We start from the raw sequence: 144,179 nt of genomic DNA, 5'->3' as shown, positions 1-144,179 counted from the left end.
GACTATCAATATCTTTTGACATAGCATTAAAATTTAAAGCATACATCTATTGCAAATAAGAGGTTTTCCCTGATTAATGAAATATATATGAGGAGTAATTTATCTAAAGGGAACATATCCACTTTTTAGAAAAATTCACTTTATGACATTTTTTAAATCTTTCAGATGACCTTTATCAAATTACTTACTCTCAAGAAGTCCAAACGTAGAATATCCTATTTTATTTGAGGTTAAGTGTGGCTTTTTGATCAAAAGGTAACAAATTCGTCTTCTGCACCTTTTATTTTGAAAAAAGGGGACATATCCTGAAAGAATCTATAGTTGGAAGACTTTTAGATCCAAAGAAACACATGTCCAAAATCCTCAAATTTTAATCCACTACTTTTAGGTTCATGTACTTTGATAAGAGAATATGAGAAGGTGAAATATTCAAGTTTTTGTGAAATTGGAATTTTCAACATTCAAGTTTTCATTCCGCCTATCCAAAATTAAGATGGCGACATCTCCTTGTTTTTTTTACACAAACATTTCTTACTCTAGGTCTTGATTTGCAGAGATTTTATGCTCAGTTCTATACCCATTGAAGTTGATAAAACTATTTTGTTCTTACCCTAATTCATTTTTTGGAAAATGGATATGTTCCATTTTGATAAATTAGTCCTCATATTATACTAATTGCACAAAAGAAAGCAATTTTAATTTTTAACAAAAATTTAAATGGTTCTTCTCTAAAATCTATTTTAACACTCAAAACTTCAATATTAGCAAAGTAGCATGATTTCATCAGAGTAAACAAAAAATCTAAAGGATGCTTAAAATTAACTGTAATTAGCCTGAGGCCACAAAGACAACCATTGGACAGGCAGAATATAAATTATAATGATCCAAGATGCTAGTGAAATTTTATTCTTATTTTATTTCAAAAGTCCTAACATTGAACGTTTGTATACATGCAGTCGGAGGAGGGCAAATTGAATATCTGTAATCTTCTATGAATGTATAAGTGCATGTAATTTGTAGAGCCCAAGTATACAACACATAATGCAGGAAATTTTATAATAGCAATTTTAAACTGCATCCATCTTATTGAATCACCCTGTATTTCAACTAAGACCTTTATTTTTCGGAAAATGTAAATAATGAGAAAAAAACTAACTACCTTAAAACTCTGGATTCTTCTCTAGCTTTATTCCTTTCTGTTCTAACTTTACTCCACTTTTCTCGCCAATTAGCAGTGCAATCTGACCACCATCTCATTGTCTTTTCCATCTGTGCAGCTCTGGCACGAGCTTCCTCGAGCTCTCGCAATCGCAGCTCTTCCTTGGCATCCCACTCAGTTTCATAATTGTGGTGATGATGATGATGTGATGACAGGGAATGCTGAGATATGTCACTGGGCATGTTTGAATGTTCTGACCACTGAGACAAAGAACTTCCTACATGTCTCTTTACTGAACTGGCAGTTGAACCAGCATGAGACATTTTAGATGTCGATTAACCTAAGAAAAATTGAAAATAAATTAGTATTGTGTAATCTGTTTTTGAAATATTCTATGCAGTTTAATAATTTCTAGCACAATGAGAAAATCTTGGGAATAAACACTTAGGACATATCCTAAGTTTTTTTTCTGAGATTTTTTCATAACAATATTAAAAAATACTGAAAGGAAAATATTGAATAAAAATAACTGAAATTAAAAGAGGAAATGCAGTAGAGTCTCGAAAGTGCGAGGTTTCACTTAATCCGAGGTGCTTCATTTACATTTTAAGTGATTTTTTTTAGCAGCTAAAAAATTGATTCTCATTAAAATCTGAATATAGAAATCTTTTGCAACTGTAAAACTAACTACATACAATAAATATTAAAAATACATTGAGAAGTTGGTTTCAACAACACTCCTAAAGTAGCACAAAATATACATTGACTACAGGATATGGATTACGAGATAGCTGTCTTAAAGATAATAACTTGATGTGTAAAATCGACCTTGATTTGCCATAAAGAACATGTTAAGATCCCTTTTGGAATATCCGATTGAATTAAAAGAAGGAGGTGCACAACGTAATTTGCATAGAATAATTTAAACTTTCCTACAACTAACCGTTTTTGTGTAATCCAAGATAAAGGCATAACTCACGCACGCACATTGATTCATATGTTGTAGCAAACTCATTGAAATGGATTCAGGTACAGTCAAAATGCATGTTACGTTACCTTGCAAGCATAAATACGCACAGATATCAAGAAAAACTAAAGCCAAAACTCGTTTAGACGCAGTTAAAATGGAAACTTACGGCGAATTTTGAGTGATAAAATGGGAGTAAAAGGTGGTCCTTCTTAGATCGTATGAATTTGTAAATTTTTATCTGGAAGGATTTTTCAGATAATCCGAGCTTTCAGTGATCCAAGATGAGGTGAGCCCCAATTACCTCAGATTTTCGAGACTCTACTGCATACTTTGACAAAACGATGCATTTTCAAACATTTGGCCTGCAGCTTAAACTTTTAGATTTAGATTTCAAAATGGTTTGATATTAAATTTTAACTTCTATAGCATTCCCAGTTATGCTGAAAATAAATACCTGCAGAGTCTTGCCTTAATGTGATCATCCTGCAACACAATTTTGATAACAGTAACAGATTCATAACAATAAGCTAATCATGAAATTAGAGAGTTTTATTAATCCAGGATACACATATCAAGTTTTGAAAGAGGTCATAAAAACTCACCACATAGTTTAGTGTTGTACATTTAATTTAAAATGTGAAAATTATACATAATTTTAAAAAAATCGATTCTTAATTGATGATTTTTTGAGGGTCTACAATTTTTTAAAAGAAGTTCATTCATAGGAGAAGCGTTCTACTGTGTTAAAAGCAGAAGTCGCATTGTTGCAGCTGAGCTCAAAATGAGATTAAGTTTTTCAAGTTTCACGCCTCCTTACGATTGATTCAGATGCCTCTTTTTCAAAACTTTTGAAAAATTGTATGTCATTCACAAATGACAATAAAACATTGTAGTACTTAGAAAAAAGATGTTACAAAGAATCATTTGAAGATCTTTTTGATAAAAATATAGAACCAATTTTGATAAAAATGGCAAGTATAACATCTGCTTAGCATGGCAGTATTGCATTCCACATTTCAACCCTTCTATTGCATTCCTTCTTCTACCATTTGAAGAAGGTGGCTATAAACGAGGCATTTTCCATCTGACTCATCATCTATGTTTCCCATAACAATCTGCCAAACTTCCGATTCTGTTACTGCTACAAAATAATCCCACAGTCTTAGTGAAAAATATTTTTTACAATTACCATATAAAGTTACTCCCCCCCCCCTTCAGGGTTATTTTGATCAATTTCTAAACATAATTCCAATTTTTAAGATGTCACATATGAAGAGGTTTTTTTGTTGTTTCTTCAGTTTCTTGGTAAACCTTTTACCAAAATCTTGTACGGCAAGAGCTGTTTCCAATTGTTTCAATGGGAACCAAATCCTATGAAGTTGCAAAGAGTTCCATTACATCAAGGAAGGTTGTTTTCTTGGCCAACTAGCACTAAGATTGTATTTGCCTTCTACTTTTTTTTTTTCAATATTCCTGCCTATATAAGAATTGTATCCTTTCTAATAAATAAATTCCTTGATGATCACAATGTTTTCTTTCTCTTTTTTTGTTTATATGTTTCCTTCTGTTTATCTAACAAATGTCTGTAAAATGAAATCTGTATCTACAAATATGAAGTGAGAAAATCAGGACCAAGGGATTCTGATAACAATAAGGGATGAAAAAACACTAACTGTGATTACATTAATCATTGTACCATTGCTTGTTTAAATTTTAATGATAAGTACAATCCTACTCTTTTACAAAAATATACTATTCATGAAAAATAAATAACAGCAAGAAAACAGAAATTACAAAACGTTGTAACAAGTAAATCATTTAAAAAGAATACAAATCAAGCAGATTTTATTATAAAAAGTAGAGATATTCTAGAATTTTAAACTGTGTTCATAGCCTGTGTGCCCCCCCCCCCCCATAGCCCACGTCTAACTATTCCAACGTCTTTAATTGAGTTAATAAGCAGAGTTTGAATTTGGATGGTAACCCATAAAAAATCATCAATTTTTTTTTAAAGTCAAAAAAAAAAAAAAACATAATCTCTTAAAATTTATTACATGCCCTAATAAGAAAACAAGAATAACAATCTAAAACAATAGTAGTTCCTCCCTAAAATTACTATTGTGATACAATATATTTTATGAGAAATTTATACAAAACATTTTATTAAAAATCAATGTTATCCTCCTAAACAAAAAAGAAGTGAAGAAGATAGGGAAAACACATTGACTCCTGCTATGATGATCGTTTTATTTACATAAATTTTAACCTCTTTCATAAAATTCACAATAATATAAAATTGCATTGAATTTCTAAGTGTTTTTGAACCCACTGCCTTTTTGCCTCAAAATTTACAGAAATTTTACATTTCTAGTCGGAACATTTTTGGAAACAATAGTGGCACTAGGGAGTTTTGTTTCAATGTGTTGAATTTAGAGAAAATTCCCTAACCAAAAAAGTGGGGATCAAAGAGACTGAGCTCCCCTCAGGGGCGCCGACTTGCAAAAATTATTGAGGGAGCCAGACTGCATCGGTGATCCAGGGGTTATGTAATCCCACGGCGTCCCCCCGCCCCACTTTTCAAAAAAAAAGTTCAGATTTTTTGAACCTTGAAAATGCCAGTTTACATATTTTCTGGTGTATATGATTTATACAAACAAACGATATGTGACATGGCGTTTTCAAAGTCAATCTAAGATTTTGTATACAAATTTTCTGGTTCAATTAGATCATGTCACTTGTCTTCAATGCAGGATATTTTTACAGTTCTATTTTGGGGGAAGTTGTGCAGTTCCGTGGCTAGGCATTGATATAAGGTAGGGCTTGACTTGCATGGAAGAGTACTCCCAGTGCGCTTAAATACAAAAAATATTGGGAGGGTGGGGGACATACCGCGGATTTAACCCCAGGAAATTTTCTAAATTGGAGATGGAAAAAGTAAGTTTTACAGTTTTTTAAGCATTTTAGAGTAATATATTATCCACATTAGAGCCCCGAAAACTCTACTCTCGCTAACTCGACACATGTTTTGACTTTAAAACACACACACACACACACACACACACACAAAAAAAAAAAAAACCTCATGTACGGTATTTTTGTAAAAAGTTAATTTAATTTATAGTATAATAATTTTGTTTTTATACTATTACAGAATAGTGAATACATATATATAAAAAGATTGAAATTATATTTAAATAAATCTTAAATTATCATTAAAAAATAAAGCATAAGATATTGCTGTCGCACTTTGATTAATGACTGAAATAGCTAATTTAAACTTGCTTTTAATAAGGCTCAGAGTTCATTAAATAAAAATAATATCCCACAGTTAATTTGTTTAATAAATTTAATATAGTATGTAAATAGCGGGTTTTTATAGGGTCTTATACCCTAAAAATATTGAAGTATTTGAAAATAACTAATGCAGTACTATAGTAATACGGTAATAAAATAGTACTAATATTTTGAAATTTTAAATCTAACATTCTGTATGTAGTTAATTCTCTATTTTACAGAGATTTTTAAAAGTGCTTTAAATACCAATATTAGAGCTGTCAATAGAAAGGTGCAAATGTCGACCGCCTGACTAGATTACCGAATTTGAAGTCGTCGACGACTGGTCGAATATCCAATTCATCCAAATTATATCGCTGGTTAAGAACAGCCAAGTTAGATAAATAAATACCTTTGTGCTGAACAGTAAAGTAAGACAAAACAACGTTAGAAGAAGCACAAATTTGTAAATTACAGCAGACACGTGTTTCGGCATTACAGGCAGGGCTGTGGAGTCGGAGTCGGATAGATTTGGGGGTAAAAGAGTCGGAGTCGGAGTTGTTCAAAAACATGCCGACTCCGACTCCAGGCCATGGATGCAAGTTTGGTGATGTGTTCAAGACGGAAAATATTTTCAGCTCCCCCCCCCCCCCCACTGCCGGCATGCAGGCTTAAGGAAAAATTTATGTGTATTAATGTTGTAGATTTTACAATGCCAGGTTTGGAATTTGTTTTTTCGATTTAAATTTTAAGCCTTTAAATTGTAATATTTAAGCGTTTTGACATCATAATTAGAAAAAATCTAAAATCCAGCAATAAGTGGAGTGGAGGTCTGGGGAACTCTCCCCAGAAATTTTTCAAATTGAAGTCCAAAAAACGCTATGGTAGGCCATTTTGGTAAAGTTTTGGGAAAGGAGGGGTTCAGGAACTCTTACATCAATTATTTCAAACTGATAGTCCCAAAATAACAATATTGGGCAGCTTTCAAAAATATTAGAGAAAGGGAGGGGGGGGGGGTGCTCTGGGCTCTCCCAGAAATCGATGTTTCAAAAATGAAATTGTACTCCATCTTTCATAACGTTTATAAGCTTTTTGAATGCACTATGGAAGGGATGGAGTTCAGGAACCCTCCTTCGGCAATATTTCGAAATTGAAGTTCCAAAAATGCAATTTTAGACGATGTTGGATAATGTTAGGGGTAAAAGCGTTCGCAGCGCCGCACCATTAGTTTTTGCCGATCGTAAACATTTTTATTGCAGCAATAAAATCGCTTAGGACATAAGGTTTTAACTCTTGCAACATAAATCAGTTCTGATCGGAATGTCCTACATAAGGTAGCGCCAACAAACTAGAAATGAAGGAAAGGTGGGGGAAGGGTATGGCCAACTAATGATAATGAATTGGCACCATGCCCCCACACAGTCTTCATTTGAAAAAGAATTCTTTCATAAGATAGCAGGTGTTGAAATTAGCAATAAAAAATCGCTTCAGTGAAGTAGATATATTTTTTAAGCAAGGTATCCTTTCCAATATTCCTTTAAATTTTCAGCATCAAAACATTTTCTGAAGAGAACTCCCGAAATCCTTCCTCTGAGTTCACCACAAAAGTCCTAAATTTCAATTTTTAAGGCTTCAGTTTCTAAATTGTTTTGTAGGAATAGTACCCCTCTTACCTATAAACATGACTTATGACAGCCTAAAAGTTTTAATACTTTAATTTTGGAAACTTTTTGAAAGAACCTTCCTACATCCTTCTCCCTTAAGTCATCCTAAGATAGCCCAAAACAAAGCTCTTAAAATTTCAGAAACAAAAATATTAAAACTTATTGAGAGAAAACCTTTGAATTCCCTCTTCTTAAGTCTTTTAAAGATTACCTAAAACTGAGTTCTGAATACTTCAGCTTTGAATATTTTTTGGGAAAGGGGAACCCCGAACCCCCAAGACAGTCTAAAGTTGCTCTTTTAAGAGTCCAGTGTCGGAATTTCGCCTAAAGAGAGCCCCTTCCCTCCCTCTTGACATTCCCAATGACAGCTTAAAAGTTTTAAGACTTCAATTGCAAACACTTTTCGGGAGAGGGTCCCAAATGCCATTTCACTCAAGTCCATTTAATTATAGCCTCAAATACTTTTTAAAACATCAGCTACAAAACATTTTCATGTTAAAACACCAAAACCATCTCTCATAAATTCACCAAAGATTGCCTAAATTAGATTTTCTAAGACTCCAAATTTTTTATTCTTTTTTTAAACCTCCCCCTCCCCTCTTTTACATCATTAAAGACAGACTAATAAGTTTTAAGAGTTTGCAGAGGAGAAATATCAAACTACTCCTAGCTTCAAAAATGGCTTTCAATTCAGTTTTTCAATAGTTTATACTGTAACCCTTAAGTAACACCTCCCCCCCCCCCTCTTAGATTGTCCAAGATATCAACTTTTTAAAACCTCAGTATCGTGGGTTAATTTGCGAACTGATTACCCTCTTTGCAAGAGCAGCGTTTTTTCGCAAATTCGTGCTGCCGTTATTTTTCTCCTTTTTTTTCTCTCCCCCCCTCCCATATTTACATTCTAGCGATTGTTAGATTCAATGACATTGGAATTTAGTGATTCCTAAAGTCTTTGTCAAAAATGCAGGAACGGTTGCTCATCGGTGTTTCCAACCAGCTTGAGATTTCCTCTCGATTATTTCCAAAATTCCCATTTTCATTGAAATATTCAAAATCCCTGATAGTTTCCGTTTTACCTGGTATGTAGACGCCCTTTGATGTGGCGAAAACATTTCATCTTGTCAGCAATCACTCTCAATCGGTGATTCAGATTCAGCTCTTTAAGACATTTTAAGAGTGTACATAATTTTCATTTATGCGTGTAAAGTTTGCAAAAAAAAAACCGCAAATGAAAAAAACGAAAGAATGATCGAAAATAGCATGAGAAAAGGCTAAATTTTAAATTAGAGCCAATTATTTCGAAAAAACAGGGAGAATAGCGAGTAACTCATCGGTCTGCAATGCAGTGAATTGGAAATAACAGAGCTATACCTAAAAAAAACAGGCGCAAGTCGAAAAGCCACTCCTCCAAAAGCACGTTGCAAACAAAACAAGCCCATGGCGGAAAACAGAGAGAATATCGATGTAAATTCGTGGTTATGGAACGGTCCAGTAATTAAAGCATATTTTCCAAACACTCAATTTCTCTTTTTTAAGTAAAAACTGAAAGAAAGGCATCGAATTTCTTTCCGTCCCGACCTCCGTCTCGGAAATTTGTCCAAGACGGAAATCCGTCCTGAGACGGAAGGTCTTGCACCCATGCTCCAGGCTTCTTATTTTCTTTCCTTTTCACTGATTCTTCTTGCATTTTTTAAAAACTGACTAATAATTGATTCGATTACATGTATAAAAAGATACTAATGTGAAAATAACAGCCGTTATGGCAATCAGCTAGCTTGAGTGCTTACCGAACTTTCTGTAGCCGTCCCCTAGTTTGCTTGCTTTTGAACTTAACTAATAGCAACTGTTAGCAAACGATTTTGTTGCGTAACATTTTCAATTAATCGCTTTCAAATAAAAATAGAAATACAGTGTTTTGTTCGATCTCAGTTATAAAATAGTAAAAGAAATGTAACAAATTAGTTAAGTCGAGGCCCGTAGCTAAGGTTAAAACGTTTAAGGGTGATCGGCAAATTCAAAAAAGTTATGCCGCGAAAGCACGAATCCAAAAGATCTGATGAAATAATCTCATGTTTTTTTTTTTTTTAAGACTCTTTCTATAAGCTTGGCTCTCACTAAAAAGTATGGAACAAAATAAGTGTAAATGATTTCTTGATTACAACACTCAATAATAGCAGTTAATCTTAAAATCTTCATATTAAGGTTTATTTGAAAGCAGCCAATAAAATTTAAATTGAAAATTTAGCGAAGAAGAAATATAGGTATAGTAAAAGCTATTCGTATAAATTTGTATACCCCCGTATTTTGTGTAAAATTAGCTCCTGACGTATATGTGCCCTATTTTCGCTGAAATTTTATTGATGAAATATAATTTAAAATATATTCGCGAAAATTTTCAGAATTAAAATATTTATATTTTTTTATAAACTCTGAAATTAACTTGTGGTGTCATCTACCAGATGGGTGTCACCCGGGGCAACCACGCCCTCTCAAGAACGGGGATTTAGAAGAAAAGCTTTTTTTCTCTCAAGTTACAGCTTTCAAAAATTGAAAGCACACGATTTGATCAATATCAATTTGTTAAACATTAAAGGGGGGGGGGAGAATTACAAATAATCCTTTTCAAATTTTTTAAAAGGGATTTTTAAGTCATCTCACTTTTTAACTCGTAACTATTGGAAAATTTGATTTTTAAATTGAATTTCTAACGTTGTATGCGTTTTAGGTTTACAATAAAAAACAAAATGCGAAATTTTCATAAAAAGGAATTAATATTTAAATCTCTTTTTAGAGGTTTCTCCCCTTCCCCTGAAGGGAGAGAGGGAGTTGAAAAAATAAAATTAAAAATATAAAATAAATACGGAGTTGGAGTCGGGCGTTTCAAAATCCAGGAGTCGGAGTCGGCCATTTTCCTTCCGACTCCGCAGCCCTGGTTACAGAAGACAAAAGCCTTACGACAAAAGCCTTAGGCTTTTGTCGGATGTCTTTTCATCCATTAGCTCATTATTTTTTGCATTGAAAAAGGCGTTCCCTGTAACACCGAAACACGTGTCTGCTGTAATTTACAAATTTGTGTTTCTTCTAACGTTGTTTTGTCTTACTTAACAGCCAAGTTGTTCAATCACTTCTTCCCCATTGTTAATCGGACAGACTATCCGCAGGTTCGCACACTAGAACAAATTCTAAGTGCTCGCAGCACCGTAACACTATCATTATTCACACCACTCGTTTTCAGTTGACATACTTTTTGGCGTAAAAATTATTTGTTGTAACCCATTACTGAATGTATTTTACAAGGTAACTATCTTCAAACAAGGAAAATAAAAAATACTGGAACAAATTTGTGAGTTTAGAAAGCATTAAATAACTAATAATTTTCTTAAATTATTGGGGGGGCTCTGCCCCCTCAAAAAACTTTTTGAGGGGGCTCGGGCCCCCTCAGGCCCCATGGAGTCGGCGCCACTGGCTCCCCTTAACTTTAGAGGTTAATCAAGTTCTGAATGCAATATTAGATACTGAAAAGAAATCATATTAAAGCTTTGTGTAAAAGTAAACTATTTCTAGTCTAAGAAATTTACAAATCTACAGGATTTGTGAGTTTTCCTTCCCAAAATAATTATGCGGGAACAAGTGTAATTTAATTAAATACCTGAAACTCATACGTTTTATGATATTCAATTTTAATCTAGCAAGATAATGTTTGCCAAAACTGTTGTTTGATCAAATTATAGAAGTTCCCACAGGCTTCTCAAGGGACACCTTGAAAACTTTGAGACAAGGCAATGTTCAAAATATAGGGTCTGGTGGGGTAAAGTGGTCATAAAATCGTAGGTTTTCAACTTAGGTGGATAATAAATACAATAAATTCTTTAAATACTTCAACTTTTTTTGTTATTATTTTACATTGCATTATTAAAGAACACGTACATTGAATTTCAGGGAAAAAAATATTGATTTAAGTAGTTTTATAACATTTTCATTTCCCTTTGTATTTATGACCACTTTACCCCATGGGGTGGGGGAAAGTGGTCATAGCATGGGGTAAAGTGGTCATAGTTAAAAACAGCTACAAAACTGTTACAAATAACCCTATTATATGTATATTTTGGTTATTTTTATAGTTACAAGTATATGTACGAGTATATGCGAGTATGCACGAGTATATACGTGTCGTTTAAACAAGAGTAAACATGTTCATATATGAATAAATACATGTATACATCAGGTACATGCATGCATGTGCCTACTCAAGTATATTCGTGTATACACGAGCGTATAAGCATGTATACGTTTTTGCCTACAGGAGTGTATACGTGTCTACACGAGTATATACGAGTCACGTGTATATGCGGGTATATACGCGCAAAACGAACATCATTTGCGTGTTTGCACATGTATCTCAAGTATATATGTGCATACCTGAGTTTCTGAGTAGATACGTGTATAGTCGACGTATATACGCATATATAAGTGTACATAGATACACTACTGGCCATTAAAATTGCTACACCAAGAAGAAATTGCCAGAATGAAGCTAAATTTTACATACGTGATAATAAAATTGACATTAGAAAGTGATTACAAAATTAAAGCAAATTGATCATTTATGGTTGGAAAAATCTCGAATAAATGGAGGTTTAAGTACCCTGTTAAGACACCTCTAGCGTGAATGTACGATGTACTTGAAGCGAAACAATCGGGCATTGAGACATAACAGTCTCCTACGATATCCTGCGTCATCTCATACCACAGTTGCTGTAAACGTGCAACTCATTCGATCAAACTCATACGTGTTAGCACTCACGACGGGGCTCCCAGGAACCATTTTTTAACATGACAATGCTCGGTCAAACACAGCAAGGGTGAAAAGGGATTTCCTCTTCCGCATTATCACTTTCTCTGGTCTGCGTGATGCTCTGGTCTGCGATTTATGACTTGTCACAAATTGAGCATATCTGGGATCACTTGAGACGGTAAATTGGACAGCCTGTAAATTTGATCAAATTAGTGGCGCGTTTACAGCAAATGTGGTACGAGAAGACGTAAGACATCGTACGAAACTGCTGTACCTCAACGCTCGACCGTATCGGTTCTTAAATTCCAACTAGAGGTGGCGCAACAGGGTACTTAAACCTCCATTCATGTGAGATTTTTCCAGTAATAAATGATCATTTTGCTTTCATTTTGAAATCGTTTTCTAGTGTCAATGCTGCCATCACGTGTGCAAAATTTTGTTTCATTCAGATTATTCCTTCTTGGTGTAGCAATTTTAACGGCCAGTAGTGTACTTACATACATATACGGGTATACACGAGTTAATTCGTGGATATATCCAGTGCGTGTTTGGTACGTGCCTACTCACGTACATACATATATGTGGAAGCAAGAGTATATACGTATGCTTACGTGTAAACACGATTATATACTTGTTAGACGTATATACGTACATTTACGTGTAAACATCAGTACATGTATCCACGTATATCTACGAGTATATCCGCTAATATACATGTATGCTTACATAGTGAATCCAAGATCTTGGGCAAAATCTAAGTGGTGTGAAAGGGGAGGATAAGAAGCAAAGAATCGTAAGGAACTTATGGTTGTTGACGCGCTACATGCACACAAAGCCAGAAATCGATGGAATGAAAACAGGTCACAAATTTGTTACACAAAGATGATTTTACCCGACATTTTAGTTCTTAAGAAATATTTAGACAGTTGTTAAAAAGTAAGGCCTGTAGTAGCTATAATACACGCATCGCAACAAAGGCGCAGCGACTGATGAAAGTTTTTCAAGAGTCTCGTAATTGCAACAGAGTGATTACGACGCATGTATTACATATGCCGGCCGCAAGTTTCATCAATGACTTTAAAACTTTCTTAAGTCGTTGTGTAAAATTGTCTTTTTTGTAATAAATTTGTGACCTGTTTTGCATTCATTATTTTCTGGCTTTGCGTGCATGTAGCGCGTCAGCGTTGAGTTTGTGGCCATATGTTTCTTATGATTCTTGCTTCTTATGATTCTTGCTTCTTATGCTCCTCTCTAACACCTTTTAAAAATTTGCCCAAGAGTTTAAACTCACCCTGCATGCATGTATATCATATGCTAGTATGTAAGTGTCAGCTCGAGTATATACGTGCATATACGTCGTGTCTACCTGAGTATATAAGTGTTCGTATATGTACGAGTATAAACGGGTATATACGTGTATAGTCGAATATATATCTGTATAGATAAAAAATACTACGAGATACCCAAATACGTGTTTATTGGTGCATTTATGTGAATACGTATATATACGTGCCTACACGAGTATATGCGTATGCATGCGCATATACTCATATATTTAACCTTGTTTACTGTAAAAACAATACATATTAAGTGAAATTAATATTTAATTGATACCTGCCTTATACTTAAAGATTAAGTGATTTTAAAAGAACAATATTCGTTAAGCCTAATATTATGACCACTTTACCCCATCTTACTAAAATTGTTCTAAAAAATTATTCAAAAGAGATTCAGCTAACTGCTAATGAGTATGAGTTCTTGAGACATGTAGGAAGCTTCCTGTGCAGTCAATCTGTTCATAATTCTAACAAACAAAATTTCCCAAGGAAGTTAAAAAAAGGTGTTTATATTTTTAAAAAATTCATAATCACTCAAAATATTTTTTTTTACCAAATAAAATTTTGCCAGTTGTAAAATTTTGTATTCAAAATGTAGTTTCTAACTGCACTACTCTAAAATAAAATTTTCACATTCATTCGAACATTTATTTTTAAGGTATAGCCATTTATTTGAATTGTGACCACTTTACCCCATTGACCACTTTCCCCCACCAGACCCTAAGGCTTTGAGTTCAGTAAATACACTGGTTAACTTTCTAAAATTTCATTATATTTGTGCCTTAAATTAAAAGGCAAAAAAAGGGGTTGGGGGTGAGAGAGGGAAAATATTTTAAAATGTAAAAGTACTATATCATCCTTCATGGTCACAACAAGGCTAATAAATGGACGTTCTCACTTAGACTATGATTCCAGGCTTAGAAGGTTAAAAATGTACAGTCTTAAGCAAAGAAGAGACCGAGGGGACATGATTCCGTTGTCTAAATTTATTAAAATGAAAGATGTTACGGGGCAGAAGTTAAGCACTGAAAACAGGACAAGGGGTCATTGTTTTAAGCTATTTAAATCTCAGGCTAACATGGATATTAGGAAAAATTATTATTATAGCAGGGTAGTGGAACCTTGGAACAGTTTACCGGAAGAGGTGGTAATGAGTAAGGGAGTAGATAGTTTTAAGAGGGCCATTGATCTTCATTGGGGATTGTAAATTGACTAGGACCAGTCTAGCTGGGCCCAGAGCCTGTTGCTGGTCGTCACTTTTGTATTTGTATTTGTATTTATATATTTCACCTACTTTCTGCACAAAAAAAAAAAAATAAAAAAATAGATTTGTAGATCTTTTAAGCATTTGCACGAAGAAAATTTTGAGCTTTCATACGTAAATGAAAAAATACACATAAAAAAAGGGAATAGCTAACCTTCAACAATGATCTACGAAATACATTAATAAGCATAATGTAGCAAAATTGTTACTAACAGATAAAATATTTTTAAATGTTACTAAATTCATACATTACATTTTGTTTCACTTAAATCTGAAACAAAATATATATTTGAGAAAGAACTAGGATAGCTTGAGGCATTTTTACATGAAATGTAAACAATTAGGTATAGTGTTCCAGTAATTACGATCAAATGAGCTTGATTACATATAATTGCCTTACCTAAAATAGCCAAGCCATGAGTAAATCATCAACACAACATGGAATGCTAACAAAAATTGAGATTGACAGAGAAAAGGAAGTAAAATGATGAAGTAACTTAGCAAAATAGAAAAACAGTAACTAACTGACAGAAACGACAAACATTAAACAAAACTACAAAACATCTATGACTAATGACGACAAATGACGTAAAGAAAGCCACACTTTCACTTCACTTCACATCGAGAACAATAAGATAGGAGTGAGCATCACCATGAAGAAATGCCGCGTAAAGCGGAGGCTTGGGCCTCCGTGGCTATCCGGAGCGCCCTATTCCCACCAGGTACTAGTGATGGGCATAATCGAGATCTTTTGATAATCGAGATCTCGGGAATCGAGTACTTCTGATAATCGAGTGATTGATAATCGAGATCTTTTTAAGTCGATCACTCGAGTGATTGATAATCGAGATCTTTTGAAATCGAGAACTCGAGCGATTGACTTCTCGAGATCTTCCGAATCGAGTACTCGAGCGATTGACTTCTCGAGATCTTCCGAATCGAGTACTCGAGCGATTGACTTCTCGAGATCTTTGAAATCGAGTACTCGAGCGATTGACTTCTCGAGATCTTTTGAATCGAGTACTCGAGCGATTGACTTCTCGAGATCTTTTGAATCGAGATCTCGAGATGTTTTAAATCGAGATCTCGAGATGTTTCAAATCGAGATCTCGAGACGTTTGAATCGAGTACTCGAGTAGTTCATTTTCTGAGCTTTTCCAAAATTGAGTTGACTGCTACGGGGGTGCCCACTAAAAGGGGGTGGGGTATGGCGCAGCCTGTGCAACTAAAATTTTTAGAGCCGGTTTTTTGAGAGGGTTTTTTTAATCTCATTTTCGAAAGGGGGGAGGGGGTCCATGGTGCAGCCTGCGAAACCGAAATTTTTAGAAGCGGTTTTTTTAGAGTTTTTTTTTTTTAAATCTCATTTCGGGAGGGGGGGGGAGCTCTTTCTAGACGGATGCTCCGTAACATTTGAGAGGGTGCGCCATCGCCCTGCGAAAGGGGGTAGGTGGACTCCCTTTATTTCAGTTGAATTCCCGAGTTGTTTTGGCAGGGGTGAGCTCAAGATAGGAATGTGACATTTAGCCTACCATTTAGGGGTATAATAAGGGGTGAACCCTCCTGGCTTTTAGAAGTTTTAGGTTAAGTTGGGGGGGGGGGTATTGACATCCCCCTTTTAGAAGGGGAATCAATACCACTCCCCCCAAATTCCATGAAAAATTCTAGTTTTTACATTTAAGTGGGTCTAGTTTTTTGTTGTTTTCCGATAAAATTAGCAGATACACCTTTTGTCCCCTTACCCTCCGGTAAAGTTCGAAATACAAGCTTGTTTTAGGGGGTTGATTCGATAGATTTTAGTCTTCATTTTGGGGTCGCAATTCTTGGGGGATGCAGGTTCGACAAGATTCCCTGTTAGCTTGTCAGAAACTAGGAGCTCGGCATTTGGGCGACTGAGTGATTTATTCGAACGGTTATGCATTTAAACTAATGATTTTCATTTATCACGTGATTATTTCGAATGGTTTCGGACTCGCAAACACGAAGTTAATAATGTAAACAAGTAGGGGAATAGTTGCTCTGCCCAAAAGTACTCATTCTTTCCTAGTTTATAGCTTCGCTTTTTTTTTTTTTTTTGATGTTCTTGTTGAGAGTAGTTGAGTATATTTATCTGATTAATACATGAGGAGGGAGGGTAAAATATTTCTGATTGCGTTTTCCAGAGGATTGGGATTCCCGGCGCGTTGAAAAGTGTAAAAGTGAAGTTGAAATGTTTTTGAGTGCATTAAAAAGAAATATTGAAGTTTGTCGTTTGGGATTAATTTTAGCTTCCACTCTTCGGCCCAATTTTTAAATAAAAATTACATTTGATACAGATTGTTTTTTTTTTTTTTTTTTGAAATTCCATACGCAAGATATTTGTGACTTCTTGTGTGCGTAGCATTTATTTTCGCGTGGGTAGTTAAATTTAAGTATTTTGCTTGTTTTACTCGCTTCTGTTTATGTCATATTCCTTATAGTTTCGTAAATGTTGATCAGTATATCATTTACTCAACTTAAAAATTTTCAGTCAATTAATGTGCTGATTTTATGTTTTTTTTTTTTTTTTTTTTCGTAAAGTTGAGGCAAAACTGTTGAAAATGCTTAGGCTCGCAACGGTCCATTTCAGAACTTAAGGTTCCGTAGCTACGTTTCATTTTCCGTGCGCTGGTCCTCAAATAGGTTAAAATTGATTGTCAAGTTTCTCTGAAAAGCAAATTACGTATTCGGTTTTCAAATCATCCGAGATGCTCGATAACCGAGCATTCCACAACAAACAATATATTATACAAGAGAGAGCGCGGGGGAGGGGGGTAAATGGCGCAGACCGCGCCATTGAAGTTTTGAAGAGGAGAGGGTAACTTAAGCGGGCTTTAATTTATTTTAGGGGGTTCAACGTCGCATTTGAGGGATGAGTGTCATCGTCATGGGGGGGGGGGGGGGCACCACTGAATTATAAACACCTTGCGTTTAAACATTTCATAAACGTTTTAACATGGCTGTCACAGCGTTAACAATCGCTTTAAAACGTTGACTCAACGAAGTGTGCTCTCTGAGTAACCCCATTAGAAAAAAAGCATAAGCAAATATTTGATTCAATAAATTTATAGAATGACAGGGGTGACACATTTGAGAAGCAATTATTTGATTCTAAAACCTTATAGAATGACAGGGGTGTCCGTCCGTCCCCTGTGCGAGCTTTTTATGACAATCCCCCCTCCCCCAAGAAACGATAATCCGAAAAAGGGCTAAAACTACATTAAATTTTCAACTACACGGTTTGTACCATACCGGTCAAGGGCGCCCATATGCAAAATTTTAAGGGCGGGGGGGCTCAGATATTCTCCCCATGGTTTAATAGGATATTTTCCCCATAGAAACCGATTTCAGTACAGATTAGAGTTATTAAAATTTGACATTTTCAGTAACTTATTGATTAATTGCTAGAGAAGAAATGATTTTACATTTTTGCAAAAAAAAAAAAAAAAAAAAAAAGTACTAAAAGCAAGGATGTCCTAATTTCAAAGAAGGGGGAGGGGGCTTGAGCCCCCACTTGCCCCCCCTGTATGGAAGCCCTTGATACCGGTTTAATATATTTTTAAGTTTAACAACTCTCAAGTTTAAACCTGCTAGTGTCGCCCAACGACTTGCCCATATTATCATTATCCCTCACTTTTTAATAAAAATTGTACATACGTACTTATTTAATCTTAATAACTGTCAAGTTCAAAACAGTATGGAAAGCGTTTCTCTATCCTTTGCTTCAAGATTTCACCACCGGATCACACCAGGGGTGGATACAGAAAACCTTATTGAAGGGGGGTGGGGGTCATGCTGAAGAAAGCCCTCCCCCATGAACGAAATTCCCGTTTTAAGTACGAAAAAATTCTGAAACTTTTTTGGGGGTCAATAAAAAGCCCCCAAATCGGTCAGGAATAAGGCACGTAATTGGGGATAAACGTTGCAAATTAATTTCATAAGCAATAAAACAAAGTAGTAGTTCAAGTATTTTCTTTGAAAAATAATTAATGTATTGAAAAGATAAGATACTGTCATCGTTTGCATTTTATGCATAAATTATTTGAACACAATGTGTACGGATACTATTCTCGAGAGTTCAGGGGGGGGGTCATGACCCCCACGACCCTCCATTGTATCCGCCACTCACACAACACATGCCCCTCCATAAATCTGCTCATATGATAATTAACAATTTTCGTTCTAAAAATATCGTTCGATTATTAAGGAATCTCTCAATTATCGAAAATTCGAAGCCAAACATTCAACTATTACCCCATTCGAATAAAGCAAGAGAAAATCAATCATTCGATTTTAAAAATCATTCCAAATCTATCCATTTCAAGAGCAAATAGCACCACCTATGAAGCTCTTCCCAAGAGCAATACCCCCAAAAGAGACAAAATCCCCTAAAAATTACAATCCCGCAGTTTACATCAAAACTCCCCCCCCCCCCTCCGCTCTTATTTGCACCCATAGGAATTGCATCCATACGAGAAGTTAACCACTTGTTTTATTAAGAAATAACTAAGTTCCTTTGTGCCGAGAAGTAACATGAAATAACAAACGTTTTGTATCCCAAATATACAGAGTACTGCAGAAACGTGTTTTGGAGTTTTAAGGTACCCTTTTTTCAACAAAATAGTAAGCTTTTACATATAAGGGGCCATTCCTTTGTTACATATGGATGATTTTAGCCATTTTTGACCCCTTCCCCCCATGTAACGGTACGTAAGGTTTTTCAAACCCCTCCCCCTATTCTTACGTAAGATTCCATTTCGTTTTTAGAAATAATGAAATAACTAATCTAATATCACTGGAATCGAAATTTAATTCACTATTATTAAATTAAACCTTTTTGCGTGAAGAAATATTTACTAAAAAGTTGGAATCTAGACTGAATGTGTTTTCGACATTTTTTTGTATATGATGCGATAGTAGTTTAAAATAAAACATGCCATACATAGTGCAATTCTTTTATTATGTTTTACATAATTAATTCTTCGTAAAACAAATAAAAAAGTCATCCTAATACGTTTTTATTTTCCAGACGCAAATGAAACATCGGCTTGGAAAATACTGCTTAAGAATGCGTTTGAACCCCTCTCCCCCCCAAAGTATGCAGACATTTTTCCACCCCCACCCCCACAGGACCCTTACGTAATTAATGAATGGTCCGTAAAGACATCCAGTAATGTCCTTACATCCACAATCTCACTATTTTGCGTTGAAAAAAGGGTTCCTTGAAACCCCGAAACACGTGTCTGCAGTGATCTGTATATTTGGGCTCTAAAACGTTTGTTATTGCCTATTACACTTGTATCATTACCCAATCGTATAGTCGAAGGTGAACGTAAGGGGGAAGACGTCCCCTCAGGTTTTCAACTTAAGTATTCCCCCTTTTTACCTGAACTATAATTTTAATACCTCTCAAGTTAGAACCTTATATAAGCGCCTCCAACCTTTACTTCCACCACCGGGAGACACAACACATGTCTCCCACAGACCCGTCCATGTGTTTATTCATTAACACCTTTCGCTCAAAGCATATCATTAGACTACCAAGCATCCCAAAGAATCATTTGATAATCAAGCATTCAACAGTATACATTCGATTATAACACTATTCGAACGAAACATTCGAAAGGCAATTATTTAATTGTAATACCATTTAGATCGCAAGGGGATCTATTCCTCAAGTGTGCTGGCACACTTTTTAAAATTAGGGATCTTCTCTCTCCCCCCCCCCTCAAGAAGGACACTCCTTAAAAAAGTCTAACGTCCATTAGGAATTTCAATGGCTCAGTCTGCGCAATGACCCTCCTCCCCTGTAAGTTCCTCAGCGCAGCCCGTCTTTCTGGGGGGAAGGGTTAAAAGGTTTCAATGCAAATTTTTGTGGAAGACAGAAAAAAAAACCATGCTCATTCATAAGTAAAATCATTAACTTTTCAAAGCCAGCCCTTTGACCGCCTAAATGACGGATCTGCCTCTGCAACTAAAACACTTCAGAAGCAAGGGTGCTCACCCGCCCTGAGGTCAAGCCCCCCCCCACCCTCAATATCGCAGAGACCTCCCCCCAACAAATGAGAAAAATACCCCTTAAAACACCCCTCCTAAAAATGTCAATAGCACAGTCTGCGCCATGACCCCCCCCCCCCCTCCATAGGTGGGCACCCTTGTCAGAAGTCAACTATATTGAGAGGTTCATTCGATTATCAAATCGATCGAAGAATAACACTAGTCGAGTGATTGACATCTCGAGAACTCAAGATCTCGAGAACTCAATATCTCGAGAACTCAACATCTCGAGAACTCAACATCTCGAGAAGTTCAAAGCGAGAACTCGAGCAGTTGATCGCTCGAGTTCTCAGAAAGTGATAATCGAGAACTCGAGAAGTTCATCGCTCGTGAACTCGAAAAGTGATAATCGAGTACTCGAGAAGTTCATCGCTCGAGAACTCGAGAAGTGATAATCGAGAACTCGAGATACGATAATCGAGAACTCGTGGTAATCGAGTTCTCGAATGATCTTGAATAATCGAGTGATTCGATTATGAGAACTCGATTATGCCCATCACTACCAGGTACCTTGCGTGTTAATTCCTATTCTTTGTCCTGTAAATATTTCCCCGAGTTTGTTCTTAACAACGTGGCATCCTATATTTGCGTGATGTAAAACTTTTTTATAAAAATATTTAAAAAAGCGTGAAGGAAGGCACAGGGTCATAGAGAAGCTATGAGCAGTATTAAAAGAGTCTCCGAATAAAAATAAAAGTCAATTTTTCAAGTCTTACACCCTCTTATATACCTTCTTATACGTGTGCGACTTGAAGAACACCTTTTTTTTTAGGAGGGGGCATTGAAAAGAGATAAAATGGAGGGAGTGAAGACTTTCATTCGTGAAACAAAAACCCCAAGTCATCCACGTTATAGATTTTAAAGCGAAGCATTGGAATAAAATAAATGAGGTTTCTTTCGCTAGATTCAGGAAAAACGTGTCAACCATTCGTCGTTGTTGACTCACGTGACTTGGGGTCTTTGCCTCAATTCTTGCTAAGCCAATGATTGGTAAATTGCTCCCTCCATTTACTAACTTCCGCTCTCGGGGGGGGGGGGGGGACACACACCCTTGAGTATGTTTGAATAACCCGACACTTGGAATGAGACTCGGTTTTTGGAATCGGAGCAGTATTTTTGATTTATGGGAGACAAAATAGTAGACAGTGGCTCAGCCAGAAAAATTTTCTGGGAGGAAAGCTTTCTGGAAGGGGCTTTCAAAATCGATAACTGTTGCTTTCTTTAACCTTTATTTACACTGTGAAAATATTATTCAATATATTTAATCAAACAATTTCTGTAGCTTAGTAATTATTCATCCCTCGCTTAAAAATAATTTATTGTTTATATTGACATCGCAATCACTTTAAAACGAAGAAAAGGGGCGGGGAAAGAAAGAAAGCACAACGTAGTTATCGTTCTTTATATTCCTTAATTATATGAGATCATTGTCTTCAGAATATCAAATAGTACTAGTTTAATAACTGTTTCGATATTTCGATGAAAATGAGCCGAGAGAAAGAGGGCCAAGAAAAACTACCAATAAAAATGCAAAGAATATATATATATATATATATATATATATATATATATATATATATATATATATGCTCATAGCTTTTCTCTCTCTCTCTCTCTCTCTCTCTCTCTCTCTCTCTCTCTCTATATATATATATATATATATATATATATATATATATATATATATATATATATATATATATATATATATATATATATATATATATATATATATATATATATATATATATATCACTAAGTTTAGATTTATTGTTAAAAAATATCAATTTTAAAAAAATCAATAAAAATAATCACGACGGTTATACATGCAAAAAAGATGATTTAATTCGAGCGAATGCATAGACAACAACAGCATCTCTTAAAATTTTCCAAATTTACATGCTGATTTATCAAAACTAGTGTTCGCCCAGTGGTCGAAATTCGACCATATTCATAAATGAATATTTGATAAACCTTGTATGAATTTAACTATTCCCAACATTTTTATTTCTACGTTTACTCATGTTTATAGCATACTAGCAAAATTACCCGGCGTTGCCTGGGTTAGCAATAATTATGAGAAACAATCGTTACTTGCATTTGTTTTCTGTTTTAAGTGAAAGAACTTAAAACACACCTTTTTGACGTGATTTAAAATCTAGCTTCTTCCTTACTCATAAAACTAAAGTAGCAGTAAGTAAAAAGAACAAAATAGTATTCATTTAGAAACGAAATTTACGAAAGCTTATACAAATTTGAAGAATTTCCGAAATATGAAAATAAACTTCACATGTTTAAAAAGGTTTATCAGTTAATACTTTTTTTTTTTTTACATGGAGTCTCACCTTCTCTGTATGTCTATTGAAGAACGAACTGTTAAAAAAAATGTAGCCGTGCGCCCGTAATCCCCTTAAACTTGCTTTAGTTATTTTGGAAAATTTCAATTATTGTGGGTTCTTGGTGCGATTTAAAATGTTACCGAATTTTCGGGAACCGTTTTGGGATACCTTGGATAATGCTCCCCCTCCTTGCTTTGTAAAACGGTATGTTACTAATTTTTGTTAAAGAGATATTGTCGCCATATGCTAAAGTACTTTTGGTCACCATAAAATGGCGCTAAACAATTTCATCCGAAATGTTTCCAAAATAAGTAGTAAAATTTGGCGATGGTTTGAATTTGTGCACAAAGTCACATTAATGGAAGTTTTTGTGCTGTTTATGGATTTGCCTAATTCAGTTGCTAGATTATTTTACAGTAAAAAAAGTTTTTAAAGATTCTTTGATTGACGATATTTTTTTTTACATGGTGAAAGCTGACAAACATTATTACGTAGTCTTTGACTTCAAAAACCGCGACAGTTGAAAAAATTGTCAAATGCATCCGCTACTGAAATCTTTTTGCATAAATTTTGGCGAGGTTTCTGCTGTTAAATTGGATAATTATTGAAAAGTCCAATCAGCACAAATAATTTTAAAAACCCATTAATTACACTAAAGCTCCGTTTAAATGGAAAATAATCAACCAAATCTAGTTATTATTAGCCAATCTTGGGGGGGGGGGGGGGAACGTTACTTTAAGATGTGACTTGAGAAAAGTCTCAAACAGTCAGACGAAACACAAAAACATTCAACAATTCTAACTATGAAATAGGAGTTGAGATGATACACTAAATAATGAATTGGGTTGAGGAAAGCCTTCGAACATGGAACAAAAAAAAGCTCATAACTCGTTTTTCATACAACTTAGAACTTTCTAACAGATGCCATCTTCAGCAGAAAAATAAGCGCTTTCGATGGACACATAATTTTAAAATGTGCACTTATTTTTTCGCCGTCATATTGGGGCATTTATGCGAAAATTTGGACAAATTAGAATAAAAAAGGAACTATCAATCGGATTTTTTTCGAACTGGTCTACAAACCTCCCCAGTACCAAAAAGAACAAACGGTGAAAGTTTCAGCCAAATCTGCCGGGTAGTTTCTGAGATCTTAGGGAACAAATTTACCAAACTCCATTTTTATATATATAGATCTGGAAACTTACAATTTTTATACGTACACACAATAACAAAAGGTAATAATTTATTCCAATTTTGCTTTTTGTCTGTTAATCTCAAAATGTATGGATTAAAAAGGATATTTCGGTAATGGGGTCGTTTCCGAAATTTTAAAAGTGTTTTTTCTGAAAGAGCAAGCTTAGAAACATTCGTTTTAACCATTTTTTTAAATGATTTTTAAAAATTTAATATTTTTTAACAATTATTTAAATCGGTGCGCAGATTGAAATTCAGTTTTTACGCTTCTGCACATGGCATCAAAACGATGAAATGCCATTCACTGAAGACATTAGCGCACAGCGCAAATTATCATAGCGTGAAAAGGCGGTTGACAGCAAAGCATAAACATTTAGCACGGCAATGGAGTAGCGCGCCAAAGTACATCACTTGTAACGTCATAAAGATCACGCTTTAATTCCAAAATCGAACGTTTGAAATATTAATAAAAAATAACTGTCGAGAAACCAAACTTTTTTCTGGCTCCACGTTATTTCTTTTGCTTATTCTATCAATGTCAGGACTAAAAGTAGTACTTTTGACTGAAAAAAACAACCCCATTGAGAAATTGGTGTGGTCGTCAAAGTCTTGGCTTGATTAATTTTATTTTGGATATCATGTTGCTTTGTGCTAACCCTATGCAAATAGATACTTCCTTACTCTTTGTTTACGTATGCAAAGGAAAAACATTTTTTGCGCTAGCATTGGAAACAAAAAATATGACGCCAATGGATAAAAATCGTCAATAATACAATTTTCGAAATATTCCCGTATGAAATGAAGCATCAAAACTCAGTTTATACGAAAAACTTCTGTGTGAACAATATTACCTATAAAACATCTACTATTACTGAGTAAGTAGCTTCTTCGTCATTAGAAATATAAATTTCTAAGTATCAAATGAACGAACTCTACTCGTGGCAACATATAACTGTCCTGTGTTCGGAAACACTGGACGTCGCAATAATAGTACAATTTTTTAAAAAGGTCAGCTTTGAGATAGGTTTATGGTTGAAGGCGGTGCATAAATGATGTCACACTTTTCAACATTTTCGACCCTCTCCCCTCTTTGTCAAAGTTTCGCAGTTCACCATACCCCTCTTCCTTTTTTCACAATGTCACGCTGTTTTTCATAAACGTTCCTATTAAAAAAAGGCTTGTTGTCACATTCTTCCCATTGTATATCCCTCTTGTCATTTCTTTCCTCTCCCTAGTCACAAACTGTTACTATTTCGTGAAACCCACCTTAAAGCGGGACTTCATTCGTGGACAGACCCTGTTTTGTGGTATCCGTAGGAAAATATGTCTTTCCCAACTCTTTGTTTACGTATGCAAAGAAAAAACATTTCTCGCGCTGCAATTGGTGCCAAAAATTTGACGCCAATAAATGAAGAGCGCCAATTTCCCAATTATCAAAATCTTCCCGAATGAAATGATGCTGCAAAACTCAGATTATACGTAAAACTTCTTCATGAACAATATTTCTTCTAAAAAGTTTAATATTATTGAGTAAGTTGTCTTGACCTCTTCCATTAGAAATATAAAATTTCAAACAGACAAATGAACGAATGGTACTTGTTACATTAAAAATTGTCCATTCAAAAACACTGGACATCGTAATAATAGTGCAATTTTATTAAAAAAATCGTTTTTGTGATATGTTTACGGTTTAGGAAATAACTGACTAATGCACTTTTCAAAATTTTTGACCCCCTTCCCCTTTGTCACAAAGTTTCACATTCACCATGCTTCCTGTTCCCTTTGCCACGTGTCATACTGTTTTTAATAAACTTTCATATAAAAAAAAGGCTAGATGTCACATTTTCTCCATTGTATGTCACTCTTGTCATTTATTTCCTCCCCCTTATAACGAACGATTAATGTAATGAACTCCACCTTAAAGAGGGACTTGATTCGTAGTCAGCTCCTTGCAAATAGACATTTCTCTACTCTTTTTTTTTACGAATGAAAAAGAAAAATATTTTTCGCGCTGGAATTTTGGTGCCAAAAATTTTACACCAATGGATAAAGTTCGCCAGTTTCACAATTATGGAAGTATTCCTGAATGAAATAATACTGTAAAACTCCTTTAATACGTAAAACTTCTGTATAAAGAATATTCTTTGTAAAAGTAGGCATGACCGCTGCCGTTAGAAATATAAAATTTTCAACAGTCAAATGAACGAATTCTACTCGCGGCAACATAATTGTCCATGCGAAAGCACTGGACGTCGCAATAATACGCCAATTTTATCAAAAGTTTCACCTTGAGATTTGTTGCTGGCGATAGCAAATGCAGGTATTATTGTGAGAAGAAGGTAATTTAATCGAAACTGAAAGTCCTCCCTCCCTCACTCTGTAAAATGATTTATTTAAATATTAAAATCGCGAAAACATAATCGAAATGAAAATATTTTAATGCCCATAGTTACCCAAAAAGCCTCAATAATAAAAATTTAAAAAAAAAAATTTGCAAGTATTTCATTTCTTTGGGCTCAAGCGAAGAATGGCAACACCCCAATATTATCCAGCAATTTCTACACTCTATGTCGCGTAAAAAAAGCAAATAAAAATGAATTTTCACTGACTTTTAATTGCTACTAGTTCATTTTCTAGTCATCTTAGCGGGTTTTCGTTTTTTTTCCGTAAACGGGGGGGGGGGGGGACGTTTTTAGAAGTAGTTTTCACTAGCTTTCCAACCATACCAAGCTCAAAGCACTAAAATGTATTTTTCGTGTAGAAAAAGCGGTTTAAAATTTGAATTAAAACTCAATGTTTCACGCTTCCAACAATGAATTTCAACAATGGAAAAGAGATAAAATTTAAATTTTTGAGTTTCTAAAAAACGCTTATAACTTTTTTTCTATTGGATTTAGGTTATTGGACCTTGCACGCAGTGACAATTTTTTCGTTAGGAGTACTTTTTAAAGACATTTCCAACCAAATCAAATTCTAAAAAATTGAACCATCCGTTCGCTTAGAAAGAGCCATTTAGGACGAAAATGCGTTTTTTATTAATATCTCCGTTAATTAGCGTTCGATCTCAAAATTTTTTTATTGATGACACTAAAACTCGGCAATAGCTACTGAACAAAAAAAAAAAGAATGAAGGAAATCGGTTCACAAACAGAGCAGGAATCGATACCGAAAGAAAACAGCTTGCCTATCTATATATATAAAAATGGACTTTGGTAAATTTGTTCCCTAAGATCTCAGAAACTATCCGGCAGATTTGGCTGAAACTTTCACCGTTTGTTCTTTTTGGTACTGGAGAGGTTTGTAGACCAGTTCGATAAAAATCCGATTGATAGTTCCTTTTTTATTCTAATTTGTCCAAATTTTCGCATAAATGCCCCAATATGACGGCGAAAAAATACGTGCACATTTTAAAATTTATGTGTCCATCGAAAGCGCTTATTTTTCTGCTGAAGATGGCATCTGTTAGAAAGTTCTAAGTTGTATGAAAAACGAGATATGGGCTTTTTTTGTTCCATGTTCGAAGGCTTTCCTCAATACAATTCATTTTTTAGTGTATCATCTCAACTCCCAGTTCAAAGCTAGAATTGTTGAATATTTTTGTGTTTCGTCTGACTATTTGAGGCCTTTCTCAAGTCAAATCTTAAAGTAACGTATTTTCCCCAAGATTGGCTAATAATAACTAGATTTGGCTGATTATTTTCCATTTAAACGGAACTTCAATTGTAATTACTGTTTTTTTTATAATTATTTGTGCTGATTGGACACTTAATCATTATCCAATCTAACAGCAGAAACCTCGCCAAAATTTATGTAGTAGCGGATGCATTTGGCAGTTTTTTCAACTGTCGTGGTTTTTGAAGCCAAAGACTATGTAATAATGTTTGTCAGCTTTCAGAATGTAAACAAAATATCGCCAATCAAAGAATCTTTAAAAACTTTTTTTACTGTAAAATAATCCAGCAACTAAATTAGGCAAATCCATAAACAACACAAAAATTTCCATTAATGTGACTTTGTGCACAAATTCAAACCAACGCCAAATTTTACTACTTATTTTGGAAACATTACGGATAAAATTGTTTAGCGCCATTTTATGGTGACCAAAAGTATTTTACCATATGGCGACAATACCTCTTTAACAAAAATTAGTAACATACCGTTTTATAAAGTAAGGAAGGGGAGCACTATCCAAGGTATCCCAAAACGATTTCCGCAAATTCGGTAATATTTTAAATCGCACCAAGAACCCATAATAATTCATATTTTCCAAAATAACTAAAGCAAGTTTAAGGGGATCACGGGCGCGCGGCTACATTTTTTAAAACAGTTCGTTCTTCAATAGACATACAGAGAAGGTAAGACTCAATGTAAAAAAAAAAAAAATAATAAGTATTAACTGATAAATCTTTTTAAACATGTGAAGTATGAAGTTCATATTTCGGAAATTCTTCACATTTGTATACGCTTAAATTTCGTGTTTTCGTTTCTAAACGAATACTATTTTGCTCTTTTTACTTACTGCTGCTTTAGTTTTATGAGTAAGGAAGAAGCTAGATTTTAAATCACGTCAAAAAGGTGTTTTAAGTTCTTTCACTTAAAACAGAAAACAAATGCAAGTAACGATTGTTTCTCATAATTATTGCTAACCCAGGCAACGCCGGGTATTTTTGCTAGTTAATATATAAAGATTGATCTCCTGAACTTTAATATCCAATTTGTTTTCCAAACAAAAAATAATTTAATTAGTTATTGAGCGTTTAATGGGGTAGTTTGCAAAATTTTAAAAGTATTTTTTCCTGAAAGAGCGTGCTTAAAAACAAAGGATCTGACCATTTTTTGATAAATTTGTTTACGTTTAATATTTTTAAAAAATTACTTAAATGCTCACGAGCGACTACTGGACGATAAAACAATGCAGCTTCACGAAGGCGGACGATTTTGCTCCTTTCAAACTCCGAAATTTGCTCAAATTTCGCTTTCTTTCGTCGAAGAGGCATTGCAAAGATTCAGTTAACTTTTGCTCTAGCATATAACCGCCGATAATCATATACGCCTCGCTACAGCCGTCTATTTATATTCGGTTCGATCCGCCGTTTAGATTGCGCTGCTCAGCATACGCATACGCTACTGGTTAGCAATTCTAATCATTTGCATATCATGCCCTACTTTACATTTCCTGCAATTTTCAGCTCACTCGCGTAAGTCTTTCGTGGTGTTGCAATGTTCACAAACAGGAGTGTATTTCAGTACGCCACACACTGTGTCACCACCAGAACTATAGTACTACTGTGTGCGTTCATTTTCTTAAAACTACACTGAAGCAAGAAATGAAAAACGCACTTATTTTCCCCATTCATTTTAAGTAGTTAATGTTTTTGCATGTGCATAGGCAAGTTACATAAGTTAATGTACAGAGAGTATGTTTGTATGAAAATTTGTGTGTGTAGGTTATCAGTCTTGTCTAGTCTATAAATTAACTACTTAAGCTGTCAATCAAGTATGAACTACTCATTCATGTCCAACTACTTCTAACTAAGTTTTAAAATTAAAATAAATATTTTTATACTTTCAATAGATTTTTTCAGTATAATCTTTACTAATATTATAAAGAGAGAAGGCGGATGTTTGTGTTTATATGTTCGAGGTAATCTCCGGAACCCCTGCACCTATTTGAAAAATTCTTTCACTGTATGAAAGGTGCTTTCTCACTGAGTAACATAGACTATAGTTCGAAAAAATCTACAAATAGTTCATTTCTTATTCAAATTTAGTCCCAAATTTCACGTAAATTGCCTATTATTGGCTATTAAAGGGGTGAAAAATTACTTGCACATATTAATATTATATATCGTTAAAAAGGGTAGAATTTTCTGCGTTCTAAACAATTTATTTCAATGCTCTAACTTAATTACGGCGGGAGAATTTTGCGTTTTTAGCTCGAACTTTTTTAGGCTTCGCTGAAATTTAGGCACTACTTTCTTCATTAAATCTATCAATAGAAAGTGAAGGAATTATTCCAGTTTTCTTTTTGAAATCATTGGAAAAAGGGGCATTTTTTACTCCAAATCTCTAGATCTATGGTCGGAAAACTTTGCTTTTATCTTTAAAGGGAAAAAAGTTACAAGCGTTTTTAAATTAAGTTCGACAAATGTCATTTTGATTCAGGTTGTCAACCATTTTATTTTCGCGTTTCCTCGGTTACGCTTTTTGAATCAATTGTTTCTTTCCTTATTTTGCATTTAATTTCTTACACTTATTTTATTTCGTGTTTCCGTGGTTACGTTTTAAAATCCATCTTTCGCATTTTAATTTCTTAAAATCCCACCGCCACCCTCCGCACCATCACCGTCGACCAGCTCCTCACGATGCTGCTCCTATAGCGAAAGCCGTATACAGGTTGCATCCATGTCCTACACACACGCGCATACATACACAACTACACACACACACATACACACACAAACACACATACACACACACGCATACATACAAACACATACACACACGCATACATACAGACACCCACACATACACACACAAAAACATACACACAACTACCCACACATTCAGGCCTGCACACAGACACAAACACACATGCCTACACACACATACACATAACCCCTACACACAAACACATACCCCCCACACACAAACACACACGCCTACATACACACACTCGTGATTGCGAAAAACATAATTTGAATTCAAGATGTCAAAATTCAAATTATTTTTTTTTCCTTTTATTTAAGCCTGACTGTTGAATATATGTCACTTGACCAGGCGCGGATCCATGGTTCCGCTCAGGAGGGGCAATTCTTTTCTAATTTCGGGCGCCCCCATCCAGCTGGCGCCCCCTCCCCTGCGCTAAATGAATTAATAAAGAGGGAAAATCACATTTTTGTTTGTTATTCACATCTTCTTTACTTTTGAACATTCAGTCATTTTTCTGCATGAGAAAATAAAATATATTAAGTAAAAATGCATTGCTACTGGAAGCGAAAAATAATTTAAATAAACTAATGTATGACATAATGTGATTTTATAGTGGAATACCCAGACGGGTGACACTTAGGACGTTAATTTGTGGTGCCATTTCCCTCCCCTCGCCCCAGGAAAAAGAAAAAAACGTAGAACAAGGTATTGTGATTTATTATTGCAATAAAAGTAATTGATGCGAATAACGTTTTCAGTGTAAACAATTGTTTTAGTATTTAGTATAGCCTTAATTACAAAATGCAGAAGTACAAGCGTGGATGCAAGGGAGAACCGATGCGGGTGATTCTTTGATGGACTGTCCACCCGCCATAAACGCAAATTCAGCCGATCTTCGATGAAATTAGTAAAATGGGGATGGAGATTCTTAAAAAATGTTTCGGAATTTTAGTCTTAAAAAGGCGATTGCATTCCATCTTTTTTGACGTAAGGGAAAGCAGAGGGTTCAGAACTCTCTCCTGGAAGTTGAAGTTCCGGGAAGAGCATGTGCATAACTGGAAAATACTATTTTTTTTTTCGTTTAAAAAGAGGAGCACTTTTAAAATTTTTCTCTCAGACATATAGTATACGTAATATACAATATGTCTCACACACACATACACATACAAAAACGAGCAGGACCGTTGGGAGGTCAAAACTGGGAGATGATCTTTGGTAATGTTAAAGGAAGCAAAAGTTCGGGGCTCTCCCAAGAATTTTTTTTTAAATTTATGTCTTAAAAACGTGGTTATAAACTGCATTTGTGGACGTTAAAGAAAGAACTGGGGTTCAGGAAATGCCAACGATGCAAATAGGCTATTATCAAACGGTAAAAAACCCATAAGAATACCAAGAATTATTTAACTACTAGAATACCGATTTTTTGAGTCGATTTACCACCCCTACCCAATGTTTAAAAGTTGAAGCTCCAAAAACGAAAATGTTGACAATCTGAAGATATTAAGGAGGAGAGTTCCGGGGGGAGGGAATCTAATCTAGAAGTTTTTCGAAATTGAACTCTTTAAAACAGAAGGTTTTAGCCTTTCTTCAATGATGTTAGAGGGGAAAATTCAAAAGTTCATCCCCTTAAAATTATCAAAATTGTAGCTTTAAAACACAATTTTCGTGATTCTTTGTTGATATTAGAGAGACGGATTTCGAGGGCCCCTCCCCAGGAATTTTTCGAAATGAACTTTTAAAAATGCGGTTGTAGTCTTTATTTGATAAGGTTAAGGACCTGGTAAATTTTCGAAATTGAAGACTCAAAATCGCTACTTAGATGATCTTCGGTGTTGTTAAACGGCGGAGTGTTCGGGGGGCTCTTCCCCCAGAATAATCTCTACAAAATTAAAGACCAGGAAACAAAATTTGAGACTATGTGTAATGATTTTCGATGGGAGGGGGAGGGGGGGGGGGTAGCTTCATGCACAGCATTCTTATTTTTAGAAGGTTGGCGGAACAAATCATCTGACTAAGAATCTGCAACTGTTAAAGGTTTTTAACTTAAAGATTTATTTTAAAAAGAATTGAGGTTTTTTTCCTAACATTTCTTTTTCTTGTTAAAATAACTTTTCTTTCCCTAAGACATCTTCATTTCTTCCTTTCAGTAAGAAAGATACTTCTAAAGAAAAAAAAATCAACTCAGAATTCTGGGGTAGGTACGGGCCCTGTGAACCCCTCTTCTGGTTTTGCGCCACATAAGAAGAGGGTAATTAGAGACAGTCTTTGCTCTTTAATGATATTAGGGAAATAAGTTGTTCTGCAGCCTACTTGCAGATATTTTTCAAAACCTAAGTCATAAAAACGTTATTGTAAACTATCTTTCGTAATGTTGAAGGAAGGAATGGGGTTCAATTGTATTTTTTTAAAAAAGTTTCATGAACGCAATTTCAGACGATCTTCGATGATGCTTTGCAAAGCGAGGTTAAGATGCTCTCACTCGGAAATTTTGTCGAAATTGAAATTCTAAAGACGTATTTGTAGTATTTCTTTGATGACGTTAGTCGTTAGTGGAAGGGTTTGGATTTGGAACTTTCTCCCAAACATTTTCCGGAATTGAAGTTTCAAAAACGGAATTTTTGACGCTCTCCGGTGATGGCAGAGAGGGGAGAGGTTCGACCCTTCCCCCGGAGATTTTTAAAAACTAAAATCATAAATAAAAATGCAACCGTAAGCCAGCTTTAAAGCTAGACGAAGAAATGGAATTCTGAAACTCTCTCCCGAAAATTCTTCGAAATTGAAGTCCTAAAAATGCAATTTTTGACGATCTTCGATGCTGTTAAGAGGATAAAGGAGGGCCGCTCCCGCTAGGAGGACCTCCCCGCAGATTTTTTTGATTACTGAATGTTAAAAGACGCAATTTTAGATGATCTTCGATAATAGTAAGGCTGTAAGGAAAAGGTGGAGGGGGGGGGGGCAGAGTTCTCATGCGGAAATGTTTTAGAATTGAAGACCTAAACATTTGTGATCAACATGTGGGTTAAATGATTAAACTCAATCGCTCCTCACTTGTAAAATTTCTGTGTCTGCTGTTGAGAACGAGCAATTCTCATGATATTGCGCCCCTAGGGAGACGCAGAAGCGCCCAACTCCTCACTGGCTGAGGAGCGGTGAATGAAGTAAAAAAAAAATTAAAATGTCGTTCTTTTGCACCCAGTTCCAAAACTTCACCTAAATTTATAGGGACCCTCATAAGATGCAGATATTGCGCCCCTTAGGGGACGCGGGTGCCCCACAGATTGAGAATCAGTAAATGAACCAAATAAATTTCCCAAATGTCTCTCTTTTGTACCCAATTCCAAAACTTTCCCAGTAGATGTTTCGGAAAACTCTTAAGTTGCAGATATTGTGCCACCCAGCGGGCGCTGAGAACCGGTGAATGAATCAAATAAAGTTTCCAAATGTCTTCCTTTCTTTTGTATCAAATTCCAAAACTTTCCCCCTAAATTTAGAGCGAAAACTTATAAGTTGCGAGAAGGGACAAATAAATTTTCTAAGTATCTTTCTTTCTTTTGTACCCAATTCCAAAACTTCCTCCCAAAAATTCAAAGGAAAACTCATTAATTGCGGATATTGCACCCCCTAGCGGAACGCGCCCCACTCCCCACAGATTTAGAACTGGTGAATGAACCAAATATACCAATTTCAAAACTCTCCCCCGAAATTTAGAGGGAAAATTTATAAGCTGCGAATAGTGCGCCCCTAAGTAGTGCGCTTCCCCTTCGAGGACGCTTCCATGCCCCTAAAAGAGAGGCGTGGAAGCGCCCTACTTGCTATTGGTTAATAACTGGTAAGTTAGAAAAATATATTTTCAAATTATCTTTCTTTCCTTTGTACCTAATTCCAATATTTAGAAGGAAAACTCATTAGTTGTGGATATCGTGCACCTAGGCGACGCGCCCTACTCCAAACACATTGAGAACTGGTGAATGAACCAAATTAATTTTCCAAATGTCTTTCTTTCTTTTGTACCCAATTCCAAAATTTTCCTACCAAATGTCGAAAGAAAGCTCATAACTTGCGGATATTGCGCTTCCTAGAGGGGCATGGAAGCGCCCCACTCCACACAGATTGAGAACTGGTGAATGAGACAAATAAAATTTCCTCCTATCTTTTGTTCTTTCTTTTTGGTATTTAAACATTCGTCCGGGGGCGCCCCCTTCCTACTGGCGCCCTTGATTTTTCCAGGGATGGGCAATTGTTCGCCCCCCCCCCTTGGATCCGCGCCTGCACTTGACACAATTTTTATTCTCAAGGTAGACCGGGCAAAGCCGGGCAACGCAGCTCTTAATATATAAAGATTTGAAAGCCACTGTTACGTGATTTTATACTTTTTTGTTTGTTTGGCGAGGCATTTATTATTGCCAAAGAAAAAACATACTCGCAAAAGGGTTGGGTTCCGGTAGCGTGGTCGCTCAGTCATCTCTTTTAGAGTTGTGCCGTTACCGAATATTGAAGATTGCTCAGATAATTTATCCAACATAATTTTCAAGGCACCATTCACATTTATAATATTATCTTAACGATGATAAAGACATCGGCAGGAACCTTCTACCGGCCAGAGAGCTTAAATGTCAGGCTTTTTCTTCGGCGAAAAATATTGTGCACTTTTAGTAAATTAAAGGTTTTGAAGGCATTCCTTAAGCTTACATAAGCGTTCCAATATTGCATTCAGTGGCGGATCCAGCCGATTGTTTTGGGAGGGGCCATCCGAAATTTTTGAACAAACTTTTCCGACCGAATTTAGCTCCATGCCACTCCTAGGCAAATTTAAAATCTGCCGTCCCTCCCCCCCCCCCCTAAAAGAAGCAAAATATCCTTGACTTAAAAAAATCTAAAAAATTGTTCCCCAGATTCAAACTGTCAAACTTATGAAGAAATGATGGCGTTTCACATCCTGAGGCAGAGGCGCCCCGATGAAATCATCACAGTGTTCTCCCAAAAAAAATTTTTATTCTGCAAATACAATGATTGAAAAACATTTGATTTCATAAGATGTGTGAAAGTAATCATTATTAAATTACAAGAAAAAATTGTCTCTGTGGAAAATGAAAGAGTGCTAATATTTTACTTCCAAGTATAACAATTTAATTCAAAAAATGTGTTTTATAATAGCAAATTTGCCTCCCCTGGAAAGTTTGCCGCCCTAGGTAGCTGTCTACTCTGCCTATTGGGAATTTGGGCCCTGATAACTACCAGAAATTTTATTAAAATGAAGTTTTAAAAACTCAATTTTCGGGGTAGAGACATTAAGTGAGGGGGTGTATTTAGAAATATCCCTCAAAAAAGTTTCAAGGTTTAAATGTCCAAGTAATTTTTGAAAATTCGGAAACTAAAAACGCATTTTGTCCATTTTTAATGATGTACGGAGAAGGTCGGGTTTTGGGCGCTGGCCCCAAAATACTTTTTGAAAATAAAGCTTAGAAACCAAAATATTCTGTCATTATACATTGAGAAGTTAGAAGAGGAGGGGTGCTCTTCTAGCTCTTCAGTTGTCCAGCCTAAAAATGCACCTTTAGGTAATGTTTACATACATTAAATTAAGTGTGAAGGTGCTTAGAACCTTCCTTCCTGGAAATATTTTGCCTTCGAGGCTGTAAACATTCGATTTTTAACTACATTTATACATATTTTAGAAAGGGATGTAAGATTCGTGAGCTCCTCCAAAAAACCTCCTTTCTTATCATGATATAAACTAGGGAGGGAGGGGGTCCTATCAAAACTCGTTTGTAATTGAAGTCCCAAAAAAATTCATTTAAGTTGCCTTAAAGCAAATTAAGTGATATGGACTGGATAAGCTAGTTTCCGTAGACATTTTTCCAAATAAAAGACTTAAAATGCAATTTTTTGCTAAATATCAAATCATTTGTGAAAGGGCGTGGGAAAAGGGGGGTCTCCTCCTAGTTTCGAAATTAAAGCCATAAAAAATAAAATTTATGCTCTCTTTGGTCTTAAGAACAATAGGTATACTCTGAGAAACGCAGCATTTAGAGATCGTCCAAGTGTCTGTAGTTGGAATCAAGAAATGATGTAAAAGATGGAGAAAAATTTTGGAAATAAAAGTTTTGTTATGAGGACAGGGATATAATTTATCTCGAAATTAAGACCTATACTTCTTTTTCAATAAAATACATGTGTTAAATTTTGTTATCTTCTCATAATATTCTTTTCTTTTTTTTCCCCTTAAAAAAATTCCTACAATCACAAGGCTTTGGGAGGGGCCATGGCCCCCCTCTAGATCCGCCCCTGATTGCATTTAGGATACTCCAGCGGATTTTGTAATCTGTAATACACTTTCTCAATCTTTTTCTAAAGCGCAATTTTCTGGATTCAAATTTTAGAGATGGTTTTTGAAAATGTTCGTAATTTTTACGCATATTCCCAGTATCTGACCGAATGAAACCGAAACCTCGAATGAGAAAACTAATGAATTCTCCCAAAAATAAACTTTTATTTTTATCGTGTCTTTAATTTTTAAATCCACCGTTCCTCATATGCGACACTAAGCTTTTCTTGCAAGTATACAAGCAACTAGGAAGGTGATTCAAACTTCAGATGTTTGTGAAAATATTCGTTTTATGAGGGGCAAATGTTGGAAAACGCTTGCATAGAAAATATTTGCGGAGTTAGAAATCCCACGGGATTTCCCTCTCGATCCCGCGGGATTAATCCCGCTAAATATCATGCGGGATCTCGCGGTATTCGGGATTGGGACCCCTAGTCACCATGCTTCTCGAAGAAAAAAAGAACTATTAATTGAACTATTTTTTTTTTAAATTATATCAACTGCATAAAAATGTATGTGTGTGTGCGTCCTTTCTTTTTCTTTACTCTTTTTTTTGTGAACTGCAACAAAAGTAATAAAACTACATTAAATTGTCAAGTGTAAAATTAATAATTAAAGTTCACGTTGCTGCATATTGACTTAAGTTAAAATTTTTTAGAAAGGTTTCTTTTTTACTTTTTAATTTTTTTTTAAATTTTTTAGTTGATCATGCCCGAAACACAGCTTTTCATTGATCATAAACAATATCTAAATCCATTTTCAAATAAAATTTATTCTATTACAAACAAACACAACAGGAGGAAGGTAACTCGTTAGACGATTTCAAAATTAAGTTGTAACTTTGGGCTGAATTTCTAAGGATATAAGTATCAGAGCCCATTTGTCCCCAGAACTTATTTTAATGTATAAATAGTCTGTATTCCATATAATATTTAAAATTCGCATTAAACAAGCGTAGGAGCTAAGCTCCCGTGCATATTAAGCACTGATTGTAACCAGATATTGAAGATTTTAAATTTCAGGGGTGCCCACAGGGGGGGGGGGAGATTATGGCGCAATTTGCGCCATCTATTTTTTTGGGGGGGGGGATTTTTTAATTTTATTTATTGATTTATTTTTAATTTCAATTATATATTTATGTTTTATTCTGTTTATATTTCATTTCATTTAATTATTTAGTTTGTGTGTGTGTGAATATCAATGGTGTAGCACAGAATATTTTTAAAAAAAATAATTACAAAATATTTTTAAAAAATAAATAAATGAAAATACTAATAAATAAATAAATAAAGAGGGCTAAAAAAAGGGAAAGAGTTGAAGAAAATTTTTGGGGTGGGAATTTGCGCCATTGAACTTTGGGGGGGATAAGCATCCCTAAATCGTTTCAAAACTAATTTTAGGACGATTCAGTTATCACATTTCTTAAACGCTTATCTTCTACGCTTGCAGATTGAATTATGACATCCCGCGGAACTCGGAAGTCAACATCGGAGAAAGAAATGCCCAAATATAGCTTCCCATTACCGCCGCCAGATGGCTAAGTTAGGAGCAAGGTTTTCTACCATCAGGAGAAAACTAGTTTCAGTAATCCCGCCTGTGTTGGGACGACTTCAACACAGGGGAAAAAAAATGCTGAAAGGAGTAATGGATTCAGATGGTGAAATGCTATCCAAAAGTTTCATTCCTAGTAATTGCACTTTAATTAAAGCTTACAAAGCTTTTGATGATGTTAAAGCGTAATGTCAATGAGAAATTAAAAGAAACACCGCAATCAATAATTAGAACCATGTGATCCTCTTAGCGTTCCCATGCAGAATGTTTAAAAGTTTTTGGGTGAAAATATTAATTTTTAGCAGCCAATTAAAACCCTTTTTTTTATGTTTATGAGAAATCAGTGTAAGTTAAAACAGCGCAATAAAATGTCGCTTGTTTTACAGATGGTTGGAAGTTTAATTTTACAGTTTTGTTGACGGTTGTTGCGATGACTTTAGTATGGGAAATGGAATGAATAAGGTAAGTTATTTTTGAAATTTTTTAATAATTACTTAACTTACTAGTGCATCTTTTTGAGCAATTTTGATTTGATTCGGTTTAATAATTATTTCATTAAAAGAAACTAATTTGAGGAAATTAATACTTCAATAGAGATTCTTAATTTTACATTAGTAAAAAATTTATCATTTACTAAAAGCATTAGATATTTAAATATAGCAAAGAAATGAATAAATACCATTGTGCTGCAAGTGGCTGCAAAAACAATAATATTAATAACAAATCAACGCTTATAATTGCACGAATTTCGCAACAAACTGCAGATACTTATTTCGGGGTTTCAAGGAACCCTTTTTCAATGAAGGAAAGTGTAAGCTAATGGATGAAAACAGTGCGATAGTCATCCGACAAAAGCCTTTTGTCAAATGGCTTTACATTCATAAACTCACAACTTTCAACATTGAAAAAGGGGGTTCCTGAAAACACCGAAACACATGTCTGCAATTTATTGCAAAATTCATGCAATTATAACGTTGTTTTCCTTACTGGTGCTTTTCAAAAAAAAAAAAAAAAAAAAGAAGAAGGAAAACGGATATGTTTCTTCCAGAAAGTGATAAAAGTGAAAAAAAAATGTTATTAATAAATGTTAAAAAAAAAATTTGTATAAAAAAAAAAAAAAAATCAAGACTACTGTTTAGCATCTTTATTAGTGCAAAACAATCGGTCTACAACTGTTCGGCTATCAGAGACTTTCCGACATCCGACAAAAGCTTTTGGCTTTTGTCGGATGTCTTTTCATCCGTAAGCTCATTTACTTTTTGCATTGAAAAAAGGTACTCACTGCAACGCCGAAACACGTGTCTGCAGTAATCTGAAATTAATGCTTTTATGACGTTGTTATTTCTTACTTTACTGCTCAGCACAAAGGTATTTATTTCTCTTTTGCAAAAGATTATTCAAGTGAAGAACATAACATTGTTACAAATTTTGTAAATGGTAATAATTTTAATGTTTATGTTAATATATGCTTAATTTGTAGTAATCTTGCTAAATTTGGTGTTTATTCCATTATTTTTCAAAAATGCCATACTTCATGAAATTTTACCTGCTGTATACCGTTTAACATTAGGCTTATAGGATTGGCGAAACATTTAAGAACTATCGCCAACTTTGCATAATTTTTAGGGCGAAATCACCAAATGTCGTCAAACTCGGTGACGTCAAGAACTGCTAATTTTATTCTCTCTTTAAAAAAAGTTATAAATAAACAAGTTTTTAAAAAACCTGACCTGACACTGAATCTGTTTTAAAAACTAAGTTAGAAAGGAAGTGATATGCAGTCTTTTTTTTTCCAAAACAAAAATCCCTAACCAACATTTCTCTAACTGACCAACAATAGTGGTATTCCATTATTTTGATGTACGTTTCGTTATTTCGTGGGCCAATGTGCATCGGGTTAATGTCTTCATATTTATCGCAAAAATTCTAACCGTGATCTCTGAAAGTTTGTTAAACCGATTTCTAAAAACAACCAACGATAACATTAAAAATTAAAAAAAAAACCATGACTGAGTTGCAAGTGAAGAATCAAGAGGGAAAATTCAAAATCCTTTTAAAAGCCTTATATTATTAAAAATCAATGTCAAGTATTTCATTTGCTATTAAATAGAAACTAGCAACAGATAAAAATTGTAAATCATTGCTTTTAATTTCCTTGTCGGTCAACAATGAATTCGGTTATCAATTGCGTGAATAAAAGCCTAGCCGTTATTAAAATCTGCTTTAAAAACCGTTACAGTTCGAATTGTATGAAACATAAAAGTTCCAAACACATTCTATCAGACGCGGAAAAAAAATTATCTTTATTTTAGTATTAAATTTTAAATTTTTAACTATGTTTTCACTGCAAAAATCGCAAAAAATCTTTTAGAGATTTTTAATTAATATCTTCGTTAATTAATATCATCCAAAGATGCAATGTGGCTGAGAACACTCTCAATCAACTCTCCTTTGGAACAATTTTTACTTCCTTTTACAAAAAAGGAAGTATTGTATTCGCGAAAAACATTTCATTCAAAAATCGGCCTTAATTTCCATTTTTCTCATCCCCGAATGAATGTTAGTTTTTCTTCGACCCGACCACACATGGATTTCGATTTTCGCCTACGAACCTACAGACACCCGAAATATCCATTTTGATGCGACAAATTTTCTCGTGACGTCCGTACGTATGTATCTCGCATAACTTAAAAACGGTATGTCCTAGAAAGTTGAAATTTGGTACGTAGACTCCTAGTGGGACCAAGTTGTGCACCTTCCCTTTCGGTTGCATCCAAATGTTCCTAAGGGGGTATTTTGCCCCTTTTTGGGGGAAATCATTGTTAATTTCGATGTAAACTCAAGTGGTGTTATAATTTGTCGGACACTTGGCAATATATCGCCAGTGTTTAGGTCGCCAACTTGGCGATTTTTTTTTAAATTTTAAATTTGGTTTCAATTTGGCCACTGTTGGTGATATTTAGAGAGTAAGCAATTGAATCACATTAAAATTGCCAATAATGACATTAAATTGGAGTAAAAGGAAGTCATGTGATGCACGCATCAGCTCGTTTTTTTTTTTTTTTTTTCAAAATCGGTCCATTCGTTTAGGCGCTAGAGTGCCACAGACAGACACACAGAGATACGTCAAACTTTTAACCACCTTCCTTTGTGTGTGAGGGGTTAATAACAATAACACTGTTGTTGTACAAAAATTGAGCTCATATTTTTTTTCTTGAATGTAAAGTTATTGTTTTGGTCAGATACACTCATGGGTGCATAAAAGTAATGATAAAAATGTTTACTTGCTTTTTCTTTCTTTAGAAAGCAGAATCTGTTTATGAATAGTAATAATTCAGTTCCAGATTATACAGTAAAATAATTTACCAGTTACCTTAGTTAATTTACCTGCAGTGTTCGGTAGATATTTTACATAGCTAAACACATTTGAAGTGTATCAAATCAAGTACATTAGTAACGTTCAGAATGCTCTCTTTTGATCAGGGGCGTAGCTAGACCCGACTTTCGGGGGGGGGGTCTTCTTTTACACACACATATATATATATATATATATACATTTTTTTAGTATTAAAGAAATGAGAGGGAGGTGTATCTTACATACTTTGGAAAGGGGTGACCCTATTCCGATACTTGTGTCAAACAAAACAAAAGCAAGGAATTTTTTATTTTTTTAATGTTGTGGAAAATTCAACTTTTTTTCTTTTTCCTTTAATTTAAAGTGAAATTTTCTAGCATTCTCTTGTCAAAACCAGTCTTTCAAAATCAAGGGGAAATCAAATATCTGATGAGCGTGTTCCGTTCATTTCAGCGTGACTGCTTAATTGAGAGGCTAACACACATCTACAAAAGCTGGCATCCCTGAAAGCTAATAGATACTTCCATTTCTGCCTGTAAATTGGATGTTTGACTTTCAATCTCATCGGTGGTCAGAATATAAAGACTATTTTTACTAACTTGGTTTGCACTAAAAGTATGAAATAAAATAAAAAAAGACTTCTTGAATTATAACCCACAAAAAATAAAATTGCTTTTCATATCGTTATATTTATATGTTGCTTTTTATGTATTTACATTTATGCTAAATCTAAAGCAGTTAATAAAATTTGAGTAAAAAAAGTTAGGGAAGAAATATAGGCGGTAGAAAGTTATTCGCTCAAATGCATACCATCTGTTCTCCTCTCAAGTCTTTATTTTTAATTTTATTAGCCGCTTTAGAATTTACATAAATATCTATTTGAGAGTGCAACAGCAATTTTCGGGTTTTATAAACAGAAGTCTTTTTTTTTTTTTTCTACTTTTTAATCCGAACCAAGCTAATAGAAATAATCTAGATTCATCTCGTTTTTAAACATTTTATTCATGTAATGCTATGCAGTTTTTCTTTTGAATTAAAATAAAATTACCTTCAGAAGAGTCCGATGGGACTGATGTTGCTTTGCAGACTGTACTTCGTTTTCTTCAGACGACGTTAACTTTCTCTTTTTAGAGCAATCCTTTTCGTCATTTTAATTTTTTTTTTGGCTGAAAAAAGCTTGTTATCGGTCTTGCTCGCTTCATTATGCAACAACTTTCACTTAGAATGTTCTATTTTAAACAGACTGTACGTCTCCAAAAGAATATGCAGTAAATACTGGATGAAAAATCAATGTGATTGCAATGGATACTCTGGTTAGCAAAGGTCGTTTTGACTATGACCTATGACACACACGAGATCAGACCAACAAAAACCTCTATCGTCTCGAATTTCGGTTATGCTATCATTTTCGGATTCAAAGCCCAATGATCTTTAAAGCAGCAAACAAAAACATTTTTTTCAACTCAGAAACAGAGGAATTGTCTTCAAGAGTTGAGGAGGCAGTGGAAAAAAGGGAGAAATGCGATCCACGAATAGGCTTTCCAGGAAGATTAACCGAAGGACAGTCGTTTCGCGCACTTTCTTGGAAGAAGAGTAAAGGGGTGAAATTCACAGGTTTGAAATGTTAAGATGAACATTTTAATTTCATGTTTAAAGATCATTCAAGTTAAAAACCATTTCGCTCTGTTATCCGGATTAGTACTGTTCTTTGGTAGCTCTCTTTCTTAAAATTGTGATTCCTTAGAAAACCGAAATGATAAGAGTGAAAAGAAAGTATAAATTTTTTTCAAGTGATGAAAAAAGGAAAATTGTAGAATACTGACCAAGTTAGATTTGCTGTAATTGCTAACCTCAAGAGCATAAATAATGAATCCAAAAAAAAAAAAAAATCAGGGACCAAAAAGCAATAAAAGACTTCTTCTTGAAAAAGATATGCTTAAAGTTTCTTTTACTGTCAAAATGATTCCTTAAATTCTCAATAAAGCACTAAATAATGTAATAATAGAATAAATACCTAACAAAACTAATAAAGAGGAATTTTAATCAAGAGCCCACGTTGTCTTTAGTATCGAATTCAAATTTGCACCATCATATTTCAAATTTCTATAAAAAGTCTCTTAAAGCCCCCGTATTTCAAAACGTCTTTATCTCGATTTTTTTCTTTAATGTGAAATTCGAAATATACAGATTCGACTGTATGCAATATTCCCACTGCGCGGCTCATAAAATTAAACATATTTAACAATTTGCAGAATCAATGACAAACAAAGGCTGCATATACGTGGATTTGACAAATCAATCTCATTTCTAAAGCGAAGTGTCAACTTTCACTCAATTATCAAAAAATTGTCGCAGCAGAGGAAGGCGTCTTTATGCTTGAGGGTCACACATGGAGCAGATTTTCAATGGCATTGGGGGGGGGGGAGTGAAATGAATTTTTGACCTTTGTTACTCAGGAAAAAGTCGTTTTGATTTTTTTTCTTTTTCTTTCTTTCTCTTCCCTCTTTTTCTCTCTTTTTTTTCAGACTAACGTTTCGGGGGGGGGGGGGGGGGGGGGGGGTTTGTCCCCAAACCCCCCCCCCTTAGCTTTGCCCCTGCTTTTGATGAACAAATAATAGTCTTCAACCGTTGCTTCATAGAATGAAATTATGTTAGACAGCACAAGTTTTCCCAAATGAAATCAATACGCTTCAATGCAAATAATAGCTACAATATTTTGAGGCAAGCAATAGCTATCATCAGTTTATTTTCCTCAAAGCAGATCCAGAGGAGGTTATGGGGGGTCATGATCCCTCCTCCCTTCATCGACCAAATATAGGTTAAACACTACTTTAGGGGACTTATATTCACCAATTTGTAATTAAACACTACTTTAGGGCACTTATATTCACCAATTTGTAATCTAAAATAATGTTTATTGAGCAATTTTAATCAAGAACCTCATATTTCTTCCGTAAATGTTTACAAATTCGAATTAAATGTAAATTTCCCTTTTTTCAGGTCATGAAATGCTATGAAAACCAATATTATTTGTTTAAAATCCACGATAAAATTCTCTTATCAACATAGTGTCAGAACAAAACCATCTGAATGGCACCGACCACTCACTTTCATGATCATTTTTCTGCAGTGGCGGCGATTCGGGGCAGGGTAATCCCCCCTCTTTTTTATGGTTGAATTATATATTTTATTTTCCAATATAGAAACCAAAATTACAAATTATTAAAAAAAGCAGAAATGTCAAAATTTTCAGAGCATAATTATTTGTTTTACTTTGCATATCTGTTTATGAAACATTATTTAGCACAAACAGTAACTTTTAGTTTATGTATTCATTGTTTAGATATTAGTATATGACTTGTTTTACTTAAACAAGCTATATTACATGAAATACACCGCCAACTCAGTCATTTCCAGCCGAGGACTGCAGTTTCGTGCTTATTAGCACCCATCAGCCCGACATAGGAAAGTGACTTACTGAATAAGCCATATTAGTTCAATAAATACCAAGTGTTTGTGACATCTCAAAATACTTTGGGGTAAAATAAATGCAAGTCTAATATAATTCATGTGTAAGCGTTCCTTCGGGGAAAGTCCCTCATCTGCTCTCAAAACCATCCCTTGCAAAGTTTTGTACTTTTTTCGTTTTTTGCTGCTGCTAAAAATCCTATGGCTTTTAGTTGTCACCCCCCCCCCCCCTTTTCAGTCCCAATCGCAGCCTCTGTTTTCTTGCAAAAACGAAGCATTTTGAAAGCAAAAAAAAAAAAAAGCCTTTTTTGCGCATTTAAGCGAGGATATCTGTGAAATAAAAACCAATTTCACCTTTTTATGAATATTAACCTAGTTACCACAGGCAGGTCTACCGAAGTTTGTTGACAATTCTCACGAACAATTTCTTGTGTAATCAATAAGTGAGGAAGAATTAAAGATTTGCATTTCCTAATGAGCATTTAAATTTTTAATATAAGGAAAAAAAGGAAAGTTTAACGAAATTTAACAAGCAAGTTAAAGACATAATGTAATCAAGACCTTGCCTAACATAATGTGGGAGAAAATAGAAAAACTATTTTGAAGCAAATTTTAAAACTTATCGTTTTGTGATAAAATCTCCACTCATTGTTAACTCCTTTCGTCTGGTCAGGATATTTCATATATACGAGAAGCTTAATACTGCAGAGTGAAGCGAAAAATGTATTTCTGCTCCAAACAATGCAGAAATGCAGAATAAAAGAAGATTCTTCGATCTTTTTATCCTCCTTTATCTGCATTAGAGATACCCTTTCGAAAAGCTGCTGAGGTTGCATTTCTCGTAAACCTGATCACTTATCTTCACAAAACCAAGTTTCCATTATCATGCACTAAATTGAATTAGAAGGGATAAGCTTTTGATGGATAAAAGTATTACAAAAGATAACTTGTTTTACTTTCTGTACTTTTGTTTACTAATTAATTACAGGGTTATCAGTTACAATATTCAAATAAATAATTTTACATGACCACTGCTTGTAACAATATTTCGTGACCCACGAGGTGCAGTTTTTTTTTTTCAGAAAAAAATAAAGATTTTCTATGGTACATAATAATATTCTTTCAGTCATTGAGATTATTGAATAAAATAATTAATTTAAAAATAAACTTCCAAAATAAAAGAATATTCAAATTTGCAGTTATGATATAAAATTTTCTAGTGAATAGGAAACCATTAAGCCAGTTTCAAAAGCAAATATATATTTTTTACTTCAAGAGAGATTTTTCATTAAACAGTTATTTTATTTCAGAAACAAAAAAGAATAAATTATTTAATGAAGTAGCTATAAGTTACCGTCTCTGAGCTAGGGCTAAGGCCCCCAGAACTACACGCAATATACCAGTCAGCCAAATTATCACGTCAACAGGTTGCAGTTTCGTTCTTATTAGAACTCTTCAATCTGGAATACTGAATAACCGAGCTGGAGGCATCTCATTGAAGCTGAAAGCGCCAACAAACGGGTAGATAAAGTAAATTTATCTCACAGGACACTCGCTGGTGTGATAACAAGGTGACTCGTATATTGCTTGTGGCATTTAATCAAGTGCTTACTATTTTGAAGGCCTGCAGTTTTGCAAACAATATGCAACTACTAGTACATTAACAAGTACTAAAATTAAATTCGTAATGCATAAATGATCAGGAAAAATAATAAAATTGATCATCCTAAGATGTTATGTATCAAATTGACTTCAGTTTTTCAACATGATTGGAAGAGTAAAAACAGAACAGGCGGTAAAAAGATTGAAATTGCAAAGGGTCGTTTGAAAAATGCTGACTTTTGATGTTTTGTAATTATATTAGCAATAAAGCAACATATAATTTAATAATTGATTTGCATGATATGATTGCCAAAATTTTAGGAAGGCTTTAGAAAGGCTGAAAAAATTCTCAAAGTTGAGTAATTCGCAACACTTTCCGGCTTTAGAAAAAAAAATGTAATGAAAATTCCATGATTTTCATATCCTACCGGCCATCCCAAACGTCTTTAGTTAACTTTTAGAACAACAATATTTTCGAAAATTTTTATGAAATCAAGATAAACACCGGTGAAACTTAATGATAATTTTTACCAGTGGTATTTGCCTGAATCGACCCGAATGCAAATCAAATTTCGCAATGCGTCAAAATTCGGGGCGGACGCGTAAAAAACAGCTACAATAAGTAAATCGTACGCCTAATATCTAAAATTTGGTAGTATGTATGTTATAACACTCAAAATCCATGTTCAACGGGCAGTTTCCATGACTTTTTGGTTATTTTTTGTTGAAAACCATGATTTTCCATACCAAATCCGATCATATTTTAAACCCGACTTTCCAGGTCACACAAACTCTGTAATTATCATAATTTTATGGCTAACGTCTTTCGACGAGTTTCATTGTCTTGTATCGATTTGTTTTCATTCAGTTATTCCCATTTTGAAACTTATCAAACATGCTCTTCCGACTTTGGTTGGAGAGATCAGCCCTATAACATATGCCCTTAATTCCAGTTTTGCTAAAATTCTCTAAAAGTTCTGGTTTTTAAAACGTTTTTGCAACAACCTCTTTTGACAGAAAGATTCAGATCATGTTTTAGATTTGAAGTCGCTTCTCAACAGGAACTACGCTGTACGTTTTTTTTTTTTTTTTTTTGCCACAACATCGATTTTTTAAAAACTATTATAATACGAATAGAAAGGAAATATAATGAAGAAAAGAGGGAACAAAATGTATGTTTTTGAATTCGATTTTTCTTATATTACATCTGGAGTAGTAAACATATATGAATCTTTTAATTTTGTTTAATGTTTAATCTTAAAAATAAAACGTTAAATTTCAACACCATATTTTGCAAACGTTTGAGAAGTAGATAAGCGTTCTGTTTTGACTAATTTGGAGAAATTTTTTAAAAACGAGAAGTTTAAGAAAATTTCAATTTTTAAAATACGAAAACACACATGTAACTTTCGGAATTTACGGAAATAACCCAAAGTTAAATACTTAAGCAGATTCCGTTTTGCCTGATTCCCAAACAAACTTCCCAGTACAACGTTTCAAGGCTTCGATTTCTCTTTGAATTTCTCTAGAACTGCGTGAAGGTATTTTGCAAGCATCTTCACATTTTGTAATTTTTTGGGAACTTCGAGCTTCAAACACCGAAATTTTTTTCTTCAATTCTGAATCACGGTGAACTTTTGGAGTTTTGGAAGAATCAGAAGTTTTCAGTTTTTTGTTTTGCTCCGTAAGAGAATTCGTCATCATTTTTGTGGAAGGCAATGACATCGACTTACAACTTGGATGGACTTGGGTGGAATGAGAAACAAAAGTATTTGTGTCAGACATTTTCTCAATATATCTTGTGGCTGATTGGAATTTCTTTAAATGTGTCATTGGTTTAGTTTGTAGATTTCCTATTGGATTTTTTGTGTGTGGTAGCCAGTTTGTACCTGGCTTAGTTGGCAGAAAGTCTGACATTGGTTTTTTTGGTAGAGAGTTTTTCTCAGGCTTAGTTGGCAAAAAGTCTGCTATTGGCTTTGTTTGTAGATATATCGTTTCTTCCTTAGTTGGCAGGAAGTCTGTCATTGGCTTCGTTTGTAAACAGTTTGTTTCTGCGTTAGTTGGCAGGAAGTCTGTCATTGGCACTGTTTGTAGACAATTCGTTCCTTCTTTAGTTGGCAGGAAGTCTGTCATTGGCGTTGTTTGTAGACAATTCGTTCCTTCTTTAGTTGGAGGAAACTCTGTTATTGACCGAGTTGTTAAGCAGTTTGTCTCTGGGATAATTGACAGGAAGTTTGCAATTAGCTTTGTTGGTAGACAGTTTGTTGTCGATTTAGTAGGCAAGAAGTCTGTCATTGGCTTTTTTGGTAAAATATCAATCCCTGGCGTAGAGAGAGTTGGTAAAGTTTTTATTTTCCGTTTGATTGGGATCACTTTAGTCATTTTATTTTTAACCAGGGAATTTTGTTTTGGTTCAAGTAACTGTGTGTTAATCCTGGACTCCAACAAAAGTGATTTTGTAGCCATACTGTTAGCATTTTTCAGTTTTCTGCTTGCCAGTACTGACTTTGACTTCAGTTCTAGTTCCAGAGCACTTTTTGGCGGCTCATCCACTTTGGTGAATGACAGTAACTTTCCTTCAACACCGTTGGGCTTATTCTTCTGGATAGAAGAGTTTGTGGGAGGCTCTAATGCGGCAGAACATGCAACTGGCTCTATTACAGTCATGACGTTAGGAACAGGTTTTGTGCTGAGAAATTTTTGCTTGCCCTTCTCCGTCAATCTATCTGTGTTCACCTTTGATATCGAAAAACATGTTGGCTTTACTAACTCAGATATTTGTATTGCTTTTTCCGTTAGTAATGCTTGCACAGGTATTCTATTTGCATGGTTTTCCTTTGGTATTCGTTTTGGAATATTGTCTACTAACTTCTGTACTACAGAATTTGAAAGAGGATGTTGCATGATAGAGTTTGATACTGCTTCTTCAACGGCGGATATTGGTTTTGGCTCCAACTGTAAGGGTCCTACATTGAATAAAATAAATTAATTTTATGATGATTGGTTGAGTAGTTAAGGCGTGAAAGAATTACAAACAAACAAACAAACAAACGAATAAATATATAAACAAATATATAACAAACAAAGACACTTTCGCATTTATAATATTAGTAAGGATACTATGTTCCCCACAAAATGAAAAATCATATCAAAAGGTTTTCACTTGTACAAGCAGTCTTGTACGCGATTTAATTGTTGCAGACGATCGAGAAAACTCAATGATTTATATAATTGTCTCCGCCCCTCTTCTCTAATTAAATTTGGAAACTTAAAACTTATACTGCTCCGACTCCGAGCCGGTCCTCCCTCATCGCAAGGGCTAGGTTCCTAGTTTCCGACTAGGCTGAGTTGGCCTCTCGTCGGCCCTGCGCAACATCAAGCAGCAAATGTAGTAGCTGTCAGGTGATAAAAATACACTTAATGCAGCTTACCAGAGTTGATATAGAATCCTCCACCAACTGGTTGTTTTCCATAAGGCAGGGAGTCCAACCGCGCTTCAGAGTTGTCGATGATAGAATCCTCTTCATACCAGTAACGGTAACGTTCAGAGCATGTAGTTTCTTCTTCGAATGGAATTAAACCGACCTTTCCGTTCGAATAATCATAAATTAAAGTTCTATAATTCAATTCGTTTTTAGCAGTGCTATGGTAAGTGTCTATTGGCACATCCAACCGTATGTTCTCCGCTAAAGCAGGAACGCCAGTCCAAAAGCTAGAAATAAATGAATAATTAGAGAGATTTAGTAGTAAAATTATAAATACTGATAAAAAGAATAATTTTAGCGAAAAACGCAAACGAATCGACCAATTTTTCCATTTTATATGATCATTTGAAATTTTGGACCCTAAACTTTTATGGCGCCTGTCTTCTTTGGAAGACATTTGGGTAGGCTTGCCAGATTTCTGAAATAATAACCGGGATATCGGAAAGCTACGCTCCCCCCCCCACTCCCGGTAACATTGTGGATGATTTTCATGGATACACATCGCTGGTTGGGTTTTTCTCAATGCAGTGGTTTTTCTCAATGCTATGAAAAAATGTTCCCAATTGTGAACTTAAATGAGAGGTAATCATAAATAACACAAGCATATAAATTTAAGCATAAATTTTTGAACAAGAAAATATTTATAAAAATAACTTAAACAAGAAAAAGCCGTAGAGATGAGGAAAAAATAAATAAACATTTTCATTGGATAGGACTTTTTCCAGAAAGTCTTGTCTAGATTTAATCTTATTTTAAAAATCGGTACAATCCAGGATAGTATATTTACATATCATTAAGCGTTTAACCGTAGATTCCTTCATCAAACCCCTATCATCAGACCATGCGTTGTTCATCAAAGAAAATTCTGTCTCAACTGGTGCAGACTTATTTCATCTCTATCATAAACGGCTGGCGCCGAAACGAGCGACTTGAATATTATTTCACTCGAAGGTGTGATATGTGCAGCGAAATTTCTTCTGGTTCTAAAACTGCACCTTTTCGTGCATAATATTGGTAAGATAAAGTAATTATACGAAGTAACCCTTCTTAGTTGTTATTTCAAAACATTTTCGGTCGTCTGTAATCAAATATATATATATATTTCCGTAACGCCAAGTAAACCGGGATTTTGTCTGAAATCCGGGACGTCTGGCAAGCATCCGCTTGGGACCCCTATTTTTGACTTGATCTTGTTTCTCCTCATGTGTACTAACAATATCACCCCTTAAAATTTTGCCCAAGAGTTCAGAAACATCCTGTATAATACAGCGGCGCACAGAGAAGTTGTATCAGTTTGCATTATCAAAGTTTTTGTTTCCATATGAGATACTGAACATAAAGAAATATTTAAATAAAACATTGGATTGTAGATATTATAAACTTTTGAGTACATATTTATGTGCAAGAAATTTCGAAATTTTAAATTTTTCCCGACTGCAAATCAAGCCCTCCAGAAAAAAAAATCTTTTTTTTATTTTCCGCAATTTTTTTTTTCCCCGACCGTTCCCATCTCAACACAAGGGAAATCATAATAAATCATTGATTTTATGAGGAACACATCAAAGTTAGCCTTTCTGATTTATGTGAAAGTTCCTGGTTTTCTATTCATCATTGCTTTTGATGAAGAACAAATATGGTGAAAAGATAACTTTCTTTTTTGAAAAGTTAGTTAAAAATAAAAACAGTACAAAGTTTACACCTACGCACACAAAAACGCAAATGAGAAACATTTTAACTGAGTTAATAAAACTTAAAAGAAAATGTTCTTGTTTGTCAGATCAGCAGAGAACTTGTGCTTACAATTAAAAACAATTTTCAAAATTTTTTGGTTTTAATCGATAATATCTATTACTAGGCTTGTCAGACGTCCCGGTTTGACCAGGACAGTTCCGGTTTTTAAGCAAAATCCCGGTGTCCCGGCCGGTTTACTTCACGTCCCGGAAAAGGATAAGCTTGATCACAAATAACCAAAAAGATCTAAAACTAGTGTTCTGTAAATGATCATTTAGGATAATTACTTTATCATTTGTATCATTGACTTTTAAAATTAATACCGGATTAGCTTCTGAGAATTTTTACTACAACATTAAAACCAAAAAAGGTTCTAAAAAGGTCTTATAAAATGAAAGGTATATCTAAATATTGTTTAGTTTTTTTATTCCTCAATCAAAGTTTTTGTTTTAACTGAAACAAATAGTAAATATTTACATCTTGGAAGTGAAATGTTCAAATTTTATCTGCTTATGTCTTTCTCTATTACCTCTGTTTTAGGTTCATAATTAGTACCAAACCATTTAGGGTAGACCGACTAGTGAATAAACAGCTAAGCACAATCTCATTTTTAAAAAATCCTAGTAATTTTAAATTCTTTACTATACAGATCGTGATAGCTAAAACATTTTAATTGATCTATCTTATTTCTATCTATCTGAAAAGAAAAAAAAATCGTGGGAACTTAAATGGTACCGCTTCCGACCTTTTAGGTGTTTAAAGAAAAAATGGCACAAGACCCAGTGAATGGACACAAGCAACCAGTAAATGAACACAAATTGGTCCAGTGAATGAACATGATAAATTTTGATTCAAAAAAAAACTAAGTTTCTTTGAGATCTATCTATATATATAACTATATATATCTATTTATCTAACTATATCTATCTATCTATCTATCTATCTATATCTATCTATTTATCTAACTATATCTATCTATCTATCTATCTATATCTATCTTTTTATATCTCTATCCATCTATCTATACATCTTTCTACCTATTTTTCTGTCTACTTATCTTTATACCTATCTATGTACATAGCTATCGTTTAATCTATATACATATTTTTCTATCTACACATCTATCGGTCTATCTCTTTGCTTATTTATCTATGTACTTATCTATTTTTCTATCTATTTATCTATCCATATACTTATCGATCATCTATCTACTTATCTGTATACTTATCTACTACTTATCTATCTATCTATCCATCTATCTATCTACCTGTCTATATATCAACCTATCTCTATATCAGTCTCTCTATCTACTTATATATCTATTAACCACTATCTATTTATCTATCAATAAATCTTTCGATCTATCTATCTACCTGCCTATTCTATCTCTATATGTATCTACCTATATATCTATTTACCTCTAACTTTTAATATATCTATCTCTATATCCTCCTCTATTTATCTATATACAAACATACATACATATCTACCTATCTACTCTCTCTTTCTCCGTGTAGATATATTTCTATTTCTCTATCTTTTATCTACCTGTCTATCTATCAAGAGAGATAAAGGTATAGATACGATAGATGTAGATAGGTAGATATATAGTTAAGATTGATAGATAAGTAGATAGGTACATGCAAAGACAGACAGACAGATAGATAGATATATAGTTACATAGATAGTGAGAGCGGTAAAATAGATAGGTAGATAGATAGATAAATATGTAGGTAGGTCGGTTAATATACAGATAGAGGTATAGATAGATAAAGGATAAAACTCAGTAAAAAGTGCATTTGTTTGCAAAGACAAAAATAAAGAAATTATAAAATACATACAGTTAATTTGCGATAACTCGAATCTAAAGAGACCGTTGAAAAACTTCGACTAACCACTAGTTTCGGTTTTCAACATTTTAATATTAAAAACCATGAAATATTTTAACTACTATGTACTTACAACAGATAAAATTACAGAACTTAAAAGTTTTTAAGTACAATATGCAGTTTAATCAAAAATATTGACCGCAAAAAAAAAAAAAAAAAGCACGGAACCACTTGAATAGAGGTGATTTTTACTTCAGGAGAGGTACACATCTTCATTCGTTTCACATTCGGACTAATGGATTCTACCGCTCTAGAAGTTTCTCTTTTTCTTTTAATATCGTTGACAGAGTATTTGGAGGTATTCCATAGTTCAATGCAATATTTTTCTTTTTCATTGTTGGATTCCTTTCGATGTCAGAAATAAGATTTACTTTACTTTCTAAATCCAAGGTTTTTAGCGTTCGCTTAGGGGTCATTTCACGTCAAATCACCTAATGCCATGTGCCGTCATTTCTCCGATTTTTCCCATCATTTTTTTACAAATAGATATTTATGAGATGAGCTCAAATTATTTTATTTTACATTTTTTGAATGAAAATTACACGTTGGAGATTTGTTTCAAAAATTTGATTTTTGATCATTTTTCGGAGTCACCGTTTTAGCATGAATTTAGAAAATCTCTCTAATTTCTTTATTTTTCAACCTATTAAGCTGAATTTGGTATCAATTTCAAGAAAAAAAGTTTTCTCTTTCAGTGTGAACGACAGAAAGTATTCTGTAAATAGTTGGGTGTTGCCACTCTTCATCTAAAGTCAGTTTTTATGCTTTTTGAATAGTTTAGATTAAATAAGTCATATCTCCGGAGTACTTACTATGATCTTCATCAAATGTTTTTTGTAGCATATTTAAACCATTCTCTTGCTCTGTAGAAAAAAGTGGAAGGGTGTTTTTTGTTGTTTTGAAATAAAAAAATAAATGTATTTTGCAGAAAATACAAGTTTTCAATTTCTTTAAATCCCTTTCAAGCTTAAAAAAGCCTAAAAACTTTTCAGAATAATTAATACTGGACTGTCAAAGGATTAAAATTGATTTGTATCAATAGTTAATCGTTAAAAGGTTGTTCACTTTCACTTTGGAAAAGAATTGTGCAAAAACCTCCGTTTCAGAGTTCACAAAAAAAAAAAAAAAAAAACACTTTTGATTGAAAGCGTACTAACTATTAAGAATACTAATTTAAAGAATAGTGTAAAAATATTTCTAATAGCATTGTTTTGCACTTTTTTCGACATTGAATATTGAAAAAAAAAAAAGAACAATTACTATTGGAAAGTTTTCACAGCATAAACTTGTTTGTATTACATAACATCTGACAATGATCTTCCACTCTTAAAATACTCATGTAATACGCATCATTCATCTTTCACTTTGAAAGTGGATCGACACATAGCTTTCGACGATTATAAAATGTGAAATGAAAGGATTGCTTGTGCGGACTGCATTTATTTTAAAAATTTACTACTTCATTTGAATCAAAAGATGAGAAAATCAGAATTTCTATCAATAAGTTTAAAAGAAATTTTAAAATATACTTAAATCAGCAAAAATAATCTTCTTGAGAGAAATCTAGATTAGAGCTGCATGAGTGTTGTAAGTGTGAAAGATTATTGTCAGGTGTAACGTAATCGAGACAAGATTATGCTATGAAAACTTTTCAATAGTAAATTTTTTTTCATCTTTTAATGTCGAAAAAAAGCAAAATAATGCCATTGGAAATATTTTTTACACCATTCTTCAAATTATTATTTGTAATATTTAGTACACTTTCAATCAAAAGTGTTTATTTATTTATTTATTTTTGTGTGTGTGTAAACTCTGAAACTGAGGTTTCCCAAACATTTTTTTCCCAAAGTGAACAACTTCTTAGCGATTAACTATTGATACTAATCGATTTTTACCGTTTGACAGTCCAGGATTAATTGTTCGGAAAAGTTTTTGGACCTTTTTAAGCTTAAAAGGGATTTAAATCAATAGAAAATTTGTATTTTCTGCAAAACACACTTTATTATTTTATTCAAAAAGAAGAAAGAAAAAAAAAACACCCTTCTACTTTTTTCTACATCGCAAGAGAATGATTTAAATATGCTACAAAAAAAATTTGATGCAGATCATAGAAGGTACTCCGGAGATATGACTTATTTAATCTAACAATTGAAAAAGTATGGAAACTGATTTTAGTTGGGAGTTGCCACTCTTTATCTATTCACAGAATACTTTCTGCCGTTCACACTGAAAGAGAAAAGTATTTGCTTGAAATTGATACCAAACTCAGCTTAATTGGTTGAAAAATAAAGAAATTTGAGATTTTCTAAATTCATGCCAAAACGTTGACTCCGAAAAATGATCACAAATCTAATTTTTGAAAAAAATCTCCAAAGCGTAATTTTTATTCAAAAAATCTAAATTGAGCTTATCTCATAGATATCTATTTGTAAAAAAATAACGGAGAAAATCGGAGACATGACGGCACGGCCGACTATTTAATTTAGGCGATTTGACGTGGAATTATCCTTAGACATCTTTAATAGTAAAAAATGAAGGGAAACGCATCTCAACCTAGGTCAGTCTTTGAATAAATGTACAATCATTTGACTTGACAACTTGACATCTTAAAAGCAGATTCCTAGTCTAGCAGCATGCCTAAGTGTAAACAGTATAGTAGTACAAAAAGGAAACAAGCTAACTCATTTCTGCATGTGTAACCCCTTCATCGCACATTGGCCCAACAGGTGTTCTTCTTGCTTATGCAGGAATTGCAAGTGAAGATGAATTAATGTTTCTCTCATAGTCACTTCTTTCTCTTTTTTTTTTCGTTCTTTCAAAATAAATTTCGAGTCATCGTTGAAAAAACTTCGTAGAGGAAGTTAACTTCAAGATATTGAAAATAATTAGCATGGAATTAAAGACAAAGCAGGACTTGATAAAAACTTCGAGTTATGGTAATAGTCGAATTATCGCGAATTGATTGTATAATGAAATACATGAATAAATAAGCACAAGAGTTCGAAAATATCATGATATTTTCCCAAATATCGAAAATATCCGATATTTTGATTTTTCGGATATTTTAATATATCCGATATTTTCAATCAGCACAAACTTAAGTCTTTTAAGTAGTAAATGCATTCTCAAATCACTCTTTTATTATTATTACAATATGTAGACTTAAAATAAAAGTTTCTTTCATTATTTATATTTAATATTTATATTTAATACTTCATTTTACATTTTTAATCAATTTTAATGGAGTTAATTTACAATTAGCTGTTTTACTCATTCTTCTTCTATTAGCTACTTTTACACAGTTATATGATTCCGAAATGAGAAATATGCATCTGTAACTGCACAGTCATAAGACATTTCTTTTTTTTCTGACCAACATGTAATATTTAATATATTTAATAAGGCACTTTTAAAATAATTAAAATTGTAACATTACTGATAATTTTATGAATATAAAACAAAAGCTGCATTAATACATCTTTGAAATATAGTACATAACTTGTTGGTTATTTTTAATAATTAATAAACAACATTAGTATGATTAATATAATTTTTACATTGAAAATACCGTAGATGAAAAAATAAATATCGAAAATATGAAAATACATGATATTTTCAAAATAAATATCGGATTTATATCGTGATATATATCATGATATATATCGACTGATATATATCGGCGAACCCTGATAAGCACATAAAACTCTCTGCATTACAAAAAAGTACGAAAATGAAAATATCTAAAGAAACTTTAAATTTCTTTTTAAATCAAAAGAAATTTTGCCACTGTTCATTCACTGGGTTTTCGCAATTTTTCGTACCCAGTGACTGAACACCCCTCTACAGTGGCTCCCAAAAGTGTTCACCGCACACTTTGAAATTTTTTAGTAAAACCAAAATAACGCGAAACTGAATTCGAATATGAAGTCAAATATTTTTTCACATCATTCCTATGTCATTCTAAATACAACCCAGTAGTTTTTTCAAAATATTGACGGATCTTCTTTTTGAAATGGGTCAAAAAATGAAGAGACAGAGAAATAACACGCCACAAAAGTCATCTTACATTCAAATATTTTCGAATAAATTCATAATTAAAATTATCATATGCCGTTTATTTAATATTTTTGCATTGTGTTGACCCTTAAAAGTTATTTGGCTTTAATTTTTGTTTATTTATTCCTTAATATTGTGCTTATTACTTTAAAATGGCTGGTATTCGTAAAAAACAACAAACACCACTCGAAATTTGATTTTTTTTTCCTCACGGTAGCGGTAAATTGGTTTAAAATGTCCCAAAATTAGATAATTTATACCATTCCCTAATAAAGTGCCAGATAAAATGCTTTAAAGAAAAGAATCGGACCGAAAACAAGGTAAGAAAAGGTCTACTGGCAAAGTTAAAAAAGCGTGATCGGAGATTTAAAGTTAAAAAACTTATGAAAAATACACATTTGAGAGCTGTAAATGTTTCTGCAGAGTTAAATGAAAATTTTTGCATTTAATTTTCACCTAAAATTGTTCGCCAAGTTCTCTGATTAGCTGGATTAAATGGGGCCTCTTCCCGCAGAAATTTTCTTGGTTGTGCGAAAAACAGAAAGCTTACCTACGCTTTTCGTCGCAAAATCAATGATAAATAAGCTCAAAACGTTTTACAAACACGTCTTACTTAGAGATAAAAATGAATTCAACATTTTTGGTTAAATTGTTGTATAATTGTAAGTAGAAGAAAAAATTTGGAACTTACTCTTAAGAACTTAGTTGTATCAGTTAATCAGGACGGTGGAGGTGTTATAGTGTGAGGGTGCATATCAGCACCAGGACTTGGTAGTTCGGAATTTTTTGATGAAATAATGAACTATGCCGTTCCTTAAATATTTTAAAACTCAATTTTGAACTCTTAGCCAAAAATTTGGTTATTGGAAACAACTTTGTTTTTTATCAAGATAACGATAAGAAGCACACGGGTTTCAACGTTTGCTTCTAGTGCCTCGAAAATTGTCCTAAAGTTTAGAAAATATCCCCTTAATGTCCAGATTTGAACTTAATGTAACATATTTAGAGATATCTAATAGCTAGATTACGAAAATACGACTTTGAAACGAAATAGAGCTAGAAACAGACTCAAAGTGTGGTTGAACACTTATTAAGAAATTGCGCAAAAAAAAGAAAGAAAAAAGAATGAAATTTATTCCCAGGCGTTTCAAAGGTGTTGTTGATACTGAGTTAGATTCTACTAAATAATAACTTAATAAAAAAGTTAGATTATTCAATAATATATAGACATTTTTTAAACTGTACGAAGACGTTTGTGAGATAAAATTTCCGGCACTTTTTGGTTTTTTATTTTTAAAAAAATAAGTTTTAATATTTTTTAAAAACTTTTCATATAGTTTTGTTAAAAATTGATCATAGATCTTATAATTAAATACCTATTCCGAAATATTAATTCTAACCAATGGGTAGGGGCCAATTTCGCTGAAAGTCGTAGGTGTACGAACACTTTTGGGAGCAGGGTTGCCAGACGTCCCGGATTTCAAGGGACAGTCCCGTATTTTGAAAAATTGTCCCGCGTCCCGAGGAACTTCCATACGGGACGGCTAAAGTCCCGTATTCTAGCTAATAACAATGTTTTACAAAATGAGACATTATTTTAAGGGGAAAAAATGAAGTAAAACAAAGAATGTGAAATGAAGAACAGTAAGAAAATCAAAGAGCAGAAAGTTCCGAGAAGGCTGACTCTATAGTTAAGTGCTTGACTAACTCATTGATTGAGCCAGACTTGGATTTATTGTCAGTTTCCACACTTTCAACCGACAATACCAACGCTAATTTTGAATTAAAGCGGTCAGCATATACCCAACTTAGAGAGCAAAACAAAAATTTACTAAAGTCAGGGTGTTTAGCTCATATAGTTCACACTACATTTCGCCATATGCTGCTGATGATTTAGAAATTGATGTCAAAACTATTGTTTTAAAAAATTTTCACATTTTTCTAGATTAGCAGCTAAGCGGCATGAGCTGAAGGAGTTTTTTGAGTTTGCTAACCTAGAGTTTAAAGAGCAACTAAAGCTTAACCTGATACGATGGCTAAGTTTAGCTCCTGCTTTAGAACGACTCATTAAATCTTGGCCTGCTCTCATGAATTATTTTATAATTCATCCCTAAGCCTCTGCTGCAGAAAATTATTGCTTTTAAGTAAAGAAAGTACAGCTGAAACATGATGTGAAACCAATGAGGTTGCATTAGTTTTTCATTTTCTTAGTAGGGTAACGGCACCAGTAACAAACATGTTTAAAACATCGCTCTCAGGTTAACACAATTTTTTGAGCCTTTTATTTATTTAGACCATTTAAACTGCTTTTCTCTCATGCAACAACATCTCATCTAACGTTTGGCTGTTTCTGGAAATTAGTTGGGAATTAACTAATTCCTCTGAATTAGTTAATTCTATTTTTGTTTGCTCAATTTCGAAAAAAAATCCGAACCCCAGTAACGAACTCCAAAAACCCGATGACACCCAGTAACAGATATGGATTGAGGAAAAGATGAGTAAAGGTCAACATTCCTTTTTTCTCTTCAAAATGTGAAAAAGTTCTTTATTTTTAGAATTGAAGCCTTATTAAATTTTAAATGAACATGAAACACCAGCTGACCTCGTGGTGGCTGTTCCTAACCTTCCACCGCTGCCTTATGGTTGCACCCTATTTATGAGACGCAGCAACATCAGTTTTACCCTCCAAAAATTCTTATTATTTAAATCCAAACTTATAACTGTCTGTGACTGGTGCCGTTACCTTAATGTGTCCCCCGTTTTTGAAGTTGTTCGTAAAAAGCTTCAAACTGAATCTACAACTGCAGCTGATAACTTTATGATATTACTAGTGGAACCCGCACGGCTTTGCCCGTAATAGAAAAATTAAAAGCTCTTTTGGTTCGCCTGTATATTTACAAATAATGTATGGTGAATTTTCTCGCCAATTGGCTTGTACCCACGTTACAGTTCCACGTTATGATAATTTCGTATTTTATCATAGTTTTTTTCTTAAAATTGGAATAGAAAAAGAACCACATCGAATTTTCGAAAAATCGCTTCGAGGTGCACACCCCCATGCTACAAACTAACTTTGTGCCAAATTTCATGAAAATCGGCCCCACGGTCTAGGCGCTATGCGCGTCACAGACATCCTACAGACATCCTCCAGACATCCTCCAGACATCCTCCAGACATCCTACAGACATCCAGACATCCTCCGGACAGAGAGACTTTCAGCTTTATTATTAGTAACTAGTGGTACCCGCACGGCTTCGCCCGTAATAGAAAAATTAAAAGGTCTTTTGGTTCGCCTGTATTTACAAATAATGTATTGTGAATTTTCTCGTCAATTGGCTTGTACTCATGTTACGGTTACACGTTATGATAATTTCGTATCTCGCCAATTGGCTTGTGCCCATGTTACGGTTACACGTTATGATAATTTCGTAATTTATGATAGTTTTTTTTTCTTAAAATTGGAATAAAAAAAGAACCACATCGAATTTTCGAAAAATCGCTTCGAGGTGCACACCCCCATGCTACATACTAACTTCGTGCCAAATTTCATGAAAATCGGCCGAACGGTTTAGGCGCTATGCGCGTCACAGACATCCTACAGACATCCTAAGACATCCAGACATCCAGACATCCTCCGGACAGAGAGACATTCAGCTTTATTATTAGTAAAGAAGATAAAAGGTCTTTTGGTTCGCCTGTATTTACAAATAATGTATTGTGAATTTTCTCGTCAATTGGCTTGTACTCATGTTACGGTTACACGTTATGATAATTTCGTATCTCGCCAATTGGCTTGTGCCCATGTTACGGTTACACGTTATGATAATTTCGTAATTTATGATAGTTTTTTTTCTTAAAATTGGAATAAAAAAAGAACCACATCGAATTTTCGAAAAATCGCTTCGAGGTGCACACCCCCATGTTACATACTAACTTCGTGCCAAATTTCATGAAAATCGGCCGAACGGTTTAGGCGCTATGCGCGTCACAGACATCCTACAGACATCCAGACATCCTCCGGACAGAGAGACATTCAGCTTTATTATTAGTAAAGAAGATGACACATTTGGTAAAACAGCTAGAGAGCAGATTTGAAGATAAGTTTTATGAATCGTTCGTCACTAAAACTTTAAAACATCTAGATGGTAGAAAAATACAATGTCTGACTGAGGAATACCAGACAGCATTTTTGACATTTTTGAAACAGCTGTGAATTTGCACGAGAAAGTGGTTTGATTTCAGGGATAAAAATCCCCTTTTTGTTTTAAGACCGATTGCACCGTTTAACTTATAGCGAACGCAAGTAAAAAATTAATTAGCACCTGTTCCTATCAACGTCGATCTGTTGACTGAACTTCGTTCTATTGCTTTCTTTGAGTTAGAGTTCCTCCAATAATGTGCTCACCCATAAACGTGTTACTGAGAGAAATCTTCCGAAAGTTATTAAAACATAGTTGTTTATCACCCTTTAAAAATACATAACCAGTAATTGCACTCAACCTCAAAAATACTCCCCCCTCCCCTTTTACTTCTCGAAGCCTGTCCCGTATTTACTGTTCTTAAATCTGGCAATCCTGTTTGGGGAGCCACTGTACTTACTACGCATTCTGCATTGACAGAAACAATTTAAATCCACAGTCTAAACATGTATACTTAATTCATCTTCCGTCGAGTTAAAAAAATAAATTTGTCAATAAAAATTCGCAACTCCAACGAACTATAGGGGGCACTGAAGTCACTGTCTAATGGCGGACTTAAAAACTAAAACAAACGCACATGGTAACGAAGAAAATGCTAAAACTGTTGTGATTTTTGTTCGTACGTATGATTTTTTCGTTTTATTCTTTTTAAATTAATTTCCGAAGTCTTGTGGATATTCTGGCCCACGTAGAACGAAATGAGAATTCAAGAAGCATTACTAAACGTCAAAGATTAATGCAAACTACGTAGTTCGTAGTTCTAAGCAGCTATTTCCACGATGCTGAATTCGATATTTATCAATTCTTGATAAAACTAAATAATAATTGTGACCTGACAAGAATAACAATTAATGCTAGAAAATTCAATATGACATTACAAATTGTTATCGAAAGAAGATGATACTTTTTTGCCTTGTTTGGCTAGCGCTTATTGTTTTCCATTTGTAGCTGAGTTATTTCTCTCGAATTCCCGAATCGGTTAATTTAAAAATTTTCTGTTTCGATTTTTCTAATTTCTGAGTTACGATTTAATTGTGTCATGTTATGGAAATCATCAACAAAATTCTCACGGATATATGGTGGTAGTTTTCTTTTCAGTTGATTGACCATTATTTCTTTTCATTTATCGAATTCTGTAATCTTACTACCATTTTATTCCACTCATGATAAAAATTAAAAATGGTTTAACTAAAAACGCGAAATTTCGCCAAGGCTACTTTGCTCGCACAATACTAAAACTATAACCCTAAACAAATTTGGCGAAACCTTTCAGCTGAGAATAAAAGGAATAAAGTAAATTCTTTCTCGGTTATTCATTTCGTTCTACGATAATATATTCAAGAAAATATTTTGCATACTGTCCATTCCAACTAGAGACGTACCGAGTAGCACTTTGGCCGAGTACCGAGTACTTGGCCTTTTACTACTCGGCCCAGTACCGAGTTACCGAGTAATTCGGCCTTTCACTACTCGGCCGAGTTTCCCAGTACCAATTATGTTGAAAGAAGGACCACCGACACACACCGATGAATTTTGAACTTATTGAAATAGTAGTATAGCCCTCCTTGTCCATATAATAGTTTTTAAACTAAATTCCTGCTGAAATTTAACTACAAAATTTTGCAAAAATAATATAATAATATTTTTTAAATTAAAAATGAATAAATAAAAGGTATGACTTATCAAGTTGGAATTAAAACAAATTACACAAATTTATTCATTATAGGTCTAGTTCGCTAAACATAAATAATTTTTAAAAGCAAAAAAACAAATGTGCAGGAACACTGCAGACACGTTTTTCTGTGTTACAGGGATCGTCTTTTCAGTGCATAATATGTGAACTAAAGAATGTAAAGGCATACGGCAAAAAATTCGACTTTTGCCGGATGCCTTTAAATCAACGAGCTCACATTTTGTGCGTTGAAAAAGAAATTCCTCGTAACGCCAAAACACGTGTCTGCAGTGATCCTGCACTGTGCTTCTAACGTTGCTTTATTTCCTTTTATTTTTAAAGCTAAGGTATTTTTATACATCTTATAACTAATTTTAGTTTGTAGCAAAAATTCCATATTTGCACAATTTTTAATAAAAAAGTTTTATTAACTTTCGAGACATTCGAACCAAGATTTATTCCATTGAAGTATTTCAAACTTCATTATTCTCAAAATTTAAATTTGAATTGTAAATGGTTGCAGAAAATTATATATGTTTGAGCTTTTTTTGTAAATTTTAACACATTCAATTTTTTGCAACTACTCGGTATTGGCCGAGTATCTGATCAAAATTTGGCCGAGTACCGAGTACTCGGCATATTGGCCGAGTACCGAGTAGTTACCGAGTACTCGGTACGTCTCTAATTCCAACTAAATGTTGCTGTAAAATATGGTTAGTTAAATTAATTTAAGATTTAAAAAAAACCCATATTCTTACAAATTCATACAAAACAATAAAATTTTTTACCTTGTATAACGTTATCCAAGTTTGTTAAACCAGAATTTTCGCTTTCACCAATTATTAAGGAAATAATGAAAACCAACATTATTTTGAGAAGCTCGAGAATACTACTAAGGGACGAATTAATTTCTGTAGCTGAAAGCAAACTAAGACACTTCGATTGCGTTAATAAATACTCAGAACAAACTGCCTGTGTTTACGTCAACAGACACACGTGGAACGCAACGTGGCAATGTTTTAGTTTCATTTGCAGTTTTGTAAATCACCGCAAGGTAGCGTATTCGAGAGCTGGAGTTCCGAATAATATTTATCAAAATAATTGCTAGCACGAAACCAGCCTTATTATTTTGAAAGAGAAAAAGAACGATTCACGGCAGTAAAAATTTCAAATTTTTTTCAGGGAAAAAAAATATTCAAAGTAACCAATCAATGTCAGATAGCTTAGAATATCAATAAAGAACGCTTTTGTAGTGAATTTAAATAGAAATTTTTTTTTTATAATCTTATTTTTAAAAAAAATGACGTGCTGTTCATTCACTGGGTAGTGTTCACTCACTGGTCGGTCTACCCTATCAATGGCATTGAGAATAAATTGTCCTATAAAACGCTCCAAAAATCCGCTAGGGATGTGTACTCCTTGGAATACTAGCGACGCTGCTTCCGGTGTCCCGGTTGAACATTTCAGACATCTGGTAAGCCTACATGTTACTGATTGATATTTTGAACACGGCAATGAAATATTTCATTAAAACGTAGTAATAAATTAAAACAAAAACAATATTGATTTTTACTGAATGAGTTTCAAAAAGTAAGTGCAGAAGAGCAATTGGTATGATCTCGAGACGCAAGAAAAAAAAATGCAAAGTTTGATAAGAACATATGAAATACATTGGGACATGGAACAAATCAAAACCAGAGATTTTGACACCGTTTAAAAAGTCCAAGAATCACATACCTTGTATCTTGAAATTGCTTTACGTTAAATTTAAAAAACACAGTTGAAAATGAACTTACTTTCTTCGACTGGATTCAAAGTAATTCATTTCACGCTGAAAAACAAACCGTCATTTAAACCAAAAACACAACAGACGTGGAACATTTTAAACTCTACTGTTGCCAAACTACGAATTAATAATTTATGTCAAGAAAAAGAAAAAGAAAAAAACGCTTGCATCATCGCGTTATTTGAAATGATTCATTGCTCTTTACGTATGTGAAAGGTTTCGCAACTCCAGCAGAGATCGAATATGCTACCTTGCGGATATTTGCAAAACTGCCGAAAAAACTAAAACTTTGCGTTCCACGTGTTCATTTTGGGCAAAACAAACAGTTTGTTATGTGTATTTTTTTTATTTGCGTAATTCATCATTTGGAATCGTCATTCGCAACAGCGTAACATCAAAAATATCTGATATGAACTGTGAGTACACATTTTATTTATCTTGTTCTGAGTGAATTTAAATATTTATCTGTTTTTCAATTCGATGAAAAAAAAAGCGGACTTAACAACATTGACAGGGCCATGCTGAAAAATTACTCTTTTCCTTAACCTAATTCCACATAAATGATTTAAATAACCTTTGTTACTACAGCATCCAACTGAAATGGACAGTATGCAAATAAATTTTCTTGGAAATATTTATCGCAGAACAGATTGAAAAATCCAGAAAGAACGTTAAGAATTTGAGCAATAAAAAATAAAAGTTTGAAATTTTTATCGCTAAAATATCGCGCCAACTTAACTTTATTAACTGTATTGCTCTGCAAAAGCTGTTATTATCGGTGGAAGAGTTTCGCCAAAAATCTGTTTATAGGGTTATGGTTTTAAAATTGTGCGAAAGAATAATGTGTCTTGAAATACACCACCAGCTCAGTCAATTCCAGCCGAGGACTGCAGTTTCGTGCTTATTAGCACTCATCAGCCCGGCATAGGACTAACTGAGCTGGAAAACCTCTTAAGGAAGCCAAGAGTGGCAAAGAAACTGGTAGCTAACATAGAATTAGCACTGACCAGACGAGGGACCGAAACAATGGTTCGGTTCAACTCGAATATTGCAGGCAAGGCAGGTATATTCGATGAGTGCTAATAAGCACGAAACTGCAGTCCTCGGCTGGAATTGACTGAGCTGGCGGTGTATTTCATGTATTTCTGCCTTAGCCCTGGCTATAGGGCGGTAACTTACTGAATAATAATGTATCTTGACAAGATTTCGCATATCAGTTAAATCATTTCCATGACGAATGAATTAAATGCATGATGATTTCTTTTGATATCCAATCATATAGTCCTAGAAATAAATTATCTAGTGTTAAATGTTACTCTTGACAGTCTGTCACGTATGTGCACTATGTGACAAAAATGTCAACAAATGCCGGAAATGTCACAAAAATGTCAACAAATGCCGGAAATGTCACGAAACTGGACATAATATGTACTAATGTATAGAAAAAACGGTACAAAATGAAAATGCTTTCAAAGCGAACCAAAAATTTATGAATTCCGAATTCAACATCGTGAAAATGGCTGCTTCAGAACAACTTACTGTGTGTTCTGCATCAATTTTTTACTTTCGTAATAGTTTTTGATTTCTAATCTCTTTCTACATGGGTCAGAAAAACCAAAAGACTTTGAAAAATCTTTTCAAATGAATAAAGAACAAAAAATCATGCATGCGAACAAAAATTTCTCTCATTTCCTAAGTTTAGAAGCAATTTATACGTTACAGCGTGCGTTTGTTTTAGTTTTTTCATCCGCCATTAGACAGTGACTGCAGCGCCCCCTATAGTTTGTTGGAGTTGCGATTATCCTTTTTTTTTTTTTTTTTTTATGCCCCTACTGATTCAAGAGGACAGATTGAAAGGGTGTTAGCCACTGATTAATGAAAATGTAATTTTATTAATAATCTTAAATTGGTGTGATAACTTACGAATTTTATGAATATCGTGAAATGCTTTTTTTTCCACGTATCCAAGCTCGGCTCTTGGGGTAAGCAACCTAGGCGGCGGATTTTAGGAGCGGCAAATTTCGAAATTACAAATACAAATACAAATGTGACGACCAGCAACAGGCTCTGGGCCCAGCTAGGCTGGTCCTAGTCAATTAATTAGTCCCCAATGAAGATCAATGGCCCTCTTAAAGCTATCCACTCCCTTGCTCATCACCGCCTCTTCCGGTAAGCTATTCCAAGTGCCCACGACCCTGCTAAAGTAGTAGTTTTTCCTGATTTCCAAGTTAGTCTGAGATTTAAATAGCTTAAAACAATGACCCCTTGTCCTGCTTTCCCCGCAAAAATTTAATCCATTTACATCTTTCATTTTGATAAATTTAAATAATTGAATCATGTCCCCTCTGACTCTCCTTTGCTCCAGGCTATACATGTTAAGCCTATTAAGTCTGGTATCATAATCTAAATCTGAGAGTCCCCTTACTAATTTAGTTACCCTTCTTTGAATCCTTTCCAATACAAAAATATCTTTCTTCAGATAAGGCGACCAAAACTGAACAGCATACTCCAAATGAGGTCTTACTAAACTCCTATATAAAGGCAGAAGAACTTTCTTAGATTTGTTTGAAATAGATCTATTAATAAACCCAAGCATTTTGTTGGCTTTGTTATTAGGGCTCGACCGATGCCATTTTTTGGCCGATGGGCCGATGCCGATTGTTAAAAGATGGCCGATGGCCGATGGCCGATTGTTTTTCTCAAAATGGCCGATTGCCGATGGCCGATGCCGTTGGCCGATGGCAAAAAAAAAAAAAAAAAAATTCTGACGGAAATAAATTGATAAGATTGTCAGGGAGTTAAAGGATCATTTATTCATTTCACTTTACTTCCTTTCTTTGAATAAACAATTGTAATCACAAAAAAAAAAATATGTCAGATTTCTACCTAAATTTCTATTTTACGATCACCCAATTTAAACTTCACAAGTTTTTTCGGCACATCTGTACATGCATATGTACATAAGAACATGACCGAAAGATCCATTTTGAACACCTCCTCAGTTAATTATCGCAAGGTCTCTTGTGATGTCTTCATGCGCGTAAACTTGCGTCACTCGAAAATGTTATAAAATAGTAAGTTGAAAACTCATACATACGTAGTATGATCTAAAACTTCGAGGACAAGCTGTATAAAACCTTACCCCGAATAGTTCACATAACCGAAGCACATCTATCTACTTAAATAGTCACCTTGAACGACTATGCACTTCTGCCAACGTTCGTATAGATTTTAGAAGCGCTCCTGGCAGCCATTTTCACAACCTCCTGTAACGCCTCTTGCGCTGCTTCTTTAACTTCATCGAGAGGAAGAAGGCGACTTTCATGTTGAGGATGCACAGTTCGATTGGTCAATACTCGGATATGACAAACAAATAACATAACGTTTCGTCGGACTTAGTTCCGTGTGACTTTTACCTGTTCCCAACAAAAAAACATTCGTTTTCTTCCGTAAGGAGAAGATAAAGTTGCATCGTTGAAGGTTGCGAAAAATGGTTCCAGTAGTGTTTCCAACAGTTATATGAACACTGGCAGAAGTACATAGTCCCTCAAGGTGACCCTTTGAAGGTGGATGTGCATATAGGTTATGTGAACTAATCTGAGTAACGTTTTATAAAACTTGTCCCTGAATTTTTGGATCGTACTACATACAATCTGTATAGGTGTAGTTATGCTTCTCCCTTTTTGACTGCTGTATGATGAAAGAGAAAGAACAACAGCAAAAAAAAAAAAAAAGAAAGAAAGAAAGAAAGAAGGAAAAAAGGCAAGTAAAACAAAGACACTGTTCAATAACAAATTGTTTTTTTTTAATTGAACATATAACTAAGATTTCAGTAATATTGTAATAATGTATGGATTTAGGTACAATATACATAATTAAAAAACATGAAATTATGTTGTTTAATCATTAAAAAAAAAATTAAGAATAAAAATATGAAACCGTCAACAAATTACGCAATTAAAACGGAAAGATTGCAAGTAGACATTTTTTAATCATCAAATTAAACAAAAAAAGTAACAGATAAATTACAATACTAAATCAAAATAGGAATATTTTTATTTTTTTTAAATTCATGAATAGAAAAGTTTGCATTTTTCATAAAAGCTATAACAGTGACATAAATTTTGCTGAAAAAAGAAATAGCCATGAAAAAAGCGAGGTTCTTAAAACGCAGCTACAATAAACAAACTCGATATTTATACCAAGTTAATAATAACTTATTACATATACTACTTGATCTGATGTTTGTACCCATAATATTGAACAATTTGATTGTTAAATCTTTTATGAAGCACTACAAACAAGTTCAAATTAAATTTTTCAATTTAACAATAATTTTCTGAAATTTAAAAAAATTGCATAATAGAAAATCCTAGAAACTTTTCTACAACATATTATTAAAAATATGATGAAAACGAAAATAACTTATTCATTGATTCTATAAAAATACATAAAAATAGTTACAATAGAAAAAAATTGATTGCTATAAATGATGCAAAAAAAAAAAAAAGATGACGCATTACGAAATATATAGGTGAAGCAAGTATGAGGAATACGCAAAATGACCTTTCGTAGTCGCTAAATATTTAAGAAATGCTTGAAACAACGAGGGAGGGGTGGGGAGGGGGGGAGGTTACCCTCTGATTTTGGAGAAACTCACAACATTAAACTTCGGTCCCCTACACACACAACTTCGGCTTCATTTTTTTAGTACAATACCGCTACCACCAACTCCTCGGAAGAGTTTCTAAATCTACTTCAGCACTTCAGAGGAAAAAATTCAAAAGTCCTTTTGATTTCCGAATTATGTCACCATTCAAAATGTCTTTAATCAATTTCTTATATAAATGCTCGTAATTATTCCTAAACAACAGATAAAGTTTGGAAAAAAAATCTATAATTTTATGAATGGTGTTAGTTTTAAACAACTCGGAAGTACAATTAGAGTTTAATATCAGAAATAGAGGGAGGGGGAGGAGGCATGCAAGTGTTCTCGGAAATGCAAAAAATAGTCGTAAAAAATTTGAGTTCAAAATAATCATTAACATTGATTAGAAAAACCCTTTTAAAACTTGCGCCTGAGTTTGTTTGATGTGCAGTGGCGGATTTAAAATACAGTAGACCCTCGTTTTACGCGGGTTTATTTTACGCGGTTTCGATTATACACGGTTTAAGATTTGACACATTTATTTCATTTTACGCGGATGAGTTTTGGTTTTACGCAGATGCGGCAATGCACACAGATACAAATTTCCCCTCTTTCAAAATCCAAACTCCTAAAGATTGCAGATTACGCGTAATCAACTGCATTTTGGCGTGCTAATAATCGAACTTGGGCCACTAGAGACATTTTATGCGATTGGTTCCACAGTTCTTTCCCCAGAAGTAAAGTTATAAAACTCACATAGTTCAGAACTCACTGGAAGAAGAGCTTTAAGGATTGACAAAGGAGGTCAAAACCAACGAGGATATCGACGTCGGTGACGCACAACTAAAAAAGTTCACATTGAAAATTGTGAGCCATTCCTATACAATAGAAATGATCTTTCTGATTTTTGTTTGTGGAGGAAGATTCTATCATGGAAATGCCGCAAGTGATCATGGATGCGTTCATGCTCTGCAAAGAATTGCAGAGAAGAATTCTTAATGGCTGCCAAAAGACTATCATAGCCAGCTCCTCTTTATAAACAGACGACGGAATCAATTTATGTTTTCTTTACGCATGTTGTGCATAAAAGTCGATGTAACTACACATTAAACTTATTATAGTACAATTAGTCATCGCTAGAATGAAGTGTTTTGTTATCTACGGAACCATAACCCCATTTTAACACTAGTATTAGGTCTCAATTTACGCGGCATTTCCGTGGAACGTAACCCCCGCGTAAAACGAGGGTCTACTGTATAGCAAATGTTGCAATAGCGCGAGAGGCCCCATAGTCATAGGGACCCCGTAGGAGTTACAAAAATGCTTATGATAAATGTTTTACAACTTCCGTGATAGAGAAATAGACCCAAAATATATTTCGACGGGGCCCCAAACTTGTAACTTCGCGGAATCGATACAGAAAAGACTGCATTATTGTGATTCATATTAAGAAAATCGAAAAATTTAAAATCACCTTCGGTTCAACGGGAATCTAACAAAATGACACAAAAACCGGTTTCGCTAGCTCATATTTGTTTCCATGGTGTCCAATTCGGCAATATATCACCAAATGATCGCCAGTCTGAGATGCTATATTAGTTTCCATTGAAATAAGTAATTAATAGCCACAAAAAAGTGAGTAAATAGGTTGTTTAGAACACCCGATCAAAAAAGGAAGTGCACAACTGGAAAGTACGCACACTCCACATGCAAAAATTTAACCTTCTACAGCTTATCATTTTTGAGTTATGAGTTATGAGAGATACATACGCACATCCAGTCGCAAGAAACAACGCAATAATTAACTTGTTTGGTATCTGAATGCAGTATTAAAAACCAGTGTTGTTCCCATAAATTTTTTCTGGGGGTATACTCCGAGTAACTAGCTATGCACAATATGTGTATGCGATCATGTACATAATATGTCATAATATGAAAAATTTTGAAGCTTGAGTGTATATGCTATATGCCAAAAAAAAAAAAAAAAATGTTTGAGAGTATACGGCGTATATGGAGTATACCCTATGAGAACACCACTGTTCAAAACTATTTCAGGGGTGACTAAAATAGAAATTCATACTGAAATTTAAGTAAACAATTTTATATGAAAACAATAACCCCCTTTACTTTATATTAAAAATTAATACAGCAAAGGTCCTTTTTTTCGAAAACATCGGCCAATTCCATCGGCTGTTCCATGTGTTTTAAGGCCGATGGGCCGATGTTTCCTGCAAGTTAGCGTCGGCCGCCGATGCCGATGGCTAAATTGTTGAACCATCGGTCGAGTCCTATTTGTTATTAGCAATACTGCACTGTTGACTAAATTTGAAGTCCTGATTTATAAAGATACCCAGATCCATAACATTTTCTGCCTGATTTATGACTGAACCCTGTAAACGATAACTCATACGCTTATTTCCATGACCTAAGTGTAGCACTTGACATTTCCCTACATTAACTGCCATACCCCATTTATCTGCCCACTTAGTAATATGATCTAAATCCTCTTGCAGCTGTTTCACTTGTTCTTTATTTTCGACAATCCCCATAACTTTTACATCATCAGCAAAACAATTCATGCTTCCAGAAATATTTTCATTGATGTCATTCATAAATATAATAAACAAAAGAGGCCCTTAAACTGATCCCTGAGGAACCCCACTTAAAACATCACTCCAATTGATTTTTTTTTTTTTTTAAGTATGAATACCTGTTTCAACACCATAAGATGCACTACTTTAATGTTAATAAAAAATATAATTTAAAATGTGTACTAGTGCTTGGAATGCAAAGCCCAGTTTGGAATGCAACTATAGAATCGCCCTTTAATTGTAAACTTTACTGTTATTTTTATTTTATTAAAATATCATTATTTTATATTAGTATTACTATTATTCAATGGGGGGGGGGAGGCACTTGTCAATATCGCCTAGGGCGGCCAAACTACTGGAGCCGGCCCTGCACGTATCTCCAAAACTTTGTATACATATTGAAAAACAAAGGAATTCCTTTGATATCGCGGTCTGCACCTGGATGTATTCAGGAGAGGACTAGGTCCCAAGAGGGCGTCTAGTTTGAGTCCCACAGGGCGGGGGGGGGGGGGAGAAGGTGCAGAGGTTTTTAAATCGTAAAGAAAAAAAATAATAATTTGAATTTTGTCATTTTGAATTCAAATTATGTTTTTCGCAATCATGAGTGTGTGTATGTAGGCGTGTGTGTTTGCGTGTGGGGGATAAGTGTGTTTGTGTGTAGAGGGTATGTGTGTTTGTGTGTAGGGAGTATGTGTATGTGTGTAGGCATGTGTGTTTGAGTCTGTGTGCAGACATAATTGTGTGGGTAATTGTGTAGGTGAGTAGGGTAGAAAGGAGAGTTCTGCCCCAAGAGGCGGCTCTGCGGCTATGAGCCGCCTCCCAATCCCTCCGCCTCCCTGATGCCGCCTCCACCGCCTCCCAATCCCTGCGCCTCCCCCAGCCGTTCCCTCCCTCGCCGCGTGAGTTGAGTTGTCCGTGAAAGATTACGAGGTTTCTGGTTGTCATGACAACCAGAGTTTTGGGATGGCAACACTTCGTAGAAGTTTTCGGATGGCAACACTTGTTTTTCGTAACCTTTTACGAGTTTTGGGATGGCAACACTCAACGTTTCGGATGTGAATATTTTTACGCGAACTTTGAAGATTTTATTTTTGCTGGCGCCATCTATTGAGAGGTTGATTTTTTATTTCCGAACTTTGAATAATTTCGACGAATGGTTGTCAAGACAACCAAAGTTTCGCGAATTTAATTATTTTTATTTTTTACAGAGTGTCGCGGTTGGGAATCGAACACGCGTCCGCCAAAAAGCATTGACGCTTTAATTGACGCGCGCATGCCAATTAAGCCACCAATGCTTTCGAGCTAGAGGAAGTTAAAATGAAACTCAATATAATTTTCACATGAGGTAAATGTACATGGCGCCATCTGTTGAGACTTTGAAGATTTTGTTAATCAGGAGAATATAAAAACAGTATTAATTTTACATAGTATGTTATTTTTAGATATGGCATCCAGAGAAGAGGTTGTATGGATTACAGTCCTTTATCTCAGTTTATGCTGCGTAATGGGTATCATCTATATTCTGACAGGGAAATCAGATTTTGCCGTTGATTTTCTACTTAAACCGAATGATACCTCCAATTCACTCATAACATTCCGAGGATGATTCATTTTAACGTGTCGAATAACCATTTTTCCTGCTGCAATGAAGAAGGCTTACCTGGAGCCGGCTCAAGAAGCAAGTTTTGGCGGTGTCAATGCATTATTTCGTGCTTTGGGCGGAGAAGAAAGCAAGAAAGACATTCAGAATTATCTAGCGGGAGTCGATGCGTACACGCTTCACAAACCTGTGAGAAAGAAATTCCCGACGAATCGCGTCATCGTACATCATAAAGATTTTCAATGGCAAGCGGATCTCGCCGATTTGACAAACTTGCAGAAACATAATCGTGGTTATCGGTATATATTAACATGCATCGATATTTTTTCAAAATATGCATGGGCGAAGCCTTTAAAAACGAAGCAAGGTCGAGAGATTGTCGACGCCTTCAAATCCATTTTTGCGGAGAGGAAACCCAAGTTACTTCAAACGGATCAAGGTGGCGAATTTAAAAATGCACTATTTCAAAAGTTTCTACGAGACAATCAAGTCAAGTTCTTCACAACTTTCAACGCAACCAAGGCTTCAGTAGTGGAAAGGTTCAATCGTACTTTAAAAACCAAAATGTGGAAATATTTTACGAGTCAAAATACTTACAATTATATTGATGTGTTAGACGATTTGATAAAAAGTTATAATACTACTTACCATTCCACCATCAAGAGAGCCCCTGTTGAAGTGAATGCGAATAATGAAGGACAAGTGTATTTCGCGATCTATGGAGATAATCAGGACGCGGAAAGGAAACCGTGTGTTTTCAACATCGGTGATGTTGTTCGTATTTCTAAACAAAAACTCACTTTTGAAAAAGGATACGAAACGAATTGGACAGAGGAATTATTCATCGTCACTGATTGTGTCAAAAGAGCTATTCCCGTATATCGTGTGAAAGATTTAATGGGTGAACCCATACAAGGAACTTTTTATCCTCAAGAATTGCAAAAAGTGAAACTGAAAGAAGATTATACTGTCGAAAAAATATTACGAAAGAGAAGAAGGGAAAATAAAACCGAATATTTTGTGAAATTTCGCGGTTATCCGGAAAAATTTAACCAATGGATTCCAGCCTCGCATTTATCAGACCTATAAATACTTGAGACATGATATCATTTGCTCACTCTGCAAGATGGGCTCTTTCTATGTGACTTTGCCCAGCGACAGCTCATTAAACTATTTCCCAGATAATAAAATATCCCATTTTATTACACGTCTACCGACCCCAATTGAACTGACTGGACATTGGGATTGTGCGCTAGTAGAAGTCATTTACCCGCATACTTGGTATAATGTGAATCGAGAGAATAATTTAATTGGATTCGATCTAGGTGATGGAAAAGAATTAGGACGAAATATTCCACCCGGATGTTACGAAAATGTGTCCGACATTTTGAAGGCAATCAACATACCCGATCATGATAATAAGATTTCCTTCAATTACAATCACGTCACGAAACGCGTTCGTGTTAAAGTGAAAAACAATGCACGCGTTGTCTTTCATGAAGGATTATCGCAGATGTTAGGATTTCCCCCAATGGTTATAGGGGGCGATAGCGACAAAAATGTTGAACAGACCGTGTTCAGCCCGCAGATTGCAGATCCTAATGCACATTTCAGAGTGCTAATGGTTTATACAGATATTATCGAACCTCAAGTCATAGGCGATGTGTATGCTCCGCTCCTGCGAACAATTAAAGTCAGCGGTTCCGACGGAGAAATGGTCAGCGTGGAATATGAAAGACCTCACTATTTGCCCGTGAGTCGAAAAATTATTGACACTATCGAAATCGTTATAAGAACCAACACAGGAATGTTAGTGCCATTCGAGCGTGGAAGGTCGTACGTGAAACTTCACTTTCGTCAGAAATTCCTCTCATGATGTATATTCCATATCAATGCTGTCAAAAATCCTTTGAGGATTACTACACCCATCAATCTGGAAATGGTCTTAATTATTATCAAGGTGCACCCTATCAAAGAGGCTATGGTTTCGGAGGACTCTTTAAATCTTTCTTCAGGGCTGCAGTCCCACTTTTCAAGTCGGGTGCCAAAGCGGTCGGTAAACAAATTTTAAACAGCGGTGTTGATGTATTCAACGATGTCTCACGTGGTGAAAATCTCAAAGTGGCCGCTAAACGACGTTTGAAGGAAGCCGGCAAAAACTTGACGGATAAAGCTGCAGTTAAATTAAAGACCATGATCGGCTCCGGCAGAAGGAATAAAAAGCGCAAACTTCCCAAGAAACAAGTCAGTGTTCGTAAAACCAAGAGAGTGAAAACACATCACGATATTTTCTCTTAAAAAAAAAAAATGTCTTCTCTCATTCATCGCGATTCTCCAGTGTGTGTGAAATCAGAACTGGACTTATTCACACTGCCTCCCACTCAAGCTGCTATTGAAAAAGGACAATTTGTCGAATATCACCCTATCGCAAGCATTCGAGACGGATCGCCTCTCGAATTTTCAATATCTGGAAGCGGTGTGGAATATACAGATCTCAACGCATCCTACATTTACGTGAAAGCGAAAATCGTCAAAGCGGATGGATCCCCCATATCACCGAAAACCTCCAAGCCCGATGGATCGGAAGTTGAAGAAGTTGTAGTGCCAACCAACTTATTTCTCCATTCTCTGTTCTCACAAATCGACATCAGTTTGAATGAACGAAATATTTCATCTGCAAGCAACACTTATCCATATCGTGCATACATTGAAACTCTGCTAAATTATGGAGAAGATGCCAAGAAAAGTCAACTTACCTGTGAGCTGTTTTACAAAGACGAAGATCCTGAAGAAATCGACCCCAAGGCTGTGAATGCTGGACCCGGATTGAAATCAAGATATGAGCTCAGTAAACACAGTAAAACATTTGATATGATCGGACAATTACACTGTGACATATTCCAACAGAATCGACTCATGTTAAATTTAGTCGATATTAAAATTAAAATGACTCGAAGCAATGCAGCGTTTTGTCTTCTATCGTCAAAAGTGGATGCTGCATACAAAGTGGTATTAGAACATGCGTCATTATTTATACGAAAAGTTCAAGTGAGTCCTGGAGTTTCGCTAGGTCATGCGAAAGCTTTAGAAAAAAGTTCTGCCAAGTATCCCATCGACAGAGTTTTATGCAAAACTTATTCTATTTCGAAAGGAAGTTTTTCCTTCATGCAAGATAATGTATTTCTAGGTGCGATGCCGAAAAGAGTAGTGATCGCATGCATTGAAAATGCGGCTATGAATGGACAATATTCAAAGAACCCTTTCTTATTTTCACACCACGATGTAAATTTCATCTCTATTTACGTTGATGGTCAACCCGTACCAAGTAAACCTATGGAATTGGATTTTAAAAATAATAATTACATTCGTGCCTATCACAGTTTGTTTGATGGATTCAATAGTGATAAGGGTATCTATTTGTCTCGTGAACAATTCGCACGCGGAACGACACTTTACAATTTTGATCTCACAGCAGACCTATGCAACGGTCCTCATTTAAATTTACAACATCAAGGAAATTTGAGAGTTGAAATTAAATTTAGCACTGCCATCGAAGAAACGCTATCATTATTGATCTATGCCGAATTTCAAAACGTGATTGAAATTACAAAATCTCGTCACGTGTTGTGTGATTTTGCAAATTAAAATGGATTCAAATCAAATACAGAATATTCTTCAAAGTGACTCAATTACCAAAAAATATTTTCTGGGTGTGTTTCCCAGTGATCATCTGGCGGACATTGTCATCGATACGACGCCCTCTTGTTTTATTGCAAACGTGGATACTTCGACGGAAGCCGGAAGCCATTGGGTGGCTTTTTATGTAGACGGAAAACAATTGGAATTTTTCGATTCTTATGGGAATCCGCCTTCTTTTTTCAAAGGACACATTGATGATTTTGTATCACAATTTTCAAATGTAAATTTTAATCCCATGACATTGCAAAGCAATGTCACGGCAGTATGTGGTCAATATTGTATTTATTATTTGTATTCAAAATGTCGTGGACATTCCTTGAAAAATATATTGTCTTCTTTTATAGATTCGCATGTTTGTAATGATAAGATTGTATACAATTTTGTAGCAAAACGTTTTCATGTATTTCCAAATTTTAATCAATAAATATATTTAAACGAATATTTTCTTTGTCTGTCTCTCATTCGCCATGGAGTTTCCAAAGTTGGAGGTTCCTTTTACGATGGTCGCAGCCGGACCAACTTCTTCGGGAAAGTCATTTTTCGTTGCCGATCTCATCAAACATAAACGTGAGATGTTTTCAATTGTCCCCGACAAAATTGTATGGTTCTACGGGATCTATCAAGAATTATATGATACGATCCCCGATGTGACGTTTGTGGAAGGATTTCCTTCAAATTATCGAGAGTATTTGGGGAATTATACGGTTTACATAATTGATGATTTAATGCATTCTTGCGGTAAAAATGAAGTCATGACTAAATTGTTTACGCGCGGAAGTCATCATATGAATATATCTGTAATTTTCATCACACAAAACTTTTTCCACAAAGGAAAAGAAATGCGTGAAATTACTTTAAACGCACATTATATTCTTCTTTTCAAAAATAGGAGAGATTTGAGTCAAGTGACTCATTTAGGAAAACAGATTTTTCCCAGACATTTAAAATTTTTTCAAGAAGTGTATGAGGATGCGACGAAGGAGAAATTTTCATATCTGTTAATCGATTTGAAAAATGAAACACCCGAGGAAATGCGTCTGCGCACAAATATTTTACCCAATCAAACACAGTACATATATCAGAGAAAAATAGTATAAAGTGAAAGGATATAAATAATAACATTCATTTGTCATCATGACAATTACCAAGCAACAGCTGAGCGAGCTACATCTTCTGCAGATTTGTCCAGCAAAACTTCAAAAAGAGTTATTAAAAAAGATTGATGTGAAATGTATCAAGGCAATTTGTGAGTGCTGTCACAACACATTGAAAGGAAATATTCCTCTATCAAAACATCAAAAGAAGAACTTGTCAAAGCACAAGACAACTTTGCGCAAATTAGCAAATCGTAAATTAGCTTTGTCGAAAAAGCGGAAGCTGGTTGTTCAAAAAGGTGGATTTTTGAATTTTCTCATTCCTGCAGCTGTAAGCGTGCTATCAACTATACTCGGAAATGGAACACGCTAAGAAATATTCCTTGGTTCCCGAGGAAATATTTCTGAAACATACAGTCACTTCCAATCAGTTGAGTGAATTGGATCGTGAAATGTTAAAGATTTTACAGAGCAAGTTAGCGGATCATGAAAAGTTATTGAAATATACAGAATTGCTACAAAGGAAGTTGAACATGACAGAATTCAACCCAAGATGGACCCAACCTCAAGAAAATAAAGTTATTGAAAAAGAAGAAGAAGAAGAAGAAAGAAAAATAACAAAAACTGAAAATTATGAATCTACGATACTGAAAAGTGTTGCAAAGAATTACCTGCATCAAGCAAGAAATCTGTTGGATCTCCTGAAGAAACATTCCGATCTTTTATCATGGAATGAAAAAGGACAAATTATTTATAAAAAACAAAACATTCCGAATAGTAATATTGCGGATCTGATGAATTTAATTTTCAGCAATCGAAAAAATATTCATGTACCATGGAAAGATGAATTTTTACACACGTTAAATGAAATAAATGTACCCAAACATTTTGTGAAAAATAAGTATTTAACAGATGTGACTCCAACTTTTGTACCTAAAGCTGTCAATGTACCTTCGTCTCTCGATACACCCAGAAAGAAAAGGGCGAAAAGACAGCCCGATTTTGTATGGGATACTATGTATCAATAAAATATTTTAGTTCATTAATTCTGTCTCGTTATTATTTTCGCTACATGCAAATGAAAACAATAAAAGCAGTTAAATGGAATAATACATTTATTGAACAAATAAAAATAGTATATACAAAAACTACTTACAGATCAGCCGTTCGCTCCTTCAAATAATCCACTGTAAACATTGCAATTTGAGTCTCACTTAAACATATTTTTTCGGAAATGCTATCGCAAAGTTCGACAAAGTTCATAGTAGTGAAAATATTTTCATTTTCACATAATAGAGTGTATTTGTCCTTGGATGTTAACGACATACATTCATGTCTTCTTTGTGAGGGATGTTCTACCTTACAGCCGGCACATTCAAAGTTTTTTAATACAGTTCGCCGCATTTCTTCAATGAAGCAATCGTGCGCAAGTTCAGGCGCTACAACTTCATCAATCGTTGGAGCTTGAATATTTTTTCGTTCAACACGGAGCATTTCACGAAATATGGTGAAAATTGCACGGAGGATCTCTCCTAGAATACCATCATCTTCTTCTTTCAAAATTTTTCTAACGTCTTCTCGTAATAAAATGGGAGGTTTTTGTATACACATTTTACCGTCGACTTCTTCTAACTGATGCACTTCGCACTGTTTTTCTCTGGTAATAACAATAGCATCCGTTCCAACGACAAAGTTACTACTCGCGTAGTGGGAATTAAAGTCCCACATTTTTGTTAAAAAATGCAGCCAACTCGGTGGTTGAAAATTCACTTCGGCACCCGAAACAGTATTTTCTAACTGAATTACGATTTTTCCATTTTGTCGTAGGCATACACTGATGTTCAAATCTGTCGGTAAACTTCTAATGTTGTTCTTTTTCTCTTCAAAACGTTGAAGGGAGCTCGAAAGGAACTTTTCCAACCAATCGTCCCGAGGGAGTGTAGGGTTTTCTCCTTCACTAAGTGGAGAAACGACGGGGGAGGGATCCACTGAGGCATGAGGCGAAGCAAAGTTCATTGTTGTATCGCTTTCTTGAGACATGATGCTTGTCGAAATTTCAGGCTGGTTAAAGAGGGAGGCATCATCATCCAGTGCCATTCTCATTCGTTTCGCTGTAGGTGGGTTTGCGTCACTCATGATGTTTCGAAATGTAATGCTAATCCTCGGTAAAGTCACAGTTCTGTCAGGTTTAATTCCATGCGTAAATAGTTCATTGGTAGGTGGTAACATCACGTACATACTGCCATGGCGACATAGTAATTCTTGAGGTTGAAATCCACGTCTTTCAATAACGCGTAGTTGTACGATTGTCCAGTCGCAGCTTCCACATCTTCTTTTATTCGCAACATCACCGGAGTCCATTCGTGTGCAGGGTTCGACGTGCCAGAGTATTGGTAATCAAGTCCAGTATCTCCGAATGCGAAACTTTTGCGTTTTGGGGTATAGTGTCTCCCATGGACGATCACATTGATAGTCTGGAACGGCAATTTCAGCAGTTCATTGAATATGTTGTTGGCGACTTCACGAGTGTAGAATTGTTCTTTAACAAGAACATTCAAACCATTTGCACTTAGTAAGTAATCCATTCTTGAAGAGAGGGAGAGAGCACCGAGCAACTGAACACCACACATAAAAATCTGAGCGAGAACGAAAATTTTATCAGGATAACAACCTCACTTCCAGTCGTGGCGCTGTAATCGCTCTGATTGATAATCACAAGATAGTTAATCATCGACCTTACGTGCCCAGAGGAAGGGACATAGCAATGACATCTTATCAATGCTTAATCAGCTGATTCACCATCCTGTGTTTTCAGACTGTGTCCGTCCGGTGCTTAATCATCACTGACCGAAGGGTAATCATTATCAACGCGTGTGATGATTAATCTATATTCGATCATGTGATCTTCAACCTTTCGTATGAGTCGACCTGATTAGAATTGCCTCATTTGCACGTTGTAAGTTGCCATGCAAAGAGGTTTAAATCGCTTAGGATTGAACATTGACGATTTTGATGTTCGCATTGAGTGAGGCTAATATTATGACAAGTCCAATTTCAAAACGTTTTGCGATTCGAGATGTGGATGATTTCCCTCTCTTCAATCATCCTGAAACGGTAATTGCATCGGACAGCTCTCCTCTACGAAAAAAAGTTCCGAGTCGATACACCGCATCTCAATCTGTTTTTGAAAGTTGTGAATTAAACATTGTGAATGCTGTGGACGAGAAGTGTACTCCTGCCGAACAAATTGAACTTCCAACGTTGGAGAAACCCCCCGCACCATCAACAAGCTTGATCGAAGAAAACGGACCCCATCAGATTCTCAATATGAACGAAAGACCTCCCATGGGGTTGACTCCCATTCTTCCTTCCGATGACCGGGTTGATGCAAATCTAAAAGGTACCCTTCCACGATTTGCTGAGAGAAAGATAAAAGCTTATGATTTACAATTGGGAACCTTTCTATATGTTGTGGTTAAACCAAATGGAAGTATAGTAATGATGATTGAAGACTGCAGTAATGGGAAAAAAATTAATTTCTCACCTCACGCTTTCGTCGACTTCATGGGAAAAATGTGCAGTTTTAATCTTGTGTATAAAGACTGCAGTTTTGTTGCATACAATGAAATAATTGTATTTAATGTAGCAGGACAATGTACAATGTATCATGTTGATATCTCTGAATCGAATGTTATATTCAACAATGAAAAATTCGTACTTCATAGTGAATCTGCGAAGTGCTTAGTGAATAGTTTTTGCATGATTATGGAAAAATTACTCGAAATAATGTTTTCAACGATTTTACAAGATATGATCCGTGCTTATCGTGATGAATTTAAACCGAAAAAAGTGATTAACGAACATAGTAAAATTCATAAGCGTATGTTGAGCAGTATGCATGATTGTCTGAACGAAAACTATCGCTGTGCGAGATGTAAAATATTGTATCAATCGCAATCGAAACATGAGTGTATGTCGCAAAACTTTCATTCGAAATATCTATGCAGCGAAAATTATATTTTTCTAACTGTTAATTTAAATGAACTTGCAAGTAAAATTTCACAATCGGTTTGGATATATGATAGTATGATACAAGAAATTGATTTTAAATATTTTAAAAGTCTAAACACCTATCTGTAAGTACTTTCATTATTATTAGTAATGTGTATGTTAAAATTAATGTATTTGGTTCAATTTCTCTGTTTTTATTTGTATGTATTTTCAACTATGACAATTTATTTTATACATTTTTTTTTTTAAATAATAGTTTGAGAAAAAATATTATATGAATAAAACTATTTAAAGACTTAGAAGAAACGCTAGAATGAAATCATTTGAGAAATGTTTTCCTTCCATTGTGTGTATGTGTGAAAGAGAGAGAGAGAGAAGTTCTTATCTTCCTCCCCTTTGACCATTTGTGGTTTTCGCGTGTTCACTGATGCGTGAATTCGTTGACGCATACGGAGAAAGACTAACGTTTCAAAAGGAGGGGAATGTTTATTTTCGGAAGGGGAATCGTAAAAAGTTGCATTTTATTTCAGCACATTTTAAAGGGACGTGTCTTTTAGCACTTCTAGAGCCCTTCTTTGATTTTTTTTTTTTTTTTTGAGAAAATTTTATTTCATTAAATTTTATTTAAGAAAAATTTTATTTTGGTACTTATTCCAAATTAGCTGCATTGGTATGCATCGGCTGATGAAAAAAAAAAAAAAAAAAAAGTTGATGGGGTGTATTTGATACACCGGGCTGGTTGGTGGGACCATCAACTTAAAACAAAAGTTTATTTTCAATCTTAAAGATCCTATTTCACTCTGTAAAAATAAAAATAATTAAATTCGCGAAACTTTGGTTGTCTTGACAACCATTCGTCGAAATTATTCAAAGTCCGAAAAAAAAAAAAAAAGAATCACCGAAAGAATGATAAATATAACAGAGTTGGGATTTATTTTTACAAGTATAATAAATGCATGAAAATAATAAAATGACAGTGTAAACGATTAATAACGCGATTAAAACATAACTCATGAAAATGTATAAATCATATTGAATATTAAAGCTGATTGGTACTATGAAAAAAAAAGTTTTGTGAAAAAATGTTTAAAGTTTGAAAACGCTCGAAAATAATCAAAAGAACGAAAGACGTCGAATTAGTCTAAGACCTGAATGTAAAAAAAAATTTGAAATCTAAAATGAATAATCAAATTCATGAAAAATAATCCAAGTTCATAAAGCATTGAAATAATCAAATTCGCGAAAAATATTCAAAAAATAATTAAATTCGCGAAACTTTGGTTGTCTTGACAACCATTCGTCGAAATTATTCAAAGTCCAGAAAAAAAAACTCAAAGTCACGATAGATGGCGCCATGTACATTTACCTCATGTGAAAATTATATTGAGTTTCATTTTAACTTCCTCTAGCTCGAAAGCATTGGTGGCTTAATTGGCATGCGCGCGTCAATTAAAGCGTCAATGCTTTTTGGCGGACGCGTGTTCGATTCCCAACCGCGACACTCTGTAAAAAATAAAAATAATTAAATTCGCGAAACTTTGGTTGTCTTGACAACCATTCGTCGAAATTATTCAAAGTTCGGAAATAAAAAATCAACCTCTCAATAGATGGCGCCAGCAAAAATAAAATCTTCAAAGTTCGCGTAAAAATATTCACATCCGAAACGTTGAGTGTTGCCATCCCAAAACTCGTAAAAGGTTACGAAAAACAAGTGTTGCCATCCGAAAACTTCTACGAAGTGTTGCCATCCCAAAACTCTGGTTGTCATGACAACCAGAAACCTCGTAATCTTTCACGGACAACTCAACTCACGCGGCGAGGGAGGGAACGGCTGGGGGAGGCGCAGGGATTGGGAGGCGGTGGAGGCGGCATCAGGGAGGCGGAGGGATTGGGAGGCGGCTCATAGCCGCAGAGCCGCCTCTTGGGGCAGAACTCTCATTATTACCCTACTTAGGTGTGTGTGTAGGGAGGAGAGTATGTGTGTGTAGGCATATGTGTTTGTGTCTGTGTGCAGGCATGAGTCTGTGCGTAGTTGTGTGTATGTGAGTGTGTAGGTGTGTGTGTGTGTATGTGTTTGTGTATGTGTGTAGGTTTATGTATGTGTGTGTAGGTGTATGTACGTGTGTGTAGGTGTATATGTATATGTGTGTAGGTGCGTGTATGTATGCGTGTAAGTGTAGGATATTGACGAAACCTGGAGACAGTTTTCGCTAGAGGTGCAGCATCGTGAGCAGCCGGTCGACGGTGATGACAATAAGAGCAATCGTGATTGCTCAAAAAAAAAAACAACCGAAAGTGCACAATTTAAGGAGGAAAATGAAATAGAATAAAAACAAAAGAAGGTGCACATGCTCGAGGGCGGAAAGGAAAACCAAAGAAACTCAGGTTTAAAGGCCCACACACACACACACACACACAATATGCACGTTGGCGTGTATGTGTGTGAGTATGTGTATGAGGGTGCGTGTGTGTAGGACATGGACGCCACCGACTAGGAGCGGCTACCGGTGGACGGAGTCGCGCCTGCAAGTGATGGTGGGGGTTGAAAAAGGAACGGACATCAAATACTGTCAAATGAGAACAATAAGCAATCGTGATTGCTCAAAAAAAACAGAAGTCGCACAGGTTCGAGGGCAAAAAAAAAAAAAAAAAAACCAAAGGTGCTAAGGCTTGAGGGCTAAAAAAAAAAAAAAAAAAAAACTTGAAGGTGCACGGTTCATGGGTGTAAAAATAAAAAAAAAATAAAAAAATAAAAAAACCCGGCGCAAAAATAATTATAAAATGAAGGTGCACAGGTATGAGTGCGCACAAAAAAAGATGCAGAGAGAAAGTTCGAGGGCGCACAGGCGGGAGGTGCATCAACCCGTGAGCCGATAGTCAGGTCCGCCCCTGGATGTATTAAAACACGTGTGTGAAAAAAGTATTTTAAGACTTTTGCAGGGCTGCGGATTCGGAGTCGGGATGATTTTGGGGTAAAGGAGCCCGAGCCGGGAGCCGAAGGTTTAAAATTCCAAGAGTCGGAGTTGGAGTTTCCTCTCAGTCCGCATATCAGCTAGTGCTTGCGGAGTCGAACTGATTTTGGAGTAAAGGAGTCGGGTCGAAGCAGGGGTAGCTCGATCTAAAGTTTTTAGGAGCGGGGAAGGGGGGGGGGCGGCGGTTCAATTTGCCGAATAAGACTCAGAATTTTGCCGAATGATAAACCTGAGCAAAGCGTCACAAAGCATTTTTTTACTGCAATTTTGAATGCTTTCTCCAAATTTGTCGAATCGTCTGACAAAAGTCAAATCTCCAAGTTGAAGACTAAATTTCTGGGAGTCGGAGCCAGAGCAATGAATTTTTGACACCTTGTCTCGATCATTTTTTGTTTGCAAGATATTCTAATTTTGAAATTTCAATTGTATAAATTTCAAAAAACGGCGTACTACTAGACTGATATAAATATATTCTGAAGCTTTTTTTTTTTTTTTTATATAAACATTTGTCTGCAAAGAACATGCAACAGTTGAATAAATTAGTACGTTAACGAACTCATATTGCTGGAAAGTCACAGCTGTGTCAGTTACCATGTTGTTTTGAAAAAGTTTTGTTTCTTCAAGGCTACATGAAATCATCATTGTTAAAAATACTTATCGCTCTTTTTAAATGAATATTTGTAATAAACTTCATTATTGCTTAAATTATTATTTTGAAAGAAAGTTTAATTCAGGAAAAAAGGAAGCAGTTAATCTTTTTCAATTTTAGTTTGCTCTTTCATTTTAAAAGCAAGAACGATTCTATTGCACTTTCTTGGAATCAACGAAAAGAGACGAATCGAAATTGGGTTAACGAACTTCGGGTTTGTTTGAAAAAGACGCAGTATCTGGCATAATATTGATACACATTTTTTTGCAGGTCTTGCCAGGGCTGTACTTGGGTAGCTTCCGAGATGGCAAAGACTCTGAACAACTTCAAAGCAATAAAATCACTCATATTATTTCAATACATGATACGGCCAAGGAAGTCGTCGAGGTAAGGGCACGTTTTGAAATTTACTCCAAAAAACTATTGAGCAGTTGAAAAAAAAAAAAAAAAAGCTTATCCACCAACAGATTAGGGAATACAGTAAAAATTTTATAATGAGAGAGATGTTTTTTCCCGAAAATATAGGCACCAGCACGAATAAATTTAATCATTTCAATATTTACATTCAGCAGCTTGTTTCCTTGAAAACGTCAATTCACTGTAATAGAGGCTAGATCCTATATACAGGGTGTTCCGTTTTAACTTGCAAGACCTTTATTTTCGCAACCGTTGGTCCTAGATGCATACTTCCAATTGCAAAAATGTTCAAAATCAGATGCGGAGTTCAGACATTGAAAGTTTAAAGCAAATTAAAAGTGAGTCAGGAAATAAAAAAATAAACTTTTTATTTGGGCTCCAGGTCCCCTAAGTCATAGCTAAGGAAATATTCGCCATTGAAAAATAATTCCAACTCAAAAAGGTTGAAATTAGTAAGACCAATATTCACCGAGATATGAAACGCAGCGTTTTGTGACTTATACCACTTTTCACTCGCCGTCAATAACACCTTTTAGGGGAAAATATAGCAGTTAACAAGTGTTTAAAATTATATGTGTGCATAGAGTGTGGATTTTCAAATTGTTCGAGGTTTTTCAGTGTGTTTTTGCGTATCACGGCATAACATTTGCGTTTATTGTTAAAAAATATAAATACTTTGTGTTTTTTACTTTGACAACCTGTCATTCTTCTGAAAGGGCGATAAGTTCCAATCTCTTCTGTATGGTCTCTTAAAACTTTAAACTAGAATATCTCCTTGAATTTTCGTCGCACAAGTGTCAAGTTTTTTGTGTCAGTAATAGTTTTTAATGGATATTATTTCTCTAAATATAAGTTAGGGGACCTGAGACCCGTATAAAAAGTTTAATTTTTTATTTTTTGACTCATTTTTATTTTTACTTCTAACTTTCAATACCTTAACCCTGCATCTGATTTTGAACATTTTTGCAATTGGAAGTATGCATTTAGGACTAACGGTTGCAAAAATAGAGGCCTTGCAGGTCAAAACGGAACACCCTATATACGCAGGTCCATTATTTCGAATTTATATGGGTGAGGGGGTAGAGACAGAGAGAGAGAAAGAGAGAAGGAATACACGAGGGTAATGAAGGTAACTCAATGCATATTACATCGTAAAACAACTATTGATTTTTCAAAGGCAGGAGGAGATGGGCAATTGCTACCTTTTAACCTCCTTAAATGACGGACCTGCAGACAGGCTAACGCATTAGCCATTTTGATTTAAAGCGCATGTTTGCAGGCAGGGGGATGCACAGAAATTTTGTGGACCGTCACAAAGAAATTTTACGCTCCCTCCCCCACCACATTGTTTAACTTTACGTCCCTACATATATTTCGCCCATGATTTAAAAAAAACGAGTCCCTTCATTCAGGCCAACTGGTGTGTCCCCCCCCCCAGCCTCTATTTGCACGGTTGTCTTTTCTGGCAAGATCATGTTGCCTTTTCCCGACTGAATTTATAATAATATCTCCAGGGGTGGACTGGCTCACCAGCCCGCTGGCCAGTGCGCCCTCGAACCTGTGTGCCTTCTGTTTTTTTTCTTCGTACTCTCGAACCTGTTCTCGCTTTGGGAGTCAATGTTTCCCTCTCCCCCCACCACTTGGGGATCCAGTCCATCACTGATTATCTCTGCTACTAAAATCTGTTCAGGTCTGTCTGTTTGACTGTAACCGCATCTCCCTTAGAACAAAAGCAAACCTTAACCCGGTTATCGGGCCGTGGTAGCCCGATCGGTAGAGTGTCGGATTCAGGACCGGAGGGTCCTGAGTTCGAACCTCGATGGTCGAAGACCCACCGTCGTCATTAAAGGAGACTGGGCGACGTTAAATATGCTCGTGGTCTCAATGTCCTCCAAGTGAAACTATACCTCTGGGGGTGCTAGCACCAGGTAGCTATTAGCTCCTGGCCTAGTTCTAAATTCTCATTAACTGTTCGATCCGGTGATGGTGCTGCCATCTATCGGTATAAAAAATAATGGAGGCAAGGCACTTAGTATGCAGTCAACGACATAAATACAGTTGTAGTCTGTTGCGACTCGGAATCGAATCAAAAATCGAACCCGGTTATCGAAATATATGTAATTTTCCCTGGTAGCTAGATCGATCCCTCTACTGGATGCGGAAGTAAATTCGGCGGACGCGGTGAATAAGTTCTTGGGAAAGTGGATTACGTCAGATGCGAATTCTGCCGAAAGTTAAATATACTGCTCATTATTTGATGTACCCCGCAGGCGGCAAGAATGTATAAAACCCCTCAAAGCACACCGCGGGACGCGTTGAGCCGTTGGACGAACCGCCAGTCGTCATCGGCAGGAAGGGGGCGAAGCCCCAGAAATACAACTCTGAAGGAGCTGTATACCAATCCGCCGTAGTAGGCGGGGTCGAGGCCGAAGAGAGGCCGAAGACGGCTTACCGAGGCCCAGTAAGGCAGGGGCTAACTGGGGTTAGGTTCCGGGTTCCTCAAGGTTTAGGGTCCTCATTTTTTTCAAAGTTAACCTATCTGTATGTTACAGAAGTTGTATTTATTAGGTTTTAAATATAAAATTACTTAAACAAAATGTTTATGAAAGTGTTCTTTGTTTCTTTTTTTAAATTTTTTTTTTAATTTCTGGGTTATATATAAAATTTAACATTCAGTATATTTGCAAAACAAGATTTTTTGTTTATTAAAATTTTGGTGAAATTTGTGCAAATAGAGTAAATATTGGATTTAAATAAGAAACGTTCTTGGAGCACTTTTCGTTGCACTCACACAACCAATAAAAGAGGGCAGGATTCACATGAAGGTCCAGGCCCTCTTTATGACTTGATCAGGCCCTGGGATAATCTAGCTGCCCTGGCGACTAGTTGTCTATACTACTGAAATATTTTCACGTCTGCACTCAACAACTTTCTTGAAAGTCGTGTTCTCTCTCGGCTTTCTTGTTGCGTATTAGCCGCGCTCATATGGACACTTTCAACCCAGCAAATAACCTGCTTTTAACCGTATTCCGGTTATGTACCGGGTAAATGTGGATTTTTTCCCCTCCTGCTTCCTTCCATAGCAAATGCAAAGATTTTATCCAGAATGCATTTCGCGATACAAGTTCATCTACTTGCTGGGTATAGCCGAAGGATGCTGGGTAAAAACCGCTTTCTGGGGTATAATGGACAACCTCTTTTTACATGTAAACGGGAAATATTCCTACCGTTTTATTTTTTTTTCGGCCTCTTGTGGACGCGGCTATTGAGTTCTTTGCACTGGTAAAGAGAGTCTTGAAATAGCTATATGCTGTGTTTTCTTGTGAATTTGTGCTTTATTTACGACAAGCAAAAATACCCGGCGTTGCCTGGGTCAGTAATAATTATTAGAAAAAATCGTTACTTGCTTTTGTTTTCTGTTTTAAGTGAAAGAATTTAAAACATCTCTTTGACGTGATTAAAAATCGAGTTTCTTCCTTACCCATAAAACTAAAATAGCAATAAGTATAAAGAACAAAGTAGTATTGATTTAGAAACGAAAGCACTATATTTAAGCATATACAAATTTAAAAAACATGAAATTAATCTTCTCATGTTTAAAAAGATTAATCTGTTGATACTTTTTTTTTAACATGGAGTCTAAAACCTTCTCTGTATGGCTAATGAAGTACGAAGTGATTAAAAAAAAGTAGCTGCGCTCGTAATCCCCTTATACTTGCTCTAGTTATTTTGGAAATTTTCAATAATTGTGGCTCTTGGTGCGATTTTACCGAATTTGCGAAAGTCGTTTCGGGGTACCTTCGATGATGCTCCCCCATTCTTTCCTTACTTTGTAAAACGATATGATATTAATTTTCGTTACAGAGATATCGTCGCCAGATGCTGAGATATTTTTGGTCACCATAAAATGGCGCTAAACAGTTTCATCCGAAATGTTACCAAAATAAGTAATAAAATTTGGTGATTGTTTGAAATTGTGCAAAAAGGAAAATTAATGGAAGTTTTTGTGCTGTTTATGGATTTGCCTAATTTAGTTGCTGGATTATTTAACACAGTAAAAAAGGTCTTTTGAAAATTCTTTGATTGGCGATATTTTGTTTACATGGTGAAAGCTGAGAAACATTATGACGTAGTCTTCGGCTTCAAAAACAGCAACGTTGAAAAAACTGCCAAATGCATCAGCTACGAAAATCTTTCTGCAAAAATTTTGGCGATCTGCTGGTTGTTTGGATAATGAGTAAGTGTTCAATCAACATAAATAATAATAAAAACCATTAATTACATTAAAGTTCCGTTTAAATGGAAAATCATCAGCCAAATCATGTATTATTTGCCAATCTTGTGCAAAAATCTTACTTCAAGATTTGACTTGAGAAAAGCCTTGAACAATCACGAAAAGCAAAGAAAATCAACAATACAACAATTGTCGCTATCGACAGGGAGTTGAGATGATACACTAAATACTGTATTGAGTTGAGGAAAGCCTTCGAACATGGATCTAAAAAGCTCATAACTCGTTTTTTATTCTACTTAGAAATTTCGAACAGGTGCCATCTTCAGCAGAAAAATCAGAGCTTTCGATGGACATATAATGTAAATATGTGCAAGTATTTTTTCATCCCAATATTAGAGAATTTATACAAAAATTGTGTTTTATTGCCCCCCTAAGGGGGTTTTGCCCTCCATAACGGGACGAAAACTACCCTATGTGTTATTCTGATGCATAAGCTATATTATTGTAAAGTTTCATCAAAATCCGTTCAGTAGTTTTTCCGTGAAAGAGTAACAAACATCCATACATCCATACAGACAAACTTTCGCATATATAATATTAGTAAGATAACATTTCAAATATTAATTTTATTTAAACTGAATCCAATATCGGCATCCATATTAATAACTAAAATATAAATGAATAATCATCACGAGTATCTTTGTTCCTGTAAGATTTGACAACTCCCAACTGATGCCATTCATAACTTCAATAATATGTTACACATCCCTTTTCAGATCAGACATAGTCCCTCAAGTAGGAAGGTCACCTGACTACCCTCCCACTACGAGTAACATAGTTCATATTATTAATTGGTCCTTGAGCTACATTTTGTCTATTTTGATTAATTATTGTGTTTGGAGGATTTAAGTCAGACGGAACACTAATACTGTCAGAGTTTGGGTCATAAGAAGTTTGCATTGAATTTTTACATTTTCTTAAATGAAAAGAATTCCTTCTGAGTATTCTACCATTTTCTGTCTTAACTAAATATGACCTAGGTGAACAAGTGAAGTGTTTTTTTTTTTTAGAATCTGTGCCTTTTCCCAGTGACTACCCACTCTTATAAGAACATTTTCTCCTTCAGCAAAGTCTGGTTTGTGCCTAGCATTCATATTGTAATAGTACTGCGTTTTCTTTCTTATAACTTCAAATTTCTCTTTGCAATTTGTTGCTATTTTCGGCTTCAAGAAGGAGAGTTTTGTTGGCAATTCAGTACGAAGACATCGACTCAGTAATAGCTGAGCGGGTGATGTGTTTGTTCAAGTGATTGGAGTATTTCTGTTCTCTAACAGAGATTCTTGTATGTTACCTGCTCCAGATTTATGAATAATATTTTTAGCTACTCCTACCATTTTTTCTGCAAATCCATTTGATTTTGGGTAGTGGGGACTGCTAATAATGATTTCAAAGCCCCATTTTCTGGATCGATAAAATATTGGGTTATTTTTGTTTGATTAACAGAATTTGAAAGTATAGATTCATTCAACATTGTTTGAAAGTTCCTAAAAGATTGAAAGTTTTATTATTGCTTTCTTTCAGTCTTAAAGTGAATTGTATGGCATCAAGCGTTTTCTGACATCTATTGAAGAGGGCAAATTTGGCACTTCAATTTCCTCATCTTCCGAAACCGATTCCTTCACTTTTTGGCGCGACATAACTTTGTAATGTTTGTTGCAAATTTTAACATTATTATAACTATCTTTTTAAATTTTTATCAAATACTTTCCAAATACTTGATTCAATAAAATGGCGATAACGATTTTATTAAAGGACTAGCAAAAATACCCGGCGTTGCCTGGGCCAGTAATAATTATTAGAAAAAATCGTTACTTGCTTTTGTTTTCTGTTTTAAGTGAAAGAATTTAAAACACATCTTTTTGACGTGATTAAAAATCGAGTTTCTTCCTTACCCATAAAACTAAAATAGCAATAAATATAAAGAACAAAGTAGTATTGATTTAGAAACGAAAGCACTATATTTAAGCATATACAAATTTAAAAAACATGAAATTAATCTTCTCATGTTTAAAAAGATTAATCTGTTGATACTTTTTTTTAACATGGAGTCTAAAACCTTCTCTGTATGGTTAATGAAGTACGAAGTGATTAAAAAAAAGTAGCTGCGCTCGTAATCCCCTTATACTTGCTTTAGTTATTTCGGGAAATTTCAATCATTGTGGCTCTTGGTGCGATTTTACCGAATTTGCGAAAGTCGTTTCGGGGTACCTTCGATGATGCTCCCCCATTCTTTCCTTACTTTGTAAAACGATATGATATTAATTTTCGTTACAGAGATATCGTCGCCAGATGCTGAGATATTTTTGGTCACCATAAAATGGCGCTAAACAGTTTCATCCGAAATGTTACCAAAATCTATACATATAATAAAATAAGATGTTTGTGTGTGTGTGTGTGTGGCGCGCTTCCCGGGAAAACGATAAGGCCTAGAAAGATGAAATTTGGTATATAGTTGCAGTTTTTGCCGAAGATGTGCACCTCGGGCTTCGATTTCTGAAATTTTAATTAGAAAAAAAGTTATTTAATGTTTTATGTGTTTTTTTGCACTTTTTAGTACGTTTTACCTCACAGACCCCGAACCAATCGCACCACACAAATATTTTTTGTACTATAGTGTAGGAAATTTAATTTTAAATATGATGAATGAAAAAATTTTGAAGATAGAGCAGTTTTTGAATTTTTTATGAATTTTTGAAAAAACCTTTAATTTGCATTTTTTCCTGGGTTTTATTTTTTTCTAATATCATCCTGCGAGAAGTATCAAAGCCTCACTTCTAAAATTTAAGTTGGTAATAGTAAAAACATTTCGCACCCTTCAAAAGAAAAAAGTTCTTAAAAATACGCAATAGTTTTTTTTTTTTACAATTTTTTAATGCTGAACACATCATGTCTTTCCACGCATCGGTCGGAAAAAAGCGTTCTTCAATCTTTATGTCTCTGACGTCACTATTTGGATTTCAATTCGATATTTAGAATGGAATCTTAATCGCAAACAAATGTTAATCTCTTTTTTTACCTATATAGCTTACTTCTACATTTTATGAAGTGATGACCACGTGTTTCACCGGCAGCGTTTCCTTTTTTTCTTTCTTTTTTTTTTATTTAAGAATTGCATTTATTTCTTTTTCTATCCACCCCCCCCCCCCGCCCAAGCTGGACGTTTTGCTGTATCTATATTCGGTTACATTTCATAGTTGTGCGCATTTATTTCAATAAAAACAGCGAGATATTTTTTCTTTGTCAAACGCTACTTTTTGCACACTACGGGGAATTTTGGAGATAACTTTTTTTTTTTTTGTTGCTCTACTTAAATCAAAAAAAGCGATTTTTTGAGTGATCTTTGTTTTATTAAGAAATGGGCAGGGAGGTTAAAATAAATAGAGATGGAAAATTTAGAGATAGATCGTAAGGGTAGATAGCCGCCGAAGGTGGCAATCTTGGCTTAAAAATGTGAAGGACACAAAAAAAGATAGGGATGGATTGACTAATACTGCTGTCAAATTTATTCAAACAGCTGCCGAAGGTGGAAAACTTGAAATAAAAAAATAAATGATAAGTTAGCCAAACAGTCGCCGTAGGTGGCTGCTTGCATAGAAAGGCGAATAGCGTAAGAAGGCGAACCAGCTGGTCGCCGCAGGCGGCTAGTAAGTAATAAAATTTGGTGATTGTTTGAAATTGAGCATAAAGGAAAATTAATGGAAGTTGTTGTGCTGTTTATGGATTTGCCTAATTTAGTTGCTGGATTATTTAACACAGTAAAAAAAGTCTTTTGAAAATTCTTTGATTGGCGATATTTTGTTTACATGGTGAAAGCTGAGAAACATTATGACGTAGTCTTCAGCTTCAAAAACAGCAACGTTGAAAAAACTGCCAAATGCATCAGCTACGGAAATCTTTCTGCAAAAATTTTGGCGATCTGCTGGTTGTTTGGATAATGAGTAAGTGTTCAATCAGCATAAATAATAATAAAAACCATTAATTACATTAAAGTTCCGTTTAAATGGAAAATCATCAGTCAAATCATGTATTAATTGCCAATCTTGTGCAAAAATCTTACTTCAAGATTTGACTTGAGAAAAGCCTTGAACAATCACGAAAAGCAAAGAAAATCAACAATACAACAATTGTCGCTATCGACAGGGAGTTGAGATGATACACTAAATACTGTATTGAGTTGAGGAAAGCCTTCGAACATGGATCTAAAAAGCTCATAACTCGTTTTTTATTCTACTTAGAAATTTCGAACAGGTGCCATCTTCAGCAGAAAAATCAGAGCTTTCGATGGACATATAATGTAAATGTGTGCAAGTATTTTTTCATCCCAATATTAGAGAATTTATACAAAAATTGTGTTTTATTGCCCCCCTAAGGGGGTTTTGCCCCCCATAACGGGACGAAAACTACCCTATGTGTTATTCTGATGCATAAGCTATATTATTGTAAAGTTTCATCAAAATCCGTTCAGTAGTTTTTGCGTGAAAGAGTAACAAACATCCATACATCCATCCATACATCCATACAGACAAACTTTCGCATATATAATATTAGTAAGACTATGTGACCAGCATAAACATGATTTAAAAATAAATAGCTAAAATATCGGACGATATGGATCAAGAAGACACAAACTACTAGTACAGTCAAACTCGCTTGTAACAAGCCCTGTTTTAAACGAGAATTTGGATTTAGAGAGAATATCAAAACGATTTGGTTGGTACAATGTTACTTAACATGGAAACAAAACTCGCTTTTAACGAGCAAAACCCTGCTTAAAACGAGCAATACTTTTGTAATTCATAAAATGTCCGTTGATTTCCTCCTCAGGAAAGATTCTTCTATTTTTTGGAAAAATTCCATTAACATTTTGAATTCAACCGAAAGTTTCAGATGAAGATATAATTCATGAAAACAAATGGTGACATGGCCTTTTTTTTTGAAATTCGTATAGTAGAGGAGCATTTAACAATTATATATTTGTCGAAAAAAATGTCATCCTTTCCCAGATAAAATTTGATGCGCGTGTTCCACTCATTTGAATGTGATTGAGACTTACATACAACTGCAAAAGCTGACATCCCTACAAACTAATAGATGCGTCCATTTCCGCTTGTAAACCGAATGTTTGCCTTTCCATACAATCCGTGGTCAGACAGTAATAAGACAGTTCAAATCGGCTAGCCAACTTCTTTGGTACTGTATAGAAATATAATAACAACAAAGCAAGCATGAATAAAGGTTTATGATTTTTTTACGTACTCTTTTTTACGAGTACTCGGTTTATAACGAGCAAATACCGCGGTCCCTTCGTGCTCGTTATAAGCGAGTTCCACTGTATCTCATAAAGATTGAGCAAGAAATTAATAATGTGTTTCATACACAGGACAAAGAATATTTGTGCATACGTGTACCAGATTCACCCGACGAAAACCTTAGCAAGTATTTTCCCAAGTGCAACGATTTCATTCATAACGCCAGGTTGAGTGGGGGAAACGTACTTATTCATTGGTGAGTATGAAAAATTATTATTTGACGTTTCTTACTTTCTCATAACAAAAGGTTAATGAAAATTATGAAGTATTAGTAACCTTCTTCTACTTCGTTCTATGCGATTCTAAACGAATTTATTTCAATCAATTCTGACAAAAATAAATAAATAAAATCCACTATTAGAGGAAAAGGTGTAAATATGGGCATCCTCTTTTGTTTTTGATTTAAATATACTTTCTATTCGAAACATTCTAGATTTTTGTCTTTCATTAACAACTAAAACAAGTATCCTAAATGCGGGAAGGCGAAACAATGATTAATATAAATGATTTCTTTTCAAAAACATAGTTTTACAATAAGCTTTTAAAAAAGCACCAGAAAAAATAGGGTCTAAATATTGGCCCTCTTCTCAAAAGTTACCAAAAATAGTTCAAAAACAGAATAAAACTGTGCAAAAAGGCATAAAATTTATTTATAACCGAAGAAAAAAAATATTATATAACTCACACTCATCCACACTACTTTTCTCCGCACGCACCCCACCTCTTAGCCGTAGGCCTTAGGTTCCACCGCCCGGGGGGTCCGCGTAGCGGGCCCCCCGCACGGCTGAGTGCGGCGGTCACTCATCCACACTAATTGAAAGAATTTTTCCAACTGCTCTCATCTATCTTGTATTAGTAAATGGCACGATCTACAATCCTCGCTATGGTCTTCAATACCTCCCATAGACGCTATGAAGAAGTGCCCATATTTACACCTTTTCCTCTACTCCTTTATTTTGATTATATTAAAGCGGAGCAGCGCTATGCTCAAATCCCCGAAAGGGAAAACATAGTAAGTAGCACCTAAGAAAATCTGACAATACACAGTAGTTGATGTGTCTATCATTGTGCGGATTTTTACAACTATCTCGCAATCGAAAAAAAAAAAAAAAAAAAAAAATATTATAATCTATTGAAGGATTTAAAGAGTCTAAAATAATTAAACTCAAAGGTTATAAAAATTATTTAAACGAGCTGAAGTGTGCCTCACGTGACTTCCTTTTACGCTTATTTAATAATAATAGTGCCTTGGAGTAAACAAGGAAATACTTAATATTTTCACTTCTAGTATGTTGCGAAACGAAGCAAAAAAAAATTTTAGATTCCCCCCCCCCCATTTTTGGCAATTTTAACGTGAATCAATGGTTAACTCTCTAAATATCGCCAATAGTGGCCGAATTATAACCAAATTAAAAAAAAGAAAAATCGCCAAATTTGTCCCTAAGTTGGCGAAAAAACTTGGCGACTAAAAGCCTGGCGATACATTGTCAAGTGTCCGCCAAATTATAACACCACTTGAGTTGGCATCGAAATTAACAATGATTTCTGCCCAAAAAGGTGTAAAAGACCCCTTTTGAAACATCCAAATGCAACCAAAGGGGAGATGCACATCTAGACCCCACTAGAAGTCTACTTACCAAATTTCAACTTTCTACGGCATACCATTTTTGAGTTATGTGAGATACATACGTACATACGGACGTAACGAGAAAACGCGTTGTAATTAACTCGGGGATCGTCAAAATGGATATTTCGGGCATCTATACATTCTTATGTATACAGAGGACTCTCTCTAATCTGAACACTCATGAGATCGAACAAAAGTGTTCAGATTAAAGGGTTGTTCATTACAGAGGGAGACTTGATAATGCATGTATATATATTCTATTGCGTTAAAGGACTATGTTCAGTACTTTGCTTAGTGAGCTACACCAGTTACTGAGATAAAGGTGCTGAAATTTAGATTAGTGGCTAGTGCTATGTCTAATTCAACTTAGTAGGACCTAAACTCTTACATTTTTCTTTTAATTAAAAAAAATTACATGAGATTCAACAATAAAATATTACAATAAAACTTTCGATACAATACCTGGAAAAAAAAGTAATTTTTAATCTGTTTTTGCATTGTGTATTCCAAGTAAAGTACGTGCCGTCATCCGATTTGTTAATCAAAAATGTTTCTGGGTGATACTCAGCCGAATATTGCTTGAAGACAATCGTACTTTAAAGGTCTTGAACACTACTTAATACAAACGCTATATTCTTGGAATATAGTTCAGTGGCAGAAAAATTAGGCTCATATTGCTCAGATGAATAATTTTTGTGACGCATTTATATGCAGGAAAAGTATTTTTCTTCTTCCCCTTAATGCCCTTTGATCACTGTGATAAAATTGTGAATGTGTTTCAGGCTTTCCAATTTGATTCATAGGAATTCCTGAATACCGATTGTGAACTTGTTCAGTATAAATAGAGGTAATAATTGAACGGGATTAAAAATAGCATTCATGATACTGAGGTGTTCATATTATAGGATGCTCAGAGGTAAGGTTGGATATCTTCGTTTGGTAGAGTTACTGCTATTCTTCAATTGGTAGAAAGAATACAGAGAGTATAGCAATGAATTTAAATGGATTTAAAAGCAATCAACGATGAAGCTTTACTGGCTGAAGAAATCAGAAAATATGACGAAGTTAGATATTTAGAAAATCAAGAAAGGAGATTTGGACCATGTCCTCTGTAGATTGAGCCAATCAAGATATGTATAAGAGAGATCAAGTTAATACTAAAAATCATAATTATATACAAAAACTATACATATAGGTTTCTAACGGAAAATATACTTTAAAATTCATTAATACAGTGTAATATTCATGCTCAATTCAATGTAAATATAAATACGTGATGAAAATGGCCAAGGGTCGCACTTACCCCGCCAAGTGGGGAAAGTGCGACCCCTAGAAGAAGTGTCTTAAAATAGACCTTAAAGCTTTTGCTTGTGGTTTATTTGCTATAATATTTGCTTGAAAACCTTAAGAAAGAACCTGAAAATGAACCTTACAAATTATGTAAGCGTACAAGATTTTTTGACAGAGCACCATCCTTCAGAAACTCATCTTTGAAAATTAGGTTACGCACTTACCCGAACTCAACTAACTGCAGTTCTAGAGCATTAATACTCCACCTTGCGGTGATTTACGAAATTAATCAAAGAGGTAAAAAAATTCAATTTTGCACCGATCAGGCAGATGTCTCATTGGACAGGCCACATTCGACGTAAGTGGGTCGGAATTCGTTTTATCTCTTTCAGCCGCCATTAGAGATTGCAGCGCTTCCTGCATTTTATTGGAATTGCGAGTTTCTCAGGTTAGAAGTGACGGAAAATTAAAGACCAATGAGTTTGGAACAACAAATACCATTTTCATTTCAGCTAATAATTTAATTTTGACATGAAAGTTAGTTTTCACGAACTTCTTGTTAATGTTCGGAAAGAAAACTTTTGAAACACGAATCATATGATTACCCGAAGGATACATCTGAACCGCATCAAAACTAACTAAAAAAGTTCAGTTCAAAATGTTTCGGAAGTTACAACTCTTTCCCCTTTCTCCATCATGCTTATGACTTCCATTTGTTGGGGATTCTGAAGGGAAAATAAATCAATATTTCGTAAAATGAGAACTCATTCGAAGACCTGAAGCATCCTAGTCATAAAAATAACTAAATTTGAAAAAGAGAAAGGAATCGTTACTCCTGGAAAGTTTCGGCAAGTCACGTGAGCACGCAGAGTTTTTTTTTGCAATTTGTTTTGTTCCGAACTTCGTAAGAAACAGCGAGGCACGATATTCAATAATGACAGAACACAAATCGATGAAATTTCCGTCATTGTTCACTGTTAAGATTTATAGTCGTTGGAAGGAAGTAAATGCTTTTTCTTTGAGTAATTAACTCTTTAAAAGTAAAATTAAAAGTTTAGTTGTATCGACTATGTTAATGGCTTCAGACAGTTTGTTCTCTTAAATAGATTATTTTTACTGCTGAAAATAAAGTGCCTTTAATGAATTTATTTATTTTGTTAATGGTCGTGTTACCCAGTTTGTGAAATTGTTATTGATCCTTTTTTTAGAATAACAGCTTTAGAATGTTTAAATTCTTCAACTAAATGAGGAAAAATGGCATCGGTTAAAAACTATTTTCTTTCAAATATATTCTTTCGTGCAGCCACATCAACTGACCGGATTTTTCAAACTGTCCCCACTCGATCATCACCGAATGAGGTGAAATTTTATAGAGGTACAGAACAGAAATGTCTTTGAAGCTAACCTAGGCAAATTTTCAGCTTCGGAGATCCGAATCCTGTGGATCTAGGATCTCTAAAATATTTTGAGACCGTTTAGTTAAGTAAGATGATTAGATATCATGGTTTTCTGACATGATTCTCAAACAACCCACGTAGAGTATAATTACAGTTCTTGTTCAAAGTTATTGACTCAGACGTTTTAGAGTAATTTAACTAAAACTTTGATTCTTTTTGCTTCAAATTATCAACTTTGAGACCGCGTAATTAAAAAAGTTGATCAGTTGCCATGGGTTTCTAACCTGGATCTTAAACTACACCACTTGGACTATAATTACAGTTGTGTGCCAAAGTTGTTGACCCGTCACAAACTTGGCCAGTTTTAAAAAAATCATCGACTTTGAGACCGTTTAACTACTAAAGCCAAGAGAAATGAAAGCTATTTTATATTTTTCTTAGTACTATACTATAGTGAGTAGTTAATCGTATTATTATTTCTGAGGGTTACTCACGGATTTAGCAGATATCCAGGCCTAAACAAGGCAAAAAAAGAGGCAGTTTTAATTGACCTTTGCCCTCAAAGTCATGAGTGAGCCACTAAAATATTTATGCTAGCATGTACCTAGTATCAAGTAGTATCCACATTTAAAAGAATTGGCTTGGTTCACTCATTGCTTTTGAAGCAAAGCAATCATATATTTAGCTCTTTTTTTTACGACATTAAGCTTTGACCCCCTACTCAAGGACAAACAAATCAGTTAAAAAAAAAAAAAGAAACTTCACTTTTTCTTATCATAGTACCACTAACACACCCTGAAATTGTTTACGAAAATTGAAGACATTAACTATTAAAAGTGTCCAGCTTTTAAAAAAATGACTCTTAATCGCCACATCAGGTCGTTGCCCTCGCCAACGAGTTGTGGCCAAAAGCACTTTGATGTGTACAACCAAAATATAACCCTAGCACGCACGTTCAATTGGCAAACAGATATACTTTTTCCAAGTTCAGAGGTCTACCTAGATTATTTTCAATACTAAATTCAACTTTTTAACATAATTTTTGGTTTTAGCAATATTTTTACGAGCTATACTTTTGCTTACTTATTAATTAATTATTTTTTGAAAGTATTGAACACCACAGAAAAAATTCAATTGCAGAGGCAGACAAACAAATAATAATTAAAAACAAAACAGCCAAATAACAATTTAAAAAAATTATGCGTTCAAAATATTAAGGCACCTGTACTTAAGATTATGAAAGGACTTGTTTAAAATAACTAAATCGCTGCAATGAATGCTAAAAAAAAATTGTAAAATTTAAAAAGACAAAAACTATCAACGTAGTTAAATTCGGTAAAAATATTTTTAAAACACGAATGACTCCTAAGAGTCTTATATAGGACAGCAAAATGGATAGTATTAACAATATCTGACCTTATAGAAAAAAAAGAGGCAAAATTTACTCGTTAAATACTTATTAATTTTTTTTTTTTAAACTTCTGAAAAATAGGCTAAAAGGGAATTCTTTCTTTTTTTTTCTTTTCGTTTTCAATTTACTACAATGTTTGATGAGTAATACTTTTTGAACTTGTTTTTGCCATAAAACCGAGAACGCTTTAATATTTAATATGAATCAATTAGTCGGAAAATATCCCTTAGAAGAAATAGTTTTATCACTAAAAGTAATATCAAGGCGGGAGATTTTTATGGGGTTTCATCACATCTCATACAGAGGTTTTATGACAGCTATTACCGCACCAATACCAAGATGCATTCAGTATTACTCGAGCAACTATGTTTTGCATTTCTTGAGCGTTACCTTATTTCGCCGAGTTTTAGAATCATCAAGTTTGTGCATCACTCTCAGTAACTTTTATGCATGTTCTCGAAACGAAAACGTATTTGATTCGTTTTTGTCATAAAATCATAGTGGTTGATACTCGGAAGAAGTACTTGTGGTTGTAAAATGGTTGATAGTTCTCAGTCCACCCCTCTTTTTTTCTGTAAATGAAATGCTGTTAAGTTAAAATTCTATTTTTTCGACCATCCAGTGAGAATTTGTGAAACGGAAAAAAAAATCGTCTTCATCCATTAATAAAACTTTTTAAATGAAGTTTAAATGTTCAATGTTTTTTTCTACACAAAGTGTTAAATGATCACTATGTTATCGCAATGTTGTTGTACGGAACACAAACATCACTATGTTTTATGAGCTAATCCGAAGGCTCTGTTGAAAAGCTTATTTTTTAAAATGCAATGCTGTTTGTTATTGTTGTTTCGTTGTCCTATTAATTCCTTCATAATAAATGAATTATGCAAAGGGTTTTTTCTTAACAAGTTTTAAAAAGAAAACGCTTATCCTCATACATATACATATACATATATATATATATATATATATATATATATATATATATATATATATATATATATATATATATATATATAATAGCGAATGATCGAGTAATGCTCCTGAAGTCATCAAAAATGAAACCCGCTCCACGACATGATAATTTGATGATATTTTCTGGTAATCTTTGACATGCAGGGGAAAGCTTTATTTTGACGAGGCTGAACTGGAACCGGTATCTTAACTGTTTAAGACTCATTTTAGGAAAATGAAGAAACGAAAAAGTGGTCAGAACGCTATCTACCGGAGTTTAGGGTTAATCCACTGGGGTTAGAGTTAAAATTTCAACTACTAAACTATCACTAAACAGACAATTGCTTTGTTCAAATGTAGAAGCAATTTTCACTCGTCACGATGGATGTCACGTCGTGACGTGCGATTTTCTAGTTGTTTTAAAGAAAAAGCAATTTTGATTGTTTGTAAAGTTTGAAATGTTTCAGAAGCATTTAATATCCATCATCCACATATCTTTACCATACATGCAAAATTAAGGTGCGTACAAGTACTAACAATTTAAACATTTTAATTATTATCATGTCTGTTTAAAATACTTTTCTCATAGTTATTACTTACTTTGTATCATAAAAAGTAATCCCGCCTATATTTAAATTATATATCTATATTTAAATTATCACTTGATATTTGATGAGCTTTTTTCTGAAAAAAAGTAAGTAATTAATGTAAAAAATAATTAATCACATGATTTTAAAAAAAGTAGCATGTCGAGAAGGAGTCTTCAAACCCTGAATGTCGACGCGATACCCAGTAGGGCGGGACGAAGAATGAATATTCTTGATTAACGGCTTCTGATAGCAAAAAAAAAAAAAAAAAAAAATGTGGTTCGCACCCTAAAAAAGGGGAAAAAATAATTAAAAAATAAATATTCGTGCCTTGTCTCGTATAAGCTTCAAAATTTGAAAAAATTGAAAAAAAAAAAAAAGAGGCACATTTCAAATAATGAACTACAAATATTTTACATTGTTGTTATGATGCATTGAAATGCTTCCTTTTTTGCACTCTTTCCATATATCTTTCAAATTATTTGCATTCCTTTACAGTTTTTAGATAGCACAAAAGTCGTAAATGTTGATGAAATTTATCGAAATTAAATTTTTTTAAACTTTTGTTTTGCACAATACAGTATTTCTTCTTTTATTATCAACTTTTACATTTCTCGCAATAAATGTGCATTATGCAGATCTTTACTGGCAATACATTACATTTTATTATTTTCACAACCTGGAACCCATTACAAAGAGGTAGTTGCACTTCGTGTTCCTCCCTGTTCTTCCCATCTACCCAGTCAAGAAGGATAGCTATTTACAGTATGAACATATTCACACTATATTTACATTTGAAAGGCTACGGGGAAGAACGATCAAAGTCCATTTTTCTAAAAAAACTCTGATTAACCTATGGGAACACGTAGATTATTACAGACAGTAGGGTCACCCGGGGTAAAATGGGTATAAAAAACAGCATTTTTGATTTCAGTGACCCATAGCAGAAATATCATGAAATATAATTGTGTTTTTGTTCAATATTCTGTACATTGTGTATCTTAGGTCTAATTTGGACATAGTTTGTGTTAACTTTTTATTTTAAATTTAGTGTAAATGGGTATACCTATTTTACCCTGTGTATACCCATTTTACCCCGTGCTTCGGGGTAAAATGGGTATACACCGGGGTAAAATGGGTATATGCTGTTTAAAGTTGAAATACACTGTAACTAATGGAGATTTTTTTTTTAAATTTGAGTATAATTTCATTGGAGGATAAAAACTTTAATCCAAAACAACCACAAAAAATATTTACAGAACCAAATTTATGAACAAAAGGCGCATCGGCATTGCGGTTTGGCTGAGGTAGTATTTTTACAGCTTTGTGATGCCTGCACAACATCAATGTCATCTTTCTTGGGGAGCACATAGGATAATTTGGCAGATGATTTTGTAGCAAACTTCTCAGTATATTTACCTTCAACTGACATTTCAGTGATTAAACCTATAAATTCCACAAATTTAACAACGGCCCTGTCGTCAATTGCTGGGATTAACAACTAGGAGAACTACTAGTTTTCACTTCTACTTCATTAGTTATTTTATCAAATACTGTTTATGTTTTTTTAAATATCTTTATTTTATGTGTATTTATTTATTTTTTCTGCTTTTGTTTGTCTTTTGCCTGTTTGTGTACAATCTTGCAGCCACCTGCTCTGTAATTACAACATCTCCCACCTTTGTTTACTCTTATTTTTTTTTTTGGAAATTTTTCATTTCCTTACCAGTGTTAAAAAATGGCTGTGAACCAAGAGGTATAGCTGGAGGATTTAGTTATTCGGTACAACTTTGCTGTGAGGCATAAGGATTCTGTTGTGATTGTATGTGAGGTTGTACTTAGACTATGTTCTGAAGCATGGGATTGGTGGTTTCAAAAGGCAATTTAAAAGACAGCATATTAGCTATCAATACTTACTATGTTTTATAATGTATAGCAATGAACCATATACATAATAAACTTACAGTAAATTACTAACCTGCAGTAATCATGAATTATTATATCGATAATATTTGAAAAATATAATATCTTTCAGTACTAATTGGCATAAGTTATAGTAATTAAAATAAAACAAATAAATGCAGATTAATTATTTATAAAACTTTTTAAAAACATACTTTTAGTTTAAAAGATTAATAATATCTAACATTTGTCTTGCAAATATAATTTAAGTTTTTTAATCTTCATGCATTCTATATGTTTAACTCGAAAATGTTTGCTATACCCATTTTACCCCGTGCAACTAAAAGTACTATAAAATATTTGTAAATATTAAAATTTACTCTTTTTTTGAGTTTTCTGTTAGAAAAATTCTTTTTCTATCAAATTCAAATAAAAAACTTCCGAAACTCTTCCTGTAAATTTTTCTAGGAAGAAGTTTATCACTCACTATTAACGCATTGTTTTGTGTTCTGAAAAATAAAACTGTTGCTAAGCCTGGTAAATGAGTTGCTAGATTATTTTTCCTCAAGTGAAAATGTTGCCTGATATGTAAACATTTTCATCATATTTTTTTATTTTCAAAAAATGTTGTCCAGTAGAATAAAATCAAGAAAAATGCAACTATACCCATTTTACCCCGGCTACCCATTTTACCCCGGGTCCCCCTATTCAAGACAAAAAAAATTCAGGCAAGAATCATCATAGTGAGTGAGTTTTAACAGGGAAGAATGAGGCTAACTTGGAAACGATTCGAGATTTCAAGCACGGAAAATTTGAGCATGGTGGACTAGGATCATTCTTCCCCGTGGACTTTCAGTAATTATATGACATTAAACAAGTAGTAACAGTCAAACAAGTATAGAAGCTTGTTTAAAACCAAACAGCAATTTTAAATGTAAAAGAATCGTAAATATGCAAATACTGTAAATAACTGAATTTCTGTTTTTGGTGGATGGAAAGGGTGGAATGGAACACGAAGTGTCGCCGCCTTCTAGTGATGAGTTCTGGGTCCTCAATGTAATAAAATATAATTTCTTTATCAGAAAAGAGTTGCACAATGCGTATTTGGAGAACTATAAGAGAGGAAATACCACAACGTGAAAAAACAAGTCTAATTTTGCTTCATTTCATGAAACTTTAGTTTCTACGAGATCTAAAAGCTGTAAAGAAATGTAGATAATTTTTAAAATGCGTGAAAAGTGCATTAAAAGTTAGCATTTGAATACCATAAGAGAAAAACATTAAAACATTTGTATTTTATTTAAAAATTTTTGAAATGTGACTTTTTTTCTTTTACCTTTTTCCAAACCTTTTGAAGTTGTTGTGTGATCCAAAGGCATAAAAATTATTTTTTAAAATTATTTTCCCCTTATTTATGATGCCAATACGCAACTTCTTTTTGCTATTAGAAGTCGCTTATAGAGAATATCCATTTTTCTGTCCACCCTAATATGCAAAGTACGTTCCCGGTTACAAGCTATTTCTCTGATAATCATGAATTAATTAGAATATAAGCTGAGTTAGAAAGTTTTAAGGCTTTTTTTAAGCTGAGTTAGAAAAGTTTAAAGGCTTTTTTCTAAAGATTAATTGGAAATTCGATGCTATTACATTGAGGGGCAAGCACTCTAAAGGGGAGCTACAATTACACGGAGTCCCTAATAAAACCATCATTCTTCCCCAAATGAATTTTCATTACCATGCCGACCTTTGTAAGTCATTTAAAACTAACTTTTTGGCAATATTATTGTATTGAATGATAGTCATAACTACAAGATCGTATTATATTTTCTGTTTAATTGTTACAAATTTTAAATAAATAGATTTGAATTTATTTTATATATCCCCCCCCCTGTTTCTTCACAATTTAGTTTAGCCGGAGTTTCAAGGAGTGCTACAATCACAGCTGCCTACATTATGTCTGTGACCAGTTTAACGCTGAAAGATGCTTTGAAAGTAGTGCGAGGAGCCAGGAACATTGCCAACCCTAATTATGGATTTCACTCTCAGCTCAAAGAATTCGAGTCTTTCGTTCTAACGTCAGTGAGTATTTTAGCGCAAATCACGGAGTTATTATGTTTTGAACAGTATTTTTGTTTTTATTCTTTTCCAGTCAACTTTTCTGGTCACGTAAATGTTTCCATATTTTAAGTCTTATTTTTACTTAAAAGTTCAAAAGCGTTCTTTCACGATATGTAAGGATGATTCTTAAGCCGGTATTAGATAAATAGTGGCAAGGCAATAAGATGACAGCAATGACAATGTGCCAAATTTGGTAACTACGTTCTGATCTTATCGCTCCTTTTCATACATATAAAACAAAATTTCGGTGTGTGTTTGTGGGTCAGTCGCTTTCTAGATCAGATAAAATGTTCCATAAGAACGAAATTTTGGTTACAGGTATTTTGGGTTAGGTCGTGATGCACCTCGAAGCCGTTTTGAAAAAAATTCGAATTTGTTCTTTTTAAAATTTTATTTTCAAATGCAAAAACGGTATAAAAACTCGTTCTTTGCTAAAGAATAACATTATCGTTTAGAATTTGGAATCATTGGGAAACTCGTAAAAATATTCATTCAAAGTTTTTCCTCCCGTGTCGAAGCTTGAAGTGACTAAATTAACTAGAAAAACTCTTTTTCTAGTTAATTTATATAGTTAATTATCTAGTTAATTATAAGCATTTTTAAGTTCTTCGTCTTCTTAAGAGGTTCGGCCTACGACAACAGATCTTCAATTATCCCGCTGCGAAGCCAGTATTTTCCGATTCTTGATCTTCATTTGCTTCAGATCCTTTTCGACACTATCAGTTCATCTTTTTCTGGGTCTTTCTCTCTTTCTACAGTTGAACAACTCACCCGTTGTTATCGTTTTCATCATGTTTCCTTTATCCTATTTTTAAGTTAGTCAAAATTCATTTTAAAAACGTGCATCTTCGAATGGTATTAGTAAATGGTGACTTAACGTCAAAAGAAACGATTTTGGGATGCCGTAACTTAAAAGCACGTAATTTACTGAAAAATTATAGGGAGTGGAGTTTTTAGAAAAAGGAAAAAATCCCTCTGCCCCTTAAAGTGATGTTAAAAACGTAAAAGAGATTGAAGAAATCTGTAATAGAGCTTAGCTGAAACGTTGATACGAGTAACCATTCAACTCTTTACTGAGTCGAATGGCCCAAATGGACACTCAAAAGAAGACTTTTTATCGACTGTCCAAAAAAAAAAAAGTAACAATGAAACAAAAAAAAAAAAAAAAAAACAATGAAACAAAAAAAAAAAAAAAAGTTTAAAGAATAAAATAAAATATAACCTTTTGTACTTACTTATTAACAAAAAGAAGAAGTTTTCCATTTGAAAAATGATAAGTTATAACTTAGAATATGTTTTTCGGCGATATTATACAAGTTAATGTTAAGGTTTGCAACACTAAATGCAGAAAATATCATTCTCATCTTTCGTCCAGCACACAAGATACAGATGAATCTTCTAACTGGCGTAAATAGGCAATAGATAATAGTATCGTAAATAGGCGATAGAATAGAGAATAAAAATTGTGCAGCAGTTTTAGTTTTTGCTGGCGATAATTTTGTCTTCGTTTTGAGTTTTATACGCTATTAGTTTAAAAATAGGAAGGTACAGGTTATTTTTGATCTTCATTGGCATTTATAAAAATACCATCTAATTTTTTTTTATTTCCAAAGACTTGTTTAAATGCTAAAATTGTAAAACAACAAAATAACCAAATTTTTATTTTGTGGTAGTAACACATTACTGCCCAGAACTTAACATGAATCTATAGATATAAAGTTATGAAATAACAAAATTTTCCTTACTCATAGACAGAGCGTACAAAATGATAGATGGTCCCCCAGTCAAAATCTACTGGAAACTAAGATAAATTCAGTATTCAGGTGGGTTTTGGGGCGGAACCAAATAGTTTTTAATATATCGCTAAATTGCGTGAAACTGTTTTGATGGTGTTTGGCAAAATTATCGTATTTTGTCTACAGATGTACCGAGTATTTGGTGGATATTCCGCACACTGCATATTCGGCAGACAAAACGAAAATTCTATTCAGCCGAATACGTCAACATTCGGCAACCGAATAGTAAACAAATTTAAATGTTCGATAATTGGTAAACAAATTAAATCTTTAATACATTGAGCGAAAGTTACAATATAGTACCACCGTTCAAAATTAACTCCCATTGTTACTTATTAATTGTGTCGCATTCAAAGTAATTTTAATGTAAGAGGAATTCACGGAGGATTTTAAATTTAAATTTTGCTGCTTTTCAGTTTTTCTTGAATCTTATGGCGCATTACATTATAGCTTTATCATTACAAACTCATTTAAATATTACACAGTAGCCGGAAAAAAACTCATAATGTTAACTAGTAATAGATATATAAAGAAAATTTATTACTACTTAACATTAACTGCTGTTTTGCTACATTAAATATGCAGCTAAAAAAGGATAACATGAGCATCGATGCATCTCTAATTTTGTTTTTTATACAGTTGAACTTGCTTATAATGAGCGCAAAGGGGCCACGGTATTTGCTTGTTATAACCGAGTGCTTTTTCTTATGTCCTTGTGTTACACATTGGACACATTTACACATTGGAATGCACATGTGCACTATATACATAATTTTTAAATGTTTCTTTACTCACAAACTAAAAAAAGGGCTGTCATCGCTTGTTCTCAGGATATATGATTTATCACTAACTTTGGTTGACTTTGGAATGTTAAAGAAAATTTACCAAAAAAGGATAAGCTGAGCTGGAAGTCAAGAGAAATTTTATGAATCACAAAAATATTGCTCGCTTAAAGCGGGGTTTGCTCGTTAAAAGCGAGTTATGGTCCCATAAATTTAACGTTATACGAACCAAGTTATTCTGCTTTCCTCGCTAAATCCAGGTTCTCATTATATCAGGGATCGTTTTTAGCGAATTTGATTGTATATGACTTTCACTGCCTGTTACTTGCTGTTTTATGTGGACTGCACACACAGCAGTAAACACAATTAAAACGTACGCGTTGCAAGTAGGGGATTTAATATGACTCTCAGCACAAGAAACAACGACTGTAGTTTAATCATATTAAAGTGGAGCCATTCCATTTCAGATCAGGCAGGGCCTGTCACATGACCATCGCCGATCTTTTTGAAAAAATTACAGTAGTTACAACTAATGAGCATATGAAATATCCCAAAAGGATTTTGCAAGAAAATTTTTTTTTCTCTAGTTACAGCCTAATAAAATTCTGCAGAAAATCGGCCATTTTGGAAAAAACCAGCAAAACACTTCATTTGAAATGGACACTATTTCAAAAGTATTTACCCTATTTGAATAATTTTTTTTCTACAAATAAACAAAGGTCTATATATCATCTAGATATAGTTTTCGAAAATTTAGTTAGGTTTTATGATTTTGAAAAAAAATAATTTTTGTGGCGAAAAAACTGCATTTTTACCGATTTTATGATTTTTTTTCTTATAAAAAAAAAGTTTTTTTTTTCTAAAAGAAGATGGCAGTAAAGCTCTTATATGATAGTTTCATAGCATATTTTATTGTAATATTTAGATTCTTACCCCTATATATCGAACTCAAAATTTTGAAAAATTAAAAAATTAACGATTTTTGAAGTGCAATTACTCAAAAAACCCATTTTTTTAAATTCTGAAAACCGGCTCATTTGACGCCCATATTGTGCTTAACAAGCTGATGCCAATCAAATCCGGTATTTTTTCCCGTATAACTTTATATGATTTTTTATAGGTGATCTTATGATCATGATGTACATGATAAAAATTATTTTTTCTGATATCTTTAGTAATTCAAAGTTTAATTGTCGACAACAACTAATTAAAATAGCAAAGTACTGCAATGATAATGACTAAAATATAAATGAATTTTATACCATTTACTAAAGCGTAATGTGAAAAACGTTCTTCAAACAATTTATTTTGCAATAAGCTCATGAAATAGTCGATTTTAAATTGTTTACAAGTTGCACAAGTTCAATATTTATGTGGTTATTACACCATATTTTTATTTAATTTTTTTGCTGTCAATAGTTCTCTTTAAATAGTAATTTTTAAGCTCCCACTTGCACCCCTATCCCAAGAAAAATTGTGCTCACAAAATAATACATATGTATGTATCTTTCTCAATTGAAAGCATTTACTTTCAAGTTACCTGCTTGTAACAATTTATTTTAAAATCGTCTGATGGGAAATTAATTTTCATACCTTATTTTTGAAACTGGCAAAAAAAAAAAAAAATTGTTTTTATTGCTTATAAATAGTTCTATAGTGTCAATCAAAGAGTTAAACAGCAAACAAGTTTTGGTATCTTTTATCTGTATTTATAGTTTCAAATAGTAAGTTATTTTGTTCATACATTTAAAGTAGATTCTAAATATTGTTTTTAACAAGTCTCTGGCTTTTATAAGGCTTATTCATGTCTGCCTCGTATAGTAAAACGAGGAAAAAATGTGCGGACTACGCCAACAGACACAAAAAAGTTTTGTACGGCTCAGAATATGTTAAATTATTTATTGTTGGCGATTTAACTGAAAAAATTGAAAAAGTTTTTAGTCCTTCTGTTTCTGTGAACACGGATGACAGCTTATTCTTTAACTGCATAACATTCTACAAAAAAAAGTTTTTGGACTTTGAAAAGGTGCGTCAGGAAGAAATTCCATCTTTTGATGGCAATGATTCATTTATTCCAAAAACGGATGTAGTAGATGCTTTAAACTTGAGTATTAAAACTGTTAATGCTGACATGTCTCCACTGAAACACCCTTCGCTAATTAGATCAGAGAGAAGGGAAACTTATGTACAGAAAAAAAAAGCTAAAATTAGAGAAAACATTCATACAATCAACTATAAGCCAAATAAAAAAGGTGTATGAGGTCAATACTGTTCATGAGCCTACCCTTCAAGAGAATGGGTGTTTTAATTGTGAAGAGTGGTTTCATAATATGGGTACTGCCCTGCTTAGCTGTAAACAGAAGGAAAAAGTTCAATTACTCACTTTATTGCCAGAAAATGTTAGTAAAAAGGAAATACAAGAAAAACTACCGAGTGTATCAAAATACCTCATTGATGAATCCAGAAAAATTAAAAAAACGAAAGGAATTTATGCAAAACCTGATCCCTATGTTGGCCAAACCTTGTCTATCGGAGCTTTGAATATTGCTTTATCATATTACTTAGAGGATAAGAAAGACTGCACCAGAGATAGTCCGAATAAGAATGATGTAATTTGTGTTAAAAATGATGACGGTGAGAAAATTAAGAAAGTAAAGCGTTTTATGACACGCTCCATTAAAGAAACATCCATCTCTGAAAATAGGACTCTCAAAATTTTATTCATTACGTCCAAAATTTTATTCATTACGTTACGTTCAGCCGGTGCATGCTGTATGTTGTTGTATTTACTGCAGCAATTTAAAGTGAATAATCGTTGCTCTAAAAAGCATAACAACTATTCCTATTACACCTGAAGATCTGTTGATGAAATGTCTATGCCAAAAAGTAAACAATGAAAGCTGTTGGCTAGATCAGTGCTTCTCAACCTTTTTTACTTTGCGGCACACTTATGAAATTTCTAGATCAACGGGGCACACTGAACTTAATTTCGAAATGGTAATATAGAAATGTTTTTATCATTCACTGGTTAAAAAAAAAAAAAAAAAAAACGGGGGGAGGGGACGTTTTTCATATGAATAAAACAATTATAACAAACGTAGTATATTTAAATTTATTTAGAAAGCAGAAATATTTAGAATGTATTGAGGATGATAATGAACAACAAAACTATAGCTATTTACAGAAAATTATGCTTCATATGTTTTAAAGCATTTCTGTCAAACGTGTCTTTAAAGTGCACACTGCAGTTAAACAATTTATCAAATAATGTTTCAAGAAAGAAGCAAGCAAGAAATTAAAACCATGCACCTAACTTCCGTTTGACACTAATTTTTGAAAGACGTTTGATGTTCGGCTCTATGCTGGAAAGAGCTACACGAAGTTCTTGATCCAGGCTCTTTAGAGATGATCTTTTACTGTTTTTTATAAGTGCGAAAGCTGAGAGGCTGAGTTCGCAATGATATGTAGTTGAAAATGGTAGCAGCACATCAATAGCAAGACAAGATATAGTGAGATACACTCATTTTTAACCAGCAACCAAAATTCGTCCTGAGGCACTTTGTTCAACTTAAGTTTAAGAGTACGGTCGCTCTTGAGGTTCATAAATTCTTCTCGCGCCTTCAAAGAAAGGTCTTTAGCTGATGCATCCGCAGGTGAAGAGAATTAACTGTCGTACCTCGTCCTTCAATCAAAAATTCTTGATAGTACCTCACCACGCGAAAGCCAGCGAATCTTTATATGAAGAAGTAGGGAGAGATGTTCTGCCCTAATTTCTTCACAAAGTACGGAGAAAAGGCGAGAATTACGCTGCTTTGATTTTATGAAATTCACGATTTTCACGACTTCAGCCAAAACTGACTTCAGCTCATCTGGTAAGTTCTTCCATGAGAGTTTCACGATGGAAGAAACAGTGTATGGTTTTAATTTCTATTTTACTAAGTCTCAGAACCGAGCTTTGAGAAATTTGATAAAAGGAAATTAGTATCGGAACTGGAAAAGAGGAAAACAAATGCTAAAGCTGGGGCTAAAATTCCTGAGGGAGAGGACAATACTCCCGTTTGCGAAAGATTTAGAAAAAAATCTGTATAATTAGTTGATTTCGTGGAAATTAAAATCCGTTTTCAAAAACTGAAAGTAATAGGATCACAAGAAGTAAAAAAGAGGTGGGGCAGCAAACCCCGTCTCTCCCCTTGTTGGGTATGTCTTATTGCACATAATCGACAGATTAAATTGAGAAGTTGCAGAACGATACAAACGCTATTCGGTCGTAACTTTAAAATAAAATACGTCAAGGCTCTTTGTTTTTGTATAACTACGAAAATACCGCGGCACACCGGGTTCCTTGTCGCGGCGCACCAGTGTGCCGCGGCACACCGGTTGCGAAGCTCTGGGCTAGATGAGTGTTTAGAATGTCCGGGGACAAACGTTCTTACAGCTGAAAGTTTTAACCTGGATGAAGAAGAAGAGATTGTATATGCTATTTGGGAAGGTGGAGATCTAATTAAAAAGTTTGCATCTGTTAAAAAATTCCTTGAAGATGCAAGATATTGGATTAAAAAGGGCATTTCTCATAACTACATAGAAAAGTCCAAAGAGAAGGAATTGCTGAAATAAAAGCATCTGCAAAAGACGATTCTACTCTGGTATTGCATTTTGATTTTGCCCAAAATTGGTCAGTGATATTACCAGATGAAATCCAAAGTTATCATTGGCAAAATACACAAATATCATTGTTTACATGTGTAATTTATTTACAGGATGTGACTAAAAGTTTTATTGTAGTTTCGGATGATATAACTCAAGATACAGCTCATGCGCTTTGTGCAATAGAAATGGTAAAACAAAAAATATTCGAGAAACACAGATCAGAAATAATAAAATCTGTTGTATATATTTCAGACGCGGCTGCATCACACTTTAAAAAATAAATATCAATTTCATGAATTATTGAAAAATCAAGACCAGGAAAAAAGTGGATTTTTTCAGCTACTGGTCATGGAAAAAGTGCTTGTGATGCTATAGGAGGGTTATGCAAACATTATGCTACAAAATTCAATCTTCAGAAGGAGTTGGTGAATGCCATTCGAGATTTAAAGTCATTTGTTGCAGCACTCTCTTCTCAAGTGAAAAACCTAACGTTTCTGCAAATTGATAAAAAAACAATTCAAACTTATAGATCAAATAAAAAAAAGGAATGGGATCAAGTAAAATCTATTGTAGGAATACAGTCAAAACATTACTGGTTAGCTCAAAACAATAATGCTTACATGGGACGTACAATCAAACACGAAATAAAAGCAGTTGCCTGCAGAGCCAGATTCAATACATAACTTCCAGAGACTTTGTTGGACAAAGCCGTCATTTTTAGGTACCCTCATGGTTCAAACACACATTTATATGCAGAAGAATTTGATTTTAATTTGGAACTTTAAGTTGACGATCTGAAAATCTATGGAAGAAATTCAAGAACTTAAATCTAACCATCTTTAAAACCAGACTTCTTAGAATTATATTAGTGTTAAAACAAATGTGATGCACGGTCAGTTCGTAAAAATTTAACATAAAATAAAGAGAATGATATGCATTTGGTCATTTAGGCTGTTCTTCGCACAATTTTAATTTATAAAGGTTAAATATAATTTAACTCTACCAAATGTGTAAGTATATATCATGCTTTAAAAAAGAAAATTGATTACTTGATAAAGTAAAGTGACAAAATAGTCAGTAAATGTTAGAATTTTTGATTTTATGAAAAACACACACAAAACATTAATTTTCAAAAATTTATATAAAGTTATACAGGAAAAAATACTGGATTTGATTGGCATCAGCTTGTTAAGCACAATATGGGTGTCAAATGAGCCGGTTTTTAGAATTTTAAAAAATGGGTTTTTTGAGTAATTGTACTTCAAAAATTATTAATTTTTGAAAATTTTCAAAATTTTGAGTTTGATATCCAAAGGTGTATGCATCTAAATATTACAATAAAATATGCTATGAGACTATCATATAAGGGCTTTAGACTGCCATCTTCTTTTAGAAAAAAAAACTTTTTTTTTTCATAAGAAAAAAAAATAAAATCGGTAAAAATGCAGTTTTTTCGCCACAAAAATTATTTTTTTTCAAAATCAAAAAACCTAACTAAATTTTCGAAAACTATATCTAGATGATATATAGACCTTTGTTTATTTGTAGAAAAAAAATTATTCAAATAGGTTAAATACTTTTGAAATAGTGTCCATTTCAAATCGAGTGTTTTGCTGGTTTTTTCCAAAATGGTCGATTTTGTGCAGAATTTTAGCGGGCTGTAACTGAAGAAAAAATTTCTTTCTTGCAAAATCCTTTTGGGATATTTCATATGTCTCATAGTTGTAACTACTGTAATTTTTTCAAAAAAATCAGTGATGGTCATATGACACTTTTCATACCTGCCTGCCTGATTTGAAATGGAATGACTCTGGTGGTAAAAAAAAAAAAAAATGCATCACCCGCAAAATCCAAATATTTTTAGCATTTGTTAGTAAATATGAAATATTTAACAGTTCTTGCATCATATAACACGAATTGGCATCGGTACTTGACGCAAGCTATTGCGTAAGATTGCATCATCTTTCTAACTGTATGAAAAAACCAGTTGAACTTTCGACGCATTCATTTACGATCTGGACTTATGAGTTGCAGTATGTCGAAATACGTTTAACTGACACCACAAAGGAAGAGTGTTGCCGTTGCATTGGACAAAGAAGGATTGTCGTCACGTTCCTTAGCAAAAAGAAAAAATTGTTCACAATCGACTGTTGTTATACTACTGAATAAGCTAAAGAGCACGATGGTCGTCCACGAATATCCAATGCAGCGCTGGAAGGACAGGTATTTGATACGACTCAGTCTTCGCAACAGACAATTATCTGCCACAGTCTTTAGAGCAGCATGGGAAAACGAATCGAGTGTTCACGCATCCACGTCTACTGTACGAAAACGACTGTGTGGTGTGGGTTTGGTGGCACGTCGACCAAGAAAGAAGCCATTGTTGACGAAAAATAAAAAATAAAAAAATGAGGAAACAGCGTCTAGACTGGGCAAGAGCTCACCAAGGGATCTGCCGATCGGAACTGTCGATCAATGGAAATCAATTGTATTTTCGGACGAGTCCAAATTCAATCTGCATGGGTCCGACGGACAGCACACAGTTAGATGCCACAAAGGAGAGGAACATCATCCTTACTGCATTCAACACACAGTCAATCATCCCGCATCTCAGATGATTTGGGAATGTATTTCTGATCAAAGAGTTAGTGGGCTTCACTTTGTGCAAGGAACAGAAAACGCTCAGGTGTATATTGGCATTTTGGAGGAGAAATTGCTTCCTACTATCCGGCATCACTTTACTTCAGATCCAAACGTCATTTTCCTGGATGAGTTTGCTCCGTGCCAAAGGGCAAAACTGGTAGGCAACAATTTAAAAACCTTTATCCTGCCATTAGACTTAAATTGACATGGGGTTAAGTAATTTTTTTTCTCTAAACTCACACGCAGGTTCAGAAATGGAAAAATGTGCATGGGGTCAGCAGTTTGCCTTGGCCCGGAAACAGCTCCGATCTAAATCCGATCGAAAATTGTTGGAATAAAATGGGTGAAGAAGTGATGAAACATAAGCCAACCTCACTTGCAAAACTCCGGGAATCAATAATTCGTTTCTGGCACCGTGAACTCAGTAAATAATATATTCAATCACTCATCCGTTCAATGCCCCGTAGATGTCAAGCTGTCATTAAAGCTAGAGGCGTACCAACAAAATATTAGGTTACATTTTATGATGTTCAAACATTTCCATGTTACTTTTGTTTATTTTTGAATATAAAGAGTGTTACAATTAAAACCTCTACTTACTTTTTCGTCGTCCACTTGGCAACGTGGATGCACTTCACATTGTACTTGTTACAGTTTTGGCCATGTATTTCCATAAATAAAGTAAAGAATCATGGGATTCCTGCTGTTAAATGTTTAACTCATTAGTTTTGCAGAATTTCGCATACATTCATCGTTAATCGGTCGATCAAAACTTCTCACATATCCCATTGTTAAGAAAATGCGAGGGTGATGCAATTTTTTTTACCAGCACTGTAAGGCTTTCAACAACACATTAAAGTTAGTCCTTGCTACTGAAATGAAATGGAGTTGCTTTTCTGAAAAGAGCTTAAAAACAAGGTGCATTAGCAGCACTTTATGTTTTTAACGAAAAATAAGATTAAAAAATCTAAGAAAATATAAATAAAAGATTTTGATGCATTAAAGTAGTTGCGCAAATTTTATGGAAAATGTAGTTATTTTATCAGGAAATACAATAGGCTAATATGGTAATTTTTAAACATAAATGTGACAACTCAGGAAAACAAAATTCTATTATCAGTAGTTACTTCAGTCATATTTTTTGTAAACTGGTTGATATCATATGAAAGGATTTTGAGTTTATTTCACATGAAATATTTATTTATTTATTTATTTTTTATTTGAATAATAAAAATTGTGTCTCTCTTTTTTCTTTCTTTTTTCTTTTTTTTTTTTTTTTATAGAATCATAAAAAGTTGGAAATGTATTCCGCGAACGTAGAAGTGTTTATGAGCATTTCAGTTTTGGAAAGAATTTTAAATTTGTCCATGACGTATTTTTTACTTTTGAAATCAGAGCTTTCATATGCCGTATTTCGTGCGTAGGGTGTATAAGTGATACAAAATGATTTAACAAAAGTAGAGTAGTTTCTATTTCACTACTATTTATATTGTTTTGTGCCAGCTATCTTGAAAAAGAAAGAAAAAAAAAACTTTTAAATGCAGAAGAATAGCCCTTTACACAGTAATTGCACCATTTCCTTGAAAGAAAACTATAAAACTTCATTTCACACCCGATAAGCAATTTATTCTCAGTGCTTGAAGAGTACGGTAGAAATAACTGCAGCCGACATTATATTAGCAGAACGGAAATTAATTCATGTTTTCCTACTTGGATGAGGTTTTGTTTCATAATTTGGCGAAGAAAACTAATAATCAATAAAAAAGAAAAATGCATTATATTGAAAAGGTACTTTTTAAGCAAGCCAACCTCAACAGAAGTTTTTATTTCTTTCACAGAAGAAATGGTTGTCCTCAAAGCACAAACAAGCTTGTTACGTGGTTCACTGGCTTTTATACATCACATCCTACACAGTATTACACAACAGATGGAATTATTTTACGATGAGCTTATGAAACAGTGAAATCAGATAATTTTAACGCCTGCACAGTGCACAAGCATGTTTCAATTATTGAAAATCGGCAATGCGACTTAAAAACTTATTTTCACGTATTGTATTTTTAATTAAGATTTTGCATCACAGAACATAAAGGGGAAAAAAAGCAAGAGGGATTTTTAAAATGTTACACTTGAATGTATCATTTGTTTGTTTATTTTTTTCCAATACAAACTGAACCCCCCCCCCCTCACACACACAATGAAATCTCGTTGTAATGAACTTCAGGGTAACACAAGTTTTGCTCGTTGTGAAGGAAACTTCGTTGTAATGGAATTTACGCAAAGGCAATAAAAATGAGACTGAGCCTTTATTTCGCCAAAACGGATAGGGCAGACTGGGGCAGGTTTACGCATGGAGCACGTTTACGCAGAGCTTTTTTTTTTTTCAAAACGTATTATAACTGGAGAGCTAACAGTCATTACAGATTGATGCTGCCCACTATAACTAGAAATTTTGTCACAAGTTTTTGAGCATCAGTCGAGCTTCGATCTAGCATGCAGAAAGAATATTTTGTGTTGAACGTTTTTTAAGCTTATTGTGAATAAATAGTACTTACATAAAAAGTAGTCGAAAACTTTGTACTGCATAGTGAATAAAATATGACAACGTATATAAAGTACAAATTCAAAATGAAAAAAGGTTAAAAAACCAGCAAACAGCTGTTTCGGCACTCTAAAATACAAGTGCCATCATCAGTGCAATTAAAAACGAAGACAGGTTCAACCCGACTAAAACACAGTCGAGGCGAACATTGGAATGAGAGACGAGTTGTAAAAGATATGAGAGCAGTACCTGGAAACGATGACGTCAAGGTTACGTCAGAACTACAGAGGACAGTTGCACTCAGGAGAAAACGTCACGGACAAAAAATAAATCAAATAACAGACTTCCAAACATTAGGAAAAGGGGGAGTGCTAGACAAATCATTGACGATTAAATTAGCATTTTTCCATATGTAATATGACTCCCAAAAATCTAAATCATGAATGGACGAACACTCGAGAATAATTTTGGCGGAAGAAAAAATAAAATTATGGCCACAAGACCAACAATGTTGAGCAATAGAGGAGCGTTTGAGATCCTGTTTTTTGACGTAGTTTTCGTGTTCTTTTATCCGGAATTTGAGGGATCGTCGAGTCTGCCCAATGTAGGCCAATTTGCACTGGCAGGAAACACTATAAATGCCCCATTTGTCAAGGTTCTGAACAGGGTGTTTAAGCTGTGAAAATTTTAATTTATTAACAGAAGAAAAAGTGACGAAAAAATGAAACTTTTTTAAGATGAAACCCTTTGCTGTTTCTCTTACCCCCCCCACAAGTTATCCGTTCACCCTCCTAAACAAAAATTGACTGCTTTTAGATCTTTTATTTACCGTGCTTTAGCCATTTGTTCAAATTCCAATTTACTTTCATCAGAACTGAATTACCTACGAGGTATTGCGGTTGATCGGGGATTCACATCAGATATTATTGATACCATTTATAAGAAGCTATGTAGCTCAGCTAACAAAAATCAAACACTTGCTCCTGTGAACTATTCGAGTTCCGTTGTCTTACCCTTTTTTCCTAAAATCAGTCTACAAATTGCCAAAATCTTAAAAAAGTTTCATTTTTCCGTCACTTTTTCTCCTGTTAATAAATTAAAATTTTCACAGCTTAAACACCTTGTTCAGAACCTTGACAAATGGGGCATTTATAGTGTTTCCTGCCAGTGCAAATTGGCCTACATTGGGCAGACTCGACGATCCCTCAAATTCCGGATAAAAGAACACGAAAACTACGTCAAAAAACAGGATCTCAAACGCTCCTCGATTGCTCAACATTGTTGGTCTTGTGGCCATAATTTTATTTTTTCTTCCGCCAAAGTTATTCACGAGTGTTTCACGATCCATTCATGATTTAGATTTTTGGGAGTCATATTACATATGGAAGAATGCTAATTTAATCGTCAATGATTTGTCTAGCACTCCCCCTTTTCCTAATGTTTGGAAGTCTGTTATTTGATTTATTTTTTGTCCGTGACGTTTTCTCCTGAGTGCAACTGTCCTCTGTAGTTCTGACGTAACCTTGACGTCATCGTTTCCAGGTACTGCTCTCATATCTTTTACAACTCGTCTCTCATTCCAATGTTCGCCTCGACTGTGTTTTAGTCGGGTTGAACCTGTCTTCGTTTTTAATTGCACTGATGATGGCACTTGTATTTTAGAGTGCCGAAACAGCTGTTTGCTGGTTTTTTAACCTTTTTTCATTTTGAATTTGTACTTTATATACGTTGTCATATTTTATTCAAATAGTACTTAGTTAAAAAAAGAATAAATATATAAAAATTAGCAAAATTTTACCTTTTTTTGAGAATTGTATTTGCATGAACTAAAATGTTATTAATTTTATTTGCACGTTAAAAATAAATCCAAAATTTGTGACGAGGCAAGTTTACGCATTGAACGTCGGAGCACATTTACAATCGTTCTTACTGTGTCTTACTTAAACGAGCCCTTGATACTTTTTTCACTCCAAACTGTCTCAAACCTTTTTAGTATTTTCCGACTATTTAGTTTTGAAAATTACCATTTAATTTTTAATTAAGTTACTTATTCGTATCTTATAGTTTACAATCATATAGTGATGTCTTCATGCCCCTTCAGCTTTAACTTTATACGCTATTTAGTCTGCGATAAATTTGCTTTGTTTTAACGATGGTAAGACATTATGTTCAAAACCCTAACGTGCCCCGTGTCTGGGGCACGTTTACGTAGTCGACTTGAACTCAAAAATAATTTTTTTAAAGGTTAAAAACACAAACTGAGCAACAACTGAATATAAAAATTTTGTCTCCATTAACTGCTTCATAAAACCGCAATGTCTAAAATTTCCTAAATTAAAGCATAAAAATTAGAAAATCCATGGGGAAAAAAAAATCCGCGTAAACGTGCCCCGGTCTACCCTATATCTTTGTATCGGTATTCGCTGAAATGATCGCTGATGAGATTTTACTGTAGTATGCAACATCTCCTTCCCCTGCCATCTTCCACTTCACCCTTTGAAAGTTAAGCTTTTTTGTCAAAAGAATCATTATTATGGTCTTTACTCGGTATGTCCACAACTTTAAAATGAATTTCTCTCCTCTAAAAGGTGTCAAGGAGTATTTTCACACCTTGATTTTTTTAAAAATAACCTTAGCAATACTTCTCACTAAATGTGGCAGAATGTTTTCCGCTATGTAACAAATAAATTAGTTATACTTTTTTAAAATAAAATTTTGATAACAATGAGTATTATTTGGAGCTAGAAAATCGCTCGTCAAGGTATGACGGGTGAAAATTGCTTCAATATTTGAAAGAAGCAATTGCCTGTTTGGTAAATATAGGATAGTTGAAATTTTTATCCTAACTCCAGTGAATTAACCCCAAACTACAGTAAATAGCATTCATTGTTGACTACTTTTTCGTTTCTTCATTCTCCTAAAATGACAGTCTTACCAGTAAAGCAGTTAAGATACCGGATCCAGTTCAGCTTCGTCAAAATAAACCATTTCCCTGCATGTCAAACATTACCAGAAAATATTATAAAATTATCATACCGTAGCGCAAGTTTCATTGTTGATGACGTCAGGAGCGTTACTCGATCATATGCTTTTATATATATTAGGATACTTTTTGTTTTCACTGCAAGTGAATTTATGAATGCTACTTTTAAACTATACTAATGAAGTTGAAAAAGGGATCAGTGAAAAAAAATCGATATTGAAAAGAGTTCTATTTATCAAAGAAATTAAGTAACTGTGCTGTAGTTGATAAACATAAACTTTTAAACTATTTAACTGATACAGTTGACAAATGATTTGAATGCGTGGGAGAGTTTTAGAAGGGAATGCAGGGTTCTGGACGAGTAGCGAACCGTTCTTGTTCTTAATTGGTTGAATTGGAGTGCATTTAATCGAATAAGAACCGAGTTTGAATGTTCACGCTCCACTAAACGCATTTATTGTGGATTGAAATGTAAAATTTTGAAAGGGGATGTTAAGGTGGCAATTAATATACGAACGACAAAATTTAGGCCAGAAACTTGACAAAACATTAAAAAAAGGATATTTTAACTAAGGAATATGTTTAACGATACAACTTTCCAAGAGAGAAAAAAGGGGACAAGCTGAGAAATAATTTCGAAAAATAAGAAAAGGAATTTTTCATGAGTTAGCTGTATCAAACGTTTTCACTCAAACTAATATGCGTCATGCTTCAGTGAATTCTAGCTTATGTTTTTCTGATACATAGGAGTCAGTAAGAAGCAAAAGGGACGTAAGTGCCCAAATTTAAAAATTTCACGGTAAACTGTACAAAAAATGGGTAACCTCTCCTCTGTTTAGGGGCAAGAGATGGTACTAGTAGCCCTGGTAAGTGCTGCTGTACAGCACGATTTAGAAAAACGTTTTAATGAAAGCGTACCTAAACCAGCAACTTTAAGCGCGTTTAACTCAAAACTTGAAAATGTCCACTTACATTTCTTTGCTTCTCACTGCCTCATATGTATCATCACGTCGACCAAACCAAAATTATCGCGATATATTTCCATCCAAAGGTTTTCCAAAATGAGTACAGTGCTGGCCAATTTTTTTTGTTTTTTGTACACTATTTGTAATAAAATACTATTTATTTTACTGTTAAAGTACAGTACATACTGTACACTGATTATTACGTTATTTTAGCATAATTTAATGTTTGCAGGTGGCAGCACTGTCTGCTTTGTTTATGTTCTTTGTTTATCTACCTACCAGGAACATAACCTCAATCAGCTTAAACAGTTCACTAGTTCTTTTTATTAGTGTGTTCTGTTATATTTAAAGTTAGTTTTAGGTAATTAGTGAGTATGTGTATGCGAATATATGTAATAGTGAGTATAAACAATTTTTTACCTCCTTTTTTAAAAAGTTAAGAAATGGTGTAAACCTTGTGAAAAGTATGCCGAAAAGACTTAAAATGCTCATCAAGAACAAGAGAATGCGTACTAAATATTAGATAATTATTTCACTGTTCATTAATGTGCCTGTAGTTATGTAATCAATAAAGAATTTGCTTTTAAAAGTCTTAGTCTAATAATTTGGGCAGCACTGTAGAGCAAGTTAGGCGATTTCTTCATTCGCGGTCTATCGCGCATTTGGCAATGATTTTTATTATATATATATAAGTTACTTTATTAGTACGCCTAATTTTAATAATTTTAAGCAGAAAATATTTATTCATTATGCATTACTGTGGCAATAATTAAATGAAAATTTTTTTGATCGAAAACACAATACTTAAAAAGGTATTTTTCAAAACTAAGATCTTGAGCAAAACAGGATTTCTATTTTTCTTTCAAACGCTATTTCCAGGCAACATTTTATTGATCGATTGGGGTTAACACATTTTGAATAAAACATGAGGAGAAATATTTGGAATTGCAACTCTTAACTTGGCAACGACCATAGAACAACAAAAACAGAGTTAGTTCCATAAAAATAGCATAATAAGGAAAAATATAGGAATTTGAAGTTGTTTTTACATTAAAAACGGCATGAAAATTAAACCAACACAATTTTTTTCCGCAACATAACGAAAGATATTTCAAAATACTTTAAAAATATCTTTTCGAAATTTTAGATTTTCCTTTTCAATTTCTCATTTTTTAAAAATGCATTATGCTTTTTACTTCCTTTTACAAAAAAAAAGGAAATATTGTATTCGCGAAAACATTTTCACCAAAAAATCGGCCTTAATTTCAATTTTGCTCACCTCCAAATCTATGTTGAGTTTTTTTTTTTTTCAACCCGAACCACACGTAGATATGTGCCTAGGAACGTACAGACATCCGAAATATCCATTTTGACGATCCCCGTGTTAATTACGGCGAATTGTCTCGTGACGTCTGTATGTACGTATATATGTGCGTATGTGTGTATATGTGTTTGTATGTCGCATAACTCAAGAACGGAATGTCCTAGAAAACTGAAGTTTTGTACGTAGACTCCTAGTGGGGTGTTGTGCACCTTCTTTTTTGGTTGCATTTGTATGCTTCGAAGGGGATCTTTTGCCCCTTTTTAGGGGAAATCATTTTTAATTTCGATGTAAAATCACGTGGTGTTATAATTTGGCGGACATTTGGCGATATATCGCCAGTCTTTTGGTCGCCAAGTTTTGTCGCCAACAATTTTCAATTTGGCGATTTTTTTTAATTTTTTTTTTTTTTTTTTTTTTTTGAATCTGGTTTCAATTTGGACACTGTTGGTGATATTTGGAGAGTAAACTATTGAATCATATTAAAACTGCCAATAATGAGAAAATGACATTAAATTGGAGTAAAAGGAAGTCATGTGATGCACACATCAGCTCGTTTTAAAAGTTTTTCAGCAAACACCACTGAGCGAGAAATGTAGCTCAAGTGAATGCTTTTTTTTTTGGAATTATAAGATTTTTTTTTAAGAGGAAAAAATTGTCATTTTTTGTTTTAGAAATTCTATATTAAAATTAACGATTTTCATTTTCACGTAAAATTGTAGTTGAAGCATTTTTTACCCATCCAGTTACATTCTTTTCTATATTCTGCAGCAACATTATGAAGTTATCTTTAAACGCTAAACCTGATAAAAGGTTTTTTCTTCTTTTCTGAGGTTAGAAGAAAGCGACAGACGTATGCTAATTAGATTTTCGTTTAGAAACTCTTTAAACATTTTGATGATTTAATAAATGTAAGAAACTATATGCTCCACACGGTTACATTGCGTAACAGTTGACAGGGATCCCAAGATTAATAACTGGGATCTCCATAATTGGGTTATGGGGCTTTCCGCGATTGCCTACTGCGCAGATGCATGAGAGCTCCTGAGTTCATATGGCTATAGACAGTCGTGAAGGCAGGTCTGGAAAAAGCCTCCTGACCGAATAGCGGGATAACTTTATGGCATATCTTTTGACTGCTATTCGGGAAAAAGGGCAACTTGGCTGCCCATCATGTATATTATGTCAGTGAGCAGAAAAATAAATTAATTTGTGTGTGTATTCTCTCCCTCTCCAAAAGTTGATTTATGGAAAATGTGAAAAAGAAGAAGTGGCGAAGATCCTCTTCAATAAATCAACAACGGTAAAAGTTCTCCACGGTGCATAAAAATATATACTTTGAAATATAGGGTTGTTCTGATAAGTTGAGCTCTGACTTTTACAATTATTATACCTCTGTCTCGGGTAATAGAGAAGGGTAATTTATGCTGAATTGAGTTAAACTACTTTTGTAGTAGTTTTGCAAAAATATTTCTACTAAAATCCGCGTCAATAAAACGTTTTTTTTTCTCACCGAACTCCCTAAATATAGGTAAAAATTTTGAAGTTCATAGCTAAACTAACCAGAGCCGCATTATACCGTTGCAACATCAGTGTTTGTGAAGATGATGGCGATGAAATGCAAGAATTGTTTTGGTGTCTTACGCTTTACGATAAGTATGAGTCTGTAACAAGTATTCAGCAGGGTTTTCGTCAAGAATATCGCGATGTTTAGACCACTGTCGAAATAAGCATTAGAATATGGTTTAAAAACAATTCAAAGACACAATGTTGTTTGTGGAGGGAAATCCTCAAATCATATATCAAACGATAATAACTAGCATGTAGACATATATCGTGCATCCAAAACTGCACTTATTATTAAGTTGAAAAAAATATATTCATTAGGGTGCGTCTTATAATGCACTTTTTGAAAAAATTTTGAATTTCTTATGGGGCACCCCTTTAATTGCTTCCTTTTGATGAAAAAACACCCACTTAAAAGTTTCATAGAATTTGAACAAAATTTAGAGGTTGCTACCAGCGATTAAAATTACTTTCATTGTGAAAAAATAGAGTAAAAATATATTCCCAATTTTCTATTGCAATATTTGACATCAACATGAAATTGGGTTGGTTAAGGTAGAAACATAACGCAAATACTTATTTTCTATACATAAAAAAAAATAATAAGCATTTAATGGTTGCTATGCTATATAATAATGTAAACAAAAATCATGATAAAGTTCCACTACGCCATTCATATCATCGGTTTACAATTTCAGTCTTTTGCATTCACCAATATTGCAATTTTCCCCCCTTTGTTTCTAGTAATGTGAAATATACAAGCCTTTTTCTCATTGCTACTTATCATCCAAACTATTTTAAAATATATCTTCAAAAAAACTTGATGAAAAGACCTTTATGGTGAAAAATCTGAATGTTAGTAATGAAATCCTCTATTTTTTTCCCCTTTGGTTTTAGTTCTACAACATCTGCTGTTCAGTGCTTCAATGAAGGAGTTGTTTTTTAGGTTTCTTTAAGAAAGAGACCAATTAGGTCTTGGTTTGGTTGAAAGAGACAGTTTGACTCTTCAGAAATGACACGTAGATGTCAAATAAAATTACTTGAAGCAACAGTTTCCTTCTTGTAAGTGCAAATGCTATTCAACAACAAAAGATCAAATCTAGATAAATTTTATTGCAAATTCTTGTTCTTCAGAATCAGTCAAAGTACATTCAGTTACAACAGAGGCTGAAAAAAAAAAAAAAAAATCATTCAGATTCTTAATTTTCTTTTTTCCGAAATTTCTTCTTTTCACGCAAGTTCTGTTGCCTTTTTAAATAGGGATTTATTTGTTACCAATTTCACCTTGTCCTCCTAGTTTTCTTTCCGTTAGAAATAATTTCTCGCCTGGAAGTGAAATCTTGCGTAAAGTATCATCAGCAAGAGCAAGGTCAAACAAATAATCTTATGATAAATTCCAATAATTTTGTTTTTGATTATTGAAATAGAACTCTTTTAATTTTCTTTTTGAGTTCTTAACTGAAAACTTGTGTTTCTTTGAGTTGCTAACCAACAGTTAGTTAAGAGGTTGAGAGTTGATTGTAGCTACAGTTAATTAACATGATTTAATAAAATATGAAATAATTTCAAACTCAGTAACAATCTAATTTATTAATAATTAAAATTAATGACAAAAAGATAACATAAATAATTATTATATTAATCGACGCAAAAAAAAAAAAAAAAAAATTAGATTTCAAATTTTGCAGCAATGGTAGCAACCTCTAAATTTCATTCAATTTTTATTTTTATGATATGTGAATTTTTTTTTTCATCCAAAGGAACAAAATGAGAAGGTGCCTCATGAAAAAATAACATCTTCAAAAATAAGACGCACCCTAATATTCATGTGATATAAAATAAATCTGTAGTATCCATGCTCAATATTACTCATGACACATATAATCATTTCAAATCAGGGTCTTCTTTTCAAATGAACTTGTACTTTATAAATCCTTATTTTATGATTTTTCTGCTTGAAATAAAAAAACTAAAATTAAAACGTAATTTAAAAAAAAAATTATAAAATTCGTATCGTCGCCTCATTGCAACAGTAGGACCTCTAATTCCAGAAATAACAGTAAGATGTCCTACTGAGGTGACGATACAACCTTAAAATTTTCAAAATGTTAAAAAAAAAATTTAAGAAATATAAATATTATAAGTCACGAAATTCATCTGTGTTTGAATAATGAAATATAATTCCATTAAAAGATATTGAATTTGTATTACGCTTAATAGCTGGAATTTTTTTCTGTAAGATATTCTGCATTATGTCAAAATATGTAAAATAAAGCAAAAGATATACAATGAACTAAGTTTTTGCAATCAAAAGCATTTTACAGAACTTAAAACTACGCGAAATTTAAATTCAAAAAGTAAGCATGAGTAAATTATGTACAACAATTAAATTTAGTTCTCCTTGTCTGGAGTCGCAAATTCACCCTATTTCTATCTTTTTCATTGACACTGGGTATAAAAACCTTAAAGAAAAATGGGTAAGGACGGCAGACCAGGGTGTGCACAAGGGGGGAGGGGGAAAAGGGGCACCTGTTGGCACGGGCCCGAGCCTGAAGGGGACCCAATATTTTTGAAACTAGGCTTGAAATATAGAGGTAAATATTAGGGACGGAGGCCCAGAAAAGTCATTTTTGACGGGCCCCAAAATTTCTGTGCACGCCCCTGTGACAGACCGATAGTTTCGGTAAAGTCGAAAATCTGACACAAAAATATCATATACATCTTTTTCCGTGATTTTATAACTTTACGTTTACTCTTCCAGTCACTAAAAGTGTGCAATTTTCTTTCGATTTTCTTCGTTCATCACGAAAATAAAGGAAACTGTCCGAATTATAAATTACCCTCTGGCTTGAAAGTCGCCAGACCGAATGTTGACGTCTGCTGTTAGGGCAACAGGCGGGGGATGATGAACAACTTTTTTATTGATCTGAGGGAGTGTCCCGAAAAATTGACCTTCTGTGTGGGTGGCATACCAATACATACATTTCTCGGTCATTGAAACGTAAATAAGATGACGTCATACGGGAAAATAGTATTTACTGGGTACAATCTGCAATTTCCGTTATTTAGTAAAGCTGGAAATAAGAGTCAAACGATAGTTAAAGTTGAAAATCCAAGCACAAAATTAAATACAATCTTTCTTTTTAATTTTCTTTCTTAAGTTTTTAAACCTAAGTTAAACTAAAAAAACTCATATTGGAAGCAAACCGCTGCATTATGACATAGACTGTTCCATTGAAGTGTTTAGAGGGGTGTCTTTGGGGTATTTTCCCGTTTTTGTTGAGTCCCACAACTTTTGGGGGAAACGCAGTGTTTGTGTGGGACGTGCACCATCACTCTAGGGGGAAATAGGCACCCCTGTGCTGCTGTGAACCCACACCGAACATTGAAATCAAAACTTGATGTTATTCGACTGATTTATCACACATAATAACAAAAAAAAAAAAAAAAAAAATGCAAAATGTAATGCACACCTATTTTTTAGATAGTGTATTTCTACTTATTGTGAAAGGAAGTTTTTTTGGTATAATCATTCTATCTCTATGAATTGGGAAAGGAAGTACCTATGTGTTTGCTTCGCTCTGTCTATGTAAAATGCTCAGATAAATTCAGCATGTAATATTCATTTATGTTATACTAGTGATACCCGCACGGCTTTGCCCGTAATAGAAAAATCAAAAGGTCTTTTGGTTCGCCTGTATATTTACAAATAATGTATGGTGAATTTTCTTGCCAGTTGGCTTGTACCCATCTTACGGTTCCACGTTATGATAATTTCGTATCTCGCCAATTGGCTTGTGCCCATGTTACGGTACCATGTTACGATAATTTCGTAATTTACTCGTCTTATGATATTTTTTTTCTTAAAATTGAAATAGAAAAAGAACCACATCGAATTTTCAAAAAATCGCTTCGCGTTGCACACCCCCATGCTACATACTAACTTTGTGCCAAATTTCATGAAAATCGGCCGAACGGTTTAGGTGCTATGCGCGTCACAGACATCCAGACATCCTCCGGGCAGAGAGGCTTTCAGCTTTATTATTAGTAAAGAAGATAAAGATTCTTTCCCATTTTATTAAATTTCTGTGAAAAATGGTATTAAAATTGGAATAGAAAAAGAACAAAATCGAATTTTCGAAAAATCGCTTCGAGGTGCACACCCCCATGCTACATACTAACTTTGTGACAAATTTCCTGAAAATCGGTCGAACGGTCTAGGCGCTATGCGCGTCACAGACATCCTACAAACATCCTACAGACATCCAGACATCCTCCGGACAGAGAGACTTTCAGCTTTATTATTAGTAAAGATAAAGAAGTTTGTCAAGTCGTCGCGTCGGAAGCAGGGCTGCGGAGTCGGAAGGAAAATGGCCGACTCCGACCCCGACTACTGGATTTTGAAATGCCCGACTTCGGAATTTTTTTAAATTTTTTTAATTGTAAAAAAATTATGGACTCTCTCCCTTTAAGGAAAGGGGGAAAACCTCTAAACAGAGATTGAAACATTAATTCCTTTTTATGAAAATTTTGCATTTTGTTTTTTATTGTAAACCCAAGATGCTTACAACGTTAGAAATTCAATTTAAAAATTCAATTTTCCAATAGTTACGGTTAAAAAGTGAGATGACTTAAAAATCCCCTTTAAAAAATTTGAAAAGGATTATCTGTAATTTGCTTTTTTTAATGTTTAACAAATAGATATTGATCAAATCGTGTGCTTTCAATTTTTAAAAACCGTAACTTGAGAGAAAAACAGCTTTTTTTCTAAATCCAAGTTCTTGAGAGGGGGTGGTTTGCCCCGGGTGACACCCATCTGGTAAATGACACCCAAAGTTAATTTCAGAGTCTATAAAAAATATAAATATTTTAATTCTGAAAATTTTTGCGAATATATTTTAAATTACATTTCATCAATGAAATTTCAACGAAACTAAAGCATATATACGTCAGGAGCTAATTTTACACAAAATGCGGCGGTATACAAATATGTTCGAATATCTTTTACTATACCTATATTTCTTCTTCGCTAAGTTTTTAATTTAAATTTTATTGGCTGCTTTAGAATTAACCTTAATATGAAGATTTTAAGATTAACTGCAATTATTGAGTGTTGTAATCAAGAAATCATTTACACTTATTTTGTTCCATACTTTTTAGTGAGAACCAAGCCTACAGAAATAGTCTTAATAAAGAAAAAAAAAACAGATTATTTCATCGAATCTTTTGGATTCGTGCTTTCGCGCCAGAACTTCATTGAATTTGCAGATCACCATTAAACGTTTCAACCATAACTACAGGCCTCGACTTACTAATTTGTTACGTTTCTTCTACTATTTTATAACTGAGATCGAATAAAACACTATATTTCTATTTTTATTTGAAAGTGATTACTTGAAAATGTTAGACAACAAAACCGTTTGCTGACAGTTGCTCTTAGTTAAGTTAAAAAGCAAGCAAACTAGTCGACGGCTACAGAAAGTTCGGTAAGCATTCAAGCTAGCTGATTGCCATAATGGCAGTTATTTTCTCATTAGTATCTTTTCGTACATGTAATCGAACAATTGGTAGTCAGTTTTTAAATGAATTACTTTTAAATAAAAAAAACCGCCTTCAAAAAATACCCATTAACTAAAAAGCAAAAAATAACTGATTACACTTACACTCTATTTCCTACCCAAACATAGAAATGAAATTTATTTTACAATTCCAGTACAAAAATCAACTAAACTAAACATGCAATTATAAAATAAACACTGATTTAAAGTACTATACGATGAATTATTTTAAATACCTAACTAATTATATACGATCTCTTAATTTTTAATAACCTTTTGAAGTCGGGGCCTCCTATAAACAACTACATAACGTAACTGACAACCCACCGAATCCTGAATTAAACACTAATTTAACTATACGGGAAATTAGTCTTTAAAACTAAACCTACTCAGTTACGTTAGGTAGTAGTTTATAGGAGGCCTCGACTTCAAAAGGTTATTAAAAATTAAGAGATCGTATATAATTAGTTAGGTATTTAAAATAATTCATCGTGTAGTAATTTAAATCATAGTTTAGTTGATTTTTGTACTGGAATTGTAAAATAAATTTCATTTCTATGTTTGGGTAGGAAATAGAATGTAAGTGTAATCAGTTATTTTTTGTTTTTTTAGTTCCTGGATATTTTTGAAGGCGTTTTTTTTTTAAGTAATTTATTTTTTGCTTTTTAGTGGTGTAAATAACACGGTGAGCGACGACTCCGTGACTGACGACTGTGAAGAATCCGACGACTGTGAAGAAAGGCTTTTTCAAATGCGTAACTATGTACAAAAAAAAATGTCTCCATCATTAGTTCAACTTTATCAAAGCTTGCTTTCCGAAAGCAAATGCACGAGTCACTAAAAAAAACGAAATCGCTTTAAGTTTAAATTTGTAAAATCGTAAATTTTAGAATTGTAACATTGTAAATTGTAATTTATGTTTCGCAATTAGTGTCATGTAACTCGTGATAAAAGTCGCATGTTTCTTCACATGGCCCCACTATAGATGAAGATTAAAAATTCCACTAGAATGAATTTTATGTTTGCTTCAGAGAATCCTTAATTCAAAATTTTCACTACCATTACTCTTAATAATATATTTTTTTAGTACTTTAATAATATATTAATATACTCTATCTATAATACTATATCTATATACTCTTACTATATCTATATACTCTTAATAATATATTTTTTTTAGTACTTTCTTTAACTATAGGTAAAGAAAGTATAAACCTTTGTTTTATGGCCTTTGTTTATCAATGGGTTTTATATTTAATCGTTTGTCAGGGAAATTGCACGAAATTTAATTGTTTTACCCTTAACTTTTCCCTAAAGAAGAAATAGGGTAAATCAAGGATTTGGAACCTAAGTTATACCACCCCTAAACAAAACCACCACTAAACAAAAAAAAAAGCATAAAAACCGGTTCACTAAGTGAGACGATATACAAAGTTAATAAAGTACAAATCGATTTAAATGTGAGTATGATATTTGAAGAGTTCCCTCAATTTCATCAAACCTGAACTTGATTACCATTAGACCGCCGAGGAAGTATACCGTTTCAAATAAAAAAAGAATTTTCCTTATCGGTACAGGCAGGAGCGTGCACAGAAATTTTGGAGCCCATCACAACTGACTTTTCCGAGCCCCTATCCATATTGTTTATCCCTATATTTCACCCTTAGTTATAAAAATATTGGGCCCCCTTCAGGCTCGGGCCCGGGCCAACAGGTGTCTCCCCCCCTCCCTGTGCACGCCCCTGGGTACAGGTGTCTTCGAGTATTTATGGAACATTGTACAAAGAAAAAAAAAAAATCCGAGTTCAGAACCTCCTCCTTTCTTTGAAGCCTGCTAATAAATATAACCCTAATTTCAAATTGAACTGGCTTCATCGTGAAATAGTAAATCTAAAATATTGGTCAAACTTCAGAAATCATACACAGTTATAATGTATATTATTAAAGAATATTAATTAAATCGTGGGGAAGGGGTGTTCTGTATTCAATTCCCCCTCAATTGAACACTTAATATATTTTAAAACTGGAATATTAAATAAAGAACTTTACAATTTAGTGCCTAAATAAAGTTATTTATTAGTAAATAAAATATTAAGGTAATTGATTCAACTATTAAAGTAGCAAAATATATTTAATTTACTGCTTTGCTACGCAGTAATAAATACATTAGTAACACCGAAAATAAAAAAAATAACTGGCGGCGCAGCGTTGGGAAAATCAATCATCCATGTGCCGCGAGAAGTCAAGATCGTTCAAGAGAAAGCCAAAACCTTAGGTGTGAAAATACACCGATCACAGTAAAACCACGTGACGGTGACGTATGAAATTTAAAGTTTCTTGGATTTCTCCGAGATCCCTTATCAGATCCAGACCAAATTACAATGGGACCATCTGGGAAGTATACCCTTCCAAACAAAAAAAAAAAAAAATTCAAATCGGTTCAGTAGTATTGGAATAATTCGAAAACACACATAAAAAGCCGCAATACGAAATCATAACCTTCCTTTTTTGAAGTCGGTTAAAAATGCAAGGAGAGTCAGTGAAAAGGAAAGAAAAAAAGAAGCCCGTAGTCGGAGTCGGCATGTTTTCTAACGACTCCCACTCCGACTCCTTTACCTCAAAATCCGTCCGACTCCGATTCTTCGACTCCGACTCCACAGCCCTGGTCGGAAGAGTGAAAAATATTATCTCAAGGCCTAAATTTTAAAATTCCACTTAGACGTTAAATGAAAAATTATCATATAAGTTTTGTGCTCTTTAGGTTTAGCAATGGGTAATCCTTTGAGACTTATTTTAAGTGATATTTAAATGCACTATTTTTAGGCTAAACTTTTTGAAGCCATAACGTTTCCGTTCTATTTCGTTTTGTTGATGATTACTTTTTTTTACTTGGCCAAAATCATGTTGATAATGATCTTTTACTTTCTACTCTAAATACTATTGATCCTTGCATCCAATTCACTATTGAAATGGAAACTAATAAGTTCTCTTTCTTTTTTGGACGTCTTTATTACTAAAAGTACTGAGGAATTGACGACTTCGGTGTTTCGTAAGCCTTTTGCTGTTACACTACCTTCTCACAAATGCTCTTCTCATCCTCCAAACCAAAAGCTGGCCTCATTCAAGGCTTTTGTGTTTCGTGCTTTGAACATCTGTTCTTCTTCCAATTCTTTAAATGCTGAGCTTTCTTTTCTTAAAGCAGTGACTTTCAATCGTATTTATTCTCTTAGCAACCGAACACACTTTTTGCGTTATTAAAGATCCTCCTATCCTCATTCCTCATAGATATTTTTGTGTGGTAAAAGAGGAGCATAATTCGGTAGAGAAACTTGCAGCATCTGTATTTAATGCAAAATAAATAAATAAATAATGACGTCATAGTATTCTGTTTTGAAAAAAACATAGCATTTTGACATTAATTTTACTGTATGTTTGCTTAAAGTTATTTTAAACATGTATACGTCATTTCTATAATGCCATGATCATTACCATCCTTGCTACAGAATTGCTTGTCCTCAAACTATTAATGTTCAATTTTTTTAATAAATGTTTTTTAAATAGTTAGTTCTATTAATATTTTCGAAAACATATTTACTTTAGGTTATAAGACTTAATTTGAACGAGTGAAAATGAATAATGTAATGCATTCAGTATATTTTTATTAAAAAAAATCTCAAAATTATTTTTAATTTATTAAAAGACTTAAAATGATATATTTGTTCTTTATTTTCTGTCAAGCTATTGCTAGTACTTAATTGTAAACCTTAAAACTACTTAAAAAAATTTTTTTTTCGGAATTTCTACATGATTTTTTTAACATGGGATGGTAATGACACTTTTTGTCCTTTTTAAAAACTAAAGCATCATTATCTGCATAATAAATGTACATGTTTAATGAACTATTGTAGTTTTACCAAGACACATATTTTGTCTTTCCAAAAAAAAAAAAAAAAAGCCAAACTGCATCCTTCCTGAAAAGTTCAAAAATCAAATATTCAGGATTGCAAAATTCCACATTGCAGGAGAATGACCCATATATGTCACATTTCCAGTGATTTTTTTAGGTATGCGTTCTTAAAAGCCAATACTTTTCGAAAAAAAAAAGAATTATCACGTTCTCATTCTGTCAGAGCGTCTGTGATAAGCAGGCGCTCAAAGGATCTTGTTCAGCAATCATGTGACAAGGACCCTGACGGTTTTCTGTGTCTTGAAAATCCACTGGCTGAACTGCAGATTCAAACTTTATACCAAAGAAATACGACGCCTATGCCCTAATCACCGCGACACCCAGCTGACAAGCAATCAAAAACTATGAAGTTCTAGAATGTACTCAATTTCCTTATTCTTATTGAAATGAATATGTGACGCTATAGCATGAGAACGGTAATTTTAACAATAGAAATAAGGGTAATTTAGCTGACCGGCAGCACCTTTTTGTAATTTTAGTTTTTATTACATTATTACTAATCATATTTTGAAAGTGTTTATATGGAAAATGGACTGACAGTAATTAGAAAATGAAAATATCTTTAAAGGGACATCTTCGTTTTATTCTGAGGCGGAAGGGTCATGTCACCAGCAGTGGAAAAGGTGTTCTAAGAAATTGGTAATGTATTGATGTCATCGTCCTCCCCTTCGTCCTGGATAAATACTTTGATTCCGTTGTTGCAACTGCCCTTGCAATGCAAGATTGCGACAGAGTAGTTTATTTCTACAAGTGACCTTCCGGTCACTTGTAGAAAAGCAGTCGGTCAAAATCATCTTAAGGATTCCGTCAGGAGCAACATCCGACTCCGGCACGAGTTGGTCATTTCTCCTTTTCCAAACCCCCCATCCGGTACTTCACCATTAAGTTCCTAGCTGCAGGTGTACCTGGTGGTACGGCAGAGTTAGAGATCAGTCTTAATGTTTGCAGCTACTTTGATAAATGATCTGTAACGGGACTCGTTGATGGACTTTTCTGTGGCTATATAACTATACCATGAGAGATACATATGACCCCAGCAGCCTCATGGGATTCAGGGGAAGTAGAATTTTTGATATATACCTTAGATACACACACACATGTTGTATGATTTTAGAGTTCTGGTTTATTTTGACAGCAGAATGTGGTGATCAGTTGGGGATTTTGCAGAACGTATTTGTCTCGTCTTTCAACAGCTTCATCATTTGCGGAATACGTAATTTTGCAAACCTTCGTCCGATTCCTTGGTAAAGGGCTGTCCATAAATAATGTCACACTTTTTTTTCAGCATTTTTATCTCCCCCCCCCTTTGTCACAAAGTTCGTGTTACAATCTACTTTTCATAAATATATTCGTATTAAAAAATGTTTGATGTCACATTTCTTTCTCTTTCCTTCCCCCTTGTCACAATTTCACGCCCCTCCCACTTAAACATCATTTGTGTTGTAGTTATCCACAAATATTTCTTTATTGTCCATCAGGATTGTCGAATTCATTGAGGAAAGAGGAAGTGCGCGGTGCGCGATCCTTTCGAATCAGTTTGAAATTTGTGAATGGCATCTTTTGCCATGAAAGTGTGTGTTTGAAACTCTGTAACTTTTGATTGGTGGAATAAAATACATTAAAATGGCATATCAAATGGAAGGAAATTTAAAGCTCTACAACTTTGTCATTGACAATTTTCATGAATACTGATCCTGAGAGGCACTACGAGCAAATGTTTGACAAAAAGAGAGAAATTTTCTAAAAATTAATTGGTTTTTCATAACATATACCAGAAAAAATATTGGAAATTTGACATATATGTGTAGAAACAGTTTCGTAGGAAGTTTATTTAGCTTGAATTCTTATTTTAGACGCATTTTTTTTTTTTTTTTTTTTTTTTGCACCTTTTCAGGCATTTTCTCGAAAAACTTAAAATTTTCTTCCCTCCTCCATCCCACGTTTAGCTCACCCCTAGGGTCGGGGACATTTAGTATGTTTACTTACTAACTACCCCTAACACTATTCTAAAGTCAAAAATTATCGCATATTCCATGCATGACAATTTGTTCATTGACTGGACTACTTGCTGCGTCGCAGCTTTTAAGACGACGACCTTCAGATTTACTTTTCTTACGGTTTGGCAAAATTCCAATAGATAATTCTTTGGAAACACCCAACGCAAAAGCTCGGCTTTCTCTGAAAATTCTGATCAATAAGAGACAGACATTCGTTGCCCTCTGCTGTATTTTTAAACTAGAGATAAATAATTACTTTGCATTCAGAGAAAAGAACATGAGTATTTTTGACAAGAATATGTTTCAATGCAGAAACATTCATTCTAAAATGTGGTTTAAAACATATCCCATGTTACTTGAAACTTTTTATGGTTCCCAGGGGTGGGTGCTGACTTACGAGAGTGCCGTTTTGAGAATTTCTTCCTCTCTCTCTCTCAGAAAAAAAAACAACGTGTGGTTATTGGATGCTCCTAAAATATGGAGAAAATGTTGAAAGAGAAAATGTTTACTGATAGAAGACTAGTAAAATAAAGGGGGGAAAAAAAGGTCCTAATTTCATTCATATTTGGTCAAAGTTGCAAAACATTCTAAAGTTTAAAATCGACATGTTCCTTTTACATTGTAGCACTAGAAATCGTTCCACCTATCGTCTCAAGTAACAATGAATGGCGTCATTCTATCCTGGTGCAGTCTAACGATTAGAACTTTCCGAGGTAGCACACTTCGTTTCATAAACGATTTAAAATTAAAATGGTTGTTAACGTTGTGACAGCAGTTATAAAACCTTTTAAACGGTTACGTGTGAAACTTGGGTCTTTTTTTCATCCAAGTGACGTGACGTGGGATTAATTCTCTTCGTAGGATGGAAGTATTTGGATCACTTCGCTCGTTCTATGCTTGGAAAATTTTAAGGGTTCATGGTGAAAGGTAGGGAATATGGATTCTTTCAATAGAATATTTCGAAACAATCAGGATTAGGGATTCCTCTCCTCGGAAATCAAACTGCTGATTTGTTATCTAAAAAATGGTGTGCCGTCCACCAAACTCCATCTGAAGAAGCTTGTTATAGATATGTTGCTTCAACGGTCGAAATGACTTTGAGAAAGCGAAACTCGTCGCTTTCTAAGCTGAAGCTTTGAATCGCAGAATCTGGGGCTTTAGTCCTAGCTACGATCTAGGGCTTTAGTCCAAGCTAAGTACAGTAAAACCTGTAAAGTTGATCACGTTTTTCAGGCACGGAATTAGCCTTTATCAAATAAATCAACCTCTGTAAGTTGATCACTAAAGTAGTGCACCGCAAGTGGTCAACTTACACAGGTTTCACTGTTGAAAGATATGGGATAGGTTCTAAAGAGAAGCTATCCTGTAGCTCTGGGGCTATCCCAAATTTCAAGCGATTATGACCTTTTCGATTGACGATCATGCACTCACTCTATGCTCACTTGCAAGCTCTACACTATGCAAGCGCACACTATGCAAGCCGTAAATCGTAGCTTAAATATCGATACGTCCGCCATCTTGCGCCTAAATGCCACTTTCTTCCTACAATGAAGTAGCGTGTTTTGCTTCTTGATTGTGCTGCTTTTCGGTTGTGAATTAACATAGAGTATTAAGAAACCACAATCAAGAAGCTAATCACTCTACTTCACCATAGCAGACATAGGAAGAAAGCATCGTTTAGCCCCAAGATGGCGCAGCGGACGTGTCGCTACCTTATTTTACGATTCAGGGCTTTATGCTCACCTTCTCACCTATATGGTTTTCGAATCGTCAACAGCACTGCTTGTCCTCTGTAGCAATGACGCTCTGATGACTGTGGACTACCTCTGTCCTGTTTACTCTTGATGGAAAGTTTTTTCTCAATTCCCGATATTGGAATTTTTATTCCGTTGAATCATTCTTTTAATTTTTTCTTTAAGTCATTCAATTTCATATGTTTAGTTATACCTTGTTTTTGTATAGTTCTTCTGTGTTGTGTACCTTGGCAAAAAAAAAAATGTATTCATTTCCTCCTACAGTATTGGGGGAGAAGGAAATCAATTATTATTGAATGTATTTGAACAAAAAGTTTTTCTGAATATTTTTTTCATATGACACTAGGGCCGTTATTTGAGGGGAGAGGGGGTCAGTAAGGGGCAAATGACTTCCCCTGGCTTTGAGGAATCAATTTATTTTCCTATATGTGGGCGTGATGTTTGCTGTTTTTCAATATAATATGCATTGAGTATTGACCCTTTGACCCCCCCCCCCCCCTCCTAAAAAAGTTTGAAATGACGGGCCTGTGTGAGACTTTTGCTAAATGATTCAAATGCTCTGATGAAAATACTTGAATTTCAGGAGCGGAAACGACTAAAAATCCGATATCCGAACTCAGACCAAGAAAAAGACGAAGAAGAATGCGCCAAAATGATTACTGTTTACCACAGCAATGCGTCAACACTGGCACCACAGACATTAGATCCTAAAGCCTCCACATCTTACTCAGCTTCATCAACTCCCGTTACTTCACCGATGCATCGGTTCAAACAAAGAAAGTCTCGCAGTGCCTCTAGCAGTCCGAGGAGATCCACTTCACATACAGAAAAACTGGATTCACCTCGTCGAAAAAGTTGATCAAAATGCAGCTCACAGGAAGTGAAAAAGTAAAATGTGATACAAAAAATCAACCTTTACTACATACATATGTATATATCTATATATATGTATAGATATTTAGCATAAGCAAAGAATTATCGAGCTTTAAATATTTTTTGAAATACAAGTTAGATATTTGTGGGACCTGCAAAGATTGGTGGTAGTAAGTAGTACATGCAAAGATACAATCACTGATTAAGCTTCAAGTACACGTTACGAGGTTGTGATAACAGCGAAGTTAGGATGTTCCATGTACTTCTAGGCAGATTCACCAACATTGGTCATCCAGTCATTCGTAGCATTTATCGTACATGATAGACGCAACATAAACGTGATACTTGAACAAAATCTAAAAAAGGAAACTATTATTAATATATGGGTGTTCTTAAATTTTAAATCATTTTACTGTCGGTATTTCAAAATTAATGTGGATATTTTTTCGTTTTGAATTTGACTTATTTCTGTAGCAACAACGGAAATTTCGCAGCAGTTGGAGAGTGATACTGTAGGGACTTAACCAGATTTTTTTTCCTTCTCGAGAAGGGACTTAATTTTATAGATAATCCTCAAAAAAAAAAAAAAATCAAAGCCCTGTTATTGACGGGGGTCATTGAGCTCTTTAAATGACAAGCCTGACATAGGCTGCAAGCCGATGAATCCTTGAGGCTTATTTTAAATAGATAGGAATTGAGGCAATCGGGTCCAGTTAAATGCCAAAGCATGGCAAAGGTTGGCGAGTTACATTACATGGTTCTGAAATTTGTCTGGTGCCTGCATCTTTCCATGTATCAGGCATCTCTGCAGGTCTTAATTATTCTCAGTAAAATGCTTTGAAACCCAAAAATGATCTCAATTAAATTAAAAGTAAAATTAAAAACCTGAATCGACAAGGTTGTGTCTGCAAAAAGTGGTAGGATTGATATGAAAGGTTTCAAAGATTTTTAATGAACCCTTACAATAAACTTTGACTTTCCAAATGAACTATAAAATTTCTTTGCATGTATCAACTGATTTTGAAACTATTCATTAGGGAAAGAGTTTTATCCATACTAGAAACTCAAAATGAAATTTCCTTACCAAAGTGTTTTTTTTTTTTTTTTTGAATATTGTCAAAAAGAGCTGGAAAACTACTTAAGTAAGTTCTGAAAAAGTCATTTGGAGTTTTAGTCTGAAGCATTCTTCCACAAGAAAACATTTTTTTTCCTTAGTTGTTATTGGTTGATGTTTTCTGATACGATTTGAGTATGGTTATATGAATTTTCATTTTGAGCAAATGTTACAAAAAAGAAAGAGACTGGTATTAAATATTCTTCAATTATTTTATTCCCTAACTGTTGCTATTATATGACTGCGATTTGCATAGAAGTAATCAACAAAACCTATTGGAACTTTTTCCTAAAAATTTTTTCCGGTAGTTCTAGATTTATGAAGATAGATTTTAATGTTATTAATTTTTAAATGCATAAACAGACAGTGGGATCCAAAATGTGTAGTAATTTAACTACTAATAGAAATTGAAAAGGCTAAATGCGTTAAAGTTTAATAAATCTTGTTTAATGTAAACTCACGAAAATAAAAATATGTGTTTTACTTTATGGAAAAAATGGGGAGGGATGGGAGTGCAACCACATACAAAAGTATATAAATTAAAAAAATTACAAGTGAAATTCATTTGTTTAAAAAATGCATTTGCATCATTTTGTCATTGAAAGTAACGTTTCAGATATGAACTTCTAATGTTGATAGATCTGAATGAAAATTTAGCAGATAATGGATTAGCATTAGGATGTAGCTGAACTTTTGAACCATTTTCTTCAATGCATGTAATTGCAATAAGTAAAGCTGCCTTCAAATCACATTCGTGCTTCATCTACAGTGGTCAGTTAAAAAAAGGAACTGAATTTTTTATTCCTTTTAAAAGGTATGCTCTCCTTTGTGTCGATAGTTTTGCTCATTTTCTGTTAAATCACTAATATTTTTATTTTGATTTCTTCCATTTCATCACTTCTTTCCAAAAATGTATGCGTTTTGTGTCGCAAGGAAATGAGGAAAACAGAGATTAGATCGAATCCCCCTAAGGTACATTATCAATTCCGGGGAAATGTTAAAAACACAACGCTGTGGGAAGTGTTGTAGTTGGGGGGGGGGGGACATATCAAGAAATAATTGTTTTTTTTTTATAGTAAAAATATTGCAAATGAAAATTAATTTGTGTTTTGCAATCATAAATTAGAGATTCGATCAATTCTCGTATTCATCATCTCCGAAGACATATATAATGTGTTTAAACGTATTAAGTTATTTCAATTTCAATACTGCATAAAATGTTTGTTTCCTAATTTAAATGATGCAAAATATGAATGTTTATTTACAAGTCTTTAAGACCGGAATATCGCTATTATTGTGTTTATCATTCAATTTGACACTGAAAACAAACTATTTAAATTCAACTTATCAATCAATATTTGTGATGTAATTTTCAAATTTTCATAATTTTAACGCACAAATATTGATACTAAAAAACTAAGTGCAAAATTCAAATTTATTTTATTTTTATTTATTTATTTATTTTTTTGTGTATTTAAAAAATA

General features: G+C 34.2%; 2 protein-coding genes across 3 annotated transcripts in view; one reads left to right on the top strand and one right to left on the bottom strand.

Annotated features, from left to right (window-relative positions):
* Nucleotides 1-14,984, bottom strand: part of LOC129222286 (coiled-coil domain-containing protein 102A-like) — a 37,869-nt gene extending 22,885 nt beyond the window's left edge. For both annotated transcript variants that reach the window (XM_054856783.1, XM_054856775.1), the window contains exons 1-2: nt 14,863-14,984; nt 1,160-1,499 (exon numbers count right to left, since the gene is read on the bottom strand). In XM_054856783.1, coding sequence (XP_054712758.1) covers nt 1,160-1,482 — 323 coding nt within the window. In that variant the 5' untranslated portion in view covers nt 1,483-1,499; nt 14,863-14,984. The remainder of the gene's footprint in view (nt 1-1,159; nt 1,500-14,862) is intronic.
* Nucleotides 14,985-38,434: 23,450 nt separating this feature from the next.
* LOC129233031 (dual specificity protein phosphatase 22-like) lies at nt 38,435-142,176 on the top strand. The gene is made up of 5 exons (XM_054867116.1): nt 38,435-38,837; nt 87,153-87,269; nt 96,974-97,098; nt 107,978-108,149; nt 141,292-142,176. The coding sequence occupies exons 1-5, from the start codon at nt 38,817-38,819 to the stop codon at nt 141,565-141,567; spliced, it is 711 nt and encodes a 236-aa protein (XP_054723091.1). The 5' UTR covers nt 38,435-38,816; the 3' UTR covers nt 141,568-142,176.
* The last annotated feature ends 2,003 nt before the right edge of the window (nt 142,177-144,179 follow it).

Source organism: Uloborus diversus, chromosome 1 (genome assembly GCF_026930045.1).
Source record: "Uloborus diversus isolate 005 chromosome 1, Udiv.v.3.1, whole genome shotgun sequence".
NCBI classification, from domain to species: Eukaryota; Metazoa; Arthropoda; class Arachnida; order Araneae; family Uloboridae; genus Uloborus; species Uloborus diversus.
This window is presented reverse-complemented; position numbering and strand designations above follow the sequence as displayed.

Bases quoted from the DNA above. Each gene is read 5' to 3' on its own strand.
- LOC129233031 (XM_054867116.1), top strand. From the start codon at position 38,817: ATGGGAAATGGAATGAATAAG. The intron at 97,099-107,977 runs GTGAGTATGAAA...TTCACAATTTAG, and splicing joins GGAAACGTACTTATTCATTG to TTTAGCCGGAGTTTCAAGGA. The intron at 108,150-141,291 runs GTGAGTATTTTA...CTTGAATTTCAG, and splicing joins AGTCTTTCGTTCTAACGTCA to GAGCGGAAACGACTAAAAAT.